Here is a 144179-nt window from a genome sequence, read left to right on the forward strand (position 1 = left end):
TTACTGTTTAATGATAAAACAGGAAAATAGCCATTTTTGAGGTACAACTGTATTCAAAAATGTAATTCAATGTTTCCCCATTAATTGACTTGATTCTGGTGGCCCGCAGTCTCATTTGCCCCGCCACGGACTCATACTGAACCGAAAACATTTTTACACTTCTCATCTAAAATATTTTTGCACTTCTCAGTCTCATAATAACATAAAATTCAAAACTCACGTGCTCACACTCGCAGATATATGCACTGGAGTGTTCCTGGATCCGTCTAACATTATTTGGTTGAGGAGGTAATCTTTGAGGTAATTAACGTTAACTAACATTAAATGTATCCACTGCATTTATACAGTACTCCACACACAATTTATCATCATCAGTGTACAAGAGCAAACAATAATATTATTGCCGAAGTTACAATCATGATGATTAACGTAAATTAAAGTTAGCTTTACTAGGTTAACTGGCATAACGTTACACTACTTATGGCTTCATAGCTAACTATCTGAGGTAACATTAAAAGATAAAAAGCTGAAACTGACATCCCTAGTTTTTACCCTGCTTTTCAGAATGAGCATACAAAAATATTTTAAGAGATGTCAAACCACAGATGAGGAAGAGACATGGTGTCTAAGTTAAATGAGGCCCTGTGAGAGATTAGTTAGCACCACAGACTCTAGCTCTGAGTGAAAATTGTAGGTCGTGTATTGTCAATCCAGCTAATTTTAGCCAATGGCTTTTGGCAAGGCAGGCCTTGGCTCTGTCAATTAAACCCTGGCTGGGGGTGAAGAGCATCATGTATATGGGAAAGACTTGGGGCGCTGTTTCTCACAATTAAATTTATTTCAAAGTTGTCTACTGCAGCTTTAAGAGCACAAAATTATTTACAAGAGCACAATACTAGCCTCTTAATTTTGCTCTCAAAGTGCACCAGATGGAAGTATTTAACTTTAAAATGTACAACATTTTCTTATGGGGGACCCCCTAGAGGATCGGAGGTCTGCTCCCATACTCACAAAATCCTGTGGGAATCACTGTACTTTCATTGTAAGGTACCAGAGTGCAGAAAAAAAAACATAAAGGTAGAGCGTGTTTACCTACCCACTTTAATGGGGCCGGGCTAAGCCCCAAACCTCCTCAAGTCCTAGAAACGCCCCTGATGGACTCCACAAGACCTCTGAAGGTGTCCTGGTATCTGGCAGCAAGACATTAGCAGCAGAACATTTAAGTCCTTGTGGCATGGGGGGCGTGGTCATGTGTCGGTCTGCGGGAGAGAGAGAGTGGTAAGGCTTGTCACCTGGTTTGTAATTACCTCTAACACCTGTGTCTTGTTATAGTGATACGGAGAGAGACATTTAAGGGACGCCAAATGTCGAGAGTGAGAGAGAGAGTGTGTCCGTCAAGCACGACAGCCAGAGTGGCAACCTGTGCCCTGTACGGAAGATACAATTATATTTGGTAATTACAAACCAGGTGACAAGCCTTACCGCTCTCTCTCTCCCGCAGACCGACACATGACCACGCCCCCCATGCCACAGTCCTGTAAGTTGCGAGGTGGGGCCTCCTTGGTCCAGCACATCCCATAGATGCTCAATCGGATTGAGATCTGGGGAATTTGGAGGCCAAGTCAACACCTTGAACTCTTTGTCATTTTTTTTTTTTTTTTACAGTGTGGCAGGACGCCAAGAAGATGTGTAGGTGGTCTGCAACAATATTTAGGTAGGTGGTACAAGTAAAAGTAACATCCATGAATGCCAGGACCCAAGGTTTCCCAGCATAACATTGGCCAGAGCATCACACTGCCTCCACCGGACTGCCTTCTTCCCATGGTGCATCCTGCTGCCATCTCTTCCTCAGGTAAACGACGTTCAAGTCAAGTCAATTTTATTTGTATAGCGCCTTTCACAACACACATCGTTTCAAAGCAGCTTTATGCACCCGCCCGTCCGCATGATCTAAAAGAAATCGTGATTCATCAGACCAGGCCACCTTCTTCCATTGCTCAATGGTCCAGTTCTGACGCCCACGTCCCCATTGTATGCACTTTCGGCGGTGGGCTGGGATCAGCATGGGCACTCTTACCAGTTTGCGGCTACGCAGCCCCATACGCAACAAGCTGCTGCGCACTGTGTGTTCTGACACCTTTCTATCATTGCCAGCAATTTGTGCTACAGTAGCTCTTCTGTGGGAGAGGACCAGACAGGCTAGCATTCACTCCCCACACGGGAGTCAATCAATGAGGCTTGCATGCCCATGACCCTGTCGCCGGTTGTCTTTCCTTTGACCACTTTTGGTATAGGTATTAACCACTTCATACCGGGAACAAGACCTGCCATTTTGGAGATGCTTTGACCCAGTCGTGAGTCGTCAATTTGGCCCATTGTCAAAGTCACTCAGATCCTTACGCTTGCCCATTTTTCCTGCTTCCAACACATGAAATTCAAGAACAGACTGTTCACTTGCTGCCTAATATCACACCCCTTGACAGGTGTAACGAGATAATGTTATTCACTTCACCCGTCAGTGGTTTTAATGTTGTGGCTTATCAGTGTATAGGCCAATATCAGAACATTTCCGAAAATTGGAAAAGGCTGCTCCAGAGGCTATTTGAAAATATGGTGCTTTTTAAAACTATACTGAGACTAGTTTCCTTAATTCCTTATATTCATTCAAAAACGCTGTCGGTTAAGCCGTTAACTGGTTATGCAGCCAGCAAGGCATCATTATTATTACTGTTAAGTAAAAAAATAAAAAATAACATGCAAATATTAATGTAATGTCAGTTGTAGAGGAGGGGGTTATTATAATTTTATAATTAGTTATTCAGTTTCAATTTTGTACATTTGCCAGGTAAAATGAGATGTGAAACATAGGAATTCATGGTTACTCCACGTTATGTCGGAAGGTGAAAAAGGGAGAAAACGTGCCAGTAAAATGAAATGATCAAGCATGAAGAAGGTAAGTGCTTTTTTCATATTTAAAATTCTTAAATTAGTCTGTACATTATTATTAGAAAGCTCAAACTCCAGTTCTCCAGCTTCAGTAGTAGACCAGGATTTTACGACAGAAATGCCACATCAAAAGTCAGGGGTATCATAGCACACGAAATCATACTGTATGGTTTGTAATAAAGAATATAATAGTCACACTGCATTACTGTTTCATGCAAGCTCTGCTGAATAGGCCATGTCAATGCTTCAATAAACAATATAAAATATAACTTTTAGTCCAGTTTGTAGTTTTGCTCAAATATTGTAATTTAACATGGATAGATTGCTCTCTTCTGAATCTTGACTTTTAATTTCTGAACATACTTATTTAAATAAATATGAAGTAGGGATGTCTTATCTCATTTGATGCTCATAATGAGGATGTGATGTTTAACTTTCTTTCCTTCTTTTAAAATTATTTATATATATATATATATATATATATAACATGTAGATTCATTAATTATACATGTTAATTATGGATTAGGTTTAAAAAATATATGATTATTGAAACTAACATCTTGTTTTCTCGTACTTGCTTTTTCCTCCAGTGTCTTTGGAATTTTAATTTATAATTGTTTTTAATTTTTTAAAGGCTTTTCCTTTAAAGCGGCCCTGTGTACAGCCAGCAAATGCCATGCCAGCTGACCCTGCTGACTAGCTTAATGTTTCTTTTATTGAAAAATAGCACCTATTGTGGTAAATATATAATAACATATATAATATTAATGTCCAGGGCCGGCCCGACCCAATAAACAAACTAAACATTTGTTTAGGGCCCCACGATTGTTTGGGGGCCCCCACACACATTTTTTATTTTAATTTTTTTCTCACATCAATTACTTAAATTAACAACCGTATCAATGAAACGTCATATGTTTCATTTCGTATATTTTGCTAAATTTCTTAAACCTAATTTTGGAACGAGGATGGAGGATTTTAAATTATGTGGGTGATGCGGCACTCTGCAGTTAACGTTTGTCAACTGCCAGGCAACAGACGTCCAGCCATAATACCTGTCATGTTCATTGTTGTCTTTTGTTCTTTTTTGTGCTTTTATGTTGAAGTTTAGTTTAGTTCCTGTTTCCTGTTTGGTTTTCTGTAGTCCTTTGTAGTTCATTTTTATGATTGGGGTTCCCTTTATTGTTTCCTCCAGGTGTCCCTCATTCCCTTGTTTGTTCCTTTTGTGTATTTAAGCCTTTCCTCTGTTTGTTTGTCGATCATTGTATGTTATGTTTCATGTTTCCAATGTTTTATGCCTGCTCTTGTTCCCTTGTTTGATCGCTCGTGGATGTTTCGTGTTCGTGTGTTTATTTCATTTTCCCATCGTGGACCTTTAATTTGTTCCAGTGTTCGTGTTCTTTTCACCCGTGTGTTAGTTTGTGTTCGAGTTACTTTTCCCATCGTGGACCGTTTATTTTTGTTCCAGTGTTTTGTGTTCCTCTTATCTAATAAAACCGCGTTTGGATTCGCACCTCTCGTCTGTCTTGTCCTGCTTCCACACCATTCGTAACAGAACGATCGACCACACTATGGATCCAGCAGTTCAACGGGCTAACTTCCTCCTACTCAGCCTAAGACAAGAAGACCGTCTGATTGAAGACCACATTAGCGTCTTCCTCGAGCTGGCGAGCGTCTCGGACTTCCCGGACTCAGCCCTGGTGGCCTTCTTCAGGGGTAATTTGAACGCTTCCTTGAAGGAGCGGTTGCCACTGGACACGCGCGGCTGGACTCTCTGCGACTTCCTTGAGGAGACCTTACTGGTGTGCGGCTCACCACTCACTGTGGGCGTTGCTGAGGAGGACCCTACCTCACCACCCACAGTGGAGACCCTTCAGCCATCCCTGGCGCTCCCTGTCACACCAGCTCCACCTGTCAGCGAACAAACCCCCGCGTCAATCACTTCCCCAGAACCCACATGGTCAACCTCGTCTGCCCGGAGCAGGAAGAGAAGACGGGCTTCCGCCTCCACGCCCACGCCTGCCCTGGTCAGCGAGCCTGAGCCCACGCCTGCCCCGGTCAGCGAGCCTGAGCCTGAGCCTGCCCCGGTCAGCGAGCCTGAGCCCTCACCAGCCACGGTCAGCAAGCCTGAGCCCAAGCCAGCCACTGCCAGCGAGCCCAAGCTCGCGCATACCACGGTCAACCAGCCAGAGCCATTAGCCTCAGAGGTCAGTGAGCCAGCGCCTGTAGTCTCCGACGTCCCTGAGCCAGTGCCTGTAGCCTCGACCGTCCCTGAGCCAGCGTCTGTAGCCTCGACCGTCCCAGCGTCTGTAGCCAAGACCGTCCAAGAGCCAGCGCCAGTAGCCATGACCGACCAAGAGCCTCGGCTCCGCCTCCTGAGCCTCCCACGGCCTCCGAGCCTCCTGAGCTTTCCATGGTTCCGCCTCCTGAGCCTTCCACGGCCCTGCCTATGCCTCCTTCGGCGCCGCCTCCCAAGTCTCCTACGGCTTCGCCTCCCGCGCCTCTCCCGGCTCCACCTCCGAGGCCCTCCTCAGCTCCGCCAACGAAGCCTTCCTCAGTTCCGCCTCCTGAGCCTCCCTCGGCTCTGGCGCTTGAGCCTCCAGAGCCTCCCTCCGCTCCGCCTCCTGAGCCTCCCTCGGTTCCGCCTCCTGAGCCCCTTCCGACTCCGCCTCCAGTGCCTCCCTCAGCCCCGCCTCCGAAGCCTCCCTCAGCCCCGCCTTCTGAGCCTCCTTCGCCATCTCCCCCTTCGGCTCCGCCTCCTGAGCCTTTCCCAACTCCGCCTCCAGTAGCTCCCTCCGCTCCGCCTCCGAAGCCTCCCTCAGCTCCGCCTTCTGAGCCTTCTACGCCCTCTCCTCCCTCGGCTCCACCTCCTGAGCCTTCCTCGGCTCTGCCCCAGGGTCTCCTGCGGCCCTGCCTCCTTCGGCGCCGCCACCCAAGTCTTCGATTGCTCCGCCTCAGAAGCCCTCCTTGGCCCCGCATCACACGGCTCCACCCGCTTCCCCAGTGGCCACTCCCAGGCCACCCAGATCGGTCCTTGCCCTGTGGCCACCTTCCCGGCCTCCTAAACCTGTCCCTGCCCCTTGGACTTCCTGCCTGCCCTCTGTGCCCCCCTGGACTGCACTCCTGCCCCTTGTGCCCCCCTTGGACAGTCTGTCTGCCCATCGTGCCCCCCTGGTCTGTCTGTCTGCCCCTTGTGCCCACTTGGACTGTCTGTTTGCCCCTGGTGTCCTCATGTTGTTTTTGTGGGTTTTTGTCTTTTGTTTTTTGTTTTAGGATCGTCTGGAATCCGATCCTTTGAGGGGGGATTCTGTCATGTTCATTGTTGTCTTTTGTTCTTTTTTTGTGCTTTGTGTTGAAGTTTAGTTTAGTTCTTGTTTCCTGTTTGGTTTTCTGTAGTCCTTTTGTAGTTAATTTGTATGATTGGTGTTCCCTTGATTGTTTCCTCCAGGTGTCCCTCATTCCCTTGTTTGTTCCTTTGTGTATTTAAACCCTGCCTTTCCTCTATTTGTTTGTCTATTTGTTTGTCGATCGTTGTATGTTATGTTCCATGTTTCCAATGTTTTATGCCTGCTCTTGTTCCCTTGTTTGATCGTTCGTGGATGTTTCGTGTTCGTATTTCATTTTCCCATCGTGGACCGTTTATTTTTGTTCCAGTGTTTTGTGTTCCTCTTATAAAACCGCATTTGGATCCGCACCTCTCGTCTGTCTTGTCCTGCTTCCACACCATTCGTAACAATACCCCAGCGAACGTACCCCATGGATCAGAGAAAATAAAAAAGAAAAGAATTGAAGAGGAGAAAAGAAATCGAAGAAAAAGGTAAGCTGCATGTAGTAAGCATATTGGTATCTATCAATATAATTTTTAAACCACCACAACAGCAGCTGCAGCGCCAATGCTCTTCCTAGCTAGCTACAAACTTTAGCCAGCAAGCTAATGTATACCGAGGTCCTAATGTTGTTGTCCCGAATCAGATGATCTGTGGCCTCTTTTAATACTGTTTGCTACTTTTAGTGTGCTTTTACCCTTTCCAGCCAGAGCGTTCAAATTTGGGATCCAGAGCCTTCCAAACCTTCCAAAATCAGAAATGACAGCAATGGAGCTGCTTTCCTTTATCCACCAAAAGGAGCTGTCCGAATTGTACCCAAACCTCTGGATAGCACTGAGAATAGCATGCACTCTTCCAGTCACTGTCGCATCTGCAGAGAGAAGCTTTTCCAAGCTGAAATTAATAAAGACCTACCTGAGGTCATCCATGGCTCAGGAGCGCCTAAGTGGACTGGCTATTATTAGCATCAACCACGAAGTTGGCAACCAGATGTGTTATGATGCAGTTACAGATGATTTTGCCTGCAGAAAGACAAGGAAGCAGAAGTTCTGAGGTTCAGGCAACCCATGGTTATTACTGAAGCCTAGGCCATTGTGCTGGCTGTGAAGAGCCATATTGGGCTATAGAGTTTTTATCTCTTATTGTACTATTTTTTTTTTTTTTTAGATTTATAGCCTGTTCTTTGCACTTTGTTAAATCTGCTCTTTGAATTTGTTAAATCTGCTTTTATAATCTAGATATATGTATAAATCTAGATATAAATCTGTTTTAATATATTTTTATATTTTTATAAAAATATATAATATATTTTTTGTTCCCTAAAACAATGGCTTTTTGTTTAATCTACTGCAAATCTATTCTATTCATAGGCAATGGGGGGCAGGTGGTATCATGTTTTGTTGTACTCTAGGGCTTAATGTGTGCCGGATCGTCCCATCATTGTGGGCATGATTTGTGCTTCATGCACATTCTTTGGCTGGTTCAGAAACCTGTAGGGCCCAATACACTATTTTTGTTTAGGGCCCCCAAAAACCTATGGCCCTGTTAATGTCCCTTATAGAATTAACTCACTATATGTTGTTTTGTTTAATATGAAACTGTTTTTTGAGACAAGGGGTGGGGGGATCGTTTTGGGGGTTACAGACACACTGATGGGGGGCCCTCCACACAACATTTAACGTAGGGCCCCTAAAAGGCTAGGACCAGCACTGCTGGAAGAGATGTTATTTGTTGCCAGCAGGAGGTGCTCACCTTGTGGTCTGTGTGGGTCATGGACCCAGTATTGTGATGGGGACCCTATACTGCAAAAAGGAATGTCTTTTGGATAAGACATTAAACTGAGGTCCTGACTCTCTGTGGTCATTACAAGTCCCAGGAAACTTCTTGAGTAGAGATGTTACCACAGTGTCCTGGCCAATTTCCCCCATTGGCCCTTACTCCTTACATTGGCCTCCTATTAACCCCCAGCCATAAATTGGCTCTATCACTCTACTCTCTTCTCTCCACTAATAGCTGGTGTGTGGCGAGCGTACTGGCGTACTATGGCTGCCGTTGCATTGTCCGGGTGGATGCAGCACACAGGTGGTGTTTTAGTAGAGTCTTCTGTTATCTACTGTATGTTAAGCTCTTTGAATGTAGTGTCAGAAAAGTGCTTAAGTGAAAATTTAATTTATTCAAGGAGTCACTCAGGATCACCCAACATTGTGTAATGGTCAACCTGACTACAATTATTATTAGTTCCTGTTTTTTTCATAACTAAATAAGCACATATCCCTTCAATATCTTCCTCTGGATTAAAGGATGTAGTTGCATCTGAAAAACACACATAGAAGCTCACACACAAAACATGTCTGAGTAAGACTGTAGATTTGACACCAGGATTATGGGAATGTATTATATTTTATTTTGCTGTGGAGATGATTATGATACATAGAGATCAGTGTCCAGTAGGTCAGAGGAAACCTGGGAGGCCTGCAGGCTCCTCTCTGTAATTACGTCGATAGTAATATACTGTTCAGATCTTCAAATCCAAATGTAATCTAAGCCCCATAAGCTGATAAAACATGAGACCTGGGGATTTAGATTTTGTTTTTTTTATTTTATCGTTCATTTATTGTTTTTATTCATTGTTTATGAGGATAGTTTTTGGGGGATATGATAAGAGCTGCATTGTTTGTACAGTTAATGGTGAGATGAGGTTTGGTTCTCTCTTCTATTTAATGTTAGTGTAAGACATTTTCTTTTTTGCTATTTTTTTTCTTGTTTAAAGTCCCCTGATGTTTCACTATTAAAAAAATACTTTAAAATAAAGACTACTCACTGGACAACTGAAGATGTGTGTATATATACATTTAAATCATATAATATTTGTAGGAATTATTGTCAGGTAACCTACTGTAGGCACATAGGTAAGAGTAACTCCACGTACAAAGAGGATTTTTTCAAAAGAATACCTTTAATTTGTAAAAGGAGAATGTAAATAAATAGATAAACAACAAATGTTCTCACATAAATATCAAATCACACACTATTAACATTTTAATTAACTTTTGTATTTATTGATACAAAAGAACACAGAGGGACGTTTTCCCATTGCACCAACAGAAAAGCATACAGAATACACTATTAAAATATGTACTAAATCAGATGCTTAGTGTGTAGAACAATACACAACAGAAAACAACACATTCATCACATTTTCTTCCCCTAAAAAGAAGTCTGAAATGTTTATCATTATTTTAGTAAATACACAAAAAATAGGAAAGAACTACCACATGCCCAATAGATTATCAGCAGGTGCTGTGGGGGGGAACTAAAGTAAAAAACAAGAAAAAAATCCTACACACTGTTGAAAACAGTAAACAATTTCACTACGTTTTAGTCATGCGAAGATATTGCATTTTTTCAGTAACAGAGTAAAAAACAGCAGCTTCACAATGTTCAGTTGCAGAGCATCATTTTTGTTTGTTTGTTTGTTTGTTTTGGCCAATCCAAACCTATAGCTGTTCACATAAATAGGAAGAAACGGGGGGAAATGCATGTTCCTTGAGCACATACAAATGCAGTGACACATTAGAGTAGTCATTTCAACAGAGATAGTATATCTTACGAAAGTATTTATGGAGAAATACATCAAGACAATTTTTTCTACTTGTCAGCAGTCTTCTAGATTGGTGACTACAGCTGCACTATATATGAGATCAGAGATATCTCCCAACGAGGTCTGATGGTAGTGTGACAGGGCCTGATTCTGTCTATGTAAAGCTCCCTCCAAACTGGCTTGATGTAAAGGAATCAATTGGCACAACAATAGGATTTCACCTGATGTCCAGATAAACCTTCAGGGTGTGCTGTGAAGCTGTTCATCTGCCAGAGACCACTTGACTGATTTTGAAAAGAATAGTGGGCTGGCATCTCTGATGCACAATCGGAGAAAGATGAAGCTCCAGATGGATCGGGGTGTCTCTTCCCCCGGGGCAGAACTCCAGGCAGGTCTGGAGAAATGGGTGGTGAGGGTGGTGTTGGGTGCGGAAGATTTTGAGACCAGAGACTCAGAGCCGCAGAACTCTGCACTGAGGTTAAAGTCGATGGAAGTCTAGTTGCAGGAAAAGGGTTCGAGCTTATTGTCCTGCTTGGACTCACTCTCCTTACTGGTCTGGTCAGCTTCTTGCTTTTCATACTGCGAGCTCGTCTGTTTTGGAAACACACCTGCCAAAAAAAAGATTAAAAAGTAAATAAAAATCCTTTGCCAAACGATTTTTAAAAAATAAAATAAAATTTCATTCGCCGCATGCTTTCAGCTACAGTTTAATTACCTGAATTTTGCTCTCTGGAAGCAGTGTGAGTGCAGCCAGTCTTTCGCGCAGGGTGATGTCCGGGTACGGGGAAACCACAAAACCGCGCTCCAATTCTGACAATTGAGCGCGGCTGAAAATAGTTATCTTCCTTTTCCTCTGTCCCTCTGGAAGGTTAGTTCTTTTCAGTTCAGGAGAAGACAACGTTTGCTCTGTTGTTACATCTAGAAATACGTAATGTGACTTGTTTAGCAAAGTGTTTAGCTACTTTTAACGCTCAACAATTGCATGCCGTTTCGAAAGGTTGTGTAAAAGATGGGATGTTGCCTATAATTATTTCCAGTAGGCTTTGCTGTTTTTACTTTCATTTATTCTTTATCACTGTCACACATGACGTTAAGTTTAACATTAAAACAAAAAAGGCAAACATTGGGTCATTCTGCTTTTGTGTTGTGTTGTGTTGTGTGTGTGTGTGTGTGTGTGTGTGTGTGTGTGTGTGTGTGTGTGTGTGTGTGTGTGTGTGTGTGTGTGTGAGCGTGTATTTATCACTTTGTGGGGACCAAATGTCCCCATAAGGATAGTAAAACCCGAAATTTTTGACCTTGTGGGGACATTTTGTTGGTCCCCATGAGGAAAACAGCTTAGGCCTATAAATCATACTAAATTATGTTTTTTTGAAAATGTAAAAATGCAGAAAGTTTTCTGTGAGGGTTAGGTTTAGGGGTAGGGTTAGGTATAGGGGATAGAATATAAAGTTTGTACAGTATAAAAACCATTATGTCTATGGAAAGTCCCCATAAAACATGGAAACACAACATGTGTGTGTGTGTGTGTAAAAAGAATAGCGGATGCCAACTTTTACAGCGTGTTATTATAGGCAAAAATAAATAAATAAATCAAGTAACTATGTTTCATTTTTAAGTGTTTTAATAAACTTTTTATAATGATATTGCCTGTGTTTCCAACTTGTCCTATTAACAAATATGCACATTACTAAATTCAAATAGTATTTAGTATTTACTCACTCTATATATTTTTATGTCCCAAGTTATGTGTCAACCCTGACCTGTTATCATGCAACCCCCCCCCCCCCCCCCCCTGAAAATAATACACAATAATGATATACAAATACACTCATATATGTCATAATGACATCATCATCCTTTCTTTTTTTATCACGTTATCTTATATTTTAGGCTTGTTTGTAGGAGACAACATTAAATCGTCATCCTTGTTGCCACGATTTTGTACAGGGAGAAAAATATAGCCTATAAAACTGGATATTTGCAGAAATATCAGCATTAAATTTGTCGGCATTTATATGTGTTATGACCTTATCTAGAAATAGCTAAATTAACTACTAAACTGTCAACCCTGTTGTTTTTATAAAGGCATAGCTATCCAATATACATTAAATAAATAAATACATTTAGCTTAGATGGCACATTGCAATTTCTTAACACTTAAAAGACATTCTTTGTCTGATATAATGTTAAAAATCTTAAGCATAAAAAGCATTTACTCTAAAAATCAAAGTTTTCAAATGTTAAAAGCGCCGATTTCTCGGAATGACTAAATTAATTTTCAATAAACAAACAAAATGATCTTTTTTAAATCAACATAATATATGCTCACCTGTAAACCTGACTATGTTTGTGTTAAATATAAAATCTCTTTCTCTTTCCACCCTGACTGTTTTAACCAAATCGAACGATTGGTCTAAAATAGCCATAGCCCCGAATTCACAAAATAACCGTTGATTTACTTTAGTTGTAGGCCTACTCCTCCTGAGTAAGAGGTTTTTGTCCTGTCTACATCCAATGATGAAATGTTTCAGAGTGCATCTAAACCCACCTAGTTTATTCTCGCTCCTTTTCACACCCACCGGCGCCTATCGTCCTTCAAGGTGTCATTGTTGGCATAGTGACAGTCTATATCTCTATGCGACTCAACACACAGTTGGAGAAAATAGTTCAACGCCTTCCACTTTGATCCCCCACCCCCCAGTAGTGTCCCCTCCACAAGCATGTCTGACAGCGTTGTGGACAGGAGAGCAGAGATTCAGATAGCCTACTGTCTGATGTCCTGCAATTGTCCACCAGAAATCCTTTATCAGGCAAATAACCAAACACTTCTCTTGCCTGTCTGTCTCACTTATATAAACTCATTTAAACCAGAGAAAATGTTGGACCAACGTTGGAGCACAAAACAAGTTTATATTTTACATCGTATAAATCAAATCAAACCACATTTTTTGTATGTGTGGCCTATAATGAAGACAAAATATATAACATAAATAACACAATAGGCTACAATAATAGTTGATAATGTTGGAAAAATACACTCTTATCAGAAGAGTTATATTAAACTTGTCTATTTCAGTTAAAGCCATTTAAGTTATAAAGCTGTCTCATATGTGAATTTCTCCTTTAATTCTATAATATAACCACTAGGTGGAGTTCTAAGCATATTTTCTGTATTCTCATTGTTTTAACGTATGAAGAAGACTTGTACGTGTTTTTGTTGTGAACGCAGTAAAAGAGTGACGCATATTTCGTTCTGTGAGTACTCTGAGTTTTTATTAAAACCAACAGATAACTGAAATCACTTTACAATAAAAAACGCAAATAAATGAAAATGAGGTAGGCTATATTATATAAGTGGACAGTACAAAAACCTCTTACTCAGGAGGAGTAGGCAGTGCTTGCTATATGCCGAATAAATGTATTCCCTGCATGGTTGTGTTTTCTAATTTCGATGGATATATTATTATGTAAGGATGATATTACTTGTGCGGATTAAGAACGGTGTACAACCGAATGAACCGTAATCTAAACCCGAGATTACTTCAATAATCTGTGCGTGCGGTAGGTATGAGGCTTCAGCTCTTTCAGGTCAGGATTCAAAACACTCGAAAGACAAATGTTTCCCTCTGCATATCAAGGCATTTAGCCTATTTGCGCATGCCTGAGAGAACCCTTTTCGCCAAGTGCAGCACAATTCTTTGATTTGTTCTAAAAAGTCAAAAAAATCTAACTCGTTCATTTACATAGTCCTAATTAAACCTTGCTACTTTAGTCTTGGAATACACGTATTTCACGTTTAGTCGATTCCGGACGATTTGATACTGGCCCATTCGTGGTGTCACAAGCGCCAGGTAGCCTATAGGGAAGTCGGCCCATGCACGCACATCACACAGACGTCTATTTGATGTGTGTGTGTTTTCATCTGGAATGTTTTTGCGGTGCTTGCTATTCTTCCATACATCTATTTCCTCTTAGATGTCAAAAGGACATTCAGCAGATGTCTTCGAGACATCTTTGTTTATCAGATGTTTCGGAGTCAGTTTACTGTTGAGGTCAGTGTAAATTGCGTCTCTTTCTTTAGGTTTAAGAACATTGAGGATTTCTCTGTGTTCTGATCGACACACCATTCTGTTTGCATCCAAACTTACCAGTGACTGAGCTCACTCAAAAAATAATATGAAGGTTTACGCATTTCATTTTAATAATAAAATTCCTGGGCTGAGTAATCATTATTAAAATAAAATAAATTAGCCTACATATGTTAAGTTTTATTAAAATTAAATAATTTTAATTTGGTTAAACATTAGGCTACACAAATCAGTGTGATGGAATTTTAATATGAAAATGAAATATTAAATAGGCTTCAAAATGTATTTGATTATTGTTGTTCAATTTCACAGCCTGATAATATTTCACGTACAGTGAACCATCTTTATTAAGGGGCATATTGCAGGGTAATTGTATAATTTTCTTATCTCAATTAAATTTTGTAGGCCTATTCAATTTATTCAAATAGGCTTCATTTGAATCGATTTATCTAAGCGAAGTTAATTGACTAAAAAGTTTGACTAAACACACTAATTAATTAATTAATTAATTAAAACGAATTAATTAAAAAATATAGCATGTGATAATTTAAGGTAGAAAGCTGTTTGAAACTACCTATGAGTGCACTTTCAGGCTATTTTAGAGAGCCGGTAGGGTGGGAGAGATATACACTAAAAAACGTCAAGTCGTTATTTGAATAGCACTTTTCACAATACACACCATTTCAAAGCAGCTTTACAGAAAATCATGCATTAACAGAAAGTGAAAACTGTCAAATCTTTAAAGTCTTAGTCATCATTGTGTAATTTGATTAAATATGATTGTACATTGTGTATAAAAATAAAACATTAAATTAATAAATCACAATTGTGTTTAGAACCCCAGTGAGCAAGGTGACTGTGGCAAGGAACGCAAAAATCTAAAAGATGTTCTTTAATGGAGAAAAATGACCTTGGGACAAACCAGACTCACTGTGAGGGCCAGTTACCTTCTGGCTAACCAGCATGAATATAATTGCCAATATTAGTTATTTGATGTGTGCAATGCAAGTCATGGTTTAAAATTATTAAACTAAGGGCCAGTGTTTAAACAAAGATTTTGTATGAACTGTAAGATTAATGACGAATGTCTTTGATGTTCATCCTGGATTAACTGCAGAAGTTCACATAGATGCAATTGTTCTTTGTTAGTTGGCCGATTAAGTTTTTGTTGGAAAATAATTGATATGCATTCCATTTCAAGTGTGTAGTCCATCATTAGATCAAGGTGATGCAGGCAGAGATCAGTGAAGTATATTGCAGGCATTGTATTACATGAAGTATTCAATGTCTTATGATTGGAGTTTGCATCAGTTCATCCCCTGATGTCCATCGTAGACTAAGGTGATGTCTGACCGGCATTTAGTCGTCATCACTCAGAGACACATAGCAGTGTAGTCCGACAACAAGCAGGAACGAAGGTGGATCTGGCTCTCTGGATATGAATCCTGAGATTGAGACAGGGAAACAAATAGAATTATATTAGATTAGATGCCATTATATATTTTGCAGCTATAAAGCATGATAAATGTTTCTGGTTCCGACAGACCTATAGGCCTACACCTAATTGTGAATTGAAGATAAATTAGGTGAAAGCCTGGCTAAATAGATGAGTCTTTAGTTTAGACTTAAACAGACTAAGTCTGTGTCTCGGACAGTGTTAGGGAGACTATTCCATATTGTTTAGGAGCCAAATTGGAATATTATCTATGTACTTTGCGAATTTTGCGATCATAATGAACATGATGGAATATAGGAAGAAGGTCACTTAAAGGTGCAATATATAACAATTTTCATGTATTATTAAAAATTTTTTATTTTTACCTTATACCTTATTTTAATTTTTTTGCCAATGTGTGAACAGCTTGTAATGCAAATTAAAACATTAGCCCTTCCCGGACTTCCTAGGTTGCCTGTTAAAGCCAGACTGATTTTCATGCAAAGGGAGCAGGTTGCTTTTGCCGGGAAAATCCAAAGGATGTGATGTTTATGCACACTCCCAAGAGCCTTGCCTCAGTGCTTCAACTATTCAACAGTGACAACAAACTACAACATTAGGTAACGTTATCTTAGAGATGGAATCCAGCAAACGGCCAGCTCCCAGCACAACACGACTACACAAACACAGAGTAAGCCAAAAAAACACAAAAAAACCATGTATCTACTGAATACTGGCTAAGCGGGAACATGACCATGGTCGAGCAAAAACTTGAGTGAACATCTGCAGGGCATTTGATTCCTGCAGGGACCTTTGTTGTTTGTTTCAGAGCTAGACCATTCAAAGCTTTGTACGTAGTTAACAAAATTATGAAGAACGCTGTTCTACAAACATTGGAAATGTGATTTTCAAAGGACAGATTGGAGTCAAATATAACACCTATTCTTTGCTATAGAAAATGATGTAACAGTACATCCATTGAGTCAAATTATATTTTAGCAAATTTCTGGCCATCCAATCTTTGATTTCATTGATACAATCTGCTAATTTGGAGAATTGTGAAATTTCATCAGGTTTCGAAGAAATATAAAGTTGTATCATCGGCATCATAGTGGAAACTTATTTCACGATTCCTGATTATATCTCCCAGGGGCAGCATATACAAGGAGAAAAGCAGTGGCCTTAAAACTGATCCCTGCAGCACACCATATTTTTGTTTGATTTGACATTTACTCGTTTACACAGAAAGTGGTAGCAGTCTGCTAAATTGGCGTAGTGGGCTAAAGCACATAACTGTTAATCGGACGGTCGCTGGTTCGATCCCCACAGCAACCATTGTGTCCTTGAGGAAGGCACTTAACTTTTAACACGTTTCTCCAGGGGGATTGTCCCTGTAATAAGTGCACTCTAAGTCGCTTTGGATAAAAGCGTCTGCCAAATGCATTTATTTAAATGTAAATATTTTTAGAGCCAGTCGAAACGAAATCAATCTACATTTATTTTTCCTGTTCGGTTCAGTTGCATTTATTTAACTCTCAAAAATTCTGGCCTTGATTGATTTTGGTGGACAGGAAGTAGTAATTTCAATATTATTTCAGTTGTAGCCTACTGCGATAAATTAACATCAAAACTTTGATGTCGTTTTAGCCGACAGCCTGTTACAAAGTTTTTAAACACTGTATTTCTTAGAATTTAAATTGTACCAATGTCAGCATTTTTTTGTCAAACGAACATCTACAAAATACACTACAATATCCCCTGTGCTGGCGCGACGTACCAGTTACGTAATTTGTCCGTAATTTTTGGTAATTTCATGATTTACTAACTGGTAATGTAACTACAATGTCGCAGGCCCGTAATTTCATTACATTAAATGACCAATTCACAACGTTGTCATTACGGGCTCCTAATGTTACAAGATAACCAAGAACTTTCCAGTTACGTAATATATTCGTAATTTTGTGTGCAATTGTGCTTAATGAGACTGCAATGTCCCAAGCCCATAATTTGACCGCCTTTCACGTAATAACTCAAGACAAATTGCATTTGTTTGTTTGTTTTGTTGCTGTAGCAGTTGCATAACAGCAAGTGTTGTACATCTGGAAGACAGTTACATATTACAAAAAGGGGTAATATGAAATAAAATGTTAATAGTAATGTATTTCATGCATTCTTTGTTTTGTATCCGTTTGCTTTACAGTCTCAGATGATTAATTATTTGGACATTACATTTTGGAATCCTCTGCAACAGAATACAAACCACAATTTGGGAGCCTGACATGTCAAATTCCTATGTGGAGGTCCTCTGGATAAAGACAACACACACACACACACACATATATTAAACTTTATGAAGGCACTTTATTTAGACTAAATAGGCTTATTAAAGGTTGCAATATATTTATCGCTTGATATGATCCACATATTAATTTGCTACAGTTGTGTAATGCTTTGTAGTAACTTGTAAAAAAAAATGGCCAACTTAACCCCCTATTGTCTGACCTAAATATAGGCAATGTATATGATCTTCACACATAAGACTGCCCACTGACATTTATGTGCATTCCCCCACACATTAATGGTTAAAGAAAGTAAAGATTTGACTCCCATTTGGAAGACACAGGGACCATCACACCAACAAATAGTAAATAAATAACTAAGACAAAACAAGTGTACAACTATCAAATTCCTATTATATCCATAGGTGATTTACAAATATAATTACATTGGATTGGGCCAATAACCAAATTCAATTACTGACCCATCAACTAATGAGTATTTGCACATCACCCCTCCCATACAATAAAAAAAAATTTTCTAGCCAAAACATATTTGAAATATATGCCAAATATATGTTGTAACTGTGAAAGAATTTTTGAAATCGAAAATATAATTAATTTTAACCTTCATTTCACAAAATATATTTCAAAATGTATTTCAGGGTCAAGAAAATACATTTCCAACCTTACAGAATGTGGATGGAGATCAAAAGTATCCATTATTTAAAATGAGAAAAAAAAATGTACATTCTAAAAAATTTTTACCGTAGAGTAACAGGAATATATCTTATATACAACATCTAAAAATAGTTGGCTACAAATAAAAACAGAGCCAAAGGTTTAGCAAGAATTAGATGTCAGATCAAATTTATGTATTTGCTTGTCACATTACAGAATACCTCAGTGTACAGTTGACATTAACTGTCAGAGATACATTTAATGATAACAAGGCATTAAGTGTACTGTATGATATGACATTTTGAAAAGGAACCACGATGCAAAATTGCTATGTACACTTAAAAAAAACCATTTCTACAGTGTGTGATAAATCAGCCGAGAGAACACGAATCTAAATAAAGAGAATGAGAGGCTGAAAAATGAAATACTTAAATATATATAGAAAATACTTAAATATATATAGAAACTAAGTAGAAACATAGAAACGGTAATCTCCATAGAACCACAGTAACTCAAGATACCCCTATACATTCAAAAATGTTTCTTTAAACATAAGAAAATATTGTTGTAACATTTTTGATTAATTTATTTTTCTCTATGGCAGTAAAAGTTGTATGTTTTTGTATGATGCATTTCTAATGAATTAACCATCTCGTACTTTTAGTACTACATGTGTTGGCACAAAACCTTTGCTGCCAGGTTTTGGAACAGTTGAAACATCAGCAACAATAACAAGATTAGCAGGGCAGATTGATACAGTTTTTGCCCAAGTAAAGAGTAATTTTTGTGAACTACTTTTTGTATAACTAGTGTCACCAACTGAAACGGCAAAAATAATCCCTGTTTTCAAGCAGATTCATGGCCCAAACTCAAACAATATATATATTAATAAAGACAATTAATGAATTTAATGAAATTATATATCATTTAAAAAAAGTTTGCATCACAACTTCAAATATTAATTGAAGTAAGCATCTTCACCTCATAATCTTCAAAAATCAAGAAAAGAAAAATCTTGTATCCATGTAATGGTATACATATTTTAAGCTATTCCCATGTACATTCAAATTCCAGACTTTAGTTACTAATTTTAAATGTTACTTTGTCCATTTGATATATTTCCAAAATAATTTCCAGTAAACATGATCAAAATTATTTCACCTTTCCTTTTATGGAAATGTTGGCGAGTTCTCACATGAAAATTTGTTTTTCTAGTGCTCTGTTTTCACATGTTTTTGTTGTAACGTATAGCTAGAAACTGTTTACTTAATTTTATTCTTTATTTGCATTAAAACAAGAATCAAATTAGTGCTTTCAAAGCTTTGGACAGCTTAGTGAACATTCATTACAATTATTTTGTTTACATTTGAATAAGTACATTTGAAAGTATACAGATGCCTCCTTGATTGAACAAGTTCCTCATGAAATCATATAATATTCTCTGTTCTGAGAACTGTACAAGTACTTTTGACAATTAAAATGGAGATGAAGATGTTTTACTCCAAATTTGTAATAGGCCTATTCAAACTTGTCATAGCTTCATAGTGCTTCAGTTCTACACACAAGGTCCACATTAATAAGTCAATGCAGAACTTTCTCAATGGAATTTAAAGACAGAAAAATGTGGTGATTGAACCATTGCTAGTATGTGATTCACACATTAAAGACCACATACTGTAAACATCCTAAAGTTCTGGTGTAATAAGAATTCTCTAATCATATCTCTTACATCATCTTTATTGCTGTCTGTGCCGTCCTCGCTATGACTGCTTAATATCCTGACGGCCAGCTAAACTTTTCCCCCACACCAAGACTCTGAAGATTAATTTTTGGTTCCACAGGTTTATTGGAGTTAGAGAAAAAGTGAAACTGCAAAACAAACAGCAAGGAAAAAATTAGCATAACGCCACTTTCATTCAATCTCAACTTCACATGAATAAAGACTAACTTGACTATTACCGTTGCATATCGCTTATACTCATTTTACATTAATATAAGAGCAGAAATACACGTGCACAACATTAAGGACATTAGAGCACCATAAACGTGCAACTTATTAATGACACACGCGAGAGCTAGAAAACACATAGCCGTACATTCAGACTATCTCTTCAGATTACACTCTACAAACTATTATTGACAAAAATAATGAAGGATAAATACAGACAATCTCACAAAACAAAATATACATACAGACGATGCTACTCCAGACACAAGAAGTCGACAGATATGAATTGAAATGCTCTGGAAATAACAGACTAGGAAGCGCGCGTAAAGTGTGAGAGTTTTCCTGACTACGGGTAACGAGATAGGACATTTTGAACCAAGCGATCTTAAAGTGAACATGACCTAAATAGAAACACATAGGAAATGAAAATTCCTGGAACACATTAGCATACTGAATAAATGAAGAGAATGTTTATCTTTTGTAACTTAAACTTAATGCTTACATTTTCTTACTCATAACAAAACACTCCCCGCCTGACGTGAAGACACGTCACCCCACAGTCCTTTCCTTTTTTTTTTTAAACAGTCCATTTACTAAACAGACCATTATTCTGCCTCTGGAGGTAGAAGGAGAACTATTTCATTGACTGGCCTGAGAAAGAGGCTAGTCCCGCCTGGTTTAATGATCTTCACCTCGACCTGGCGCACTTTCCCATCTTTGCCAGGGAAGGCCTGTGTAATCAGTCCAAGAGGCCATTCATTCCTAGGTGCTTGGCTGTTCTTAAGGAGAACAACGCTTCCAGACTGAATGTTTGGCTGAGTGGACTGCCATTTTTTGCTGGCTTGTAGTGTTGGGAGGAATTGTTTCTTCCAGCGGTCCCAAAAGGTGTTGGACAGGTGCTGAACCTGCCGCCACTGGGACTTGTAGAGGTCTGCAACTCCAAACTCACCGGCAGGAGCAGGCACAATGTTCGTCTTTTGTGTGAGAAGAGCAGCTGGCGTGAGTATGAACGGGTTATCAGGGTCCATAGTCACTGGAACAAGTGGCCTGGCATTGATGATTGCTGCGACTTCTGCCATGAAAGTCACCAGCACTTCGTGGGTGAGCTTGTCTTTCAGCTGGAGGAACATTGCGTCTAGAATCCTCCTCGCTAGCCCTATCAATCTCTCCCATGATCCACCCCAATGGGATGCATGTGGGGGATTAAAGGACCAGATGCAGCCTTTGTCTGAGAGGTAAGTCTTTACAGAAGTGCTGTCAACGTTCGAGGCTATCTTCAATTCCTTACAGGCGCCAATGAAGTTTGTGCCGCGGTCGGAACTGATGTACTTGACCGGCCCACGTATAGAAAGGAAACGCCGTAGCGCATTGATGAAGCTAGAGGTGTCGAGGGATTCTATAACTTCAATGTGCACAGCTCTTATGCTCATGCATGTAAAGATCACTGCCCATCTTTTGCTTTGAGTGAAGCCACCTCTGGTCTTGCGTGAGGAGACGTTCCATGGGCCGAACACATCAAGACCCACGCTGGAGAACGGAGGATCTGTTGCAAGACGATCTGCTGGCAGGTTAGCCATTTTCTGGAGGTTGAGTGGAGCTCTGAGCCTTCTGCATGTTATGCATTGATGGATGATGCTGCTTACTCTTTTCTTCCCTCCGACTATCCAAAGTGCAGCTGAACGGACCGCCCCCTCTGTAAAGTGACGACCTTGATGATGGATTTGCTCGTGGTGGTGTCTGATGAGCAAAGTGGCGATATGATGGTGGCCAGGAATAATAAGGGGAGTCTTTTTACTCTGATCAAGACTTGAATGATAAAGACGTCCTCCGACTCTGAGAAGGCCGTGTGTGTCAATGAACGGGTCCAGATTTCTGAGAGGGCTTGTTTTCGGCATCCCTTCCTGTTTCTGAATGCACTTTATTTCTTGGCTGTAGACTTCCTGTTGAACTGCTTGGATGATTACAGCTGACACTTTCTCTGATTCCTTAACTGTGAATACAGCTTCACAGTAATGCCAGCCCTTGCATGCTCTGTGCTCTCCAAGAGCTGTCTTGAAATGCCAAGCTATGTGAACAAGGCGAGTGACTGCACGGGTTAATGACTTCCAGGTAGAGAACTTAGCAAAGCGTTGCAAATCCAATTGCTTGTTTGAGGCTGTAGTGTTAAAGGCAGACACCAGGGGGCGGATGTCTAAGTCTGTGTTTGGGTCAACAAGGTCATAAGTGCACTCAGAAATGCTGGGCTCCGGCTTTGAGAGAAAATTGGGCCCACTCAGCCAGTTGGTGAGTTTCAGTTGGCCAGCAGGGACGGAACGTGTTGCATGATCTGCAGGGTTCAGGTCTGTTGGCACGTAGCGCCACTGGTCTGGTCGGCTGGATCTTCGGATGCGTACCACCTGGTTGCTGACATAGACATAAAAGCGCCTGGTCTCATTGCAAATATAGCCCAAGACTACTTTACTGTCTGAGTAGTAAGTTACGACATCAAGCTGTAGGTCTAGTTCTGCTGTGACTAGGTCTGCTAACTCAACAGCAAGCACTGCTGCGCAGAGTTCAAGTCTTGGCACTGTGTGTTCAGGGCGGGGGGCCAGCTTGGCTTTGCCCATTACAAATCCAATCTGGTTGTTGCCATTGCTGTCTGTAACTTTCAGGTAGCACACAGCGCCGATAGCTTTGACTGACGCATCACAGAACACACACAGTTCTCTTCTTACCGCTGTCGATGGTGAGGCTTCTGTGTAGCGCCTTGGGATGGAAAGCTCAGCGAGCTCGGACAGAGAGGCTTTCCATGACGTCCAGGCATCTTCCATGGCTGGAGGTAAGGGCGCATCCCAGTCACCGCTCTCCACCGTGAGCTCTTGCAGGATAGCCTTGCCTTGGACTGTGACGGGTGCAACAAATCCAAGTGGGTCGTAGAGGCTATTGATAGTGGACAAGACACCCCGCCGGGTGTAGGGCTTGGTCTCACTGGAGACATTAAAAAGAAAACAGTCAGTCTTGAGATTCCAGTCAAGCCCGAGGCTGCGCTGCAATGGCAGTGCGTCTGCATCGAGGTCGAGGTCTTTGAGGTCACTCGCGTTGTCACTGGATGGAAAGGCATCCATGACCTCTTTGTTGTTCGCTGCAATCTTGAAGTCTCAGATTCGACTTGGATAGCACATCCTGTGTCCTTTTTAACAGGCTGAGAGCAGCTTGAACTGTGGGCAGGGACTTCAGCCCATCATCGACATAGAAGTCATGCAACACAAAGTGCTGCACATCTGGGTCGACGTGGAACTCGTTGCTTTGAACAGACTTGTGTAAACCATGAATAGCCACCGCAGGTGAAGGGCTATTGCCGAAGACGTGGACGTTCATGCGATAATCCATGATGGCTTTGGAGAGGTCATTGTTCTGGAACCAGAGAAAACGTAAGAAGTCACGGTCCTTTTCTCTTACCAGGAAGCAATAGAACATCTGTTCTATGTCGGCCATGAAGGCGATCGCCTCTCTTCTGAATCGAATCAGCACTCCCAGTAGTGTGTTATTCAGGTCAGGTCCCGTTAACAGCACGTTGTTGAGTGATACGCCATTGTATTGGGCACTGGAATCGAATACCACCCGGATTTTCTTTGGTTTCTTCGGATGATACACTCCGAACGTTGGTAAGTACCACTTTTCTTCATCCGGGCTGAGAGGAGGGGCTAACTCTGCATGGCCGTTCCGAAACATGTTGCCCATAAAGGCTAGAAAGTGGTCTCTCATCTCAGGCTTTTTCTCAAAGTTACGCTTGAGAGACATGAGACGCCTCAGCGCCTGTGGCCTGTTGTCAGGGAGCCGTGGGCGTGGGCTCTTGAAGGGTAATGGCGCCACCCAACTGTTGTTTGAGTCTTTTTGTAGTCCTTCATCCATTATCTCCATGAACGTTGTATCTTGAATGGAAGGAGCCAACTGGTTGTCATCCCTGGTTCGCCTGAACACCGTGCATCCAAGGTGGTCGGTTTCACAGATAGGCTGGTCCTCAGAATACGCTGGAGGCTCACTGGTGACCTGGGTGTCTCTGAACCTCTCTTTCACATGGAACACGTTGGGGCACGCATCAAAGAGAGTGGGCCGTTGGAGCTCTGTGGTGTACATGTGGAATGTGCTAATTGTCAGCGATCTGTGAACATTACCTAGGCACACATTTCCAACAATGACCCACCCTAGGTCTAACTTCTGTGCGTAAGGCAGGTTGTGAGGGCCATTCACCTGTTTGCGGACTTTATGCGCTCTGATAATGTCCCGTCCTAAGAGAAGCATAATGGGGGCTTGCGGGTCAATGTCTGGGATGAGGTGTGCCACTGACCTTAGATGAGCATGATGAAGGGCTACTTCGGGGGTCGGAATCTCTTCTCTGTTGTTCGGTATATCGTTGCATTCTATGAGGCTTGGCAACGGGACACGAACAGTTCCATCCAGAGACTCCACTTCATAACCACTGGCCCTTCTGCCTGCTGATTGCTTCACTCCAGCACATGTCCTCAGAGTGTAAGGAGTGCTTGGACTTTGGTCGTTGAACATGTCGAAGAACTGTGAGCGAACCAGTGACCTGTTGCTCTGCTCATCCATGATTGCATACAGTTTCACGGCTTTTTCTCTGTGGCTGGCTGGGAACACTTTGACCAGGCATATTTTCGAGCAGGAGCGATCGGTGAGTTCCCCTCCGCAGACCTTTGTGCATTTGTTGGTGACCTGAGACTGCGGTGAAGCTTCATCCTCCTCCCCGCCGTGCTCCGAAGCAGGGCCAGCCTCCTGCTGCCAAGGTGCGGGTCCAGGGTGAAGCGCTGTGTTGTGCCTGTCGCTCTTACATTCAAAACACTGGACATTGAGCTTGCAATGCTTTGCTATGTGAAACGAGGAAGAAAGACATTTAAAGCACACATTGTTTTCTTTGAGGAGCGTTTTGCGCTCATCGATGTGCTTCTCTCTGAATGCATGGCACTTACGGAGAGGGTGTGGCTTTTTATGCAACAGACACCATTTGTCGCCATCGCTGGATTTTGTTGGAGGCTCACCCGTGTCAGATGTTGCTCTGGGTGACACCTCTGTCTTGTGGACGGAGACTTCCCGCTGTCTGTTCGGCTTCCACGCCGTCCTCTCTGTCCTGAGGGTCGTGTCTGCATTACCAGTGAGGCTGAAGCTTGGGTCATTTGCAATGTGTGCCTGTTGGCTGACAAAATCAACAAAGAAGCCAAAGGGAGGGTAGTTCACCTGGTTTTGACGCTTGTAGGCTGCACCAGCCATCACCCATTTGTCCTGGACACGAGGCGGGAGTTTTTGTACAATTGGGTTGACGCCTCTCGCCGTGTCAAGGAAAGCCAGGCCTGATAAGTCTCCTTCAGTTTTAGCGGCCTGCAGTTCCATTAGCAGATCACCCAGCTTAGTCAGCTTAGGTCCATCTCGGCTTGTTATTCTTGGAAAGTTGTCGATGCGTTTGAACAGAGAATTTTCTATTGCTTCAGCTGAGCCATAGGTTAGCTCGAGCCTTTCCCATGCCATGGCTAGTCCTGCTTCTGGCCTATTGATGTGTATTGCTCTTATCTGTTCAATATGCTCTGCTGAATCCTTTCCGAGCCACTTTAGCAGAAGATCCATCTCCTCACTCGCTTTCAGGTTTAGGCCTCTGATGACAGTCAAAAAGGAACGCTTCCATGCTCTGTAGCTTTGGGGTTTGTCATTGAATTGAAGCAAGCCTGTAGCCACAAGCTCACGGCGGCCTAGATACCAGACAAAGTCATTTTTGTATGAGCTGCCGTCATTTGAGTCTGGCGTTATGACATGATGTGCGGGAGGAGGCTGAGTGTCGTGATTTCGTGTGCTAAAGTGATGTGCAGGAGAAGCATGCTCGCCACTGAACTTGATGTGAGGTAGACGAACGTTTCCAAGCGTCATGTTGAATGGTTCGTGGCTGTCCTCGTACGTACTGATGTAAGGCTGCTGTGAGATGAGACGATGTGGAGCAATATTGTTCTGGTGCGGATAGAAGGGACTGGCTTCAGGCTTTAGTGTTGGAGGTGACGCGTTGTGATTAGGAACCAGCGCTGTCTTTGCTTGTGTGTCACCGTTTTCACATAACTTGAATTCTGGATCCCTTTCTCGTAGTTGATCAAGCACATATTGCTTTGTGCGTTGTGAAGCTTCTAAAGGAACAGAGCCTAAATTAAGGTCACAGCTATGTTTCTCACTCTTTACATCAGCAGCAGCTTCAAATGCTTCTGCTTCAGCAATGGCTGCTGCAGCCTCTTTTTTATGCTTTAGCATTTCTATAGACACTTCCAACTTAGCTTGTTCCCAGATAGCAAAAAATGTCCGCACGGCTTCTTTTTGCCGCCGTCCCCAAGCTGTCGGCTATAGGTGCGTCCCACTGGCGGGGATGAAGCGTTTGCCGCCGAATTCGTCACTCCCATTTCTTGCGAGATGCCGCCGGCGGTCAGACGGCGGGCCGCCCGCTTCATTTTCTCTGGCGGTTGCCTCGCGGCAATCGACCACGGTCGGCCGGCGGCAAGCCGCTTTGAAATAGCCTACAAGGACAGCTTAGACTCTCAAAATCGACCAGCCATGTTGGCTATTATTATTTTTTGCTCCAAAGCCATTAGGGTTTATAACAGATTCTTGACTCTTGATTCCATGATAAGGTAAGGTTTAGGAAATGACATTTAAATTACTTTGAAACTCTGAAGCGATTATACAGTAATATATGTAAAATATATTGAATTATTTATGCACAGGTGAAAATTGTTTACATTTCTTTGATTGATGCACATTGAGACATGCAATAAACCAAAAATAATTCCTTTTTGTAAAACTTACTTGGCAATAAATATCTTTCTGATTCTGATTAGGTTTTAAAATAGATATTTAATACAGGGTATGAACAATTTAGCAGAATAAATTGATGAAGTTAGACTTTTCACCAATGCCTGTATCAGTGAACAGTGAAAGACAGACATGGGGACTTGTGACTTGGTGACTTGGACTCGAGTCGACTCGAGTCGCTATTTTTATGACTTGTGACTTGACTTGACAAAAAATAAAATACTTGAGACTTGACTCGGACTTGGAAGTTAAAGACTCGGGACTTGACTTGACTTGAGACACGAAGACTTGAATGACTTGAGTGTTAATGACATCATGTTTTCAATTTGAATATAAAATATGTAAATTATTTTAAAAAATAAAGTTGATCCAGCTGGAGCGCAGGCTGAGAATACTCACGACACTATAGGCTATCATCAGCCATGCCCTCTCGTACCTTACGCACACCACGCCCACTTAGATCAGATAACACATCAACATGTCAGCCGAGGGGTAACGTTACCGAGGGTCATCGCTTTCGGCTTCAAAAATTATTATCAAGATGGCAAAAGACGAACAGCGCTTTGCAAGACATGCAACGTTAAGATCGCGGACAGCCAGACGACAACCTCCAATTTCGTCCGCCATTTGAAGAGCCATTCTGCCCAGTAAGTGCTTGTCAATTTGTTAATATATCTGGTTAGTTGGTAGTTAGCTAATGTAATAATAGCAGGGTTCCCATGGGTCCTTGAAATCCTTGAAAGTTTGTGAATCTGAAAAATAAAATTCAAGGCCCTGGAAAGTTCTTGAAAATAAACATACATAGATAAAGGTCCTTGAAAGTGCTTGAATTTATTTTGTGCAAGAAGTTTTCTGGAAAAAAAAAATCTGTCCATTAATTTTTTATTTCGCCAACACTTCGTGGCTTATGCTGCATACTAGCCTGCTTGATTTACCTTAGTTACGCGCATTTACGTTAAGTGTTTCCCGCGTGAGGTACTTTGTTTTGTACGTTGCCATGACGTTCACGCGCGCTGGTACCTCAAGGTGCAATACCTTTTAAAAGAGGTAATGACTAATGGATATACTCTGAGTGTGTGTGTGTGTGTGTGTGTGTGTGTGTGTGAGTGAGTGAGTGAGTGAGTGTGGGTGTGGGAGTGTGAGAGCGCGAGAGAAAAGAGTGACTGTGTGTGTGTGTGTGTGTGTGTGTGTGTGTGTGTGTGTGTGTGTGTGTGTGTGTGTGTGAGCACGAGAGTGAGTAAGTGTGGGTGTGGGAATGTGGGAGAGAGAGTGAGTGTGGGTGTGAGAGTGAGTGTGTGAGAGAGAGTGTGTGTGTGTGTGTGAGAGAGAGAGAGTGTGTGTGTGTGAGAGAGAGAGAGTGTGTGTGTGAGAGAGGGAGTGTGTGTGAGAGAAAGAGGAGAAATGTAACAAAGTTTAATGTAGGTAACTGTGTTTGAGAGAGAGAGAGAGAGAGAGAGAGGGAGGTGTTCTGAGAGGAGTCTGTTGGATGTTAAGCTGTTATTTGTTTTATGGACTCAATGTTGAAAATTTAAAACATTTCAAACACTGTTGGCAGAAGTGAAAAATAAATAATTTTATGAAGTTACAATTTTGTTTGATTCCATGATGTATTTTACTGAACATGAGTATTGTAATTTACTGACAGTTACTTATATCTTGTCTTTTCACTTTATTATGATCAGATTCTGCAGGTAAAATTACAATAATAAGGTGACTTGACTTGGACTTGACTTGACATAGCCTGTGACTTGACTTGGACTTGACTTGACATAGCCTGTGACTTGACTTGACTTGCCCAAGAAAAAAATACTTGGGACTTACTTGAGACTTGAAGGTTAAGACTTGAGACTTACTTGAGACTTGCACATGTGTGACTTGGTCCCATCTCTGGTGAAAGACATCTGCAACATGGCCAAAATATCGGGTATACTTTAATTATTTTTTATTAATTTGCAACTATGGTGATATCTATCATAAACATGAAAATCCCTGTTTTGACGTGAAGGATAAACTCAATGAAAAAGCGAAATTATCCTCTGGTTTCACAGTTGCGCAGAAATTTCGTTTATGTCTACATTTTTTCCAACCTCGATTTTTTTTGTTATTTTACCTTTTACAGGTTTTGCAATTATGACCTGTACAAATGTTTAAGAAAGTGTTAAAGTCCCTATAAAGGCAATAAAAAAATCTAAACGCATTATAAATGTTAAAAATGTATTGCTAAAACACATGACAAAGACTGAACTGTGAAGTTCCGCTGTCGCCATATCTGTTTCCGGTTTACTTGCGCGTCGCCCAAAATGTCTTTTTACTCGATGTCTCCAGAATCTTCCGAAAATACGCGTCAGCGATGTTCATCGCATTGTTGATGCCTGGTCCCCTGCTCTGACAAGCAAGAGGGACAAGGGCTTTAAACTCTACATATCGAGTTATCTGCACAACTACAAGGGTAAGTATTTTAATCTAATGTGGTGTGCCGGCAGATAGCGGCTAAGCTAGTTCGCCACGTGTTCATTTTTAATGTAACGTTAGTATAGAAGCTTGTTTTTCTTAGTTTTAAAGCAGACTGTTTGTTAATTTTTGTGATAATTGTGATATCAATTATATTAACTTGGTCTCCTCTCAGTTTCTAATAAAGATCAGGACACCGGTGAAGTCACTGTCAGGGCATTGTGTTACAGGTCCATGAGAAAATCAGAATCAGAATCAGCTTTATTGCCAAGTATGCTTACACATACAAGGAATTTGTCAAGGTGACAGGAGCTACCAGTCAACAACAATACATACAATACCAAAAAACAGCAGCAAGACATGGGTAATTAAAAACAAAAAAGAACACAAAATAAATAATTATACATATACGTACATACACTCACCTTCATACATACCCACATACACACACGTAGTGCAAATCTAATACAATCTGTTTATAAAGAACAAAAAACAGTATATTATGTACAGAGCAATGTAAGTAAAAGCAGATAAACCTCACAGTTTGAGTGTATGGTGAAGCTAGAATTAATAAGACCGCAGTTATAGGCTTGTTACTTTAATAGCCCGATGTTCCTGGGGACTCGGCTAAGGTTATTCATGTTTAATGTAACTCAAATCAAATGAAAACAGTTATTGTAGGCAGGTAAGTTTCCCTAGCTGGTCCCCTCTGTGTAAAATGCGTTCTTATTCAAGTTTTCAACTCAGTCATTCGTTTAAGATGCAATCTTGTGTTATAAGTATTAGGCTATCATGATTATACAGTGAGCAAGCTATATAAATAAGTATTTAATATAATAAAAGTGTAGAGCAACAACCGAGGGTGTAAGGTAAAGGCTGAATATTGTAGATTTATTACAATATGTTGCATGTTTGAATTAAAATACCTGTGGATATGCAACTTCCCACTAATGAAAGTTTTATTCAAAAGGAGCACACACTCTACAAAGGCCTGACTGGAGATTTGCCTGATCTATCCGGTCCTTCAGGTGAGTAGGGATATAACAATAGCACATTTCACTGTACAGTATGATATATCAACCAAAATCTGTATACCAATATTTCATTTTCTTTTTCCTCCCTTTTTACAAACAAATATTCTGCTTCAAAGAAAAAAAATGAAATTGATGTTATCATAAGGGTTCTTCATTATGAACTTGTATGCCATGCATAACATACTGTGGATAGAAATTAGAGGGAAAGTTACTGGTATGATAATTGTGGTTATATTATATTACTATTATATTTAGTGTATTGCTAATCAATATATTGTTACTTCCCAGATGACAGCGGCTCGCTTCAAGAGCAGGTGAAGCAAGTTGGGACAATGTTGAAGACATTTGCTCGCACTGGGCAATCAGGTACAACTTGCAAACAACACCTGTGGTTGTTGGTTTAATTCCCACTGGGGCCACCTGTACATGTAGTAGACCTAGATATAAATGTCATAGTTTAGTAGTTGAAGGACCAGGACTGACTACTTTATTCTTTTATTCTGGGAACCCCTGTAGGTGCAGATCAAACCCTAATGCTGCGACGTCTTGGAATTTGCCGATGTTGTGCTTAGCATGGACGACAAAATGCTATGCTGCAACGTTTCAGTGCCAATGTGTCTGTTGGAGAGTTATCCCTGCCAGGGGATCTGTTACTCCCCCCTAGACACCCAGGAAGATTTGGCGTTGCTTGACAACAGTTTGAGGCAGGATAAAGATCTCCAGCAACGATTTGTAAGTGTGCCGATTTCGTTTATAACGGTATAGGGTAATCTAAAAAGTAAAATTAAGATCATACACTGCATATTCTACAGTCTGAATCCACAGCCTGTCACATTTTAAATTTATGAGAAGCTTCAGAGAAATGTAATTTGTAACATGTTTTTTTTTTGTATTTTCAGCTTCGGTTTTTGGCAATCAAATGTGGGAGGGACCTAAAGACAACCGTGTGGCGAATGCTTCAGAGTATCTTCTCTAATCACCTTTCCATCAATACAACCTGGACTGGTGTAGGGGGATAAAGCATGTTTTAGAGACATGTTCCTGAAGACCATTGTTCAAAGTAAGTTGGATATTTTTTTATATTTAAGTAGATGTGTATGACCTTATGCCATTCAAATGGAATGACAGATCTTTATTTTCTACAGGAGCCATCCGGAAGAACCCGGCAACACAGGATGCCACTGATGAGGCGATCCAGGTTAACGTTACCTGAAAGGAGCATCTGAACATGAAGGTGGAAAAGGCGCCGCACAGCTGAGAGGGACCCACAGCCGACCCCTTAAACCTAGGCTGACTACTGACACCCCAGCATCACTGACAACTGGAACCCTTTCTTTATCCTGCAGTCAGTAACATCAAGACCCCTAAAAAGCCTGCTAAAAGTGTCAGACTACACTCACCCAATCCACACTGTTCACTGTGGAAATTGCTCTTTTTTTTTTTTTTTCTCGTGACCCTGCTTTGAGGGCAGCTCCTTGGATGAATATGGGATGGTTTGTCCTTTTATACAGGCGCACGAGGAATCACTGAAGATATGCTAATTTGCACTGCCTCATTCTGGAGGTCGGGGAAAACCGGTGATTCTTAGCCCACTACGCCACACAGTCCCCAACCTCTCCAGACATTCTGATTGGCTGTGTTCTCTACAGCCAGATTTTCTGCTGTTAATTATATTTATTCCCACTTGTTGTCATGTGTAAGTTGAATGTCAAAATGTATATTATACCTGTTATCCTGCACATTCCTTGATACCAAAGATCTCAATTATTTCATATACAATTTGCTGCTTATTTCATTGTTACAGTGCTTAACTATTCTATTTTTAAATATAGCTTGTAAATCCTAGATTATACATCTAATACTTGATATTTGCACATTATCTGGTATCAAATATTCTACTTACTGTGACTTTTGTATTGGCTTATTTCATTCCGTCAGTGCTTAACAATTCTATTATAGTTTGTAAATCCTATTTCATACCTCTGATACTTGATATTGCACATTAACTAGTACCAAAAATTATACTTTCATTCCATCACAGTGCTTAACTGTTATTCTATTGTTACATATAGCTTGTAAATCCTTGTGCCACAGGTCAGCATTGCAGTTATAATGGTATATTCTACTCCAGAGCTTTACTCTAAGAAATGACTTGTAAATATGATGTTATACCTCAATTTATTTGGTATCCTGCACTTTCTTTGGTACCAAATATCCTCATTGCTTGTGTTTACTGGTAATTCTTTTCATCCCATAGCTGACCTCTTTATATTATTAACAATTATTGTAAGTGTTACAATAGTGTTTTTTTTTTTAAAAAAAGAAATTGGAAACCTGCATGTTCTTTTGTGTGTGTGTGTATATATAATGTTTGTATTTTTCTGTTATTTATATTTCAGTGATCTGACATCTTGTTTCAATGACAGTTACTGTACTTTGAAATGTGGAATTAAAACGCCAAATGGAAATTTGTCTGGTTTGATCAATCATTCTTGATAAACTGCATGCTATATATATATATATATATATATATATATATATATATATATATATATATATATATATATAGCATGCAGCATATATATATATATATATATATATATATATATAGCATGCAGCATATATATATATATATATATATATATATATATATATATATATATATATATATATATATATATATATACACAATAAGCGGCGGCAGATCGCTCGAAAAAAGCGTTTGCCTCCGACGGTCCGCCTTCGATATAACGGCGGCGGCTGCCGCTTTTAAAAGGCGGCTGCCGCAGGCGGACCGCCGTCAAAAGTGTTTGCGATATCGCCATTCTGCCGCTTCTACTGCCGCCGGCGCACCGCCAGCGGACCGCCGACTTATTGCTATCTGGGTTGTAGCCTCAGATTAGCTTCCTCCTCAGCATAGCGTAGGCGTGCCTTTGCTGCTTCGGCTCTCGCTCTTGCTCTGACTGCTGCAGACCCCTCTGACGATGAACTGGATCTCACTGAACAACATACTTGCGAGCGCATCCTTAACGATGAACAGCGTGGTGTCTCCTGTGCTGCTGTACTTTCATGCGCACTCTCCTCTGTAGCCTGTAGCTCGATGGCGCGTGCTGCTCCAGTAACACCCAACTGTAGAGTATGGTCCGTTGATCGTCCACTGGATGCGTGTGACGACCACATGTCGACTAGCTTAAACTCGCTCTGCTTTATCTTGCTTGCTTTATAGCGTCTTTTCACTGTGCCGTCCTCGCTATGACTGCTTAATATCCTGACGGCCAGCTAAACTTTTCCCCCACACCAAGACTCTGAAGATTAATTTTTGGTTCCACAGGTTTATTGGAGTTAGAGAAAAAGTGAAACTGCAAAACAAACAGCAAGGAAAAAATTTGCATAACGCCACTTTCATTCAATCTCAACTTCACATGAATAAAGACTAACTTGACTATTACCGTTGCATATCGCTTATACTCATTTTACATTAATATAAGAGCAGAAATACACGTGAACAACATTAAGGACATTAGAGCACCATAAACGTGCAACTTATTAATGACACACGCGAGAGCTAGAAAACACATAGCCGTACATTCAGACTATCTCTTCAGATTACACTCTACAAACTATTATTGACAAAAATAATGAAGGATAAATACAGACAATCTCACAAAACAAAATATACATACAGACGATGCGTACTCCAGACACAAGAAGCCGACAGATATGAATTGAAATGCTCTGGAAATAACAGACTAGGAAGCGCGCGTAAAGTGCGAGAGTTTTCCTCACGTCGGGTAACGAGATAGGACATTTTGAACCTCAAAATGTCAAAGTGAACATGACCTAAATAGAAACACATAGGAAATGAAAATTCCTGGAACACATTAGCATACTGAATAAATGAAGAGAATGTTTATCTTTTGTAACTTAAACTTAATGCTTACATTTTCTTACTCATAACAAAACACTGTCATAATATCTAGATGCAAAATCCAGACTATGTTTGTTGATGGAGTTTTTGACTATAAAAATGAAATCAAAGCAAAATATATATATCAACTGTGTAGTGTTGATTATAAATGCTAAATGTCAGTAGTAGCTATGAGATAATTTTGGGATTTCCATTCTTTCTAGTAGAGTCTTTTGACCTGTAGCAAAATTTTAATTCAACTAAAAACTAGTACACTGTAAAACCAGATAAATGGAATATTTATAGGAATAGTTCATCCACATATGAAAATTCTCTCAGAATTTTCTCACATTAATGCAATCCCAGATGTGTTTGTCTTTCTTTCTTCTCCAAAACACAAACAAAGCTTTTTAACAGAATATTTTAGCTCTGTTGGTCCATACAATGCAAGTGAATGGGGACCAAAATTTGGAAGCACAAAAAAGCACATAGAGGCAGCAGAAATGTAATCCACAAAACTCTGGTGGTTAAATCTACATGTCATGTAAATAAACTGCACTTGGGTTCTTCACATCATCTTCGTCGTCTGCTCTTGTCTTCCGCCAGCCAACAACGTTACAGAATACCTGACCCAACAAGATGGACCTAGCAGTTCCACTTATTCATCTCCCTCAGGGAAACCATTCCCTTGAGGAATTTGTTGAGGTCTTTTGTTGGCTATGTATTTTGGTGAGTTTTAATGAGTTTCTCTGATACCCGGGGGCAGAATTAATTGGAATCTGGCTGGGTATATGGTTCTGTCACGTTTATGTATGTTTTTGTCCATGTTTCAATTTTCTTGTCTTTTATTTTGTAGTTTAGCTTCCTGTTTCTTGTCATGTGTCTTGTCATGTGATTTCCTGTTCCCACTATGATTCCATGTATTTTGTTCTTATTGGTTCGTTGGTTTATTAGTCTCGTCTTTTTATTGGTTCATGTTTAAAAAAAAAATTGTTTTGTAGCTGCTTGACTATTATCTCCTCACAAAAACAAAAAAAAAACTTTTTACTTCTCTTCAGAGAAAATGTTAATGAATTATGTTTTGTTTTTTACTGTTTATCTCTCATTTCATGAATTTGCAACACTTTTGCATTTAAGTTAAGCCCTTTTATAAATGTAAGAATGCTTGTGTACTCGGCTTTTGCTTAATGTCTTTGATAATGCAGCTTTGATACTAAGTAAAAAATAAATGTGTTGAATTTTATTTTGCCAAAAGTAGAAATTACATTTACATTTTTTTTTAATCTAGCTCTTTCACTTAAGTAATAAGTAGCTTCATCAAAAGTATAGATTTTCACACTAATGGAGTAGATGTACACTCAAGGCTTGCACAAGTTGTTAGATAACATTCCTTCCTTCCTCAACTGATAGTGTTATATATAGTAAGAAACCCCAACTCATCATTTGCTTGCAGTTTTATTTTCTATCTTGTCTTTCTATTAGTGAGAGCTCGGCAGAATTTCCTTTTGAAACATATTGATGCATCTAATACTTTGTAATACTTCATCTTTGGTATAAGTTCTAACTATCTTTGTGTATCTTGACTGTGTGATTTTAACTTGACATCAAGCACTTTGTACTTGATGTTAAAGAAATGTCATTGAGGTTCTCAACTGGTTTTGCTCAAGGCCCTGGTTTTCCATTAGACATCAAGTGGCTCATTCATCCACTGGGTTAATGAGTTTCTCATAATGGCACATAATGACAAAATTGGGGAATTCCTTTCTGAACATATAATCTTGATGTGATTACCTTCATAACCTCATGACAATTACAGTGGAGAATTTTGCAATCCCTTGGTTGATGACAGATTTTCATAACACTCTTGCCACAATATTGTAACAGCCAGATTTTAATTCAAAACTTGTTTTACTCAATCATTGTTTTAAAACATGCTATCTATGATGTAAGGACAAATAATCTGGTTTAATCAACAAAACAGCTGTCAAGTTAATTAATGGTAACACTTTACATAAATGATCCCTTTGTTAAATGTTTATAAAGGGGTTAATTAATGATTAACAAGAAGTTTACAAATGAATTATAAATAATTTTTATGTGGTTATAACAAGATGAATAAAAAGGCTGTTTAATGTGAAGTGTAATTAAGCATTTATAAGACTTAGTATATGTAATTTATAGCATTTATAATATGGGTCTAACGAAGCCATTATATAATTAAGCATTTATAAAATGGCTTACTATTCGGCAAGTATTGCAATAAAGTCCCCCTTTTAAATCGTGTCTTTATAACTGCATATCAATGATTTATAATGCATTTGTATATGAACTATTAGACTCTAATGAAACTCTCTATAAACTATTAACAAAGGGAACATGAAAGTCGAGAAAATGTTCTTTCATTGTTACAAGGAATAAATTGTTCAAAAATTGTTTGTTAATAATTTTATTGTAAAATGTTCAATATATCATTGGTTCTAAAGTTTGCATCCCCATTTCTGAATGTAATAGCAATGTTCTCAAATAATATATTTGTATCTTTTTCCATTAAATGTTCATCCAACCTCTTTGGGTACTCTTTGAGCAGCTTTTTTTGTAGTTTAGAGGGATGTGTGGATTCGAATCTCCCATTCACCATTATGATGCTCTTATCAGGTATTCAGAGCATGACCAAAGTTTTCCATTACATCTCCAATTTTAATGTTTCCCATCCCCCAGTTTTATAAAGGTTAAAATCAGCAGATCATATAGAGAAATACTTTTGTTACAAGAAATATATTTGTGTAGAGGCTTTCCACATCTAAGGTGGCCAGAATAACATCATTGGGTAACTTTTTTAATGTTGATATCTTGTTGAATAAATCAATCTTTAATATATGATGGAAGCCTCTGAACAGATGGTTTAAGAAAATGATCAAAGTAGTTAATTAATAGATAATGGCTCTAGTAGACAATCATTGATAGGTTGGCCTTTGGGTTTAACCAACCAAGTAGAGCAACTGTTGCAGGCAGCATGATAGAATTGTTAAGCTGTGGCCTATCAGAAGGACTCCCTCCCATACACTCACTCATTGCCTAGATTAGATCTACTCATATTTGGCTGCTTCAACTCAGTTTTGATTATACTGAATTCTCAGTAAATTATTATAATTACACAATTTGTGATTATGTCTTACATTTAACTAACTGTGCATCAGAACACTTATAATAAATTAGGTAGCCTATATTCAGAGATGGGACCAAGTCACACATGTGCAAGTCTCAAGTAAGTCTCAAGTCTTAACCTTCAAGTCTCAAGTAAGTCCCAAGTATTTTTTTCTTGGGCAAGTCAAGTCAAGTCAAGTCAAGTCACAGGCTATGTCAAGTCAAGTCCAAGTCAAGTCACCTTATTATTGTAATTTTACCTGCAGAATCTGATCATAATAAAGTGAAAAGACAAGATATAAGTAACTGTCAGTAAATTACAATACTCATGTTCAGTAAAATACATCATGGAATCAAACAAAATTGTAACTTCATAAAATTATTTATTTTTCACTTCTGCCAACAGTGTTTGAAATGTTTTAAATTTTCAACATTGAGTCCATAAAACAAATAACAGCTTAACATCCAACAGACTCCTCTCAGAACACCTCCCTCTCTCTCTCTCTCTCTCTCTCTCTCTCTCTCTCAAACACAGTTACCTACATTAAACTTTGTTACATTTCTCCTCTTTCTCTCACACACACTCCCTCTCTCACACACACACACACTCTCTCTCTCACACACACACACTCTCTCTCACACACTCACTCTCACACCCACACTCACTCTCTCTCCCACACTCCCACACCCACACTTACTCACTCTCGTGCTCACACACACACACACACACTCACTCTCGTCTCTCGCGCTCTCACACTCCCACACCCACACTCACTCACTCACTCACTCACACACACACACACACACACACACTCAGAGTATATCCATTAGTCATTACCTCTTTTAAAAGGTATTGCACCTTGAGGTACCAGCGCGCGTGAACGTCATGGCAATGTACAAAACAAAGTACCTCACGCGGGAAACACTTAACGTAAATGCGCGTAACTAAGGTAAATCAAGCAGGCTAGTATGCAGCATAAGCCACGAAGTGTTGGCCAAATAAAAAATTAATGGACAGATTTTTTTTTTCCAGAAAACTTCTTGCACAAAATAAATTCAAGCACTTTCAAGGACCTTTATCTATGTATGTTTATTTTCAAGAACTTTCCAGGGCCTTGAATTTTATTTTTCAGATTCACAAACTTTCAAGGATTTCAAGGACCCGTGGGAACCCTTTTATTATTACATTAGCTAACTACCAACTAACCAGATAAAATTAACAAATTGACAAGCACTTACTGGGCAGAATGGCTCTTCAAATGGCGGACGAAATTGGAGGTTGTCGTCTGGCTGTCCGCGATCTTAACGTTGCATGTCTTGCAAAGCGCTGTTCGTCTTTTGCCATCTTGATAATAATTTTTGAAGCCGAAGCGATGACCCTCGGTAACGTTACCCCTCGGCTGACATGTTGATGTGTTATCTGATCTAAGTGGGCGTGGTGTGCGTAAGGTACGAGAGGGCATGGCTGATGATAGCCTATAGTGTCGTGAGTATTCTCAGCCTGCGCTCCAGCTGGATCAACTTTATTTTTTAAAATAATTTACATATTTTATATTCAAATTGAAAACATGATGTCATTAACACTCAAGTCATTCAAGTCTTCGTGTCTCAAGTCAAGTCAAGTCCCTAGTCTTTAACTTCCAAGTCCGAGTCAAGTCTCAAGTATTTTATTTTTTGTCAAGTCAAGTCACAAGTCATAAAAATAGCGACTCGACTCGAGTCGACTCGAGTCCAAGTCACCAAGTCACAAGTCCCCATGTCTGCCTATATTCCAATCATTTTAACTACCTAAAATCAGTGCATATAACCTTAAACATTTGGAGCTTCTGATACTGGTTTCTAGTGTTGTAATACTAGTGCAAGTCAGTTACAGGCTGCTTGTTAAGCTTCAGCCAATCACAACACTGCCTCCCCTCCTCCACTCATTTGCAGCCTCTTTGATCTATGCTTGAGACCTGCGCTGCTTGCTTCAGCCCGGTCTTTTGGATGCGAACGGTGTAGTAAGATGAATCGCGAAGATTACGTGAGTGCCATGAGTAACCGCTTAATAATATAATTGAACGAATTCAGAACAGACAGGAGCAGCCGAGTACTTCTGGAGCTCTTGTAGAAAGGTGAGTACTTTGAATTAGCTGGCAAATATCTGTAAAGGACCTCAATTCACCGTGTGTTTCAAAAAGTTTTACGTTAAGTTTGCGTTCCTCATGCAACTCTATTAATGTTATTGGGGTCCCCGCTTAAGTTTACCATAAACATTTGACGGAGTAATTTAAGTAAATCATGTTTAAGTAGTGTTAATAAAATATTCTGTGTTGTCTCAGTGAATTTCATTGGGGAGACCGGTTGAAGTGTGTGTTGTAGTGTTTGCCAACATTAGCCTAACTATGTTGCAAGCTGACTTAGTAAAAATGCTATGTGTGGAAATGACACCTTTTGATCAACATTTCTGCTGTTAATGGTTTTAATAAATGGAGGACTGCCCTTACGCAGTATATTTCAGCAGCTCAATTTAAAATATTTATTGATGGCAGTGAAATTATGGTCTGGCAGTAACGTTATCTAACTATAAGACCAACAAAATTAATATTAATTAACTTTGCGAATACAATAAAAAGATGAATGTATTATCCAGGATGATTACAAACATCTAGTTAATGTAATTTAAAGTAGGCTACGTTTTTGGGTCGATAGGGCAGTTGATACGCCTAGAGATTACGTCATGCATTATGTAAAGGCTTTAAAGTTTGGAGACTCTTAAAGGAGGACTTGTTTTCAACATGCTTAGTCCACAGCTTGTCGTATGTGTCCTGACATTAGATGGCTTGACTGACTGATCAGGAGCTAGGTCTGACCAATATGATTGTTAAAGTGCCTGTGATTGTACAGGTGCTTTATAAGCTATCCAAAAATGTGAATATAAAATACCAAAACGAAATAAGGTGTGTGAGCGTGTGGTAGTAAAACTAAAGCTGCTTGCCTTCTCAACCTATTACACACACACACACTGACTTATTCATCTTAGTTCATAACTAAAGGACTGCCTTTTGTAGTTATCTTTTTTACAAACAAATACAAAAATGCTCCCAATACATATTGGCCAGGGGGTCATTACATGCAATGTTTTTGATTGGCTCTCACACATCACAAGAGAATCAGGTAGTAGTACTTCATCTCAGGCTGATATAAATCTAGACTCTGTCACCATAATTGCCAGACTCTTAACATCTACCTCTTCCCTAACAATTTCTAATCTAAACACTGGTGGGGTGCAGTGTACAGCCTGGATGGCTACACTGTTGTAGAGTTTGATTTCAGGGAATAAAGTAAGATGGTTGATCGTATCCAACCACTCGAGGGTAAGAATACCAGGGTAAGCCAATCAGGCAGCCAGCTTACCTGTGGGAAAACCCTCTGGGAACAAAGTTGGCTGGCATCATCCCTCAATGGTTAATCTGTGTACATGATATGCAAGTTTCTTTGCACCTTTAGTAGCAAATTATGAATTTGCTGTACTGATAGGTTTGCAGCAGTGGTAACTTATTACTTCATTCCTATGTTTAGACAGTAATTGTGTTTAAAGGTAAACTATATTTAAAAAGGCTAAAAACACCAGGGTAATACGCCGCCATCAACATCTCTTTAACCTGCACCTCCACAACTTCACATGTATGAGTGTAATAAAATATAGCCCTAATCATGAGAGAGTGCTCAATCCTGTCTGCTGTGTCGATTTAAATTAGCCTCATAAAATACATGGATGGTCTTAATTTGATCTTTGGAATAGTGGCTGACAGGCATGCATATTAGTTCATATCTTGTCATGTATTCTCTTTTGGCAGCATTAGAGACCTCTGGGTATCAAGCCCCATTGGTCCGGACAGGTGATTTTGGATGATCCAGCTACCTAATCACTGAAGAACACCTGAGATTCCTGCTTTCATGTGGATTGCTGAAATCCTGGATGTATCAGTCAGTACAGTGAAACCAAGATTGAGGTATGAACAATTAAGGCATATACACACACACACACAATATATTTTCCTCAAATTACAAGGCTAAAGTTTAAATTATTTAATTCAAAAATTGTGTTGTCAATTTATTCACTAGATTTGTTTTATATATTAGTATATGTTCAGTGAAATGGTCAGACATTTTAAGCTGGCAGTGGGTGTCTGTAGGTCAAAGTAAAGTGGAATAATCTAAAGTTCAATATCGTAATGTAATGCATATAGGTCAGACATTACATTTGGGTGACACACTTGGTCATTCTGAGCATGAAAACCAATGGCCATATTCTTTACATTCAAAACCAATAGTTTGGCTTAGTTTATTATTGAGGAAAAACGCATTTAATGTAAACATGTATTTTCAAGGGTTTTTTTTTTCTTCAAGGTGTATTTATTACTGAAGCTGCTATTATTATTATTGATGCTGTTATCTTTATCAGAAGTTTGTGTAACATGTTCACGTTCTGTAAAATGTAGTACACTTTGATTGAAATGGAGTTCTTTTCTCTCCTAGGCGCTTCAAATTGTCCTACCTGATGAGGTATGAACATCTATTTTTTATTTTTTTTTTTGAAAATTTTATTTAGCTTTTTTCAAATACAATAACAAACATCAGATACAACACACAGAAGGCAACCGCCACAAATACAAAACGACAACAATCAAAAAAAAAACAAAAAAAAAGAGGGATACAATGTAAGACAGTTAGAAAATTAACTTTCTCAAATTAAGTCATGTGGTACTATATTTATATATTCAAAAAGGGTTTCCAGATTTTATGAAATAAGTCACTCCTGTTTCTCATTGAATATGTGATCTTCTCTAAGGGTACACAGCTGCAAATCTCCGACAACCACAATCCAATTGGCACATCAGTGTCTGCTTTCCATTTCAAAACAATAAATTTTTTTAGCTATTATTAACAACATTTCAGTAAGCTTAATAGCTTGTCTGTTTCGGAGGTTAGAGTTGGTAAAATTGCCTAATAAACACACCTCTGGATCCATTGGAAAATCAATTCCATGAATCCGTGATATGCCATCGCATACTTGCACCCAAAACACCTTAACTTTAGGACACAACCAGGTAGAATGCAAAAATTGTCCTTCTTCTGTACCACATCTGAAGCAGAGGGGTGAAATACTGTTGTTAAATTTATGTAATCTAAATGGAGTGTAGTAGAGCTGGTGTAAAAAATTAAACTGAATTAATCTATACCTAGAATTCAAGGTTGAGGTGACCCCATCTTTACATAATTGATCCCACAGGTCCCCATCTATTCTTACGATTTGAGATTAGAGCTTCATATATTCTAGAGATTGTTTTATATAGTGGTTTATCAGAATAACAGAGTTGCTCAAGTGTCAAATCCGGTATCTTAGGATACGTTTTTGCATTGACTCTTAAACAATCTCGTAATTGCAGATAACTAAAGAATTCTTTATTACTCAAATGATATCTATTTTTTAACTGTTCAAATGACATTAAAACCTCACCATCAAAGCAGTGTTCCAACAGTTTAATTCCTTTGTCTGCCCATATCTTAAAATTTTTGTTTTGATGACACATTGGTAGCAATTTGTTACCCCATAAAGGTGTTTTAGGGGAAAGAAAGTTACTCTGTCCCAGCAGAGACCGCAGTTTATACCAAGTCTGAACTGAGTGAATAATCCTGGGATTATTAGTTCTTGTTTTTATCTGTTTGTCATCCCATGTATATAAAATATTGACAGGGCATTCTTCTTTTAACTCTTATTTCTCCATATTCAGCCAAGAGGGAAAGGGAGTATTAGCAAACATCTGAGCTAAGAACCTGGATTGGGCTGCCCAATAATACATCTTAAAATTGGGAAGTCTCAGTCCTCCTTGCCTATAATCCAAAGTCAGTTTATCAAGGCTGATCCTAGGGGTTTTACGGTGCCAAATAAATGATCTTATTAACCTATTAAGAGAAGTGAAAAAGCAATTGGGGATTAATATTGGAAGAGATTGAAAGGCGTATAAAAATTTGGGCAAAATATTCATTTTAACTGCATTTATTCTACCCAGTAATGTGAGTGGTAGATCCATCCAATTGGTTAAATCTCTACCCACTTTCTCTAAAAGACTAGCCAAATTAAGTTTATAGAGATTCTTTAAGTTACCATCTACCATCTACCTGAATACCCAAATAATTAATTCCAGTAGGAGAGCACTTAAAGGAAAAGCCGTCCAGTGCAGTATAGTCGAACCCTGATAATGGCAAAATGACACTTTTGTCAATATTAACTTTGTATCCAGAGAAAGTGCTATATAATTGTAACACCCTCTGTAGATTAGCCAAAGAGCTTATAGGATCAGTAAGAAATACAAGAATATCATCGGCAAACAATGATATTTTATGCATTTCAGGGCTGATTCCAAAACCCTTTATATCAGGATTGCATCTAATAGTCTCGGCATCCTCTATACAAGGGAAATGTAGCAGAAGTAATTCCGTTAGTAACTATTTTTGCTTTAGGGGATTTATAAAGTGAATAAATTAGATCAATAAATGCAGCTCCAAATCCAAATTTTTTCAGCACTTCAAAAAGATATGACCACTTGACGCGATCAAAAGCCTTTTCGGCATCAAGAGAAACAGCTACTCCCGGTATGCGATTCTCTTTAGCAGTATGAATGACATTAAAAAATCTCCTCAAATTATTTGATGATATTCTCTCAATTACAAAACCAGTTTGGTCTGGGTTAATCAGCAGAGGAAGACAAGTTTCTAATCTCTTGGCTATCATTTTAGTAACTAATTTATAATCCACATTAAGGAGTGAAATTGGCCTATAGGACGCACATTTCAGCGGATCCTTACCTTTTTTGTATATTACAGAAATTATTGCATTGGAGAAAGAATCTGGAAAACATTTGTCTATCCTAGACTGGTCAAGTACTTCCAGCAAGTAAGGCACAAGCAAATCTTTAAATACTTTATAAAACTCTGATGGGAAGCCGTCCTCACCCGGAGATCTATTATTAGGCATTAAAAGAATGGTTTCAATCAACTCGGGGGCAGAAAAAGGCTGATCCAAATCGATCCTGTCATCCTCTGAAACGCATGGTAATTGAATTGAGGATAAGAAAGAATCCATTTGTGAACTATCTGTACTTGCCTGAGAAGTATATAACTCTGTGTAATATTGCTTAAATGCATCATTAATCTCTAGAGGAATGTATGTTTCCGCATTACCTGTATTTATAGCATTTATCATTCGTTTCTGTTCATCTCGTTTTAATTGCCAGGCCAAAACTTTGTGTGCTTTCTCGCCAAGCTCATAATAACGCTGTTTAGAGCTAATAATAGCCCTCTCTGCCTGGTAGGTGTTCATTTTATTATACTCCATTTTTTGAAGTAATTCCCTATAAACATCCTTATTCTGATCTGTATGGTATATCTTTTCAAGTGCTGAGATTTCAGATTCTAGCTCATTCAGTTTGGATTTTTTTGATTTTATTAACCCCTTAGTATATGCAATACAATGGCCCCTAAGATACTATGGAATAAAATCACTGTCAAAAATAATCGTACGTAATTCAAAACATTTGTGTGTAATTTTAATATACTCGTGCGTAATTTAAAACTATTGTATGTAATTCTGTTTTTTGTCAGAGTTGGATTCCAAAATCTACGACCACGACAGTTTACAGATAGCGATTTTGTGAGTTTTTTAGAGTACAACTCTAAAATGTACGACTGTGACAGTTTACAGACACAGCACTTGTTTTCACAACAGCTCTGTTACACACACGACATGCAATTACGACCACGAAGTGCGGCGTGTGAAACGACTGTCAAAAATACGTCATCAAGGTCACAGGCATTACTATCCGAGGGAAGATGAATCGATTCAACGAGCGCGCATGCGCCCACCAACTTTTTAAATCACTGGCGCCGAGATGGCGGATCAACAGCCGAGCGCTCACTCCTCGTCTCAGGTAAATTAATCTTTTTACCTGAGGCGTTCTAGTAGCTGCGTCATCAGCGGTCCCTGTAAGTCAAATTACTCTGACATTAATATTATACTTAGACAAAATTATATATTTTATTAGTGAACAATGAAATATGACTTCAATACTTGAACACTATATAAGTGATAATATAATGTAATATAAGTGAACACTTATATTACATTATATTATTATTAACCTGTGTATTACAGTGCATGTAAGTAACACGGCTGTTATGAAGTCAACACTTAAAATTGCTCATTCTTTTATGTAGCCCTATCTCATCGCGCTACAGGCTGCAGTGATTACCTCCTAAACTGTCTTCTTTAAGCACCTAACGTTACATGTACTCTGAGAGTTTTTCTTACCTACTATAATATCTCTGTAATATTGCTCCTCTCTGTTATTAGTGATAACTAACCCTTAAACACACAAAAAATTAATTTACCTGAGACGAGGAGTGAGCGCTCGGCTGTTGATCCGCCATCTCGGCGCCAGTGATTTAAAAAGTTGGTGGGGCGCATGCGCACTTCGTTGAATCGATTCATCTTCCCTCGGATAGTAATGCCTGTGACCTTGATGACGTATTTTTGACAGTCGTTTACGCACGCCGCACTTCGTGGTCGTAATTCGCATGTCGTGTGTGTAACAGAGCTGTTGTGAAAACAAGTGCTGTGTCTGTAAACTGTCACAGTCGTACATTTTAGAGTTGTACTCTAAAAAACTCACAAAATCGCTATCTGTAAACTGTCGTGGTCGTAGATTTTGGAATCCAACTCTGACAAAAAACAGAATTACATACAATAGTTTTAAATTACGCACGAGTATATTAAAATTACACACAAATGTTTTGAATTACGTACGATTATTTTTGACAGTGATTTTATTCCATAAGATACGCCTTTAAAGTGTCCCATAATATAAAGCTATTGGAACAGGAAGATTTATTCGTAGCAGTAAAAATATCGATTTGTTCTCTAATAAACTTTTGGAATTCCGATTGTTTAAGAAGAATGGGATTTAGCCTCCACCTGTAAGTTTGTCCTGTTTTCTCTCGGATGGACAATGACATTACAAGGGGAGAATGGTCACTCAATAAACGAGGAAGATATTCAACATCCATCACACAGTATAGAAGTTGGGTGGATAACAAAAAATAATCTATACGAGTGTGTGTATCATGAGGATGTGAATGAAAAGAGTAATCTCTAACATGTTCATGCCTCCAGACATCTGTTAGGTTTAAATCTTTTTTAAAAGCAGTGGTAGATTTAGCTGCTTTAGAAAGAGGCAATGTTCTGGTTGAAGATCTATCAAGTACATTGTCGAGACAAAAGTTAAAGTCACCTCCTACCAAGAGTGAGCCTGATGATTGAGCGATTTGAAGGAAAACATTTTGTATAAACAAGTGATCATCAATATTTGGAGCATATATATTTAACATCGTCCACTGTTCAGAATACATATGTCCTTGTATCATTACTATCGCCCAGAAGGGTCAAGTACCGATTTTGTAACTGTAAATGGGACATTTTTATTTACCAGTGTAGCCGTTCCCCTTGACTTAGAATTAAACGAGGATGCAAAGACTTGACCTACCCACTCTCTTTTTAATTTTTTATGCTCCGAGTCTGTTAAATGGGTTTCCTGCAGGAAAACTATTTCTGCCCTCAACTTCTTAAGGTACATATAGACTCTTTTTCTTTTAACTGGACTATGTAGACCCTTAGTATTAAATGTCACAAATGTCAAAGGTTTTGTCAAGTATACTCTATGGTATCCAGATCACCATATAAAATACCCTCATAAAAAAATTTACATTTATCCTGATCGATCCACTATCACCCTGGAATTGAAATGTTGACATGCATCTCTCCGGGAAAAACACACACACACACAAAAACAAAGAACCCACATATAACACAGAAATCCTACTAAAGCTGCTGAACCAGAACTATCAGCAGCTGAGGAAAAAAAAAACGTTGAGAAACGATTAGCTCGCACTTCCTTCCCAATCAAGAGTGGAGGGCTAACCCCGAGCTCTCTTTATACATAAAACACACTGATGTAAACAACATTCGTTTATAACAATAACAATAATGGCCCAAACTTATTGAACTCAATTAGAAATGCACTCATGTGTAGTCGCCCTAAAAAATGTCCATGTCTGGCCTCAGTCCATAATCAAATGAAATCCCTCACTGATACTAAAACCAGAGAGACAATTTAAATAAATAAATAAAATATAATAATAATAAATGAATATTTATTATATATATATATATATATATATATATATATATATATATATATATATATATATATATATATATATATATATATGCACCTATACATACAAAGGAAAATAAACAAATAAATCGTGGGCGACCAAAGATTATCAGGTAAAGATCCCCAAGTATCCGTTTAACAAATCACTCACCCACCCAGATCTAACAACTGGGACGAGTATAAGAATATCCATCCCGAAGCGCCGCAGACTCCGCCGCTTCAACTACAGCTCAGTCACGTTCCGACAGAAACTTGAGGACTTCATCAGGTGTGTGACAGAACTGTGTTCCACCATCCTCCGTAAGAATACGAATACGAGCGGGATATACGAGATGGCATTTTACATTCTTCTCCTTTAATGTCTTAAGCGCTGGGATCATCCCTCTTCTGCGGTTCATCACGTCTGATGAGAAATCCGGAAAAAAGCTGACTCTTCCCATCAACGGAAATTGGGGCTTTATCTCGGGCAATACGGAGAATACTTTCCCGGTCCTGGAATCTCAGAAGCCGAATCAGGACAGGCCGTGGAGCCTTTCCCGGGATTCGCACTGCCGGAACGCGGTGTGCACGCGCTGTCCATTGGAGCGCCGAAGTTCTCTTCTCCTAAAACGTTCGGCAGCCATGTCTTAAAACATTCGACCATATCCCGACCTTCAACTCCTTCACTCAATCCAATCAAGCGGATGTTATTCCGTCTGTTGGAGTTTTCTATATATTCCAGTTTATTTCTACGAATCTCGTTGTCTTTTTTTGAGGAGACTGAGGGACCGCTCACTTCCCGAAACTGCATCTTCCACATCACTGATTCTTTGCTCGGCCGTAGTGATCCGGACTTGCATAGATGATACGGACAGGGTCAGGGTATCAATTGATCCCTGAATGGAGTTACGAAGGTCTGACATTTGAGAGATCAGCTCCTGCTTAAAAGTCCCAATGATCTCTCGAAATTCTTTCAGCGCGGCGGCGAGCATCCCCGCTGAATTTTCCCCCTCCGAGGCAATACCCTCGGCGTCCTTTTGCGGAGACTTTCTCTCAGTTGTTTCGGCGGATCTATGCTCCTCTTTCCTAGGTTTTGGTCGACGCTGCATAATTCCACGTTCCACACAAGTATTCGGCGGACTATTTACTACTATTTGGGCAATGTGTCAGTGTTTATTTCAACAGATATTAGGCGATTTTCAAGAGCTCTCCTGGTTGCGACTCACTACCACGAGCTCATCACGTGACTCCGAGGTATGAACGTCTTTCTAATGCAGAACTTGATGAAGTGGTCCAGCAGTTGGTTGGAGAAAATGAAGAGATCGAAGCAAATGCTGTTTTGGCCAGACTAGCTGCTATGGGTGTTCGAGTGCAGAGAAGAGTGAGAGAGCGTTTGATTCGAGTGAATCCAGCTGGATCCGCACAAAGAGCATTGTCTCACCGACTGCATCGGAGAACCTACAGTGTTGCAGGACCCAACTCGCTGTGGCACATAGATGGGAACCACAAGCTCATCAGGTATATGCGGATGATAAATTGGTTACAGTGAGACTAAACACTCAACTAACAGAATAGGTTAAATGTTAGTATCATGAACGTGGCTGCACAAATCTGTCCAACACAATGCTGTCAATTTCTGAGACCAATCAAATAAGTTATTAGCATGTACGGAGCCTAGTTAATAAGGATAGTTATGTTAAGAATAGCCTACAGCTGGATGGCCGACGTTAGCACACTGTACATGGCTACTAGTCAATATCGACTGCCACCAACCACCACCCCCCTGGCCCGCGCACCACATTTACGCTGTCATTCTGTGGAAAATGCTGCATTATGTACAAAATTGCACTTTGACTGCACTCCTATATTTTTGGCAGGTTTAAGCATAGTACCTTGAATTTATTAACGTAATCTTAACACAGAATACAAATAACAGCTTCTTGTTTCATTTTTAGATGGAGAATAGTGATCCATGGTGGAATCTGTGGCTTCAGCAGGCTGGTTGTGTTTTTGCAGGCTTCAGATAATAACAGAAGTAGCACAGTGTTTGACCAGTTTGTTCAAGCCACTGCTAGGTGTGGGGTACCGTCTCAAATAAGGTGTGACCATGGGGGAGAAAACAATGCTGTTTGCTTGTTCATGAACATTTACCGTGGATTAGAAAGAGGAAGTGCTATCCGGGGCAGAAGTGTCCATAACCAGCGAATTGAGAGGCTTTGGGGAGATCTCTGGAGAGGTATGACTAATGTGTACCACCAGCATTTCACCTTCCTTGAAAATGATGGAATCATTGACTGCACCAATGAGCTGCACCTGTGGGCACTGCATTATGTTTACCTGCCACGGATTAAGCGGGACCTGGAAGTTTTCAGGGAACAATGGAAGGAGGCTTGCGCACTGTTGGCCACCACACACCATATCAGATATTTGTCCAAGGATGTCTTCAGAGGCAAATGCAACCACTCACAGCCATGGCAGAGATTTTTGAATCCAACACTGCTCAAGTTGCTGATGCTGCAGTTCCTGCTCTGAATTGGCAAGAAAGAGTAACCGTTCCTGCTTACCAATTCAGTCCAAGACCTGCACAGATGCATCAACTCCAGGATGTGGACACTTTGGCAGGACCGATTGGTAGTCTAGCCATAGATGCACTCCAAAGTGTCATTGACATTTTGGAACAGTAATTTTTGTCCATGCCTCTGTATTGTTTCTTTGTATCTCTCTCCCACCGGAGGGACCAGTTAGTCTCTCTGTGTCAGCTAGAGGAGATACTGGTCCAAAAGGCAACAGTAGACCAGACTGCTCAACTGCTGTGGAAGGGTGAGTAATTGACTAGTTCAGCTTCAGCCTTTACCATCCTCTTGGCTCTCTTCTCCGCCTCACATACTCCCATTTATAATAACAGTGGCATTTATGCTCTTACAATCCTAACCAATCTTATTTTTGGTGATGACATCAACGGTTGTATATTTCTCTGTCTTGTCAAAGACACTGGCAAGAAACCGTTGTACTATCAAGGGAAGATGACCTTATAATAGCTTCACAGTGTAAGGTCTAGTGTCCGTGTAAGTATTCTTTCTAATTAACTTGTTGTGTCTGTGTCTCTCTCAGGACTGCACTCTAATCCAGGGGATAATGAATCCCCTGGGGAAAGGGAGGGTTAGATGCCGTGATAACACAGGTAAACTGTGTTTACCTGTTTACCTGTTTAACTGTGTTTTGGACTCAAGATGGCGCCGAGTATGGCTGCTGCGTTGCGAGCTCCGTTACAATACTGCGGTTTATTGTTTGTTTTGTTTACAGTTCTTTGTTTTTTTGTCTTGGATGTTGTCTGCCTTATTGTTTACGACAGACAAACGCTTTTGGACATTAGTTCTACAATCACACATCGAAAACCGGACTTCAAATTCCTTAATGCCGACCCGCTGTTTACAAACACGCCGGCGGAGCCCTTTGTCTGTGCTGCTCGGCCGCGGAAACGCAGAAGGAAAAGAGGAAAACGAGCCGGCGTTCTCATCAGAGTAAGACGTTGGAAAACAAACTCTGCGAGCTGAGAGCGCGGATCTCTTTCCAACGAGAGACGAGGGACTGCTGCGTTATGTGCCTTACAGAAACCTGGCTGTCTACGGAGATTCCAGACTCGGCCATCGAAATCACGGGCTTTTCCGTGCACCGAGCGGACAGAGCGAAAGACCTCTCTGGTAAAAGCAGAGGTGGTGGTGTATGTTTTATGATCAACAAATCATGGTGTGATCAGAGGAACTTACATTTCATCAAGTCTTTTTGCTCTCCTGATCTGGAATATCTCATGCTTCTGTGTCGACCATTCTGGCTGCCGAGGGAATTCACAGCGGTTATCATCACAGCTGTGTACATCCCCCGCAAGCCGACACAGACCGGGCACTCAGGGAACTGTATGGGTGTATAAGTGAGCAGGAAACCGCGCACCCTGAGGCTGCGTTCATTGTTGCCGGGGACTTTAACAAAGCCAACTTCAAAGCAATCGCCCCAAAATACCACCAACACATAAAGTTCAACACACGAGGGGACCGGGTTTTGGATCATTGTTACTCTCCCTTCCGGAAGGCTACAAATCCCTCCCCGCCCCCCATTTGGCAAATCGGACCATTCTTCCGTTCTGCTTCTGCCCGCTTACAGGCAGAAACTGAAACAGGAAGCACCCACCCTCAGAACGATCCAGTGCTGGTCGGACCAATCAGACTCTGCGCTACAAGACTGTTTTGATCACGCGGACTGGGAGATGTTCCGGTCCGCCTCTGATGACGACATCGAGGTTTACGCTGACAGCGTAACGTGTTTCATCAGGAAGTGCGTAGAGGACGTTGTTCCGACCAAAACTATACGGATATACCCCAACCAGAAACCATGGGTTAACGGCGATGTTCGCGCGGCACTCACTGCGCGGACCTCCGCTTTAATTCTCCTAACACGGAGGAGCGTAAACAAGCCAGTTATGCCCTCCGTAACACTATCAGTGCAGCTAAACGCCAGTACAGGCACAAACTTGAAAGTCAGTTCAACACCACTGACTCCAGAAGTATGTGGCAGGGAATTAACACAATCACGGACTACAAGCGGAATAAAGTCTCCGCCATGAACACCGCTGCATCTCTCCCGGACGAACTTAATACATTTTATGCTCGTTTTGAGGACAGTAACACCGCCCTCGCGGAGAGTGCACTCGCGACTGACGCTACAGAGGTTGATTCACTCTCCGTCTCTGTTGTGGATGTAACCCGATCATTCCGACGGGTGAACATCCGTAAAGCTGCGGGTCCAGACGGCATTCCGGGCCGCGTCATCAGAGCGTGCGCGAATCAACTGGCTGGTGTTTTTACGGACATTTTCAATCTGTCCCTCTCCCTGTCTGTAGTCCCCACATGCTTCAAAATATCAACCATTGTGCCTGTACCGAAGCAAGCTATAATCACATGCTTAAATGACTGGCGTCCTGTTGCTCTGACCCCCATCATCAGCAAATGCTTCGAGAGGTTAATCAGAGATCACATCTGCTCTGTTCTGCCCCCTCTTTGGACCCATTGCAGTTTGCCTACCGCAACAACCGCTCCACTGATGATGCCATTGCATCTACAATACACACTGCTCTCTCCCACCTGTAAAAAGGAACACATATGTGAGAATGCTGTTTGTAGACTACAGCTCAGCATTCAACACCATAGTGCCCTCCAAGCTTGATGAGAAACTCCGGGCTCTGGGCTTAAACAGCTCGCTGTGCAGCTGGATCCTGGATTTCCTGTCAGGCAGACGTCAGGTGGTTAGAATGGGCAGCAACACCTCCTCATCACTGACCCTCAACACTGGAGCCCCGCAGGGCTGTGTTCTCAGCCCACTCCTGTATTCCCTGTACACACATGACTGTGTGGCAACACATAGCTCCAATGCCATCATTAAGTTTGCTGACGATACGACGGTGGTAGGTCTGATCACTGACAATGATGAAAGAGCCTACAGAGAGGAGGTGCACACTCTGACACGCTGGTGTCAGGAGCACAACCTCTCCCTCAACGTCAGTAAAACCAAGGAGCTTGTTGTGGACTTCAGGAAGAAAGACGGAGAACACAGCCCCATCACCATCAATGGAGCACCGGTGGAGAGAGTCAGCAGCTTCAAGTTCCTCGGTGTCCACATTACTGAGGAACTCACATGGTCCGTCCACACTGAGGCCGTTGTGAAGAAGGCTCACCAGCGCCTCTTCTTCCTGAGACGGCTGAGGAAGTTTGGAATGAACCACCACATCCTCACACGGTCCTACACCAGCACTGTAGAGAGCATCCTGACTGGCTGCATCACCGCCTGGTACGGCAATAGCACCGCGCACAACTGCAAAGCCCTGCAAAGGGTGGTGCGAACTGCCAGGAACATCATCGGAGGTGAGCTTCCCTCCCTCCAGGACATATACACCAGGCGGTGTGTGAAAAAGCTCGGAGGATCATCAGAGACTCCAGTCACCCAAGTCATGGGCTGTTCTCACTGCTACCATCAGGCAGGCGGTATCGCAGCATCAGGACCCGCACCAGCCGACTACATGATAGCTTTTTCCCCAAGCAATCAGACTGTTGAACTCTTGATCTATCAGGATCAATAATTAGCACTGCACTTTATTCAGCTATAATCTCACACTGGACTGTCAACATATTCTCCTCAATACAACTGCTATATATATATATATACACATATATATTTCATATACTCCCACTTATTGTATTGTATTGTATATTCTGTTCTATATTCTGCATTGTATATAATTATTGTGTTGTGTAAGTATGTGTACATCTGATTTGTAAATTGTTTTGTGTAAGTATGTGTACATTTGATATGTAAATTGTTTTGTGTAAGTATGTTGTTTATTGTAATTGGTATATGTCTCGTCACTGTCATGACTGCTATGTTGCTCGGAACTGCACACAAGAATTTCACCTACTGTTGCACTTGTGTACATGGTAGTGTGACAATAAAGTGATTTGATTTGATTTGATTGAAACCAAACTTAATAGAACTCAACTCAAACTTTATGTCCCTGCCACCTATTAATTTCTTTGCCGTTCACAGGTGTGTTTTTGTCAATGTAGTTACTAGGTCAGTTGTAGAACACAGGACCTCCTCCAGCTGATAGAGGAGATCTCTTCTCCCCCATCTGTCAGTATGAAATGTGACTGGGCTGCAAGACAAATTGACTAAACTGACAGCAAGTGTCTGATTGCAGGTGGGAGAAACTCTAGGTTTAGAGACTGGAGCTTATTAACTTTACGTCCTATAAATGTAGCTAATGTTACGTAGCATTATTAGTGACTCCTCCTTTTGCTGTTGATGCTGCTATTATTAGTGTAGATGCAGATACATGTTGAATTGTGCACTTTACAATGCTCCAACCACACCATGTTCACTCTGACTTACAGAAATAGATCTGCTCTTTTTTTTTTTTTTGTCTTGTCTCATCTAGTGTAGTTATTGTGTTGTGTGGCGTCTTGAAAGTTGATTATTTTGTGATCTTGTTTTTAGCACCATGGACCTTGAGATTAATTGACATTTCGTTAATGTATGAACTCTGTATATTGATAAATGACAAACAAACTTTAACTAGTAGCCAAAGATGTACTGTTAGCTTTCCATTTCAGTATTCAGACCTGAGTCTGTAGCCCAGGGGAGATGTTTGGGGGACACTCTGACCTACACTGTACATTTACTGCCACACTGACAACTTATTGCTCATATTTTCCTCTGCTCCTTGCTTTCACAGTCATTTTCTGCTGCCTGTTACATAGGTGTCCTTTGAAGAATGAGGAGAGGGAGCTAGCCAATTGTTGAATATTACCGTGCTTGCACAGTGTGCGAGTGAAAATCATTAGTTGCTTTTTTTTATATACCGTCTGTTAGTTGCAATTTGATAATAATCGCGTTAAAATTAAGAAGCAGCGATGTGCCAAATAGGGGGAACAGTGGTTTGTTATGTGCACTCCACCAACTGTCTGGCGCTGCACTGCCGCACTTTAGAGTTCTGCCTCTTTTGTTCTGTCGACATTAAGTTACCAATTAACATTTAGGAAATCGATTTGTGAATAGATTCAGAATCATCCGCATCGCAATGCATCCAAGTATTGATTTATTTACTTATTTTCCCCCCACCCCTTCTAACCACAGGGGTATTGATAAACATTTATTTTTCTCCTGTAGACTGCTGTATGCAATGTCCAGTACACAGAGAGTACTTAGCAGTGGGAGAGCCAGTCAGACAGCTACCCTGTAACCACTTCTTTCATTCAGAATGGCTGGAAATGGTGCGTCATAACAAAGAGTTGAGCTTTTGTAAAATAAACTCCCAAAACAGATCCTTAATGACATTTAGTACTTTTATATGATATTCACAGTGCTCATTCAGGTATTAGGTCCTAAAGGAATTTTGAACATGCTTTGGCTACCTGGTAGAAACATTTATGTGGGGTCGACTCAAAATAAGTTAATGACACCAAACAATAAGCTCTTATAAAGAATTTTGCCAGCTTTACCTTTTAGAATTTCCTTAAAGGAATGTCAAATTACAATCAACTATACATTATTAGATGCTAAATGCAGAATTAGATCACCCATGCTGAAGTTGCCCTACTATAGCAGTCATTGAACATTAGCAGTGGGGGATTTTGCTGAGGTATTTTTGACTTGCCAGACAATGGTCAAAGAACAGCCTGAGCATCGTGTGAAATAGGACTAAAATGAGTCCACTTGTTAACTCTTGTGAGAGAACTGCCCAAAGCTAATGTAATCTATATTCTGTTCTATGGCCACATAGCATGTCCAGTGTGTAGGAAGAGTTTAAACGGAGCAGACCGCAGCAGCCAGACTCCATCAGCATATCCACCCTCTCCATGGATGCCGCAAACAGGAGAGATCGTCCTTCTGAGACCCCTGTCATCCCTCGGTTCTCCTCTCCTACATCAAACAAGCCGAGAAGACAAAGCTTGTCGCGTTCTCTTTTGCTATCTGTTGCAGTCATAATCATCTCAGTCTGATATTTCTTTGTATTTGTTTAATTTATTTAATGCCTTTCTGCACCATGTAAACAGTTACCCAAGCACATAACTGTTAATCAGAAGGTCACTGGTTCGATCCCCACAGCCGCCACCATTGTGTCCTTGAGCAAGACATTTAATCCAAGTTGCTCCGGGGGGATTGTCCCTATAATAAGTGCACTGTAAGTCGCTTTGGATAAAAGCATCTGCCAAATGCATAAATGTAAATGTACTCATACAGACGTCCTAACAGTTGGTTGAGTTCAAGCCCATGTCTTCTCAATTTTCACCTCTCAAGCAACTCCATCTTTCTTGAAATGCACTGCTGCAATACGCTATTGTGGGGAAATGCCAGACTTTATATACCATATCCTCTTTACACATCAGAAAATTAGCTAAATCCTGCAACTGAACCCTCTACGGCATATGGGATGGCTGTAGGGGTTACTTTCACTCTTGGCATTTACAGGGTCTGGACCTAACAATATAGCCCTGCAATAAATGTTATGTTTATGAAGGATATAATTATATATTTTGTTTGAGATTATGACCGGAAGATTGATCTCTGGTTATTTATTCTGGTTTTGTTTTATTGGATTGCATTATAAACCCATGGGCCAATGACTGGGTGATGGGCAATTGATGGGGTATCTTTAAAATGTTATGTTTACGAAATAAACCTTTCTCATGATTGTCTAGCTCTGTGGGTGTTTTTGATGTAGTCAGATGCAGATTGGAACATTGTAACCTTTTCTGTTAATGAAATGGCTAAGTAGGCAGCTTAAGCAGTATTCACACTGTGCTTGTTGCTTTATGATCTATCAATTAAGACTTGGTCGATATTAAATTGTTAACAGGGTTTCCCACCCCATGAACCTGGTTAAAATCAGGACATTGTCATTATTTTACCATGTCATCGGGATTAAGGGTAAAGGCTAGTCTAGTATGCCCCCTGCTGGTCATAACCTGCATTCAATAAAAATGTTCAGAGTAGTTTCATGTTTTCCAAATACATATTTATTACAATGGTCTGTATCCTAAACTAACATTTAATGAGTACCACTGTTGTAACTTTGCAGCCACACAATTGTTGATGTAATTATATAAAACTAAAGATTGATGAGTGGTGTGTAAAGCAAGAATGTCCAGTAATGTGTTTTTGTTTTTTTTTATCAAAAGAGGCAGTAGTGGAGCAAAAGGAGGCAATTTATCTTTATGAAAATAATTTAACTTTACAATTTATTTTAAGTCCTAAAACTGCAATCCAAATATTACATTTGTATAGGCTACACACAAAAGGAAGAAAAGGACCAAGAAATTAGAGGATCCTTAGTATGTTAAATAGTGGCAGGCAAACCCCCCCCAGGCTTACAGAAATGGTTTAACCCTACTACTCAGCAGCCAATGGAAAAGTGCGACACTCACCCCTTCAAACTGGACAAGTGGCCAAAGGGCTCAGAATTCTCTATTAAATAATGATTATAAGATCTTTGCCTTAATCTTCGCAAATAGAATCAAGTCAGTTATGGACCCCATTATAGATGAGGCCCAATCTGGCTTCTTAAAGAAAAGACATATTTCAAATAATATAAGATTAGTCTTAGACTTGTTGGACTACTCACATTTATGTACTGATAATGGATTTATACTTTTCTTAGATTTCTATAAAGCCTTCGATACGGTAGAGCATGCTTTTATTTTTAGGTCATTACAAAAATTTGGGTTTGGAGACTTTTTCTGTGACGCTATACTAACAATGTATAGGAACGCAAACAGTTCTATTAAACTAAAAGGTGGATCATCCTCTAGATTTGATCTAAAATGCGGTATTAGACAAGGTTGTCCAATCTCCCTTATCTTTTTTTGCTTTGTACTCAGCTTATGAATATTTATGTTAAATCAAGCCATTTAAAAGGTATATCTATAGCTGGCAGGGATGTTATCATATCCCAGTTAGCAGACGATACTGCACTGTTCCTAAAAGATCAGCATCAGGTCTCAGCCGCTCTTAAAGTAGTAGATGCCTTTTCTAAAGCTTCTGGCCTTAGTTTAAACATCAGTAAATGTGAACTATTATCTATTAAAGACTGCCAGTTACAACAGATTGCTAATATCCCAGTGAAGGAATCAATTACATATTTGGGGATTGTTATCTCAAAAGATCAAAAATCTACATGTAAGATAAATTTTGATCCCATTCTTCAGAAAACTAAAGCAAAGTTGAATCACTGGCTTTTGAGGGATTTATCTCTAAAAGGGCGAGTTTTGTTGTGTAAAGCTGAGGGACTGTCTAGATTAGTGTATGCTGCCACTTCACTCGATGTTTCTAAAGAGATGTGTAAAGTTATTGATACTGCTTTATTTAATTTTCTTTGGAGAAACAAAACACATTATATTAGGAAATCTATAATAATGAATACTTATGAATCAGGTGGATTAAACTTCCTTGATTTTTGTACTCTAAATAATATTTTTAAAATTAATTGGATTAGACATTTCATTCTAAATCCAAATTCTCTCTGGAATTTTATACCCAATTTTGTTTTCTCCAAAATAGGTGGTCTTGAGTTTCTCTTGATTTGCAATTACAAAATTGAAAAAATCCCTCTGATTTTATCTTCCTTTCATAAACAAATGTTGCTGGCTTGGTCCCTGTTATATAAACATAACTTTTCACCCCATAGATATTTAATTTGGAACAATTACAATATATTATTTAAAAATAAATCTTTATTTTTTGAAAGATGGCTTTTAGCAGGCATAACACACGTCTATCAGTTATTAAATCAAGAAGGCATGTTGCTCACTTATTCTGAGTTTCTAGTTGTCCATAAAATCCCAGTGACTCCAAGGGAGTTTGCTATTGTCATGGATGCAATTCCCACAGGGGTCCTGGCACTATTTAGAGCTAATACTCAAAACAGTATTGCGCCCCTCCTGCTTATGATTTATTTGATACTGCAATTGGGAAACTTTGTTTTGCCCCTGGAGTTTTAAATATTAATAAAACTATTCGTTCCTTACTTCAAAAGACAATGTCACTATACCAAACTGCACTGTTTATTGGAATAGACTGGTGGAAGGTTTAATATGGAAGGCCATATGGGCTTTACCAAACAAATATTTATTAGTAAATAAAGTTAAGGAAGTAACTTTCAAAATCTTACACCGATACTACCCAGTTAATGTTTTTCTTGTTAAATTTAAAAAGGATATTGATTCGAACTGTTCTTTGTGCAATACATTGCCTGAGACCTTGTTTCATTTATTTTGGCATTGTGCTCATGTAAGGAAATTTTGGAAAGATTTGACCAGATTTATTATTGATAACATTGATCCCACTTTTTCTTTATGTTTAGATAATGTTATATTTGGTTTTACTAATATCCCCTCAAATAAAAGGAAAGAATACTATATTATAAATTTAATTGTAATTTTTGCTAAATTTCATATACATAAATGTAAGTATAGTAAATCCCAACCTTTGTTTTTGGTTCTTGAAAAGAAATTCAAATATATATCAAGACTATTTTTAATTCAAATAATAAGAAAGCAATTAAAACTATTTCTATATGTGAGTCCTTCTTTGTATTTACATGATATTTAGCCTTCCCCCCTGGCTGTATTGTTTTTCTCTTTATGTATGTTTTATTGTAGTTTTGACTGTACAGTGACTTTGTTTGAATCTTAGTTAATAAAAAAAAAAAAAAAAAGGGCTCAGAATCACATGAAATCAACACGTTGTTTACGTGTTAATATTCGCGTATATTTGAACTGTCTGGCGTTCCATACTGCGCGCGCGTGTGCAGAAAAGAACTGTACAGATGTGTGGGACTTGTTAATTTGTGTGCACAATCATATTTTTTGTGCTCGAGTTTGTGATTTGCAAATTCTGCAGGTTTAAATTTTACGTGCGAGCTGTGTCATGGTGCTCAGTGATTCTTGAGATCAGGGACAAAACATGTCCACCAGATAAAACACAATTTGTGGGTAAAAAATTTACTTAATATTACACATACTCTTAACCAGAAGACTAAAAAGGGTAATGAAAGCACAACTAAATATTATTTCATGTTGTTTTATAAATATTTTTAATTCTAAATGATATGATATGTGACCAGTGTCTGTAAAAATCCTTGTCCGGAAGCAGGTGTCATTACATTACAATAGCTTAAAAACAATTAAAAGTAATTTTAAATTAAATGTTATATTTATTATGTGTAAGTAGTTCAGTAATTAATTTAATGAGAATCAAATGTTACAACTGAAAAACTGATTTTAATGTAGTTTTAAGACGTTTTAACTTGTGTCCAGGGTTTTTGTCAACACCGTCAGACCTTTTTTTTATATAAAAAAAATCAGGAATTATTGAGGGCAGCTAAAACTCTGAGGACCCCTTTATCACTTCCTTGTTCTTTCAAATGCCTTGAGACCACTCTAGCTCTGGTAAGTTTTTAATATTCTTTTAATTTTATACCTACTTGTTAATACTTTGCATGTCACAACCATAGTGTGTCAACACCATAAACAATGTAATGTAAGATTTGTATGATATTTTCTGTTATAAATGCTTAATTTAAGTATAAAGGTTACAAGCAATGAATGACAAACAAGATGGCTCCTGTGAGAAGCACATGTGTTATGAGAGGAAACATGGTATTTTGTCAACTCCGTTAGATGTCAACACCATCAGGATTTGTGTCTGACGGTGTTGACACTTTCTAAGACGGTGTTGACAAATGCCATTATGTGCATTATTCCTCATTTTAGTGTAGTTTACTTCAATGATATTACTTACCAAACATTTGATATTACTGTTGCTCAGTTTTATGTGTTGAATTTCAACCAATTGCCATATAGCTTCATGTTTTGAATTGAATCTCATTTTCATAGCCTCTCGAGTACTTGATATGTAATAAGGTGTTGCATATGATTATATGTATACTGACCGCATAATGGTATGCATTTCAGGCTAGAATGGCTAGGGAGAAGCTATCAGTGGAGGAATGAAAGAGAAGGAATAGGGAGTATCAAAAAAGAAGGCAAAAAAAAATTGATAGCCAGCCTGAGCTGAAAGAAGAGTTGCTTAGAAATGAGAGGGAAAGATGGAGAAATAGGGTGAAGGAGGGCAAAATAAAAAACATCAGTGATTTGGATGAAAGAGAAAAGAGGTATAAGAGAAGGTTTTGGAAACAAGCACAGAAAGAGTCAAGAGAACGCAAGAACAAAGCACAGGACGGCCAGCATGTAGACACCCCACCACAGAGTCCTTTGGACATCAGTCTTGAGGAGCCAAGGAGTAGTAGACAGCTAGTTGCTGGTGAAAGGGAAAGACGCAAAACTAGAAAAAGACACTCCAGAGAGATTAAAGCACTGAAAGACAAACTTGACAAGTACAAAAAAGAGAGGGACAAGCTGAGAAAGCGACTTGAATGTGGAAAACGTATTCAAAATGAGAAGACACAGGACTCACCTCGAACCAAAACAGAGATGATGGTTCAAGGGAGCCAACTCAGAAATCCTTTAATCAAAAGATCACTGCTCTTCCACCATGCAATGACTGCAGAGCTGAGAAGAAATGCTCCTCGTACCCACAGAAGAGGCAAACTTGCATCCCAGCATCCAAAACTGTCTTTGTCTGGCCAAATTCTCAAGAAGTATCGCCTTATCCACAGGGTTCATGAGTTTGGCCTGACTTACAAAACACTGACAGAAAAAATACCAAAACAAAGGAAGCCTAGGTTCCTCCAGACCATATCCCTAAGTGTTCACAGTGTGGCAGCGGGGGCGTGGTCAAGCGCCCGTCCGGGAGAGAAAAGCGGTAAGGGCGCTCACACCTGGGCTAAATTATGTCTAACACCTGTCTCTAATTGCAGTAGAGCGAGGAGAGCGGATAAAAAGCCAGCAGCCGCAGAGCAGGGGGAAGAGAGATCGACAATGAACTCAGCGTTCGAATACAGAGACATTGTAAATACTGTGTGACTAGAAAGGCAAATTAAAAGGCTTACCGTGTCTCGGAGTCTTGCTTCCTGTCATCCTTACAGTAGCGTTACACACAGTTTTTTGGAAAACAATGCAAGGATGACAACAGACAAGCAAGACACCATTACCAGGAAAAAAGTAAAACGTCAAAGGATGATTCTGACCGACACGATGCAAAACCTTCACATTGCATTTGTCCAGCAAAACCCTAACATTAGACTTAGTTACTCGTCCTTCTGTGCATTGCGTCCATTTCACGTTACATCTCCAAGAGCCTCAGACCGAAAGACATGTCTGTGTCTGTACCATGAGAATGCAACACTGATGCTTGAGGTCCTGAAGTCATTCAATGCTTTAACAACCAGCAAACTTGGAGAGAGTTTCCAACTTGTATGTTGTTCTCCAGCAAATGAATCTTGTCTTTTACGTACCTGCACCCGATGTCTGAACAAATGTTCAGTTCTTTCTCCAGAGCAAGGGAAAACACAAGTGGAGTGGAAGCAGTGGAAGCGTATTGAGGAGCGAATAGAAGATGTAGCTCACTTTCACACCAAACTTGTGAAACACACTGGCACTCTTTCAGAGCTTATGATTCTCTACCAAGACAAACTAAGAAATGAGACAACCACCCATGTCCACTCAGTTCAAAATCAAACCAAGGAGTACAGGAACATGATAACAAATTGTGATGAAACCACTGTTATTGTTCATGTTGACTTCTCTGAGGCCTGGAAATGTAAATTCAGCTCAGAAGTACAATCCTGTCACTATGGGCAAAACCTCCCACAGCTCACACTTCATACAGGCATGTTCTACACTAAACATGAAAAGGCAGGATTCTGCACGGTCTCAGAGTCCAAGCACCAGGATGCTGCAGCCATCTGGACCAATATGGATCAAATCCTGACAGCCATTCATGCAAGATTTCCAAAGATTAACACTGTTCACTTTTGGTCAGATGGTCCAAGCAAACAGTATAAAAATAAGAAGAACTTTCATCTCCTCTGTGCTGTCCCTCCCCAACTGGGATTCAAGAATGCAACGTGGTATTTCTTTCCTACATCACATGGCAAGGGTGCCCCAGATGGCATTGGGGCAACAGTTAATAGGTGTGCAGACAGTATTGTGCTGAGAGGTCGGACATTGTGGATGGCAGAGCATTTTATGAGATGGTGTCCAGCAGCCTAAGTGGTGTCAAGCTACAATACGTTACCAGTGATGATTTTCAGTCCTATGACACTCTCCTCATGCCACCCCTGAAATCCATCCCTGGAACAAGGAAGATTCATCAAGTTGTAGCTCAAGGGAACATCATCCATTGTAGAAACATTTCATGTTTTTGCAGTGAGCCACAGATTTGCCAGTGTTTCAGTCCTGTTACTCACACTTTGGATGGCATCCCTCAGGACCCAGATGAATGACCCAGTCCTCTGGCGATGCTGATGGAGGCCATGGAGAAAGAGCCTAGCAGAGAACCTGAGGGCACAACAACTGGGATAGGCCCCGATGATACTCAAAGTGGAGACTGGCTTGTTGTCATGTACGAACAGAACTGGTGGCTGGCTAAAGCCTTAACAATTGACCCAGAGCATCAAGATGTTCAAGTTGAATTTTTTCACCCTCATGGGCCAAATGTTTGTTTTCAGAAAAAACAAGGACGGCGGGATGTCTGCTTTGTGCCATTTACAGATATTCTAGTCAAGCTAAATGAGCCATCATCACCCGTCCGTACAAGCAGCACCAGGGAGATCTATAACATATCAGCAGAGGTCATGGATTTCATAGAAGAGGAACACTTAAACCGTCTGTTGCCTGGTGTTTAAACTCCATCAACTACCTTGAGAAGTCAAGTGTTACGTTTTTTATGACAGTTTAGTAATAGTTTAAAGGTTTAGCTGTCATTTTGACTATGGATGATTTGAATTAGTTTATATACTTTATAAGCAGCATATATTTGAAGATGTTGTGGACTTTACGAAGGGGGTTAATTTCTTTTTATATTGCCTGTAAAGTCCCTCTACTCCCATGAGATGAAAAATTGGTTATATAATGTGTTTTCTTTAAATCTTGCAATGTTACCATATTTGTGAGATTTCAATGGTCATTTTGAATGAAATATTTTTGTTTCTTACAAATTTGTCACCACCGTCAGTTTTGTGTCAACACCGTTGATGCCATGTCAACTCCTTCAGATTGACATATTGTTGTTATTGTTTGTAAAGATGAGCTGTTTTGTTCCCTCAAAATATTTGTTAATAAAATGGTTGCATTTTCAAAGTTATTATGTAATTTGTATGCTTCTAAGTATCACTGTTCATTATGGAAATTAAATGATAAATTGATTAATCCATACAACCTAAACCGCAATCATTAAACATTGACTAATCTAACTTTTAAAAGGTGATCTGATTCATTTAAAAACATTTTTTTATGTGATTAAGACAATTAAAAACCACTAAGAGTCAAACTATCTGTGATAATTTAATTAAAAATAATTTCATAGAAATGTTTTATGTGTCTGATGGTGTTGACAAAAATCCAGCGCTGATCCCGCAAACCTCTAATTTATAAAAAAAAAAAAATTAAAACTGGGAGGTTGTTCCAAAACATGGTTACATAGCCAAACCCTTATTTAACAAATATGTATACGCCGGTTTTTAAAATAATGAAGATTTTTTTTTTTTTTAGAAAATCAAAACCTGTTTTGTCCCTGATCTCAAGAATCACTGTGCTGTTGAAATTCACTTGCGCGCTGTGTTTTTGCGCTTGCGCTGTTTTGTCCAACTTCTAAAGTCATACTCATCTGTCTACCACTCACTGAACAGAGCAGACACAAAGAGAGGTATGCCTGCGACGGGAAAGCAAGACCTCGCGCTCGCACGGCAGTACTGGCGAATCTTCTACGGAAAGTAGCTAAGGTTTGTCCAAAAAGTAGCTAGATGTGTCGCTAGGTGATTAAAATAAAATAAAAAAAAATCGCTAATGGGGTCTGAAAAGTGCTTTTTAGGAATAAAAAATAAGTCGCAAAATTGACAAAACCGCGTACAGCGAGGAGCAGCCGAAGGGTGGCGCTGTGCTCTCCGTAAATATCCAGTGAAGAGGAAACATCCGGGTATTGTTGTTCCACCGCAAAAGAAACGGACGAGAGAAGGAGGTTTATGAATTTGGTGACTAACAACAACGATTTAATCGGACAGATAATTCATTTCTTTGATGACATGGCGGCAAGTACATTAGTTTGATTATTTTTCTGTGTTTTAAACGTATGACGAAAGCTTAAAGTCAACGAAACGTGCATTTATTAGCTGCAGCCCATACACGGAAAATGGCGGAAATAATGAGATAGAAAGGAATAAATCGTAATATTCAAAGCAACGATGTGAAATAAGATGCTGGTTGATAAAGGCCAAACGTATTGTGTATCTGATATGTTAAAAACTTAGTTAGAATGAACTCTCAAGCAGTATCAACAACATCGGCAGGAACAGTTAAAGGAACAGTTCACCCAAAAGTGATCATTTAATCATCATTTACTCACCTTTACGTCTTCTCAAACTCGTATGACTTTCTTTCTTCTGCGGAACACAAAGATATTTTAATAGAGATATTATGCCTTTTTTGCCATACGATGCAAGTGGTTGGTGAAACTAATTTTCAAGCTCTAAAAAGAACATCAAAGCAGCATAAATGTAATCCATAAAACTCCAGTGGTTGAATCCACGGTTTCTTAAGCGATCCAAGAAACATCGCTGTTTACATGTCTCCTGTGACTACTTGTGTTTGGATTTCGAGGGAGGGTCTCAGATTTAATTATGACATACAGCAATCATAACACCAGTGTAATGCATGATAATAAATCACGAATAATTAATGAAATAAAAAATAAAAGAGCAAATAAATCCAGTGAGATGTTTCCCCTAGGAGTTTAAATTTAATGTAAGCACTAATGCAACAATTCTCCATTATTTTAGGGAAGTAGCTGTAGAAAGGGGCTTCAGATGTTCGTGCTTGTCATCTGTGTCAGTGCGTTTTGATTTCAAACACAATGAAGAATATCCATGAAGTCCTCGGGCTTGTGTATGTATCCGCGTTTTAAATTTTTAGATCGTAGTGAAGTCAATAGACTGAAGTGATGTCTGGTTAGTGCCAACTGTAATTTGTCGTCATCACTCGGCGACAAGTAGCAGTGGAGTCTGAGAGCAAGCAGGAATGGAGCTGGGTCTGTCCAGCTCTGGTAAACTTGGGATATGAATCCTGAGGTTGAGACATGGAAATAAATAGAATAATATTAGCGTAGATGGCATTCCATTTTATGCAGATTTATATAGATCATGATAGATGTTTCTGGTTCTGGTAGACCTAACTAAAGCAGCCTAATTGTGAGTTGATTAAGGCTGGGTATCATTCAAAACATTTTGATGTCGATATGATACCTTGACTTCGATACCGTTTCCTAAATTATACTTTTTTCAATACCAATTTTATGAAATCCATTTTAACAAGCTATAACATTAATGTGAAGAGGAAAAAAACAACTAGAAAGCGAAATTGCTAATTCAGCCAACCCTAAGGATAAGTACGGTTTAACAAGATAACTAGTTTAATGTACGTTAAACATGATCAGTTACTGTCAACCTTAAAGCATTTTAAGCATCGATTTAGCTAGCTATTTATAACCATACATCCAAACAATATCTAACTTTACGTAGGTCCCAGTTTATAGGACTATGTCAGCGCGCACAGAAATGTTAATTTAACATGTACACAAGCATGTACCACTACAAGTTAGCCGATTTTGTTTGTTGGTTTGTTTGCTAAAGGTTAACCTTACCTGTTGGTGTCCCAGTCATAGCGCCGCTGCATTCATCAGTAGTTTTGGAGGAGGACTCATGTGGTGGGCATGTTGAAGGAAGCTCTGTGGCAGCAGGACGCTGAGAGGATGACTGCACCTTCTTGCAGTCGAAGACGGAGCCACTTTCTACTCTTAAGTTTATTCCGTGCACTGTCAAGTGCTTCATCAGATTTATCGTGTTGCCGGTCTTGTTAGCAATTATCTTGTTGCAAATATTGCATTGTGCTGTTGTTGAGTCTGGTGAAATGTAGCCACACTTTTGATCTTTTCCATATCTTTTCCATAGATATGGGGGTTGAGAAGCATACACACTACAGCCTCGCGTGTGAGCTGCATCCCTGGGCATGAGCTGCGTCTCTGGGTGTAACCAGCATAAACTAGTGTTTTTCCTTGATGCCGAAATGCAGCCAATCACCGGCACTAGATTTAGATTTGGGCACATCTAGCATGCTACATGCTTATCACTGATGTTGATGAGATTAACCACTTAAGTATCGAAATTTGGTACAGAGTGATTTTTCGATACTCCATTGTTTTAGAGGCAATTCGGTCGGTGCCTAAAATGTATCGAACTCGATACCCAGCCCTAGAGTTGATGGATAAATTAGGTGTATGCCTAGCTAAATAGATGAGTCTTTAGTTTAGACTTAAACTGAGTGTGTCTGCATCCCGAACAGTGTAGGAAGACTATTCCATAGTTTAGCAGCCAAATACGTTTATTTATTGAACTTGCTGGACATCCTCCCAGTAATGCATTACAATAATCTAGTCTTGAGGTCATGAGCAAGAATTAGTTTTTTGGCATCAGAAACAGAGAGCATGTGTCCTAACTTGACTGGACTCTGCTCACTTTTGGGGGGTTTTCCACTGTGGATAGTACCTGCTACTAGGGCTGCACAATTAATTGAAATTAAATCGAAACCGCGATATGACCTTGTGTGAAATTATTAAATTGCAAAGGGCTGCGATATAAATAAATAAAAAGTCTGCTCCCTTCAAAGTTTATTTTCGCTGCTCTGTCCAGTCTATATTAAATTAATGCATTGTTACAGTGTTTTCAGAGCGGTTCTGTGCTCCACAACCCCCTCTCATGCTTAGAGTAACAGAAGTGCTCGGAGTTCGGTTCCGTTTGCTTACATGTGCTAAACGCTTTATTTACACTAAACTGGCGTGTCCTGCATGAAGCGTTTTTTTTATTATTATCTGCGGTAGCAGCATCTCAGTCTCCGCAAGGCACAGATATCATAATAATAACAACGCAGAATACAAGATTGGATATAATTCAAACATCTTTATTGAATGGGCAAACAGCATTAACAGAAACACCTGTAGAGTCCAGAAACATCTCTTCATTCTCCTGTCGTTTGTTGACCTCACGAGAGAGCGTGTCGCACTTATTACACTCCCCTCGGAAACAAGTGAAAGCGAAACTAATATTGCCAACATCCAACAAAATGAAAAGGAACATACATATAATAAAACTATATCAAATATGTAGTTACTATAATATAATGCATTGCTAAATTAAATATGATAAAATAATGAATACAAATAATTAAATGAAATGGTGACAAACTAACCAAAATTTTATCTTTACATTTAATTACACCAACAGGTTATCAGTTCAACTTCAGTTTGACATTAAGCCTCATTATTTAGGACTATCTTATATACAGTAAAGAATAGTTTGTATAAGCCTACTAGTTTTTAAGGCCTTGAATAAAGAGTAACCTTTTATATTTTAAAATTATATTTTGTGTATACTGAATATTCAATCAACCAACATTATTTTTGACAGCAAAAACTAGACAACGTCTATAGTTTTAGCAACAGCGAAATTTAATTAACAGTGACATTGTTATATATAACCAGTTTTGACAGAGCTGCTGATAAAAAGTTAAATGATCAGCATCGATTGATGAGATGAAAAAAAATTGGAGATCGGTATCGGATGTTAAAATCCTGATTGGAGCATCTCTATTATTCAAGTTGACTGTATTTCAAAAACGAATGATGATGATTAGTGGGCTGAGACCCTATCACAAAATGGACAAAAACAGGTACACAGTGGATGGTAACATTTGGATATGAAGAAGACTTTGTTTCACTGTTTATATTTTTATTTGTTTGTGGTTGAACTGAAAAACGGTCTCAGTTTGGGTCTTTTTAAGAGGGCTCAAGTGTGAAATCCCCAGTAGCCTTTTTGCAGTTGAACATGTGGAAAACATTACCATCATAATCGCAGTTCCAATCACAATATTTTTTTAAATAATCGCAATATGACTTTTTGTCCAAATCGTGCAGCCCTACCTGGTACTTTTTTTTTAGTACCACCCGAGCCGCATATTACGGGGCGACTCGCCTCTACTCTGTTTTCTAAGCTTGGATTTCCACTGCAGTTTAGTGCTTCATCAGCGTGGGTGGGATTATAGGCTGATTGTCATAGCTGCGCCACCTCTACTGCCATGACATCATCTTAAACACGATACAAACTGACCTAAACGATAACATGTAGCTGTTAGCTACTAGCTCATTGTGCCGCATAAAGCAGTTTTTGCATGGTGATTTTACACAAGTGTAACGGTTAAATTGGCCTGGTTGTTTTAGAAGCAAGCTTCTAGTAGCTGGTCAACTAAATAAAGTGAAGCTTTCAAGCAGAGTGTAGAGTTAACGTAACAAAATGTACCATCCTCCATCGTGGCTGAGTCAAGGGTACTCTCCCTCCCATTGCTCGCCGGTTTAGATAGCGTCCATTTGGTCGAACCACTTTCACTTTTCCTTGATAGTTCTGTATTCACTTAAGTTTTTTTTTTTTACTTTTTCCTACCCTGTTGGTAGGTATGGTGGTAGCCGTGTGCAGCCAACAGCTGAGACACTTCCTGGGAGACTTTATCGTTTCGCTCATCGCTAACGAGTGGACCATCTGCAACTCATTTATTGACCGCAGCGTGGTTTTGCGCACAGCCATTTCTTTTTTCACTATTCGAAAGTCGCATGAACAAATTATACTGTTATCGCTGTTGCTAACTTTAAAACTAGCGGGTTGATGTCACGTGTTGTAAATGAGGCTGGTAGTGACGATTCTCCCTGACCAATCAGTGATCTGCAGGATTTTGATGTCACATTTAGTATTGGCTAGCTTGGAACCTCGACCGAGTTTTATTAATATTTGTCTTTTATCATTACAAAAGTTACAGGCAACTGTTGAAGAGAGTCTGTTATAGTACGTGCTTCAGAGGAAGATTTATGATGCTGGATCTGTTGATGTTGTGTGAGGTTGGTTTATTACATCTTTTTAAATGAGATGTGTGCATATTTGGAGATGGTATATGATATTAGTTTTATTGATATTTGCCTTTTTATCATTAGACAAGACAGTTTAAAGTTACAGGGAACTGTTAAGAAGAGAGAGGGAGAATGAAACCGGTGCTTCAACATTATGAGCATAAAAGTGTCTGCTGCGGCTCTGATATGCGGACCGTTTTGTACACTGGTCTATTATTGTAGTAACACGATGGCATGTAACAACAAAATGAACTGTGACTGTTCGTTTTCATGTCTCAGTTGCTTCACATGCTATCAGCGATTTTCAGCACCCTCAAGAAAAAAGTCGGCCAAAGGGGAAATGTTGCGTCCAATACGATAATTAAATAATTCCAGCCTCTGTGATATATCAGTCGACCTCTACATTATCAACGGCGTACATGAAATCTGTACTACATTTTGGGATTTCTTATATTAACCATGGGTGTATTAATATCATTCTCAAATTTTATTTATTTATTGTGATTTATCTCCAATCAGGCAAATGATACCAACTTCATTGACTGTCTGTCTGGAAAATTGCAGACAGACCAGGATCATCGAAGAGTCGGGCTGGAAATGACTAAAAAATCTAAGAGCTTGAAGCACTCACGCTCCAGATCACGCTCAGTGGACCGAAAACGAAAGTCAGGTAAACAATTCTTTAAAATCTAAATACTCACATACTTTTCCTTAAGGCAGAAGCATACTTTACGCAAGTATGCAAACACAGACCAGAGCAGTTTTTGTGAGGTTGTCTAAACACTAGGGAAAGCTCAGAAATAGCGTTTATTAAGCATGGGAATGGAAGGCATGTACCTCAGAAGACGAGGTGGGTTCAGTTTGAAAAAGAGTAGCAATATTCTGGCTATCACTAATGGAGATGGTTATCAAAAAAAATTTTTTTGTAATCTTGGCTAGCTACAGGGTTCTACTTTCTATTGCAGGGTTCCCACGGATCCTTAACATTATCGACTGAGACAGCCCGCCGTCGGGCCATTAAATGTACAAAATAAAAGTATGCGATGCACAAAACTGCTGTGTGTACATTGGTACACATGCCACATATCTTTGGAAAGCTACATTTCTTGATTTTCTATTGATATAAACCATTTTAAGATACAATCACAACAGCAGGTACAATCTATATCTTTGTCAGACCACCAACGTATAAACAAACAATAACAAAATTTAGGCAACTCACCTATGAAGCCTCGTAGTAGTCCACTGATCCATAACTTCCCGACAAAAACGGTGTTGTTTCATTGTCAAATGTCCAAACGATCAAATCAAGTAAAATGTTTAGTCCAAATCACATTATTACATCAATAAATATCCACAGACTCTTGTTGCATCATTTCAAAGCACCTGGCAGCTGTACCTAATCTTTCACATATTATCGGTAATAACTTCAGTTCAGATGTAAACATTTCCTATATCTGGTATCAAAATGGATGCTGCACTCTGACCTTTGGATTGACACCTCATTTAACCCAATAGGAGCTTCCATGTCCTGTCCAAAGCCTTGAATAGCCAAACACAGACTGTGTCGAATGTAAGGGCCTCCCCCCTTTCCTTTGTTTCCTGATCAAACCTGTTACAGCCAAGAGTGTGAATGACTGACGCATCGTATAGCCAATGAAATTCTGAAAACAGTGATATGCGGCTTTAGTGGGAAGATTAGAGCATGGTTCTGTAATGTGTGTGCGTGTGCAAAGTTGTCTTGCCATTACCGAGTGTTTTGTGCGTCTGTGCGTAAAAGCTGAAGAGTGTTGTTTTGGAACTGTTTACACATTTGGAGATTTAAATATGGCGAAACGGTCGCGAAAAACAGGATTTTCGCCCCAGGATGTGATATATGAAGGCATTCATTGTGAAAACGATGAGTTTGGAGATGAAATTTCTGAAAACAATACGGATGATTCAGAGGCAGAGGAAATGTTTATGGAGAGATGAGACATTGCTCTGGACAAGTAAGTGTTTTCTTGTGTTTTATAACATATATTACTGTATATTCCGCATAAATAAGCTTTAGTTTGAATAATGAATACACATTTTGTAATTACCCTTTGTCGTGTGTTTCCTCAGTGAGTGTTTGAACTGTTTGTGGGAGTTTTTTGTATTTGTTTTTGCGTGTGTGAGGTTTTAGTTCATTGTTTGTTTCAGATCTATTGACATGCTATATAGATGTTTTTGTATATTTACTGTAAATATATATATATATATATATATATATATATATATATATATCTAAAAATAAATAAATATAAGTTGAAAATAAGAATATATGTTGTGTTTGACAATCTCTTTGTTACAATGCTGAATTAATGGGGGAGGTGTAGGCCTATCTATTTGTTCCATAGTACATTGGCAAAGTATACAGTATTTACAGTAAATATACATACAATAATACATATTTACACACTCGAAAAGAAAAACTATATATATACAAGTTGAATATAAGAATATATGTTGTGTTTGAGAGTCTCTTTGTTACAATCTGAATTAATGGGGAGGTGTAGGCCTATCTATTTGTTCCATAGTACATTGGCAAAGTATACAGTATTTACAATAAATATACATACAATAATACATATTTACACACTTGAAAAGAAAAACTATATATATATATATATATATATATATATATATATATATATATATATATAGAATACAGAAAAGATGGAAAAGTTGTGTCTAGCTTTGTAAATGACATATATTTATTTATTCTCACTATAGGCAATTATCTGATGAATCAGATAGCGATTGGGAGCCGGATACTTTTCCCCCACTCAGCAAGCGGCCACATAAAGTGGAGCAGCAGGACAGCACCTCAAGAGAGGAGCCCCATGTAAAGGAGAGGTCCCTATGAACCAGAAGGCTTTCAGAGAGACCCTTGCTGAGGAGCTGGCAGAGTTGGGGTCTCACTCCACAGCCAGACCCGTATCTCCTGCTCCACAAAGAGCACATCACAGGCCGTTGCACATCACCAAATCTTGCACCGCTGGTCGTCTGAAGTGCAGGCAGTGTCATGCAAAGAAACCAGTGAAGTACTCCTCCTGTGATGTGCCTTTGTGCTTTGTACACAAACGTGATTGCTACAATGACTGGCATGTTGCTAGAAACATGTAAAATGTTATAATTGTTTGTAAATACTTTGTGTAAAAATTCATGTAAATAGTTTGTTGTGTATTTTTTTATATAAACAAATTTTCCACCATAGCACTAGTTTTGACTCTTTTATATGCACAACGTTTAGTTTCAAGAAGGGAAAAGGCACTCTAATGTGTTTATGCATCAGTTACTCTGTGTCAGCAAAACTATGGAATATGATAGCTCTAAGTGTCATCTTTCATTAGAGCCCAAAATTATGACTGTACGTTGAAGCGTTCAGAAGTAGTAGCCTTTTTGTCCTAGGTTACCAAAGGGTCCTTTTGGAGTATCCAAAAGGCACTTTTGTAAAACGCCTGGGTGTACCCTTAGAAAAACGTGTAAAATATTCATTTTTGTATGGTATTGTTATAAAATTTGAACTTGGACAAGGTAAGGCTTCATGCTGTTATCCCATTGTGTTCTCAAGCTAATAGCTACAAGTTATAGTCATCTGCAGGCATCTGTATGCAAAAAAAAATTCAGGCGGAAAAACAAACTTCTATTTCATTGTGTTCAAACTTCTATTACTCAAAATCAGTAGAACTTACAGTAATTCTGACTGCTGGGGAAAAAACTTCAGAGTGTCCCCTTTCAAATGTGACCAAAACCATGCATGTACTCCAAAAGGTTCAAGAACAGCTTTAAATTTACTTTGGGTATGCCTTGATTAGGCGTTTTAGGCTAATTTTACAGGATTGGGAGGAGGTTAAAAAATGTTTTCCAAAGTTTATGGTAATAAAAAGTATAACTATCTTAAATGATACAACAGAAGTCTTATTTTATATTTAAAGAGGTCTTACATTTGGGAGCAGAAAGACGTGACCTAATGTGATTATCAAATTTCAATATGATTTAATAAATGCATGCGCTGCGTCCTTCAAAGTAGCGCTGTTGTATTTTTTCCAAGCACTTGGGGATTGTGAGTGTTTCCAGCTGTTGCAGAGCAGTTCGCAGTCAGTATGCCATATTGGAAATGTATGGAAAACTATCACTGGCCTAATTTCCATCCAATTCCTATCACTGGCCAATTTTTTATCGACAAAATTGAAAATGCGGAAAATGTAATTGCGACATTTGCCTCTTCTGCTCTTTTCCATTCAAATGGCCTTTTATCGATAAAAATGGTGTGTGTGAAGACTTAATGCCTAAAAAAACCCACTTTGTTAATGCCTAAAAAAAATCCACTTTGTTGCATAAGTTTTGGTTTAGCCCCAAAGAAGTCTGTCCTGAAGCCGTTTCCATTCAGAAATGTGTTTATCGGTAATTCGCCTCCCAGATGTCCCTAATTTTTTCCTCCGAAATTTTGGTAAAATGGGGAGAGTATTGAGACAATTCATAAAAATTAGCCAGTTTACTATCATTTTAATTAACAAATAAAAGCAATCAGAAGCGAAGGAATTGCAATCAAAAGTGAGCAGTTGCCCTTCTGATCGGACTGTAATATTGGTCCTGATGTTGCACCTATCGCACGCAGGTTGGCACCGGTTCCGACCCGAAAGAGGATGGTCATGGCCCTGTTCAAGCTGGCAACCTGCACCAAGTAGCGGGGGAAACTGCATTATGTCCAGCATATTTCTCCAGCAACTTTTAACGACCAACTGAACTTGATTATCATCTGAAACTTATTTTAGCTTCAAAATGCCAATGTATATTTTCTGAAGAAGCAGTAAATGCGATCCGAGAGGGTTAGATTTAAAATATTTAAACGTTTTAAAATGTTCAAATGCTCGTTTTCTGAAAGTGAACTCTTAAAAAAAATACTTCTGATAGTTTTCTAGTCTTGAAAAAAGTTCATTCTGAGAATGTCATTAAGCCGACTTTATTCAGCAGAACAGGGTAAAGCTAATTTAAGTTTGAGAAAAAGCATAGGCCTGTATAGGTCTAATAAAAAAAATAGTTTGGTAAATTATTTCTTTAATGCTTTTTTTTTCGTTTGGTAATTTAATTTTTGTAATTTAATGCTTTTTTCTTTTGGTAATTTAATTTAATACAGGGCATTTTTTTCCAAAAGTGAACTAAACAATAATTTAATAGAATTGGGCTGTAAGTGTTAAAAAAAAAAGCACATTGAAGCTTTTCACCATCTAATATTGTGTATTAATTCTTAATTTAAAACATCTTTGTGCTCAGAAATGATATGTTTTGTGGGGTAATTCCGTGACTGCCGTCTATTATTTTGAATGGCTTGGAAAAGCAATTTTATAAATAAATGGATGGATACTGTGATTAAATTAATTGCAAACAGTGGCCATTCATTTGTTCAACATGCCCGAGATATTTGTGTTGGCAATCCTGGAAGTGTCATGTTTGCAGATCGGCTCTATATGCCGTAAAGATCAATCCATAATCCTGTACAATAAATTGGCTTTCTGTTGTCATGATTAACACAGGCTAATGATTGGGGCAAACTCTGTCATGTGACTTTACATTTTTGCATTAATGCCGATTTTATCGGTTACATTTGATGTATCGACATAGTTTATGCACTTGAGTTAACCGGAAAAATATGATGTCGACATTTGTGATATTTTAGCGATAATGTGCATTTCCATCAGCTTTATTTTGATACATAGCCTAAACTTTTTTCGCAAAAAATCCTTGGATGGAAACTTAGTTACTAAAGATCAACTGTTGATGAAATATGACAATGTTTACTTTTAATTGTTTATATTGTAATACATTGTAGATTATTGTAGGTGTGCACATTTTATATCCCTAGTTAGGCCTAAAGTGCATTTAAAGTTTTATAGTGTGAATCAAATCCCCCCACAATCAAAGTGCAATTCAATTTGGACTCTTGTAGCCTCTGTCTGGCCCTCCCCATCACAGGAAGAAAAGACTAAGAAAATTTACCAATTTTAAAAAACTATTTGCAGATTAATTCTTTCATTCATCGCATTATTGTATCAGCACAGTCCAATATCGGTTCACTAATTTTTATTTATTTATATATTGGTACATTAATAAACCAATTTTAAAGTGATAAATATGTGAGAAACCTGTCTTGACTATTTTAAACTTGCCTTAAAATAAAGCCTACCCTGTTTTATTGAAACATTTTTAAGGCCATGTTGAACGTGTGTCCTTGCCTGTTTTAAGAGTCTGTGATGCATGATTTATTTTGAGATTGTGTTGGTTTGTTTTGGTATGGTTATATGGTATTAATTTTATTTGTTCAGATCTTTAAAAAGGTCATAAAGTCATAAATTTTATTTTAAAAACTCAGCGGCAACCCCGTGTTGTGACAATAGGACACCGTAGTTATATATATATACCTAGCAGAAAACATGTAGGCCTACATTTGAAAAACAGGACACAACTGCAAAACGTTAGCTAACTAATTGTTGCAATTTAACGCATGACAACAAACAAAACACCATCTAGCCAGGTAGTTTACGTTCATTTCTTACCATTGGTCTGGCTGCTTTAGTACCCCTTTCTTTTTGCTACTTCCGACTTTTAGGTGCACTTCATAATGACAAAAAAACTGTTTGAGCGTGTAGTTACTTTATTCCTTCCCTCTCGGGCCACAAGGGGGAACACTATCAACCATTTTAAGGACTTTTAGTCGGTTTAAGAATGTGACGTCTTTGTCCCTTGAAAATTTCCTGCTAGTTGTTAAATTCATTCAAAACAACAGTGGAAGGCACTTCATTCTTTGTGACTTTAACATGATTACCGCTAATAATGTTAACATAAAATATAAATAAAATGTGTAAATGTGGCTGTGTGCTCTCTGGATGCCTGAAATTAAAGTGTTTAGATCTCTGAAAAACAACCGCAAATGGACACATGAACCGCTTCAGAGAAGCGATATGGCTAAATACGTGCATTACTAACAACTGTAGCACACATCTCTGGTAAGGGAAAAAAAATGTATGCAAACTAATTGTAAGTTTGAGAGGTAGAGCTCTATAAGTGACTATAGATCACTCCAATTATAATGAATGAAGCTGCGCAAGTTATTTACAATTACATTTAGAAGATGCTTTTATCCAAAACGACTTAAATATTTTGAAAATAACAAGCAATGTGTCACACAACTGGAGTAGCAGAAAGAGACGCGAAAAGTATTTTATAATAATAATTAAAATAAATAAATAGGCCTAAAAAAATCCTTGAGGGGGCTACACACTGGGCCTGGCGGATGACATGGTGTGTTCTAACAGTAGTTTTCCATAAATGTAGACATGCCGCTGACAGATGCAGAGTCTGGAGACTGCTGTAATTTCTGCCGTGCCACTGAGCGTAACTCAAATATTTTCCATTAAATTCAACATATATTATTTACTCTAGACTTGTTCATTCTTTAAGAAGGGAAAAACCTTGATAACTTTTGTGTACTGTCTGCCACTTGAACCACGTCGGAATGCCCTTTGTTTGATACCCGTGCTGCTGTGTCCTAGCTGCGGCGTGGCGCTTCTCGTCTGGTCTGCGACCGCATTTACCTTGTCCGCAGGTCACATAGACCACTTCGCTGATTATATTTGGAGTGGTCCAATATCACTGATCTCTCCTCTGAGGAAATAGCAATTATCATCTAAAGCATCTAAACTACAATTTCATCGCCTCTCTCCCATAGAAGCTCCGTATCAACAACATGTTTGGATAAGTCACTTCTGGTAAACTTTGGATGTTTTTGAGAAAAGTTAACTCGGAGCCTTATTTAAAGGATCTGGAAATTATACCGGAAGTACTCCCCTAGCCAGTAGCATTCTAATTCCTTGGTTTCTTTTTACATCCTTGAAATGGTCAATAACGGTTTAATTGATCCATAACAACTGCCTTTGTCTTATTCGCAGCTTTTAGTATATTTAAAAATAAAATAAAGCGACCTTGCTTTGCGGTGCCCCCTGATGTATTTATTTGGAACGTGGTGTAAAAATATTGATGACAGCATCTCCTGCTCAGGGATATGTACTCTCCATAAACACTTCCTGTCCAATAAAATGCCCTCTAGAATGAGAAAACACCATCCCTGTATATAAAAAATACCATATGCATCAGGTCTGCTTATTGCAGGATTTGAACATAAGAGATCCAACATGAAAATCAAATAATAAAACAGCCTTCCATTCAGATATATCAATGCTCATCTGAAGATGGCCATGGGCCTCTTCACCAGAAGTGTCACCCTCTGATCTTGGCTTGAATAGATATGGCCTTACTTCAGAAATAAATGCAGGTACGTTTTCTCTTTTACATCACATGTAACGTGAACGTGGTGTTGAAAAAATCTTCCATAGTTGAATGTAAAATGTCTTTAACAATCTGTTTTGGCAGGCTGGTGCATAAACCAAAGTGTGTTGTCTGTTTAAAAAAAAAAAAAAAAGCAGTCTTCAATATGTTTTACACCAACTTCCTGTTTCTTGGAAGTATGTGTGATGGAATATTCCATTTGTTGAGCGATTTCATGCAGCCTTTGAAAATCCTTTTAATGTCTTTTTAATCCTTCAAACATTAATTCATTTGTATTTTCAGTTACACACTAAACTCAGTTAGACATTTTCAATTCATCCACTTTTAGGAGACAAGAGGCACAGACGAAGCCGGAGCAGAAGCAAAGAGGTAACTAATTTTAGTCCATTGAAGTCATGTAGACCTAAATTAAACTGGTCACATCAGCAGTAGTTTTGCAGCTGGCATTTCTAGTTTTAGACAAGGGTAAGTATTAAGCTTAGATGTAAAGGAATGAAATGCCAGACTGAGATGAAAAGCACTGAGATAATTACATCTAAGTGCATGTAATGTGATCTTAGATTTTATTAATCTTTTTTGGGAGATTTTTTTTAACATCCTTTATGTAGATCACATCATAACATTTCTATAATAAATTATACTCAGCGTGCTAATGCACGAAGAGACACTCTGAACAGAAGACGCTGCTGACAGATAGCAAAATTATATGCCTACTACCTGGACAGGTAAATATCAGTCATTCAAACTTATTTGCCTACAAAAAGATCTGTATCTCTTTGTCACGCAACACTAGTTATTGACTTGTTTTGTTGTCACCAGTTCTGATTTGCTATTGAAACAGTGAATGCACACACATTAGGACAAATTAAAATAATGCATTTATTTGGCCTGAAGACTTGATTCTATCTACCATAAAATGTTTGCATTGTGAAAAGAGGGTGTTCTTTACCTGAAAGCAAATTTGAACTTTAAATATTATTAGTGCTGCACTGAAAGGAAAATTCTTGGCCAAAATCAAAATGGAAAATTCCGGACCCACTGAAAACTGAAAACTTATTATTTAAAATTAGTATTTGTTTGGAATAACTAAACTGATTCTAAATATTGTAATTAGGGCTGTCAATCGATTAAAATTTTTTATCGAATTAATTACATGGTGTCCCGATTAATTAATTGCATATACAAATATTTGCTGAGAAAGCCCCTCATATAACAATAATTCAATACATAATGATGAAATAATTATACATAGTTATCTTTAAATATTAAAAAATTATATATATAATTTTTTATATATATATAAAATAAAAAAATATTCTGATAATTAAAATGCATTACATTCTTGTAGCAGAAGAGTTAATCATTGATAAAACAATATAAAAGTGGCTTTAGAATACAATGTATTGTTTATTACCATATTATTGATCATAAATATTGATTTTATATTAGATGTATTTTTGCAGTGATGTTAATGACTTTAACATCGGCGCTGTGAAAGTCACTCAGTTTGGCATAAGGTCTACGATACAACCTAATTTTAACAGCTCAGACCTACTCAATGTAAATATAATGAAGTGAAAATAATAATCTAATCGTTAAAAAGCACATTTCCAAATAAGCACATCAATTCCATTATTAAAGACTAGAAAGATTAAGTGCTTCTTGAATTAATTTTTTTTTGTCTGATCTGGCTGCTTCGAGTAGAGCCTTCTCATTCATTAGGACTGTAGAACTCCTGGCAGGTGTAGGTGTTCACTTTCACCAGGAGTTCACTTTTGATGATGGTTCCTTGTCTCTGTCCACGCAGCTGTCATCAGTGAAAACACCCTCTCCACGATCGCATTGGTGACAGCTCAAAGCCAAAGATATCAGAGCTGTCATGTTTGGGGCACTGAAATGCTTCAGAGCTGTCCGTGAAACTTCGGTGGCATACCCTGCACTCTCTTTTTTCGTGTCACCTGTAACTGGTTTTAACCATATGTATATTTTCTCCAATTCTTTATTATACGAACAAAGACACTTTTTCTTCTAGGGAGCTCCGGATAGACCCATTTTTCTGTTGCAGTTTGTTTTCCAGTGTTTTCCCGCTCTGGCAAGAAAAAAAGGCTGTGCTGCGCATGTTCAGTGTTTTCTTATTAACTTTTTTTTTTATAGCCTAGTGATTTTGTAATTAAAGGACGATGAATTAAAATGATGCAGAAATAATAATAAAGACAAAAAATGATAGACAAAATTGAAATGCGGGACACCGCTTATGACTTGCGGGACAAAGCTTCCAATTTCGGGACTGTCCCGATGGTCACCCTACCATACAACCTGAGTCAGACATGTTTGTGTCGCGTCTCGGGTGTGTTGCGTCATAAAAATAAAATGTTTAGGTCACATCAAGTTAAATATAACCATACTCAATCTTTAAACACATATTTAGATCCCTTAGTTCGCATTTGAACCCTTAGTAACGCATATCTGTGTTGTTTTCTTCACTGTATAAACTGTGTGTTGCTCACACAACTGAAATTTCAGTTACTGCACTCTGGAGTATACAGGTGGTACTACAAGAATGCGATTAAATGCGTTAATGTTTTTTCATGCGTTATTTTTTTGAATAATTTATCACGCGTTATTAACGCGTTAACTCGACAGCCCTAATTGTAATATAATAATGTCAGCCAAAATGAAAAGCTGATTCAGAGGCGGAGCAAGTTATTACATTTGAAGTTCAAACAAATACAAACTTTTAATCTTTTGGATAACCTTGCACTGATTTCATTGGATTTCATGCTGACTTTAATGTTGATAAAAAAGAAAAATAGTACTGGTACATTAAAAAAAATGTCTGGTAGATGTGGTGGTAGACAGAGGCATCTTTCACTCCAGGACTGGTTTTGGTTCTGTTTTCTTTGTGAATTAGGTGTAAATGTGATGGTTAAATGCTCAAAGTGTTAAATTAAACCGTACACATTGCACTTGGTGGAAGTTGGGACAGGGCTCATGTAGTCTGAAATATTTAAGTGTATTTCTTGTCAAAATGACTTGGCAAGTTTGTCCTCAAGCCAACTTACTAACTCTCTTTGTTGCACTATTTTCCTGAAAGAGACAAATTCTTCTTAAAACAGGCACGGAAGAAGGACTCCGAAAAAGCTCTGAAATGTCGAAGTGGATTGGAGGAGCAGCAGGAGTTGTCAGATAAGGGCCGTGATAGGCTGTCTGAAGACATGGAGGAGCGACACTGCCGCAAAGACAGGAAGTCTTCCAGGATAAGAAGCATGTCAAGATCACGCTCAAGGGAAAGGTACAACTTTTGGCATTTCTCCGTTGATTCTATTTAAAGCTGTCAGACCATACTCTTCTTTCCTCTGTCATATTGTTTTTTAATTTAATGACAATTTTCTAACCTCTCAGGAATGCTGCGTTTCATTTAATAGCAGTTGATAGTTGACTTGCTTTAAAGTTAGAAAAGCCCAATTCACTCAAATCATTGATCAACTCGTGTTTACAGAGCCCAAATAAAATATGACGATATGTCAGTAACATCAGACCTCGTTGGTTCTGTGAGTCTGTGATCAATAGAGAGCACATTCATATACATAGTATGGCTAAATCTTAAAGGGAGAGTTTACCCAAAAATTAAAATTCTCTCATCATTTACTCACCCTCATGCCATCCCAGATGTGTATGACTTTCTTTCTTCGGCAGAACAGAAATGAAGAAATTTAGAAGAATATTTCAGCTCTGTAGGTCTTCGCAATGCAAGTGAATGGGTGCCAACATGTTTAAGCTCCAAAATCACATAAAGCCATTATAAAAGTAATCCATGTGACTCCAGTGGATAAATTAATGTCTTCCGAAGCGAAACGCTAGGTGTAAGAAACAGATAAATATTTAAAACATTTTTAGTCAAAAAGTTTGCTTCCGGCCAGCTCATTGAAGAGGGTGGAATTCAAACTGCCTCTTGTGTTACGTAAGCGTGAAAGGCTCCTCTGTATAGATATTCATATGTAGATCCCTTATTAGCAGATATTTCTATGGACTGCGATACTGTTTCCACACAAAAGCAGTTAATGCAGTGATCTGAGCAAGGAGCTCAGTCTGAGGTATCTCCTCCATTCCCTTGCATTCGAACCTATTCAAACACTCATTGTTGACTGTTCCAAGATAGCGCGGCAGTTGATGCATTCAAACCAGTTATAAACAACACCGCGCTTCCAGATTTCATGTGTCAGTTCTCGAGTAAACTTTCCAACACACTTGTGTCATGCAAGAGGCAAGCGTGTATTCGACCCAAAAAGTTTTAAATATAGATCTGTTTCTTACATTTCGCTTCAGAAGACATTAATCCACTGGAGTCGCATGGATTACTTTTAATCTGCTTTTATGTGCTTTTTGAAGCTTAAAAAATTTGGCACCCATTCATTTGCATTGTATAGACCTACACAGCTGAAAGTCATACATATCTGGGTTGGCATATGGGTGGAATTATGAGAGAATTTTAATTTATGGGTGAACTATTCCTTTAAAATGTGCCTTTTAATTTGATAATCCCTCCCGGATACATGCTGTGTTCCTCCCATTTATCCTCGGCATGGAGGATACATAATTAATCTTCATAAATAAATAATTCATGTGCAGGGAATTATGGGTTTTCCCCATTGTCTCAATTTTGAACTCAATCTTTTGAGTTTTTAACTTTTAAAATCAGAAGTAAATTTATTTTCAAGATATATAAATTCAAGCAACATAGATATTTGATTTATGAGCTCAAAACTTGACATTTCAAGTGCAAACGTCACACACCCTGCCCATTTCAATGCCAAAACAAATACGAATGTTATGAAGTTGTCTAGAGTATCAAATTTGTATTGAATGTAAGCGCTAGCTAGCTAGGAAGATAAGTTAACGTTGAAAACTCAGACATGGTGTCGCTAGTGCTCTCTCTACAATAACAGCAGGATGATGTCCCAGCACACTGTCCAATATCTCGAACCATGGAAAGTACAAACAAGTAAAACATGTCGGCACCAAGAGATGTACAAATTTAGTGATAAACATTCACTTTTATTAAATGATATCGATAAATAAGACAAAGTTCCTATTTTACAAGTTATTAAAGCTTGTTTAACAAACGTTTGTAGAGACTGGTGAACAAAACATAGTAAATTAAACTCTCTTTTGATGACCGTACACATGTAACACATATGCTAGCATTGTTTATTAGTTTGGTTGCTAGGAGACATTTGAACACCTGTTAAACTAACGGGAGCGTTGCAGTTTTGGTTGTTTAAACGTCATTTTCCAAGCATCTGGCAATGGAATTCCTTTATGATCAGAGAATTCAAGTAGGAATATCCCACATCCAACTTGAATGAAACGCAGCATGAGTATTTTGCTAAACTCCGCCTTTGACATTGACACTGCCTCAATCCCCAGTTGGCCTTCTTTGGCCCAAGGGTAATTGGCGGGCCAAATGCCATTGGCTGTTGGCCCCGAATAAACCCAGAGGAGGCACGATTAAGCCCCGGAAGTGACAGTGGGAATGCAACTGCCCTGGCAAGCACTAGCACGTTCTCATTTTGCCCGACAGTGGAAACGCAGCTATTGAGGTTTAATCATGGGCAGTCATGTGTCAGTGCATTCATCCTTGTGATGTCACAGAGTGGTGGAAGTTCAGGGTCATTTTTGCTGCTAAGTTTTGATAAATACTATTTTTGTTTTAATATCTGAAGATATTATGTGTTCGTAGTACATCAAGCTCTAATACCTCAAAAGATCAATCAGCATTTGATTCCTTATGACCCCAAAAATATAGTCTAAAGTGAATATGTTGTAGTTTAAAGTTGACTTGAATGTAAACTGTTTTACTCAAGACGACATCATAGTCGAAACCGGGACAAAAGAAGATCTTGCTCACGCAGCGGTGACAGGAGATCTAGGAGTCGTGAAAAGAAGAGACGGGCCAGATCTCGATCAAACTCTAAAAGCAAACACAGACACCGCAGCAGGAGCCGCAGTAAGAGCAGGTGGGATAATTACTCTTGTGTTTGGGAGCAATTTTATTGTGTGCTATTGAAAATGGGGATTTGGCCTTCAACTTTGAGATGGTCCAACTTAGGGAGAAGAAGAAGAGGATGGACAAAGTGAGGAGGAAGAGTCGAAGTGGGTCAGTTAGCCCTGTGACCTTCAGGGGCAGAAACACAGCCATGGATGCTCAGGAAGCTTTGGCCAGAAGGTAGAGTGATGCAATGTAAAATCTCTGGTGTTGTCTCCATTAACAACTGAACAGACATAAGGTTGAAAAACAAACCTTGATTATTCCATCTCTGTGGCCTGCTGTCGAGTATCACAGATAATGTTTTAAAATTGTATCCTTAGCACTCAAACATTACATGTTTTAATATAAGTATGATTTGAATCTTTCTACTTGTCATCACCAGAAATAAAGAATTAAAAAGGAAGCCTGTATTTGGTCTCCTGTCAAGAATAACAAATTTAATACTAGAAGTTCTTCCAAGTAGATCAACAATTTAGACTACTTTACAGTTGAAATTGCTCTCTTTTTTGGGCTTTACATTTCTGATTTGAAATCCCTCTTCCCATCTTGCCTGCAAAGTTTCTCTTAAATGTTTTCTGTTTTATACACCTAGAGGAGTGTATCAAAATTGTCTGTGGTGCTGGATGTCATGCTACAGATTCGATACATAGACACAAGGTAAAAAAATGTATATTCAAATATCCTTAATAATGTAACTTACCATTTAATTTTACACACAGTAACTACCATACTGACTACCACCGTAAAGCTTTGTGTAGCATGGACCATCCTTTTTCTTTTTTTTTCTTTTTTTCTACTGAAATGGAAATGTTCTGTTTTTACAACTGATTTTATAATTGTTTTATACACAATTTTTGCACAATGGTTAAAAGATCATTAGACTAATGTAATTAAAATACACAATAATGTTCAATCAATCAATATTTATTTATAAAGCACATTTAAAAATAACCATGGTTGACCAAAGTCCTGTACAAGGAAAAATGGTTATTACAAGAAAATAAAACATACAAAGTAGATAAAAAATAAAATGAATATAAAATGTGTCACAATAAATAAAGAGTATTGAAAGCCAAAGAGAAAGAATTTGTCTTTAGGGTAGACTTGAAGGTTGAAATTGAGTGAGCTAATCTAACATGTGGAGGTAGACTATTCCATAGTTTTGGTCCAGCGACTACAAATGCTTGATCACCATGTTTTTTTTAGTCTATATCTAGGCAAAGAGAGTAATCCAAAATCTAAAGATCTCTGCTTTCTAGGAGTATATGGCTGAAGCAAGTTTGACAGATATTTAGGGACCTAATTATGTAGTGCCTTGTAAACAAACAGTAAAACTTTGAAGTCAATTCTGTACTTGACAGGAAGCCAGTGCAAAGCCATTAGAATCGGTGTACTTGCGAGTCCCCGTGATGAGTCTTGCAGCAGCATTTTGTACCAGCTGTAGACGAGAGAGGGAAGACTGAGAGACACCGTAGTAAAGAGAATTGCAATAATCTAAACGAGATGTTACCAAAGCATGAATCACAGTTTGAAAGTTGCACGTGGATAAAAAAGATTTTACTTTGGAGAGAAGGCGAAGATGAAAAAAGCATAACTTTACAACTGCACTAATTTGTTTATCAAATTTTTAATTGTTATCAAATTATACACCCAGGTTTCTGGCACATTGTGTTTTATATGGGGCAAAAGAACCTAGGTCGAGGTCAGCACCACAATTTTCCTTCGACCCAAAGACGAAGTTTTTTTAAAGTTTAATCTTAATTTAGATTTTATAATAATGTTAGCTTCTGAATGTTTAAAATGAGAAATACTGGTCCATTTTTAAGCACTCTTGTGTCTTAAAAGGTTAAGCTATTGTTGATTATTCTGTATCCATTATTATGATAGCTGGAAAGTGTTTTATCAAGTGTGTTTCCTAAAATACAATAAGATATCAAATAATATGTGTTAGCAGAAATGCAATGAAACCTGCACATATTTTTTCAGTTGTTACTGTTTTGCTGAATAATAAAATTCATTGAAAAAAATAATAATTTTGGCACTAGGCCTATATCATTATTTTATGTTCTGTATAATTTGTATTAGATATTTTAAATAAAGTGTTTTTATTAAATGCTAAAATATATACTCCACTTTATTAGGTACACTTGTACACCTACTTATTCATGTGATTATCTAATCAGAAAGTTATGTGGCGGCAGTGCAATGCATAAAATCATACAGATGTGGATCGGGGCTTCGGTTAATGTTCACATCAACCATCAGAATAGGGAAGAAATTTGATCTCAGTGATTTTTTCCGTGGCATGATTGTTGGTGCCAGGTGGGCTGGTTTGAGTATTTCTGTAACTGCTGATCTCCTGGGATTTTCACACAAAACAGTCTCTTGAGTTTACTCAGAATGAATAAAACCAAAAAACTTCCAGTGAGCAGCAGTTCTATGGGCAAAAATGGCTTGATGATGACTATGGCCTTACTGGTTTGAGCTGACAAAGGCTACGGTAACTCAGAACTCTGTCATTAACAGGCCGTTTTCACCCACAGAACTACTGCTTACTGGATGTTTTTTGGTTTTTGCACCAATCTCTATACACACTATAGACTGTTGGACGTGAAAATCCCAGGAGATCAGCAATTACAGAAATGCTGAAACCAGCCCATCTGGCACCAACAATCATGCCACGGTCGAAATCACTGAAATCACTTTTTTACCCATTCTGATTGTTGATGTGAACATTAACTGAAGCTCCTGACCCATGTCTGCTTGATTTTATTCATTATACTGCTGCCTCACAATTGGCTGATTAGAAAATCGCATGAATATGTAGGTGTACCCAATAAAGTGGTCGGTATGTGTGTGTGTGTGTGTGTGTGTGTGTGTGTGTGTGTGTGTGTGTGTGTGTGTGTATATATATATATATAAATGGGATACTGCTTTGTGGAAGTAATAATGAAAGAAGAATAAAAAGTTCTGTCAAAAGCACCATAAAAGTTTTTTTCCATACCACAAGTTTCCTGTTACCTGTGTTTCACAGATGGTTGGATCTCATGTTCTATTTTACAACTTCATGTCATTTTAGGATCATGTAACAGCTTTAAAACACTTAAGACGTTTTAAGATATACACTTGGGGATAGATAACCCAAAAATGAAAATGTTCTTATTTACTCCCATCCACAACCCCCCCTCCCGTGCCATTCCAGATGTGTATGACTTTCTTCTGCAGAACTCGTATTAAGATTTTTTGAAAAATATTTCAGCTATGTAGGTCCATACATGTACGTGAATGTGACCAGGACAAAATTTCAAAGGCTGCGTAAAAGTAATCCATATGACTCCAGTGGTTAAATCCATATACAATATGATAGGTGTGGGTGAGAAACAGATCAATATTTAAGTATCATTTCCACCCCCAACCAGTAGGTGGCTTAATGTGAAAGTGTAGATTTACAGTAAAAAAAAAAAACTTAAATATTTTAAGTCATTTTGAAAATCCACAACTATCATTTTACTTCTGAAGACATGGATTTAAACACTGGAGTCATGTGTATGACTTTTTATTGCCTTTTGTGCTTTCAGAGTTCTGGTCACCATTCACTTGCATTGTATGGCCCAACAGAGCTGAAATATTCTTTTAAAAAACTGTTTTGCAGAAGAAAGTGAGTCAAACATATCTGGGATGGCATGAGGGTGAGTAAATGATGAGATAATTTTCATTGTTGGGTAAATGATCCTTTTAAGATGATTTGCTCACCATTTGCATTGATCACAATGACACCTGAAGCTGGACTAGAGTTAAAAGAAGCCATACTAAATTGCTTTCTAGTCTTCTGTGTTACTAAATATTTTCTTCACACTCTAAGGTTGGAGAGAGCAAAGAAGCTTCAAGAACAGAAGGAAAAAGACATGCTGGAAAAACAGCAACAAGAGAGAGCAGTAGGCAAGTAACCACCACTAGTCATCTGCCTATGGGCGTAATCACTTCACGTGTGGCCCACTACAGCAACCTTCAGCTCTAAATCCGTCTAATAGTTTATTGGTTGTTTCTCAACAGCAGCAGCTCCACTGTTGTGTGATACGGTCAGCACCGCAGCCAGTCCAGCCCTGAACGTTGCTGCGCTACTCGCCTCTGGCACACAGGTCACACCGCAGATTGCTATGGCTGCTCAGATGGCAGCGCTTCAGGCCAAAACGCTGGCAGAGACTGGCATTGCTGTGCCAAGCTACTACAATCCCTCAGCGGTCAACCCAATGAAGTTTGCCGAACAGGAGAAGAAAAGGAAAATGTTGTGGCAGGGGAAGAAAGAGGGGGTGAGGGCAAGGAAGCTGCTGTTATTTAAAGTTCTTTAAAGTTATGTAATCTTTTAGGGCTGCCAAGATACCAAAATGTCTGTTGTTCATGGTAATACCAGTGAAATTTCATGATTCTTGATCACAATTTCAATATCACTACATATCACACTCCTTTTATTAAAATAAGTTAACAAAAAAGGGACTGTTAATTTATTTTCATATTATTAAGCAGTCTTATGTTGGACACCTTAAATCATACTGATGTTTATGTTGTAGGACAAGTCGCAGACAGCTGAGCTTTGGGAGAAGCTCAATTTTGGCAATAAGGACCAAAATGTTAAATTTCGCAAACTGATGGGCATTAAAGTAAGTGTTCCACTGTGTTGGCATTGCAAAATATTTTGAACAAGTGTGGAATGTAGAAATCTGACGCTTGTGTTCACTGTAGGGTGAAGATGAAGGTAGTTCATCAGGAGCAGCTGATGAAGATGGTCTTAAGACCCTGCAGCAGCAGGAGGAGATGTTCCGCAACCTGGACGTGCAGTATGAGTTGGCACGCTCGCAGACACACACCCAGAGGGGGATGGGCCTGGGCTTTTCCTCCTCTTTCTCCTCGAGAGGCATGGATGCCGTCTGAAAATTCTGTTGTGTAAATTCTCATTGGTTTTACAGCCCTATTGCTGCTTTGTATGTGTTTGTAGAAAGTGCTATCACATAAGCTTGCATGGATATTGGTTTCATCAGATGTCATTTATTTAGCATCCAGGTTCGTCTTGGAAGAATGCACATGTAAATACAGTTGATCGCTTAAACGTGTTTTGTCGCTTGGTCTCTGAAAACTGTACTTGATTTTGCCAAGCTTTCGTTGGAATTTATGGTTGAGAATGTAATTGTATTTTGTATTAAAACTGTCTTTTGACAGATTCTTGCATAGTCTGATGTACTGATATTAGAGATATCGCAAGTGCTCATGAAAAACTATGTTGGGTTGTTGTCGTTGTTACAATATCAAGGATTCTGGCAGGTTAACAAATTGACCCAAAAGATCTGTGTCTTGACACTCAGAGAATACTGTAAAAATGAACACTTCTAGCCTTCAAGTAAAAAAATCTAATTGAAATAGATTCCTGATATAAATGTCTTAGGGTTGTAAATGTTCAGCTGTTTGCCATCTGTTCAGTCTAAAATTAAGCAATATGGTACAAAAGGAGATGTTAGAGGAAAGTGAGGTAAGCTGTCACGTGTGCCACTTTTTTACTTTTAGTTGAGGTTTAGTCATGGCAAAAGGAGGCTGATGTTTTGATAGTTAAGATTAAAAGACCTATTTATATTTTAGTGTGAATCATTGGGTAAGACATGAATGGATCGCATTTGTAATTTGTAATTTTATCATTCTATCTCCTTCTGTCTTTTCCTTGGAACACAAAAGGAGATGTTATGCAGAATGACAGGCCTCAATCACCATTCACATTGCATCTTTTTTCACAGAAGAAATAAAGTCATGGGTTTCAAAGTCATTTTTGGGTGAACTATCCCTTAACATATAATCTTACTATCTCTATTTGCATATTAGACTGGAATATAATACATGGGCAACTCCTGTAACTAGATTGTGATTGGCAAATTCCAGGATAAGCAATAAGATGGGATACTCGCTGTGCCTTTTCCAGCTATCTGCTTCTTCACTCAGACCCATCCAGTGTGCCAAAATATTTTGCATAGCCTCTGGGAAGAGTTCTGTAGCCAGCTCCTCTGGAGGTGGCAAGTTTGTAATATGCTCAATGTGTTGTGCCTTAAAACCTTCGACACGACGGCTAATGGTGTTGTTGGCTGCATTGAACTGCTGACCGAGCCAGCCTGCCACAGCCTTCAGCAGAGTGCTTGAGTAGATAGAGTATCCCTGAAACTGAGTCTGAAACAGGGCCATCACTGTATCTGTCAGTCGGCCCTCATCAAATTTCCCAGTTATATAGCATTCAACATAGTCCAATATCTTCATGGTAGTCTTTAATTGGTCCTCCTCAATATTTGTTATGAACTTTAGTTTTTCCCCAATGCTGTGAAGTTTCTGAGCAAGTAAAGCAGACTGGCTTAAGTGTGTTTGCTCGGTTGAGGAACAATAGTCATGGTCCGTAGATGATGAATTGGTAGACTGGTCTCTCATTAGTTTAGGGAATCTCAAGTCATTGTCTCCTTCATTTGAGTTTAGATGGGCTTGGTGTGATGCACAACCAATATTATTTACCACAACTGCATGTGCCTCTTGATCAATTTCCGCTTGGGCACTAAGATGATAAGTCATGTTTAGTTTGTTATCATTGATGCGGGATTTCCACAGATCCTAAACAGAAAATATTTTTTTAAACAGCATTCATTATACAATTTGAAGATACAAAGAAATGACACTCTCATGTTACCTGAAAGGACTCCATAATTGAGAGCTGATCTTGTTTGCTATACAGTTCAAAAGCCACTCTGAAAACTCCTTGAACACTGTAGAACCACAGACTGTTATTGGAACAAGGAAGTCGCAGACCTTGGAATCTGCAGTCTATACATTAAATAGAGAAATATTAACATCTTAAAAGTTAAGGGAAAATATTATCCTTTACCCAAGCCAAAAAATTATGACTAGATACCTGATGAGAAAACCAGTTTAGTTGCTAGTCCTCGCTTAGCAAATTTGCCATGGTATCTGGGATGGTTTTCACTGCGAATGTCTGTGGCTGAGAACAGATCGGCTCCAAGAAATAGAGGAATCATATGATCCTTCAAACATAAACAAATTAATGAGCATTATATTGTATAAAAAAAACTAAAATTAATTATTACATTATATATATATATATATATATATATATATATATATATACATACGTATGTATACAGTACACAGCATAAATGAGTACACCCCCCTCTAAACCTAACAAATTCAGACATATCTGGTGTTCATTTATAATGTAATGTTTAAGCAACTCTGGTTTATCAGATACTAATAAAACATGTCAATACTAAACAAGAAACAAATGACTTTCTTATAAAACTGATAAAAGGCCATGTTGCAAAAATGAGTACACCTTCCTGAAAATTATATTATAAAATTTAAAATATTTTCTGGTGCTAGATGAGGGACAATGAACAGCAGATTATTCAATTGAACAATCACACTCAAATAGACATAGTTGGTTAAAGTGTAAAAGTTTTACTTCTCTCATTGAGTCACTCTCAGACTCAATGCTGAAAAGAAATGGACCACATGGGAGAGAATCGTCAAGTAAATTAAAAAAGAAAATGATTTAATTGCACAAAAGGGAACAATGGTACAAGATATTTTTTTTTTTTTTTTTGCAAATCACTGTTATTGGCTCAAAACACAGTAGCAAAAGTAACACAGAAATTCAAAAAGAATGGAAAAGATTGCTGAAATGTTCAGACAGTCACTGTAAGTTTTCACCTCATGATGAGCGATTTTTGCCAAGAATTGCCAAGCATGTACCTCAGAGCTGGCAAAAGCATTGCCAAGCATGTACCTCAGAGCTGGCAAAAGCTATGGGAAGCCAAACTGTAGTGACTGTTGCATCTCACACAGTAAGACACACTCTGCAAAGAAGTGGAATGCATGGTTGTCATCCACGCAGGAATGCACTGTTGAATCCAAAGTATAAAAAGCTTTTTTAGCTTTTGCCAAGGCCAATACTGATAAAGGTGCAGACCTTTGAGAATCTATAAGCTGGTCTCACGAGCCTGTGTTTTTTGGATCTGATGGAATCCAAAATGCATGATGGGGGTCACAAGGAAGTACAGTGGGAAGTGCATGGTACCCACAGTGATGTACAGTGGTGGTAAAGTTCTGGGGATTTAGGTGTGCTGAAGGTGTGGGGGAATTGTTCTTCATCAGTGGGATAATGAACTCACAGATGTTTTTTTTTCTTCAAAATCTTAAAAGAGAAGATGCCACCCTCTCTTCCCACCAAAGTCAGTCACTTTTTTTTATATTTTTTACCATGACAACAACCCTAACATTTTTCCAAAGCCACTGCTGCATTCCTATGGATAAAAAAGATAGTATGTCACACAAACTCAACCCTATTTGAACACCTGTGGGCTGCAAGTCGAGCATCGCTGTTCACTGTTAAACATCAGAGTACTCAAGGAGGCCATCCTCAAGGAGTGGAAGAGTATATACATGACAATATGTCATGAACTTGTACACTTCATGTCAAGAAGGGTCAGAGCAGTATTTAAAAGTTATTGAGGACTTTCTAGGCTTTAAGATATTGTGCACTATTTGAATTTATTCAAGAGTGTACTCATTTTTGCAAATAAACATGATTATGTTATTAAGTATATGTTAAATGCATTTAAATTTTGTCATCTTCGTATAAATTGTAATAGTAATCATTTAGAAATAGAATTATATCTTTATGTTCAGAGGGGGTGTACTCATTTATGCTGTGTACTGTATATATATACACACACACACACTGGCAGACAAAATTTGGAATAATGTACAGATTTTGCCCTTATGGAAAGAAATTGATAATTTTATTCACAAAAGTGGCATTCAACTGATCACAATGTATCTTCTTGGCATCCGTCTGTCTCTGGAGACAATGGAATATGCGTCAAGGAGTCTCTGTGGTTGGTTTGCAGCGCCTGCTGTGACTGTACAGTCCGATTTTGGAGCGGCAAGAAAATTGCAGTTGCTGCAGATGTAGCATGTGCCTGGGTCTATTTGTCCTATATCTGCTAATGCAACCCTCTGCCGTCTGTGCTTTTTCCGCTCTTCCCACTCGTGCTCTCTTTTCTTCTCAGACACCTTGATGCTTGCTTTAACCACTTGCCTCCATCTGCAGCGATCTGCAGCTTCTACTTCCCAGACTGCTGGGTTGACGTTGCCTGCTTTCAAATCACGTTTACAAACGTCTTTGTAGCGAAGAACAGGCCTTCCTATAGGTCTGGAGCCCGTAGCAAGCTCGCTGTAGAGTAGATCCTTGGGTATACGACCATCCTGCATGCGACTGACGTGGCCTAGCCAGCGCAGGCGTTTCTGGGAGAGTAATGCAAACATTAGTCTGCGTTCTTGCCGGGAGTACAGGGTCCATGCTTCACTACCATAGAGTAGAGTACTGAGCACGCAAGCTTGATATACCCTCATCTTGGTGTGGTTTGTCAGCATGGAATTATCCCAAGCTCTCTTTGCTAGGCGGGCCATAGCTGCTGCTGCCTTTCCAATCCGAGTGTTTAGTTCGGCATCCAGCGAGAGGTTGCTGGAGATGGTAGAGCCAAGGTAGGTAAAGTTATCTACCACTTCAAGGGTGTAGTCAGCAATGGAGATGTTTGGGATGCTGCTAACATCTTGGCCCATTATGTTGGTCTTTTTAAGACTGATGGTGAGGCCAAAATCTCTACAGGCATCCATGAAGTAGTTGATGAGTTGCTGTAGAGCTACCTCAGAGTGTGCAGTCAAGGCAGCGTCATCTGCAAAAAGCATCTCCCGTATCAGAACCTTACGCACCTTGGTTTTTGCTTGGAGGCGTGCAATGTTGTACAGGTTTCTATCGGTTCGAGTGTAGATATATATGCCTTCTTCTGCTTTGCTAAAGGCATGGGTCAGTAGCAAGGAAAAGAAAATGCCGAAGAGCGTTGGAGCGAGTATGCAGCCCTGCTTCACTCCACCTCTGATAGGGAATGGGTCCGAGGAACAGCCATCATACTGGACGATGCCTTGCATATCATCATGAAAAGAAGTGATGATCCTCAGGAGCTTGTGGGGGCATCCTATTCTTTGCAGAAGGGTGAAGAGGCCTTTCCGGCTGACTAGATCGAATGCCTTAGTCAAATCGATAAAGGCGATGTACAATGGTCGCCTCTGCTCGCGACATTTCTCTTGTAGCTGCCTCAGTGAGAAGATCATGTCAATTGTTGATCTCCCTGCTCTGAATCCACACTGAGCTTCAGGATATACACGTTCTGCTAGCGACTGTAACCTGTTTAGTACTACCCGGCCAAAGGCTTTTCCAACTATGCTGAGAAGGGATATTCCACGGTAGTTGTTACAGTCACTACGGTCTCCTTTATTTTTATAGAGAGTGATGATGGTGGCGTCACGCATGTCTTGGGGCACTGCTCCTTCTTCCCAGCACTGTAAAAGGAGCTCATGCAAATGATGGATAAGAACGGTCTTCGCCCCAGCCTTGATGAGCTCTGGAGGAATACCATCGCTGCCAGGTGCTTTGTTACAGGCTAGAGAGTCGATGGCCTTACAAAGTTCTTCCATAGAAGGGGTAGCATCCAGTTCATCCGTGACAGGCAGGAGGTTGGTGTTCTCAACTGCTGAGGTAGTGATGATGTTTTCTCTTCCATAGAGTTCCTGGTAATGTTCCACCCATCTCTCCAGCTGTTTGCCCCGGTCTGTTATAATGTCTCCCGAGGAGGACCTTATGGGCGCGACCTTGGTAACGCTTGAGCCGAAAGCCTTCTTCATGCCATCGTACATGGCACGGATGTTACCACAGTCGGCTGAGAGTTGGATGGACTGGCAAAGATTTAACTAGTAGTCGTTTGCGCAGCGTCGAGCAATCCGTTGGGCATCATTTCTGGCTTTCCTGAGAGCCGCGAGCGTCTTTCCTGATGGCTCCCTTTTGTAGCTGATCAGAGCTGCTCTCTTGGCTGTGATGGCTGGCTCAAGTTTCAGGATTCCTGCTTCAAACCAATCCGGGTTCTGCCTCTCTTTCTTCCCAAAAATATCCATGGCAGAGTTATAGATGGCGTCACAGATATGATTCCATCTTTCTTCTTCACTGCCCGTTGGGCAGTTTCTGAGGGCCTCTGTGATGGAGACAGCAAACCGCTCACTCAGATCTGGATATTTTATTTTTGCTGTATTGATGCGTGGGCATCCTTTCTGCTTCAATCGGTGGATCCGTTTTGGTTTAAGGCGCACCTTACTGCAAACCAGTGAATGGTCGGTGTCACAGTCAGCGCTGTGATAGCTTCGTGTAATGAGGACGCAGTTCAGTGAGGCTCTTCTGGTGATAATGAGGTCCAGCTGATGCCAGTGATGGGATCTTGGGTGTCGCCAGGATACCCTGTGGTTGGGCTTGGTGGAGAAGAATGTGTTGGTTATGCAGAGGTCATGGTAAGAGCATAGCTCAAGCAGTCTCTGTCCGTTTTCATTCATTCTGCCAACACCAAAATGACCAATACTGCGGGGCCAAGAGTCCCGGTCAGTTCCCACCCGGGCGTTGAAGTCCCCAAGCACGTACATTTGTTCAGTGGGGGAAATTCCTTTAATGATGGTCACTAGTTTCTCGTAGAATTCATCCTTGGCCTCGGCTGGAGAGCTGAGTGTAGGAGCATAGACACTCAGGATGTTCACTGGACCTGTGGAGGTTGAGAGGCGAAGGGAGAGGATACGGGCTGTACCTTTTCCTGGTGGTTCAACTGACGATAGCAGAGAGTTTCTGACTGCAAATCCGACACCATGCAGTCTTGGTTCGTCTGGTTCCTTTCCCTGCCAGAAGAAGGTGTAATCCTGTTCCCTGATGCTGCCATTTGAAGGGAGTCTGGTCTCCTGTAGGGCAGCAATGTCAATGTCCAGCCTCAAGAGCTCACGATTGATGATTGCCGTTTTTCTGGAGTCATCAACCTGATCAAGATCTTTGGAGAAGCCAGGGCACATAGTCCTGACATTCCAGCTTGCTAGTCGCAAGATTGGTGGTTTATGTTTTTTTTTTTTTTTCTTTCTTTCTTTGCTTTCTTTGCCTGGTGCGGAGTTTTCAGTCTGCTTGTCGGTCTATTCCCTTAGCTCCAAGCACCCATTGAAGCAGGCAGACTGTGGCGGGTCAGCACCTTACTGGCTGGGGGCTGCCCAGCTTGAGGCGGGCGGTAGCTGACCAGTAGGATTTCGATAATCCCTCCCACCGTCGGAGAAAACCCGTAGCGTCTCAGCGTACGCCAATTTACTCTTGACTTATCACTCGTAACTGCTCCCTCCCATGTTGTTTTTATTGCTGCAAGCAGCAGCGATACTGAAGTAGCCTCTCCAGGACGCATAGCCTGGGCATGGTGTATGGGGATCCTGGGCTGCCCATTCGACAGAATCCCCCTCTCGTCCTCGCTAGTGGAGTCCAAAGGAGTGCGAAGCACGACATTTGGCACCTGGCTTGGCTGCAGGAGTTGCCGGAAAGGTGACAATTAGTCATTCTTACCGCCTTAGGGGCTCCACTCCGGATTTCTGTCAGGTTTACTCCTTAGCCTTTAATCCTCCCGGAGATATCCACAAGGCAGTGGAGCCAAGCTATTTGACCCATAGCTGGGGGTCTGTTCATGGCATCAGGGCTTATCCACACACCAGTGGGCCTGGCGATGGCGCCATTGTCTGATGGCTGTGTGACTATTTGACCCATAGATGGGGGGCTGTTCATGGGCATCAGGGCTTATCCACACACCGGTGGGCCTGGCATGCCGCATGTCTGGGGGCAGACCACCTCCGAGTCCCCTGTAGTTCAGCCTGAGCCCACTAGGTGCTCAGTTGACGTGTGTCGCCACGTGGAGGCACTACATAGGGCTTGTCTGTGGAGAGGCTATGTACTGGCAGGGGAGACTTACGCACTCGGCTCCCTTTTCACATACGCTAGCCAGCGGTAGAGGCTGAGAGCTGAATGCGAGAAGCACGCAGCATACAGCACACCACACTTGACGCATCCACAGACCATTTGACACACCATATGTATAGTCAGGACATTAATAATGTGAAAAAACACTATTACAATTTGAAATTTTAAACTACTTCAAATATTTCTCGTCCAAATAATCCTCCATGTGCAGCAATGACAGCTTTTCAAAGCATTCTAGCGGTCAGTTTGTCCAGATACTCAGGTGAGATTTCACCCCACACTTCCTGTAGCACTTGCCATCGATGTGGCTGTCTTGTCGGGCACTTCTCACGCATCTTACAGTCTAGCTGATCCCACAAAATGTTAATGGAGTTAAGATCCATAACACTCTTTTCCAATTAGCAATTGTCTGTGTTTATTTGCGCACTCCAACCTTTTCTTTTTGTTTTTCTTTTTCAAAAGTGGCTTTTTCTTTGCAATTCTTGCCATAAGGCCTGCACCCCTGAGTCTTCTCTTTACTGTTGTACATGAAACTGGTGTTGAGCGGGTAGAAATCAATGAAGCTGTCAGCTGAGGACATGTGAGGCATCTATTTCTCAAACTAGCGACTCTGATGTACTTCTCTTGTTTAGTTTTACATCTGGCCTTCCACATCTCTTTCTGTCCTTGTTAGAGCCAGTTGCCCTTTGTCTTTGAAGACTGTAGTGTACACCTTTGTATGAAATCTTCAGTTCTTTGGCAATTTCAATCATTGTATAGCCTTTATTCCTCAAAACAACAATTGACTGATGAGTTTCTAGAGCAAGCTGTTTCTTTTTTGCCATTTTTGACCTAATGACCGTAAGACATGCCAGTCTATTGCATACTGTGGCAACTCAAAAATAAACACAAAGACAATGTTAAGCTTAATTTAACAAACCAAATAGCTTTCAACTGTGTTTTATATAATGGCAAGAGATTTTCTAGTACCAAATATGCAATTTAGCATGATTACTCAAGGATAAGGTGTTGGAGTGATGGCTGCAGGAAATGGGACCTGTCTAGATTTGATCAAAAATTACTTTTTTCAAATAGTGATGGTGCTGTTTTTTTTACATCAGTAATGTCCTGACTATATTTTGTGATCAGTTGAATGAGACTTTGGTGAATTAATGTATCGATTTCCTTACGAAACAGCAAAATCTGTACATTATTCCAAACTTTTGGCCGCCAGTGCATATATATATATATATATATATATATATATATATATATATATATTTTATTTTATTTTATTTTTTTATTTTTTTTTTTAAGCAATATCACACAAGCAAGAGTGCGATATATCCCTACATCAGCACTGCTTTGATTCGGCCGCAGGCATGAGGCTGCAGGCTGAGTGCTGTAGTAATCACAGCAGTGCCAATTTAGGGCCATATAGCACGATTGCGAGTATGAATTTGCTTATATACAACAATTCAATGAACAAGTGCATTTTAAAAAACGTGGAAAAAATGAGTACAGTCATAAAAACGCATATGTGCATGGAACTACTTCCTTACGGGGGAATCAAAATCTGCCGTAGCTGGTTCAAAACAAATGATGAGTCTCAAGCAGAGATTTCTCAGTGGGTCCAAGCGGGGGTATTTCTCCCTATTTCGCGGTAGCCGTTGCGCGAGGGTCAGTCACTATGGAAACCGCAATGTCCTCCGCCATTTAAACAGCACTCATTTTGTAATGGCTCATATTACACACACAAATGATCTTTGCCACCACCTGCTATGGGTAAAATTCACTATCGGTCGAACTCCTTTACTTCCATTTTCTCACAAAACAAATGTTATTGCCTTGCCAATAAATACATATTGGGCCTTCAGATACAAAACATAATGTGTCAAATGTTTATTATAAATATGTAATATGTCACTTCAATGAATGAATAAATCGAGATTACACGTGGTTTTAAAATTATTTTTAGCTTCATCAATTTGATTTTCATCACGGACGATGTTGCCAAATAACCATATTTTTAATCTCAGAAGTTAATTTAAATTGAGTCATTTTGATTTTCTGGTGTAGATATGAATAGAAAATAATAGATGACTGTTTATTTATTTATTTATTTACAGCTTGTGTGATGGGTTGACATGGCTGTGACTAGAAGTAGAAAAATTGAAGAACTTTTTGGCTAGTTATATTAAACAAAAAAAAGATTGGGGAAAAAACTCACCTTTTTACATTATAATTAATATAATCTATGCTAACATTATTTGATGTGCTTCCTTCTCTCTACTAAAACCTGTGTCAGCTTCGTGTACAACGCCCACTACATGTGTTGCTAAGCGACGAATGCAACTCAATGCACTATATGTACATGGTGTTCAAAAGTTAACTTTATTTTAGTTGTACACTTACCTCACTTGTGCTTCGTTTAGCAATTTTAAATGAGTTATTGTTCGCCAGATAAAGGAATCGTATCCTCCTTTTACCACACTCCCAATATGACATACCGATGGGTGAAACTCCACTAGATGTCATGATGCTGTAAAGATACAACAGTCACTACACCGAAAAGTTACAAATGATCGAAACTTTATTTTGTGCATCCAAATTAACAATTGTATTCTTTAAATAGTCGACGTTTAGTATCTAACGCTTTAAATGCGTTGAGTATTTCTCATCCGGTCTTTTTTTCTGACAAGCTTTTGTTTTACTTCCTGTCTGTTGTCTTCTGGCCAATCAGCGCTCAGCGTCAGCGCGTTTAGCATTTCGCCCTTTGAACCGTAATCGCATTGTGATCATCAAACATGGCTGCGGTAGATTTTGGAGACACTGAACTCTTCGAGCAGTTCGAGGAGAAAGTGCCAGTCGCTAAACACATTCGAATGACACATAATGATAAAGACGATGATGATGATGATGATGACGACGAAGAGGGTTCAGATCAACTTCGACAGTCATTAGAAGAGTGCGAAAAGAGAATACAACGTCTGAATGCAGAGAATATCCTTAAAGAGCATTTCCCATTGGGCTTGCTGACGGTTTCTCTTTGCATGCTTAAATACTGTTTATATTGGGAAATGTTGATTTCTTTGCACCAGTTTGCTTTGCGGTTGAAACCTCGAAGTGTAGATGATAAACATTGCACTCCACATTTTGCTCAGCTTCGTTGAGCAACAATAATTTCAATGCTTCTCGGATGTTTGTGTTTTACTGTTACGATCACAATATGACCGTAGAGTTTCTGCTTTAATCGCTAAAATATACTATGCGTATCCTCTCATCGTGTATCTTTAAGGTATGCACCGATTTAGACATTTTGGCGAATATCGATCATTATTTTTTGTTATGGCTAAAAGCTGATGTGATTATAAATCTACATTGTTTAACCTGTTTTGTTTTACGAAAACCATTTATGCTTTAGCTTCAGTCAATATGGAATTTTACTATCTGCTGTGACATCAAAACAAAATGTACAGTAAAAAAGATGGATAAATGTTTATTATGGTGAATTTGAGGATAATGTGTGTCTGGGACACCGAATCTTTGATGTTGTTATTTCTTACTCTTATTACAATCAAGTTCTATTTTGATTTTAGCAATAAACATAAATGAAGTCTCATTTGTTGGTCTGTATTTTGGAGTGAAACTCAGTTATTTGCAATATGCAAAACATGTGCCAGATTACCTTAATTCACCTTTCTTCTGAAATATAGTGTATAATAAGTGTACACTGATTAAATTGAGGCCAAGGACAGCTCTGGTACAATATGCTTAATATCAGCCAAATACGACCAATACTGATAATAAAAAATAAACACTAGAAAAGAATAAATAACATTTTCAACTGAGATCCACCTTTACACTACAATTAAACCTTTTTGTTTTGTAGAATGTTTGCTGAAAATGTTTGAAAACATACATTTTGCATTATCCTTTGTCTAGGCTGTCGTATGTTACTGAAATGACACAAGGGAGAGCTGAGGCGTTGTTAATTGGCCAAGCAAATACATTGCAGATAATCTCAGAATGACCAAATGTCGGACAAGATCACTAGTAGTCACTTATTTTTTGCATGCCTAATACGTACCTGTTTTACTTGTATATTTTTTTGCTTTAATCCTATGTGATTTCCTGCTAATGTTAACCATTTGTCTGTTGAGGTGTCCACCCACATGTTTGTGCATTGTCATATTTTTTGCACCTTGACGATGATCCACATGAGGAATTGAAGAGAAAGTTAAATATATTAAGTCGTCCTATGTGAGTTAATATTTTAACAATATTTTAATATACAGTAAAACTGGGCATTTATGTGCAAATGTTTATTCACTGTGATTGATTGTTTGCCTATTTTTATGCCAGGGGTATAACAATTGAAAATTCCAAAACCGATGGGCCACTGTGCCAAGTTCTTTTTGGAAACAATAGCATTTTCAAGTATGTATTTGTTCCATAACCCTTTTGATTTGAAAGGATCACAATTTCAATGTTTTGAAAATTTCAGTTTTGTTAAGTAAAGCACATGAGACCCTTTGTTATGTGTTCAGGCAACATCGGCAAGAGATTGAAGACTTCATCTTCCATCTTGTTCAGAAACACCTACATGAGCAGAACAATGATCCAGACAGCTCTGCTCTTCATGTCAACCCACATGTGCGTATTTAATGTCACTGGACAGGCCACTTGTTATAACGTACATCTCAATTACCAAACAATGTTTTGTTTTTTTCAGTGTTCAAGTTTTGTCATGGAGGAGAGTTACAAAACGAAGGCTTCCTGTAGCTCCAAACATATCAAAGATGCTTTCAGTGTGAGTTCTTCAGACCTGTGACTGAACATTCATTGTTCTTTTAGTTATTAGACAAATCAAAACAAATGTAACCAGAGCTCATATAATCGTCTTGCTTTGTAGATGATTGGGAGTGTTTTGTACTTCACCAACTTCTGCGTTGACAAACTTGGCCAACCGCTGCTGAATGAAAACCCCCAACTTACTGAAGGATGGGAAGTTCCCAAGTATCCTAAAAGTTTATAGCCTGTGTTGTGCCTTAAACTTATCCTACTGTGCTCTTGATGATTTAGAGAATGCTTTAAGTGTATTTTACTATTATGTTTATGCACATCACTGCTCCTGAATCACTTTTGCAAAGATACCAGCAGGTCTTTGGCCAGGTCATTGCCTTTGAAGGCCAAGAGGTGCAAATAAAGGAGAAAAGGTATGTAACCCTGTTTGAAGGGAGTAATTAATGTGTGCGACATTTGGGTTCCAGAAGTAAAAATCCCATTCATTTTTTCAATAGGAAAATTTTATTTAATTTACAAACCTTTCAAGACATATCAACATTGAGCTCTGAGATTGAGCAATGATAAAATGTTGATTTAGAAACCACAAGTCAGTGTGGTTTCAATTTCATTTAAAGAAATGTTTAATTGTTTAACTGCTGAATTCATGTTGAAGAACTACACTACCCATAATCCTGAATAGAAATCCACCAATTAGAGAAGTCACTGTTACTGGGGAGCAAAATTGCAGCTGAATTTTGCTTTGTTAACGGTGAACGACCACTCCCATGAAGCATTTTTGATGTAATGGCATTATGTGCCTTTTCAAATACCTTTTGTGCTTAAAAAAATGGAAAATAGTTATGGAACTAAGGCTGAAGAAAAAGTGAACAACTGTTGTACTTTTTTGGCTTATGCTGCTTTCACTTGCTTTCTGAATTGTCATGAATATAAGTTGCAAACTTGGAAGTTGCACATGAACGCCCGCTAAAATCATAATTATGACTGGGAAGTTCAGAGGTAATTTTGATATCTGAGTGTGAAGCTTCCCAGGGACGACACTAGTCAACAGGTTCCTTCAACTCAAGTGAGTATTTTTATTTAGTTTCACTGGGCGCCACATCACGTAAGCTTCACAGTGGGAAAATAACTTAGTTTTTAGGTTTAGGTTTCAGCTTCACAATATTCCTTAGTCTCAACACTTTAGGTTTACAGAACTTTCTGATCCACACTCTCGCTTCCTGGCTGTGTGGCTCTTTTATTCCGCTCTCCCCGTGTTCACTGTAATCAGAAACAGGTGTTAAGGTATAATTTACCTCGGGTGCAAGCGCACTTATGACTTTCTCTCTCTCTGGACAGACACTTTACCAAGCCCCCGCTGCCACATATCCCCATCATGTTGGGGAGACATCCGGACTGCCTCAATGTGGTATTGAATGAGGTTCGTACGACCCGGTAGAGGGGAGAACACATCCAAAAACTCATGTTGTAACCTGGAGACCTCTGCGAGCTGGTACGGTGAAAGGTGTTCTCCGCAAGTGACTGGGGTGAACTGATTAAGTTTTGAATCTACCTCAGGCCCGAGCTCCGCCCTCTCCGGAACTACCACAGCCAACATCATAGGGGCCACCTCCCTCCACAATTTCAGGAGGTTGAGGTGATATATTTGACGTGCGCCCCCTATCGGTTCGTTTGACCTCATAATCGAGATCCCCCCACTCGTCGTGTGACCTCAAAGGGTCCTTGCCACTTGGCGAGTAATTTGGAGCTCGATGTGGGGAGTAATACGAGTACTTTATCTCCCGGTGCAAATTCCCTTAGTTGAGTACCCCTGTCATACAGTCGGCGCTGACGTTCTTGGGGTCGGGGAAAATTCTCCTGTGTTAGTTAACACATAGGCCAATAAAACGTGCTATTAGACGGTGTAGTGTTTTCCTTTCTCCTAAGTGACCCGCCATGGGATTATATAATGAGCCGTCTGGAACACCATTTCCCGACGGCTCCGTGGTATCAAAAGCAGAGTTGTATTTTCTTCTGTTTGAGTGTCCTGCGTCACTCTGTACAACCGCTCATTTATAATGGCAAAATAGGGATATGAAAGAGCGATGTCCGGCTGGAGTTGTTGACCATCGATTACTCTCACTTGGTCGAAGGCGTGCTTGAGGGTTTCGTCCCGTGACTGCTCCAAAGGGAAGTCCCCCTCAGAGAGTTCTCTGAGAAGGGGAGGGCCTCTCCCCTTCCCTCGTCATTCTGATGTGGAGCTGTCGAGGACGCCCCAGGCTCCGCCTCCCCTGCAAGAGCATCGCACCTCTCACATCTCCCTATTTTAGTGCAGGACCCATCCGCGCAAATCCCCTTTAATACAGTTCTAAAATCAGGCCAATCTGTCCCCAAAATCAGCAGATGGGTGAGGCGGGAACTAACCGCGGCCTCCACTTTCTTTTTTTTTCCCTGGAATTTGATCACAAGTGTCACCATACGATACTTGTGAATATCCCCATGCACACACTTCACCCTCACCAGTTTAACTGTGCCCAAAGCCTCTGGTTGAACAAAGCGTTGGTGGATTACAACCTGTATACACCAATGCTTGGTGAGTACCCCCCTTTACACTTGCTGGTATCCGGTACTCTCCGGCCTGATCGGGGGCAGCCTGTGGGCAGGGGCGAAAAGTTCATCAATTCTCGAGCAATTTTTGAAGGGGACACCAATAATACAGGCAAAATTGTACTTGCAAGGATACGTGTACACCGAGGAAAGCCTTAATACTATTATTAGTGTAGCATGGAGACCGTTCCATTATCTTTCTTCTCAAAGTTTCTTTCTGGTTTAATGAAAAAGCTGACTAAATAGACCAAAAAATTCTTCAAAACCATACATTTTTTGTAAATAAGTTGTTTACACAATCAAGCCACCAAAATACAATGGAATTTGAACTTAACTTCAACTTTTATTTATTTATATATCACATTTAATAGCAACGTTGTTGCTTCACAGTTATAATTAAAACATACATAAAAACATTTACCATGCCTAGCAAATGAAGGCATGACTACACTCTTAGACATCTCACACAACTGTATAGTGAGATCAGTATAGACGAGAAAGAGGGAAAAAAAACTAAATAAAAATAAGGTATTACTTCAATTAACAAAAGAGGCAATATGGTGTCTAAAATGTACATCACTTAATATTAACTTCTTGTTTATTAAACTTGTTTAAAATCAAAATCACATTTGTTATCATGCTGATATCTGGAGAAAAACTGCTCTCTTCATGTGATATTATATTAGATTAACTATATTAAATGATATAAACCAACTAAATCACAGTGAAAGCGTTAAAATCTAAATGCACACCCGGACTAGTCTAATCTACAAGACTAACGTTACATCACATAGTGTGCACTATGGGTGTGTGTGTGAGTGGGGATATACTACTGTATTAAACAAGCTAGGTAAACACATAGACTGTATTAAACAAGGGTAATGTTAAACATTATTATCGCTAACATAGCAGACTGCATCAGTGACAAAAGTACATTGGTACACAAGTACACAATCATACAGTCAGGTCCATAAATATTGGGACATCGACACAATTCTAATCTTTTTTGCTCTATACACCACCACAATGGATTTGAAATGAAAAGAACAAGATGTGCTTTAACTGCAGACTTTCAGCTTTAATTTGAGGGTATTTACATCCAAATCAGGTGAACGGTGTAGGAATTACAACAGTTTGTATATGTGCTTCCCACTTTTTAAGGGACCAAAAGTAATGGGACAATTGGCTGCTCAGCTGTTGCATGGCCAGGTGTGTGTTATTCCCTCATTATCCCATATACAAGGAGCAGATAAAAGGTCCAGAGTTAATTTCAAGTGTGCTATTTGCATTTGGAATCTGTTGCAGTCAACTCTCAATATGAGATCCACAGAGCTGTCACTATCAGTGAAGCAAGCTATCATTAGGCTGAAAAATCAAAACAAACCCATCAGAGAGATAGCAAAAACATTAGGTGTGGCCAAATCAACTGTTTGGAACATTCTTAAAAAGAAAGAACGCACCGGTGATCTCAGCAACACCAAAAGACCAGGAAGACCTTGGAAAACAACTGTGGTGGATGACCGAAGAATTCTTTCCCTTGTGAAGAAAACACACTTCACAACAGTTGGCCAGATCAAGAACACTCTCCAGGAGGTAGGTGTATGTGTGTCAAAGTCAACAATCAAGAGAAGACTTCACCAGAGTGTAAACCATTGGTGAGCCTCAAAAACAGGAAGGCCAGATTAGAGTTTGCCAAACAACATCTAAAAAAGCCTTCACAGTTCTGGAACAACATCCTATGGACAGATGAGACAAAGATCAACTTGTACCAGAGTGATGGGAAGAGAAGAGTATGGAGAAGGAAAGGAACTGCTCATGATCCAAAGCATACCACCTCATCAGTGAAGCATGGTGGTGGTAGTGTCATGGCGTGGGTATGTATGGCTGCCAATGGAACTGGTTCTCTTGATGATGTGACTGCTGACAAAAGCAGCAGGATGAATTCTGAAGTGTTTCGGGCAATATTATCTGCTCATATTCAGCCAAATGCTTCAGAACTCATTGGACGGCGCTTCACAGTACAGATGGACAATGACCAGAAGCATACTGCGAAAGCAACCAAAGAGTTTTTTAAGGGAAAGAAGTGGAATGTTATGCAATGGCCAAGTCAATCACCTGACCTGAATCCGATTGAGCATGCTTTTCACTTGCTAAAGACAAAACTGAAGGGAAAATGCCCCAAGAACAAGCAGGAACTGAAGACAGTTGCAGTAGAGGCCTGGCAGAGCATCACCAGGGATGAAACCCAGCGTCTGGTGATGTCTATGCGTTCCAGACTTCAGGCTGTAATTGACTGCAAAGGATTTGCAAGCAAGTATTAAAAAGTGAAAGTTTGATTTATGATTGTTAATCTGTCCCATTACTTTTGGTTCCTTAAAAAGTGGGAGGCACATATTTTCAAACTGTTGTAATTCCTACACCGTTCACCTGATTTGAATGTAAATACCCTCAAATTAAAGCACATCTTGTTCGTTTCATTTCAAATCCATTGTGGTGGTGTGCAGAGCCAAAAAGATTCGAATTGTGTCGATGTCCCAATATTTCTGGACCTGACTGTATATTTGTTTTTTGACATGATTTATTAATGACTCGGCATCATCTATATTAAAGAGAAAATAATCACTTCATCCGATGTTTAAAGTGAATAAAATAACATTGACTTACTGGAGTTCCACAACTACTCAAAAACTTTGTTCTTCTCTCCCGCCACCGGAATGTGTGTGTTTTGGTGGTGAGGTAAAAGTTGCGGAGGCAGTGGACCAAAGCACTGTGAGGCAAGGGAGGGGGGACTCAAAATGTTTAAAACGTTTTTTTGTTGTTGCCCCGTTTGCATTTGTATTATTTTATTTCTTAAAAAAATATTTTAAGAATATATCATTATATTATTTACAATACACATATTTTAATGATATTTTAGGGGGGGACAACCCTCAGAGGGCACTGATCCCGGAAGTGGTCCTGGTCTCCGCACCTCACACGCAGGCCCAGGCACTACACCCGTACTTGCTTCGGCAGGCGCCCCCACCTGAGGGGGAGGGTGGCTGAAGATCGGGGCAGGGGAATGTGTCGCCTTCCCAAGGCCAAGGAAGTGGCCTCGGAAGTCCTCCTCACCTGCATGGGGCAGGAACTGGCCTTGGAAATTGAGTAGAGCGAGAGGTTAGAGGGGAGGGGTATGAAAGGGGGAAAACACAGGTGGAGGAGAGAGAGAGTAGGAGGACTCCTCCGCCCTCGGGATCGCCACCATAAGGTCCTCTGCAAGCCGGACGACTTCCTCCAGTGATGCCGGGTAGTGGCACTGGACCCACTCTGCCGTTCTTTTTGGCTGACGTTGTATGAACTGTTCCAGTACCACCTGGTTGACCAGTCCCTCGATGTTGCGGTTCCCCTCTAGCAGGCATCTCCGGCAGGCGTCTCGGAGCCGTTGGGCGAACGGGCGGTCGGATTTCTCCAACTTCAGGCTCCAGTAGAGTTGCCGGTTCCGGACCCCGACCAACCCGTTGTAGGATGGCCTTCTTCAAGTCTGCATAAGCCAGGAGGCTCATTGCCAGCAGTTGTTGAGCCGCGAGCTGGGCTTCCCCAGAAAACAGTGGGATGAGACGAGCCGCCCATTGAATGCGCGGCCAGCCCCAAATCTCGCTGGTGCGCTCAAACAAGTCTAGGAACGCTTCTGGATCATCCGCCAGTCCTCTGCTTGAGCCCGTAGGATTTTGAAAAACTGTCGATCTTTGTCTTGCCGGAGCTCAAGCTGGGTCTGATGGTGGTTCTGATGCAAACCTTGGATAAATCTCCTGGGTTTCGGCACCAGTGTGAATGTTCCCAGGGACGACACTAGTCAACAAGTTCCTTCAACTCAACTGAGTACTTTTATTTCGTTTCACAGGGCGCCACAGCATGCCAGCTTCACAGTGGGATAATAACTTCGTTTTGCTTCACAATATTCCTTAGTCTCAACAATTTAGGTTCACAGAACTTTCTGATCCACACTCTCTCTTCCTGGTCTGCTGGCTATGTGGCTCTTTTATGCCACTCTCCCTGTGTTCACTGTAATCATAAACAGGTGCATAATTTAGCTCAGGTGCAAGTGCCCTTACCGCTCTCTCTCTCCGGACAGACACTTGACCACGCCCCCGCTGCCACACCAAGTTAACGAGTTGTGATGACCCATAAGTTTAGTTTAATTAGTGAATTAGTGAAAGTACTTCAGAATACAGCTACCTTGTAAACTGTTGCAGTTTCCGTTGTATACATTTATGTATATCTCAAAAAAGTAATCATTGTCGTCAATGTTTCCGATTCACACTCAGAAGTGGGAAGTAGTTTTTTCCGACAAGCACGTGATGGCAGCATAAACTATATCTAATATTTATATTTATGGTACTGCAATTTTCTTTGAATGTCTTATTTTTAATTTTTATACTTAATTCCTTTTAAAGGATTTACTGTGAAGCAAGACATGCAGCACATATCTGATTTGTTTCTTAGCTTTTTGGTTGAAGACAAAAACTGTTTTGTTTACAGACCGAGACCATGCTGTTTTAACTGTGGTTCTGTGGACCATCAGCTGCGAGACTGTCCAGAGGTGTTTCTCCTTACTTACAGACAGTATTTCTGTTGATGCTTGTTTAAATCTATTACATTATTATGTTAATGCCAGAATTTTCTTAATCACTTTCACTCATACAGCCTTTTCTGTATATATATATATATAATGGTGTTTTTCTGTTCAGAGGTCATGTGTGAACAGGCAAATCAGCTCAGACAATTTGTGTTTGTAAGAAGTTGTTATATTGCCTAAAGTTCTGAATTGATGCCATGTGTGAAAAAAATGTGTAAGACTTAATAGTTTGAGTATGTACAGGGTAAAATAGGGTATGTAGGAGATTAATACAACTAGATGTGCACATCAAGAGTGCGTAAGTGAGAAGGTCAAGAGATACCTGCATTAGTATTTATCTCAAGTCTGAAAGACTATAAAGACCTCTAAACTCCTGAAGACAAAGTCTAGTATGGCACAACAGTCGACCCGTGTATGCATGCATGGTCAAATGGAGTATACTTTGAAAGGATAGAGCATTCAACTGTACACATACGCTATTGTACGTATAAAAGCCGAAGTAAACTTTGGGCTTCCGAAATTTTCTTACTTCAGGACAAAGTTACTGACATCACAGAGTTTACAGATCACAATGCAGATAATAGACAGAAGCCTTTGCATGTGTGAATAGGAGATGTAGTAAATTTTCCAGTAAAGGTAATCTGGCAATTTTACTGCAATTGAATGGGTTTGAAAGGGCTAATGTGAGCACATATACAACACAATAATACATTTTCTTTGAGTGTTTTAAACTTTAAATTAATTGTATAAGCCTAAAGATATGGCTCGTATCAATGAGAAGAGGAGGGAGTTCTCACAGAACAACAATCAGAGCAACCAGCGGTACCATGCAGAAGAGGTCGAGGAGCGGTTTGCAAAGTACAAGCCAGGAAAAGTGAGGTCAGATGATTTTTTTATGTAATACCCCCAAAACAATAAGTGCCAGGAATAGACAATGATTCAGTGTTTATTTAAAAACATAAATGATGAAAACATCTGAAAATATAGTAGCCATTGACTTATTTTTGTTTAGTTTTTTGCCTAGTGCTACATTTGGTTACATATGCAAGTAATTTACTTGCATTGTAGAGCGTTGAGAAATATTTCACCCAAAATTAAAGCTCTTATGATTCACTCGCCTTCATGTCGTTTGAAACCTGTGTCACTTTCTTTTTTGTGTGGATGCAAAAAAAAATATTTTACACTACTTTCAAAGAAGTTGGATCGTCGTACTATTCATATTACACAACTGTCTGTCTTGTCATAGAAGTCATAGCATTTTCAAATTACACAACGTATCGGCGACATGGGCGAACACATTACAAAACATTTCATTGTTGACGAATCCCGACAGCTCTGCCTGGACTCCAAATTACGTTTCCCAACAGAGTACTTGTGAGAAGTGATATGATATGTTTTTAATCTCCTAAAGGCATCATATATTTAATTGGTTACAATATAAAAAAGTACCTCATACTGAAAAATCTATCTATTTGTTTACCTGACTGTCCAAGAGAATTGGCAATTTCTCTCCAACTCTTCTCTTTCTCCACCCGGTTGTAGTACAGTTCAGATGAAACATCAAATCTGGTGCTCCTGCCAATGTTCCACAAATTTTTCCTCCATTGCTTCGGTTCAATGTGACTTTCTCTATACCGCAGCCTGTTGCAGGTACATCAGGACTTCCTGTGCCCCGTTTCTTGCTCTCTCATTGGCTGTAGGTCAACGCTGCTGTTGTATTCAGTCAAAACATATTTCACACTGCATGATTTGGAATCACCAACTGGTCCAGATATTTAACATTCTCAATATATCGCTGACATTGGCGAGGCGTCGGTGATTCTATCAGATTGCGTCTGATAATTCATACATTGTGATTGTCGCTCATGGGAGCGAGCACCGATTTGCTTACGATTTCGGGCTTTTGTCGGCGAGTGAAAATCGGGCTTAAAATTGTGTAGTGTAATCTCAGCATAAGTCTTCTGAAGACATATAGGTTTTTGTAAGAAACAACCGGAAGTTAATTTACAGTGAAAAGCTTGACTTCTGGCATATTCATGAGTGCATGAGAAAAGACCTTACAAAAATCAAGAGTTCATGGCAAATTTGCCGCAAACTTGCTGCAAATTCAGCACTGTTCATTTTCACATGCAAATGATATTTATGGCAAATTTTGCATTGTTGCCAAAGGTTTTCTACATGTTCACCACTATCGGTGAAGAGCTGCAAACATTTGTGGCGAATCATGTGAAAATAACAAGTGGCAAGTTTGCGGCTAGTGTGCCAGAACTCTCGATTTTTTTTTTTTTTTTGTAAGGGAGTTCATTCATGTGCACATGCTCTGACTTACATTGTTTTGATATGAGGTTTAAAGGGATAGTTCATCCAAAAATATAAATTCTCTTATTTCTCACCCTCATGCCATCCCAGATGTGATTTGTTTGTTTTATTCAGCAGAAAACAAACAAATATTTTTTTAAAATGTCAGCTCTATAGGTCCATACAATGCAATTAAATGGTGATCAGAACTTTTTATCTCCAAAAATCACATAAAGGAAACATAAAAGTAATCCATAAGACTCCAGTTGTTAAATTAATGTGTGGGTGAGAAACAGGACAATATTTAAGCCCTTTTTTACTCTAAATCTCCACTTGAACTTTCAGATGTGAAAGTGAAACTAAACAGACACTGCATGTGAATTTTGGATGTGAAAGGTACTACAATTTTGATCTGTTCATCACCCACAACTATTATATAATTTCCTTTATTTGATTTTTGGAGCTGCAAAGGTCTGATCACCATTCACTTGCATTGTAAGGACCTACAGAGCAGATATATTCTTCTAAAAATGTTTGTTTTTGATCAACAAAAGAAATAGTCATACACATCTGCGATGGCTTGAGGGTGAGTAAATTAGAGAATTTTTATTTTTGGATGAACTGTCCCTTAAAGTACAAGAGTATTCAAGAGTTTGCGAAGAAGAATTTTGATGGAAATCAAGATTTTCACTGTAAAATAACTCACCAAAACCTATTGTATGCCTTTAGTGATCCACTGTCAACTGCCATTGTATTGAAATCAGTAAAAGGCACATCCTTTAAAATTCCTCCTTTTGTGTTACGCAGTAGAATAAGTTATATGGGTTTGGAACTAAATGAGGGTGAGTAAATGATGATAGAATGTTTATATTTAGACTAAATATTTCTGTAAATGATATGCAATTGATATTGTCTTTGTAGTCAAGAGCTTCTTGATGCCCTTGGGGTCACAGCAAACACCCTTCCACCATTCATCTACCGCATGAGGGAGCTGGGCTACCCGCCTGGCTGGTTAAAAGAAGCAGAGATGGAAAACTCTGGTTTAATGCTCTATGATGGCAAGGGTGAGTTTTGTGCTGTAGTATGTATTGGACTGAAATATTTTGATCTTGAAGAAGCAGAAAAACAAGAGTGCTTTTTAAATAAAAACGGTTTTGTCATTGACTGTTATTTGCTTAATTTTCTTTTTAAGGAACAAATGATGGTGAGCATTCTGAAGATGAAGAAAACCTCAGTCAAAAGATATCATATGATATCTCCCAGCTGGTTGATTTTCCTGGATTCAATGTCAATCCACCACCCAACATAAGGGATGTAAGTGTACACAAAATATTAAAAGGAAACGTTGTTGAACCTCCAAGTATTACATGTATTTAAGCACACAGAATTCATACCTTTAAAGGGACAGTTCACACATAAATGAAAATGTTGTCATCAATTACTCACCCTCTTGTTTTTACAAACCTTTATAACCAGTAATTGTTTCATGCAACACAAAAGATACAATGCAAAATATAAGCCTCCATCACATTTGTTTTCAACCATTGAAATCTAGTTTACTTTATAAGTGGATTACCTGACATTGACAAATGAAATAGCAGATTGCTGTACTGTATATTTATCTGAATAGTATATTACAATGAAAGAATTGGACCCATATTTAATGCTAATTGATATTAAACCTTTTTTAACCAATAACTGTCTCTTGTTTCTAGTTTTAAATCCATCAAACTTGCATTTTTTCTTTTTCAGGACTTCAGGTCTTTTGGATCCATTCCCATGCAGCCACAGCACTGGAAACAAAATTTTGTTGCTTTTTTGAGCAATACCTTTCCAGAGGTAAAAATATATTTTGCAGTGTATTTTTAAGATGTCTATTTTGTTGCCTAAATTCATATTTCCCCATAAATTCATGAACGCGTGAATTAATTTCTCCACCCACAGCCTGGCTCTAACTGCAATAAGAGACGTCATGAGTCTGAATCGACACCTGAGCAGACAAAGAAATCAAGATCCAGTTCAGACCCACGCCATGGTTCTGATATGGAGATAGAGTCAGGTACATGGTCAGGTACATGTAGGTTTTATAAGGACTGATTGTTCCTGTAAACACAAACAAAACTATTTTACTACAGGCATGAATTTCCATAATGAGCAAAATGGTTTTCTTTATTATCTTTAAACATGGGGAACATCTATTTCTTATCTGTATTACTATGTTACTGGTTGAGTGTGGTGCTAACATTGGCAAGGGTAATTAATGGGTTAGATTTTTTAGGAAAAATCCTGATAAAATGTGTAACTTGAATGCACTTCGGAGAGCGTCTGTTAAATGCATAAATTAATTGCAATATTAGAACACTGCCTAACAATGTCGTTACCTGATTTATTAGCGTTGTTTGTTAAGGTGAGTATCACTAGTGTTATTGCTAGTACTGATGATTAGGATTTGTTCTGAACCCCTAACCTTAAACCATTAATTTTTTTTTTTCTTGTTTCTTGTGTAGTTAGTTTAAAGCAATATTCCAGGTTGAATGCAAGATAAGATCAATTAACAGCATTTTTAATAATACAGATTATCACAAAAAATAATTCCACTGTGTCTTACCTTTTCTTTAAAAAAATAAAAAAGAAGAAAAAATCTAGGCACTTACAATGGAAGTGAATGGAGCCAATTTTTGGAGGGATAAACGGCAGATATTTTAAGCATATTACTTTAAAAAAAATAACTTGCATTAATTATTCAGTTAAAACTAGTCTTATTTGAGCTGTAAAGTTGGTTTAGGGTTCACTGCATTATATCATCATGGCAACAGATTTAAATTGCATGTAACTGTACACAGAAAAGTTTAGTAAGCGATTTTATCACATTAAAACCATGTTAACATGCACTTTGTTTATGTCTTGTTGCTATACTTTTTCAAAAGAGAGTATTTTATAATTTACTGACCCCCCATTCACTTCCATTATGTGCCTCACTGGAACCCAGATGTTTTTTTATTTTAATTTTAAGGAGAGACAAAAGGCAATCAAAATGAAAGGAATATTCCAGGTTCAATACAAGTTATGCTCCGACATCATTTGTGGCATAATGTTGATTACCACACAAATTTATTTAAACTTGTCTCCCCTTTCTTTAAAAAAAATCGAGGTTATAGTGGGAAACTTACAATGGAAGTTAGTGGGGGCCAGTGTTTGGAGGGTTTAAAGTCAGAAATGTGAGGCTTGTAATTTTATAAAAGCACCTGCATTAATTCTTCTGTTAAAACACATGTATTATTTTAGCTTTAAATTAGTTGATATTGTCATTTTAGGGTTTGTTGGCATCACATCGTCATGATTTACACAAAGTTTAGTAAGTAATTTTATCACAATAAAATCATGTTAGCATGCATATGGTTTGTCTTGTGGCTACACTTTGAAACCGTGAGTATTTTAATGTAAACAAATTGGCCCCCATTCACTTCTGTAAGTTTACTGTAAGTGCCTAACTGTAAACCAGATTTTTTTTAAAGAAAAGTAGGGACGAGTCAAAATACATTTTTGTGGTAATCAACATTGTGCCACAAATAACTTAACTTGTATTGAACCCAGAATATTCCTTTAATGCCATCTTGTTTTGAGGGTGTTTAGTTTAATTCTGTAAAACAAGACAAAGATACAGTTTAAGGAAATAATGTTTTGCACTGTGACATTTTTTTGAGTTTTTTCCTATCTACAGATCATGACACACCTCAAAATAGACCTGATGGATTCCAGTTCCAACCACCACTCCCTCCTGGTTCTTCACCTGTAGGTGTTCCTCCACCCCTACCACTGGGAACGCCTCCCGCCACACCCACCCCACCTCCACTCCCTAAAGGTACTCCACCTGCTACTCCGCCCACAAATTATTCTCCATCTAGTCAATTGAGAGGCATGGCTGAGGGGGAGGAATCAGAAGATGGGCTAACCCTAGAAGAACTTGAGGAGCAGCAAAGACTACTTTGGGCAGCCCTCGAGAAGGCAGATACTGCAACTAACAGCGATTCTGATGCTGGAGCATCCGGGACCCCTGTTCCAAGTTCCCCAGTATTTGCACTCCTGTCAGGCCTGATGCAGAAGAGGAAGAACAACAGGTTAAGATAGAGAACTTGAGTCATGCATATGAAATCATGAGCACACCTGCTTCACCCATTGCAGTGTCAGAGGCCAGTGTTTGTGAGGATGAGACAGGGAAAATAGATGAAACAAATAGTGATGGAGATGTAAAACATTCGATAAATGAAAACGTGATCAATTTGCAAGCAGACATGAGTGACATTATTGTCCTGGATGAAATTTATGAGGAAAATGATGATCAAGATGCATCTAATATCACTGAAGCCACTCCACAAACTAGCACACAAGAGTCAAATGCTCCAGCAGAGAACACAGTGGAACCTGAGATAAATAAAGTAACTTTCGTTCCGCACCGTAGCAAATTTGCTGCAGGAATAATTCCTTTTGAGGACACGCCTGAGTTTACAGAGGTCGCTGAAGCAACAGGGGTTTACCTCAAGATTCGAGATCTTCTCAAATGCTCCCCAAGAAATCAGGCCAAAAACAAAAAATAATTGAAGATGTTTGTTTTTACTGCCAACTTGTGGCCCACAAACCCTTTTTTCTTACTGTTGTCCAGTCAGTTTATATGTAGTGTAACTTTGGTGATCTGTTTCTTTTTTTATGGGTTATCAATAGTGTGATTTTGAAAAAAAAAAAACAGATTGGCAGATTGGATCTTTATGTACCTGGACATTAACTGGCTTTTTTACTTCAGATTTACTGTGCTGTAGATTTTTTTTATTTTCCCTGTTGAGTTATTTAGTTATTTTTGCTACATCTTGTGGCATGCTCGGTTGTATGCCTAGCACAGTTCATTTGTGTAATTTATTATTAATATCTTTCATCTTAAATAATTTCTTAAAGATTCTGACCGTTTATAATGGTGTCCACCTCACTGAATTAAATTTTTTAACTAGAGAATGGTAGTAAAAGCAAATGATTTCACTTTTAATATTTCAATATAAAGTTGTTGCTCCCTGCCACCATACAGCCAGGCCCAGGTGATTTTTTTTTCTACAGTTTTCACTAGGGATGTGTGTGAAAGTGGTCGACTAAACGGTTCTGATGCTGCTAGTCAACTCTGGAATTACTAGTCAGTTAATATTTTGTCCCATTAAAATGCTGAACATTTTTAACTCATTTACGTTTGGCTTTATATTTTACAAATTCTGTGCTTAAAGTGATGTTCATGTTACACATTTAAATATAACTATACAAATACTATTTAAAAACGTCTATATCTGGAGCAGATACAAAGTTTAATTTCACCTCGCAGTGTAGAAAAATGTTCTTTCACTGGACAAGCAAAGTAGCTATGAAATCAATTCGGTGGTGGTGCGGAAAGTGGATTTCCAAAACGTTGACGAAAGTCCCTATGGATGTTTTCACATTTGAGTCTTCTGTAAATCTGTGCATGCTTGTAAGTTATTTTCCTGCTGAGTGGGCTTTTTCAAGTGCAGGATAATTGCCTCAGGTGAGTCAGGTCTGTCTTTCACAAGACCATGTTGACATGTTAATTTTGCAAAAATGTATGATTTTAAGTAGCCTAGAAAATGACTGTTTTAACCTGTAATGCCATTTTTTCGTATATGACATTTGCACCCCGATGTAAATGGCATCTACCACACAATGCAAGGTGTTGCTGCAGTGGCGTGGGTTGTAAGGACGTTGTGAATGTGTACTGTTGTCTTGGCGACCACGGTTTGGATCCTCATTTTGTCCCACTCTTTTTCCCATCTGATTTCCTGTTTCCACTCTTAATATTTCCTTTACAAAACAATCATGTAAATGTTGATTTCATCACAGTGGTTTGGCCACGGTGAATGTCGAGGGTACAGAGAAGGGTTTAATCCAGAGGCGGGGTCTTTTGATCGCATTCATTCCCGTGGCTAGGCAGCTTGTGTGTAGATTGCATCATACTGTAGTAATATTGTAGAAAACATTTTTTTTTTTTCACAAAAACATTTGTCTTAAGATGGTTATTTATATCTTCAGCTTTAGTGTGTAAATAAGAAATATAAATTTTAGTCTCCCAAGCATTCCTTTTGCAAAATGAATAGAAGAGAAGAACAGGGAGCTCTGCAGTAGATGGCTGTCCCTCTGTGCATTGACACCATACTCTCAAAACGGTTATGCCCAACTACTGTCATGGAATATCTTTGAAGAATATCTCTAAGATGCAAGAAAACTCTTGAGTCCAGGGTTCCACATGCCAAAGTAGAAGTTTATTGTGTCAATAAAACAACCTTGAGAAAGGTCAGCTGTCCATTCTGAATACACAATTCCAGTTCTCAATTATATACATTTTAGTTATCTCCTTTGGACCCATTAATCTCTCATGTCCACTATCTCTGACCAATGGGCCCACAGCCAGTGTCCTTCCACTTGCCACCATTATCTTTCAGGCCTTCTCCTTTTTAACTATTGGTGGAAAGTCCTTCGCCTGTCTATTTAAAAAAAAAAAAAAGGATATATTCCATTCTTTGCATACAGTTTGTCTATTTTCCATAGACTGCTATGTCATTTATGTAAGGCATTGGTTCCCAACCTGGGTCCGCTCCGTGAACTCTGCCCCCTGAGGGCGGGACTAGTTGGGAACCAATGCCTTACATAAAGATATAAAGGAGCGGATATGCTTTGAGGTGAATAAAGATGCATAAAATGTTCCACTAATAATTTTATATAAAAATATTTTTGCAAAGTTTTTAAAAAAATCATATGCTTACAATGCCAAGATAAGGCAGTCAAAAATTATCTCTTATATAAAATAATTATTAAAATTTTGCGCGCACACAGTCACTTGCCCAATGTGCTTGTTGTCATAGTAACGGCAAAAGGAAAATGGCAGAGAAACGTAAATGCGGTGATTCTTCATCAGAGGCGAAGAAAAAGTTAAGACACTATGACAAAACCTACATAAATTTTGGTTTTATTGAAGGCCAAGACAAGTCTCGGCCAGAATGTGTCTTTTGTGGTGAAAAACTGGCAAACGACAGCATGAAACCAAGCAAGATGAAAAGACACCAGGAAACGAAGCACCCAGAGACAATCGGCAAAGATAAGGAATTCTTAGAGAGAAAAAAAGAGATGGCTCTGTCAAAAAGATCGACAGACATCAGAAAAGTATTCGAAAGAGCAGGTAGTAATTTACAGAAGGCCACTAAAGTTTCCTTTGAGTGTTCGCTGTTGATTGCCAAGGCAAAAAAGGTGCATAATATTGGAGAGGAGTTAATCAAACCCGCCTGCATTAAAATAGTGGAGGGACTATGTGGCCCGCAAGCAGCTGAAAAGGTTAAATCTGTCCCACTTTCTAACAACATCGTTAAAGACAGAATTGATAAAATGGCAGAAAACTGCAAAAAACAGTTGCACAAAAAGCTTAGAGATGTCCAATTTGCTATACAGCTGGATGAAACGACCACAGTAGCGACTCGGTTACTAACATAACCTTGGTTCCCTGAGAGGAGGGAACGCGTATTGCGTAAGTAGCTTACGCTATGGGAAAACTGAAACTAGCACTATTCCCAGAAAAGAGATATTCTGGCTGGGGGATAGCACGCTCTTTGCAAAATTGATTCTCAGACCCAGACATTCTAGATGACTGATAATCCAAGATCTGTGCGTCGTTAACTGACTCTCTGATTGTGCTAGGATTAGCCAATCGTCGAGGTAATTCAGTATTCGCACTCCCCGCTGTCTCAGGGGGGGAAAGTGCTGCGTCCATACATTTCGTGAATGTACGGGGGCCAATGATAGGTCGAATGGTAGTACTGTGTACTGGTATGACTGTCCCTCGAGCGAATCTCAGAAATGGCCTGTGATGAGGCGCTATCGGAATGTGAAATTAAGCGTCTTTCAAATCCACTGATAGAAACCAATCCCGGGCGAACTTGCGCGAGGATATGTTTGGTCGTTAACATTCTGAACGAGCGAAATATTAAAGCTTTGTTCAGATGTCTGAGATCTAGGATGGGGCGGAGGCCACCGTCCTTTTCGGGACGAAAGTAGCGGCTGTAAAAACCCGCCTCGCTCATAGAGGGAGGAACAGTTTCTATAGCGCTCTTCTCTATCAGTTTGAGCACCTCGGTGCGTAGAACATGTGAAACATCTTTCCTCACTTTCGTCTCGACCACCGCTGAAAAGCGGGGTGGTCTGCGAGCGAATTGAAGCGAGTAACCGTGTCTTATTATGTTCAAAACCCATTTCGGCCTGTCGGGGATTTTTTCCCCGGCTTTTGCTCGCACAGATATGGGCTGAATGCTGGCTGGGGGCGTGTCGCAGTGACGTATGGACCCTGCCGGCGAATTGCCTTGTGCTAACACTGAGCTTACAGCTCTCAGAGGCGCGGGAGTGCGCTGAGCAGCTTTGTTGAGTGCCGAGTGCAGGGGTGCGTGAGATTACAGGCACGCACGCTATCTCCGTAATGCTCTTAGCATGAGCTGGAGAAATGTTTGAAACTGTATAGACAGTGTTTACGGGTGGGGGTGCATACATTGTGATAGGCACACGCGCCACTTTCATAAAGCTTCCCGTTCTTAGCGGGGAGTTTCTTGGCTCGCGCGCCGCATCTGTGATGCTCGCGGCATGGGCCAGAGAACTGTTTGAAACTGTATGGGCAGCTTATGGGTGGGGGTGCATATACCGTAGTAGGCACGGCGCCATTTTCATAAAGCCTCCAGCTCATGGCGGGGGTTTTGGGCATGCATACAGTGTTTGTGTGTAGGGGTACATGCATGACAGCAGGCACGCGCGTTACCTTTATAGTATTTCCCGCATTTACTGGGGAAGTGTTTATAACTGTGGGAACAGTGCTTGTGTGTAGTGGTGCATACATGACAATAGGCACACGATCTACATTTATGGGGCATCCAGCTTGAGCTGGGGAAGTATTCGGCACTGTTTGGACAGTATTGATATGTGGGAATGCGCACTTTAGTGTGGACACGTGACCCCTTAGTGACACAGGCAGAAAATGATTCTTTTTGTGATTTCTGCGTGTTGCCGTTAAAACGGCGTTTGATTGCAGGTGAGCGAGTTCTATGACTGGCCCATTGACTGCTGTACAGACATTTCCAGCCGCTTGTAAGGGGACTGGGTAATGTTTTACACGTTTTGGAGAGAGTGGTCCGGCTTTTGCGAGACACGCACTCTCTCTCTTTCTTCCTATGGCTAGGAAGGCTTACGAGGCTCCGGGTTCAGGACGATCTTGGGCCGAGGTCCCCATCGCTCAGGCGGCTGCTTTCGGTTAGCGGAACGCGAGCGGCATCGAGCGTCCGTTTCAGGTCTGGGCTGGGAGACGGGAGGCGCCGCCCTGGCTCGCTGCTGCAGCTGAGGCGGTCTCTGGCGGCTCTGTGACGAGCTGGAGCGCTTAGGCAGGATGTGACGCATAGCCTGCGAATTCTTCTGGGCTTCAGTGAAGCGTTCAGCGAACTCTTTTACCGCCGGTCCGAACAGGCCGCTTGGGGCGATAGGCGCGTCAAGGAATGGCGCCTTATCCGAGTCCTTCATTTCTGTTAGCGTCAGCCACAGATGGCGCTCAAGGACAGTCAGGTTAACCATGGCCCGGCTGATGGATTGGGCGGTGGCCTTTGTGGCTCGCAGGGCTACATCAGTGGCGCTGCGCAGGTCCTTGAAAGCCTCAGGTTCAGGTCCAGATTCGTCCGTGGTGCGGAGAAGTTTGGCCTGATAGACCTGCAGAACAGCCATGGAATGAAGCGCTGACGCAGCTTGGCCGGCGGCGGCATATGCGCGACCGGCCAGTCTGCAGGGCTTCGAGGGATGAGAAGCTTTGGCTTTCCATCCAGCGGTGGAGGGTGGGCACAGATGGTTGGCCATAGCCTCCTCGAGGGGCGGGGTTCCCTCGTAGCCTCTTTCTCTCGCGCCGTCCACCGAGGAGAGCGAGGAAGAGAAAGAAGGCTTCAGGCGAGCAGAGTGCGGGGCTTTCCACAACTTTGTGAGTTCGTCGTGAACTTCGGGGAAGAAAGGGGAGGGTCTCTGTCGAGGGGCCTGCCGGCGCCCTTGCAGGAACCACTCGTTCAGCCGGCTGCGGGCGGGTTCTTCCGGAGAAGACCAGTCGAGCCCGAGGTCCTCCACGGCTTTGGACAGTATACGGATGAGTCCATGCTGGTGCCCCTGCTCGTGTCCGCTACTGTCGACGGCACGGGGTCAAAGGCCAAGCCCGGCCAGTCGTCGGATGCAGCGTCAATGGAAAGGCTGTCATCCTTTTCACCGTCGTCACCGGCTCGAACAGAGGGGATGGCAGCGTGGTGGTAGCAGGCTTGTTCGCGCCGAAGGCGTCAAAGCGAGCGTGCAGCTCGGTGAGGCCCAGGGAGTCACATTCGGGGCATCCGCCTCCAGTGAGAGCAGCTTCTGCGTGGTCAGGTCCCAGGCAGCGAGCGCAGATAATGTGACGGTCCCCGTCAGGAAGAGGGCCTCTGCACGAGGCGCAGGTTGAAGGCATTTTAAACAACGCCTCGAATTTGCTCTTTACTAAGGACAAAAAAGTGTCGCAGAGGTGAACACTTGAAAAGTTATTGCTTAGTAAAGGATATAAGGTGATGCGTGCCGGATGGCGTAGCAGAAGGCTTTGAAGGCGGCTGAAGGCGCCGGCATCCTCGTAGCAGTCCTGCTGTAGGCTTGTCGACAGCGGGCGAAAAGACTCCAGTAATCCAGAGGATCCAGCGAAGAGAAGGTCTTTGCTGAAGGAGATTAAATCTAAAGAACTCTCATGACGGGGTGCCTAATATATAGCCTTAGCCACGGCAATCTTGGCGGGCTCTGAGCGCGCGGGCGTGAAGCGCGCTCATTCTACCGTGCATATTTAACATTACGTCATAACATTCAGTATTCTATGTTTATACACAAAATCCTGAAAAAAAGAGAAACAACATTTTTACTAGTTGTGTAAAAATGAAAATATTAGGCTAAAAGGAAACATTTGAAGTTGAAAGGAACATTTCCTGTGTATTCATGTAATAAAATGTCATTAAAAACTTAAAACTAAATTTAGTTACTATATACAGTGTGTGTGTTTATGTGCATAGCATTAAAAATATATATATATATATATATATATATATATATATATATATATATATGGGGGAGGGGTCACGGATTGTTAAATATGTACATAGGGGTGGCCCCCAAGGAAAAAGGTTGGGAACCACTGATGTAAGGGACACGTAGTCTTAATGGTGACTCCATACACCTCTGCCTTCCTTTACAGTGTAATATCATATTGGTTACATTCATTTGTTTACACATAATATCAATTAATTATTTTTAGAAAATACACCATATATTCCCCCCTCTGAGACTCCACAGTCTCATCCTATCACCCTCACCCAGAGTGCAATCTCACAAGACAGTCTCTCTTTTTCCATTAAGTGCATTCAATCTTTTACCCATAACTGTCTTTATTGAACCACGTTCCGGAGGAAAAAGGACCAAACCTCTTCCACATTTAGCTAGGAAGAATGAAAAGATCCCAATCCTCTAGCTAATTTCTTTCTGGGTTTTTTTCTGAAAACAAATCAACTTCTGTAAAAAGGATGTGCATGCAGTCTTAGCCTTGCGCAGACGCGGCATCAGCCGATTTTGCTGGGGCTTCAGCCCCGAATGTTTTGAGTGTAGCCCTGAATGTATTTTGAAAAGTTGACTGACAAATATGAAACCAGACAATAGCCTATGTAATCCCCCGAAATCATAAGTTGCCTTATTTCATTGTGCTTTGGCTTTGCACATACTGCATACAGCCTGTAAAAATAGACATAGGTCTTAAAAATAATCTAGCCTATAGAATAAGTTTATTTGCTGTCAGTAGCCTATGGGCTACTCCGTTTCTTCCTCTTTGTTGAATATGCAGCAGGTAGGGGAGGAGCTTGCACAGTCGTTGACATCAACTAACGTTACTTAGTGGCGAGTTAACAGCAGTTAGCAGGAAAGACAGCAAAAATGAAGCAAACGACGCTTTGGGGATTTTTCCGAAAGAAGTCAGTGGGTAAGAATTTACATTTTGTTTGGTCCTTAAAAGTCTGAAGATCATCATCTGGCTGGCTTTCACCCACAGTAGGCTAACCTCAAGAGGTGGACTAGAGACTTGACATTAAAGTTTGTAGCCTATAGCCTCCTTGTTAGCGCACCCGCCTCCCACTCTGGAGATGTTGGTTTGAGTCCTGTGCATAGCGTACTTTCCTTAATTATCAGGTGTTGTTTTTTCTAAGGATAACCAATGAGCATTAACATAAAATGTATGTGTGACTTGTTTTGTCATATTAGTTTGTAGTAAATATACACTTTGATTTGATTAAATGGTTTTGTAGAGGGTAGAAAAGCTGAGCTACTGACTGAGGAGCCAGCAGCAGCAGCTGTGCCAGAATCAGGCATGAAAACTGCTAACAATTAATCAGTCACTTTACTTTAGAGAAAGTTAAAAGTGAAACATTGTTTATCCCAATGATCCTAATGAAAGGATTTTGACAGATGAACATTGAGAATTATATACAGTTTTATGCCATGGTGTGTCAATGAACTTAGACTAAAGTCATTCATGTATTGCTTTAACTTAGGATCTTATACATCATTTTGACTATTTATGTCAAAAAATATAAATTATATAAATATTTTTTTTTACCTCACTTTACTGACTATAAAATAACTCTTTTGTGATGACTTTATGGTAATTTACATGAAAATTCAAGAATCATGATAGATCTTAGGGCAATCCCACTGATCTGCTCTTCCCAATACATTTACTACAAATTGAAATATGTAGCGCTTGATGAATTAGTTGTTTGAAGCTGATTTGCAATAAGTTATGTGCTGTATCTGTTCTTTTGCATCACAGATGATTCAGGGAGGATAGAGGATGAGTTAGTCGAGGATAGTACTAGAGTGGAAGATTTAGGAACTGTAGAAACAGGCCCAGCCAGAGCAAAACTCAAAGAATACCCTCTCACCAGATTTGGACTACAGAGAAGTGGTTGCTAGTGTGAAAATAAAATTGTCTGTGCTAAGCCACGGATGTCCTTCAATGCTGGAAACGCCTCTGGCCTTGCGTGATGTAGAGTACAAATGATTACACTTATTTTAGTAGTTATATATACTTAGTAAATTATTAGTAGGTTTAACATATGAATATGCATCCTTCGGTGCCAGAGGAACTCGCAGACATTTGCGGTAGCCTGGAGCGCTATCTGGTGGTGTGTTGGAGCAGACAGCGGGTTTTTTACAGTTTTTACCAACTGCTTACACACAAAATCTTTTCATGTCACACGATTTTTGAAATCTCTCACTCAAAGTGCAAAACTACATGCCAAATCTTCAAAACCATAAGCTATTTCTCAGCCTTTGACTCAGTTTTCAATTGCATAAAACACTTTTTTCAAAACACTACACACAATTCTCTACCTAAAACACAAAGATCTATCAGGAAGTGACTTGCTTTCCTTTTCCAAACACAACCAATCAAAATGCTACACTTATTCACCAGGTCACACAGACACACTCCTCACATGTGCAAACACTAATTGCTTAACTGATCACTAACCAATCACTGCTTTACTTTAGTATAGATAGGCCTATAAATAGGTCAAAGGTCAGATTACCTGTTTTGAACAATGGATGCTAACAATGAACAGGGAGGAGGAGGAGGAGGAGGGCAAATAAGAGAAGGAAGGAGAGCCATCTCTGATGAGATTAGGGCAACACTTGTTGATCATGTAATCAACCACGGTTTGACCATGAGAGAGGCTGGACTGAGAGTCCAGCCCAACTTGAGTCGATTTACAGTGGCGTCCATAATTCGAACCTTCAGAAATGAGAACAGGTATGCAACTATCTAATGACTATTTTAGCATTATAGTAATGTACTGTAAAATACGTATGACTGCATAGTATTGCATAAACATTTGTCACTCTAAGCCATCCATTTACTGCACTGCATTGAATGAATGAGGTTGGTTATCATGCTGTACTACATTTATTTTTTTTTGTAAATGATTTACAGTTCCTATGCTGAACACATACTGTTTGAATTCTGTACAGAGTGGAAAGGCAAAGACATCATGGAGGACGAGGATGCTTGTTTACAGATGTACAAGAGACTGCAATTATAAATATGGTTTTGGCCAACAATGCAATTACGATTCGAGAGATAAGCGAGCATATCTTGAATAATGACACCATATTCAACAACATCAATGCTGTAAGCCTGTTGACCATACAACGCATCCTCCAACGGCACCAAGTGACGATGAAACAACTTTACAAGGTGCCATTTGAGAGAAACTCTGACAGAGTCAAGAATCTGCGACATGACTTTGCAGAGGTATGTATGCAACACTACTTCCAGTTCTTCAGACATACCATATTTACTCATCTGTATATAATTTTGTCTGTTACAGAGAGTATTGGAGATGGATGCCCATGTAATTCGCCACGAATATATTTATGTGGATGAGGTTGGCTTCAACCTCACCAAAACCAGGCGCCATGGACGAATGTAATAGGACAGAGGGCAATTACCAATGTCCCTGGACAGCGTGGGGGTAATATAACCATGTGTGCTGCCATCACTCAAAACGGGGTCCTCCATCACAATGCCACACTGGGTCTGTACAACACCGGCCATATACTCACTTTTCTGGATGCAATTCACACAATGCTTGTCCCTGATCCAGATCAGGAGCCTGCTAGATTTGTGGTTGTGTGGGACAATGTTAGTTTTCACCGGGCTGTTCTGGTCCAAAACTGGTTTGCCACCCATCCACAATTTGTAGTTTTGTACCTACCTCCATATTCACCTTTTCTAAATCCCATAGAGGAATTCTTCTCAGCCTGGTGCTGGAAAGTGTATGATCGCCAACCCTATGCCCGCATGCCGCTTCTCCAGGCAATGGAGGACACATGTGGGGACATAGAGGTTGCCTCCGTCCAAGGTTGGATACGCCATGCTAGGAGATACTTCCCTCGATGTTTGGCAAGAGAAAACGTATCTTGTGATGTGGACGAAGTATTGTGGCCAGACCCAGCTCGGAGAAGAGATGAAGCTTAGCACTGGGGACTGCACCCCCCTGCCAATTCCTGGACCGGGACCCCACACACAATTTACTGTATTCTACTGTAAAGAATATACTTTTGGTTTACGTAAATGTTTATAATTTTGTTGTACGCTAATGTATACAACAGTAATGTTTGGCCTAATAAATATTTTCTGTTTCTACATTGCATTGGCGTTTCCGGTGTACTTGTTACCCCTCACAGCAGATTACTTTCACTGTAGAACATTGTATTGAAATGTAGATATAAGCCTATGAAAGACCAAAGAGCTTTAGATTTAGAACAGCAGTGTTTACATGGTATATCCAAAAATTTATTATTATGAAAGTGTTTGCCATTTGATGCAAATGCTTCATTCTGACATGTGTTTATGGCATTTTGAATGCAGTGTTGCATTTTGAAGGAGATGTGAGGCATTTTGCATTTTGTGTGTGCAATTGAGAATTGTGTGTAGAGTTTTGAAAAAAGGAGACTTGGTTTTGAACATGTTTGTAAGCAGTTCGTAAAAACTGTAAAACACCAGGTGAGTCTTTTGCTCTTGTAGCTAAGCACTGAGGTGCTCGTCGCTACTTTTTTCATATTTCTTCCTCACACGGCTTCTTTCTGGTCAATTATTTTTCATAACACTTTCCCATGCATATTTTGCTTAAACACAATCATTAACATTACGATTTCTACTTGATTAAGTACATTATAGTGTTATTATAGATATATTTCTATGACAGAGATAATTGAACTCTTAATATTAATAAGCAATGTTATCCAGGAAGGGGAATATGTCAAAACAACAAACAAACACCCTTTAACTCATTTCTTTTTGAGTTACTATCTATTTTATCACATAAAAGAAAATACATCTCCCTTACTATCAAACCAGGAGAAAAAGTTTTCAAAAATAAACGTTTCCCTTCGTTTACTCTTGGTATGGTTTCTCAATCAATTTCTAAAACTCATCCAACCATTTCAAGAATTTCACCTACTGTTGCACTTGTGTACATGGTAGTGTGACAATAAAGTGATTTGATTTGATTTGAACCCAGGGCCCTATGGTAAGCATTGTGGTCTCTACATTTGTTCCAGATGGTCTCTTACAGTCACCATCTGCTTAGCCACCATCATAGTCATCATTGATCTGAGGACAGGTATAATGCAACAAAACAATAACCCAAATAAGGTCACACCTATAGATATCATCATTTCAATTTTAATGAGCCATGCTTTCCATGACTCAAAAAGGTTATCAAACCAATTACCAAACATCTGGGCCCGTATTCCTAAAGAATCTAAGAATCATTTTAGAAAACTCTTAATTTAGCTTAAAAACTTTTACGTAGGAGTCTTAGCTTAAGAGTGATTCGGGACTGATCTGAGAGCAACTCTGAATAAGGAAAAGACAAAAAATGTCATCTTAGTGAGGAGGCGGGGCTGACCCCGTTGCTATGTGTGACACAATCTTTTGAAGACTCTGATTGGTTGGTTGTCCAAGAAGGGAAAAAAAAAAAAAAAAAAAAAAGTTATTTTAAGTATAGGGTCTATTCTAAGCCTTCACTTAGAAATTAAATGCGTATTTTTTCCTATTTGACCATTCTCTCACACACAAAAGGATAAATCCTTTTTTTTATTATTTACCATGCTGTTAATTTCCTAAGTTATTTGATTGGCTTAGAATGATAAAAATTGTTCCACTCTTTCCAAGTACACTGATTGCTGGCATGTCTATTTAAGTGGTGGTTTGAATGTTGGTTTTAATGTAACAAACATGGAATCAAAACCAAGAAGGACGAGAAAGCCCAACTGGACAGAGGAACAATGTTTACTGTTAGCCCAGTTAGTGGAAGAACACAAGGCCGTCCTTAAAGGAAAATTTGGGCCGGGTGTCACAGCACGGGGCAAGAAGCAGACATGGGAGCGTATAGCACAAACTATTAACGGTTCATTCCCCCTGCTTGTGCGCACCAGTGAAGACTGCGAGAAACGTTGGTACGTGTTGCAATCAAAAGCCAGAGAGGAAATTGCAGCACACAAGCGGGAGTCATCACGCACAGGTGAGTGATATAACACTCTTTTTTTTTTTAAACCGCTGGCAAACTTATCTCAAACAATTATATGTATACTGTACATGTGGTCCATTGTATTGTTTTCTAGGGGGGGGACCACCTGCTAAACAGCTGTCCCAAGTAGCCCAAACCGTGTTCAACATCTTTGATCACTCTGAAACCAGTATTACCGGTTTGAAGGAGGGCATAGACAGCTCAATGATTCAGCTGGTAGAACTACAAAAATTGTAATTTTAATAAACAAACAGCCAAGTAACACAATATAAAGACACATTTTTATTTAACATAGCCAAGGCCATTTCACATATTTATATCTGGCATTCTTTGAACTGAAAAAAAAAAATAATAATTGGCCTAAATTTATTTAAAATAACAGAGATTATATGTTTTCTGCTCTCAGTAGCACTGAGCCTTCAGCAGAGGAATGGGGACCGTCGACATTGCAGATGTACGACCCTCAGCCCGAAGCGCCTCATTCCCTGCCTTCTGCTGCAGCTGCTCCAACACCATCCCTAATAGAGAAAAAAGTGGAGATGGAGATGGATGTCCTAAAGCAGCAGAAAATAGTACTCCATCTACAGGAGGAGTACTACAAACTAAAAATTGAGCTACTCAAATATAAAACGTATAACAAATAATATTTTTTGTGTGTCTTCATAATATCTTTCTAATGAAAATGTTGGCTAAGGTGCTGTTTATTCACGATTTTTATATTACATTCTCTGTTACTTACATGAAATGCAAATTAGTAAACTGGGCTCTGTAAGGATTCCCACTTTGGGACAGATCTCTCCCTTGTGGAGTGTATTCTTCATCATCCTCTTCATCAGCCCAGATGTCCGTGGGAGGGTCTGCAATTTGTCTAGCTTTACAGATGTTATGAAGCACTGCACAGGCTGTTATCACTTTGCAGACCTTTCCTGGTGCCAGTCACACCTCCCCATGTAAAATGTGAAAGCGCCTCTTTAGTTGACTAATACCCCGCTCAACTAAGTTAATGAAAATGAACAGAATTCAGTTGATATTTTCAAAATATAATGGTAGGTTATTTATGGGAAGTAGTGTAGCCAACAAATACTAAGCTACTGCAACACATTTGTTGTTGTTTAAATTTGAAGTCCACACACATTAATTGTATGTTGTCACTGTTACCTGTTGTAATTTAGCTGTGACCCCTGCTCAGGACGGAGGTAAGGTGTGAGGAGCCATGGTTTACAAGGATAACCACTGTCCCCTAACAAGTGGCAATTTGCTGGAATACGACGTCCTTCAAACAGATGTCTCAGGCCACTCTCCGCCAGTATCCTGGCATCATGTGTTGCGCCGGGCCATTTTGCAACAATGTCTAAAATCTTATAATCTGCACTGAAAACAACTTGAACGTTTATGCTGTGGTACCTCTTTCTATTAACATAAACGTCCTCTTCTTCTGACGATGCGATAATTCGGATGTGGGATCCATCTATTTCTCTGACAACACCAGGGAAGCCTGCTATATTGACAAATGCAGTTTTTTGAGCCTGCAAGGTGGGAATGTCCAGTGGAAAGAAATGAACTGCGACACAGTAAGAGGTTCTGAAAGTGCTGTAATTGTTTGTGTGATCACTCTGCTTACAGAAGGTTGTGACAGACCCAAATCATCACTGCTGCATTGTTGCATTTTCCCAGCTGCCAAATATCGTAATGTAGTGATTACTTTCATTTCTGGCGTTATGGCATTCCTGCGCTGTGTCGGTGATGTTAGCGCATCTCTAATAAGATCAGTCACAAACATGATCCCTGCACAATCTAATCTATAGCATCTTAACAACTCACTGTCATCCATTGTCTGCAACACATTTCTTATCTCTCTTCGTCTTCCTGCCATTTTCTCCTCTGCTTAAGAAACTCTTAAACCTCTTAAAAGTCCTCGTCCGTGCTCCTAACAATTTTGACCTTAAGACCTCTTTTAAGGGTTAAGATACTCTCTGAATTACTTTTTTCTTTACTAGGATTTTTTCTTTAATTTTAGGAGTAAACACCCACATTTCTAAGAATTTTCTTAGAATTTTGTCACTAGGAGCTACTTTTTGCATTAAGATTCTTTATGAATACGGGCCCAGATCTCTTCCAGCATTGGATTTAACTTCGCATAACTCATGTAATTTCTTCATTGCTTGTGTAAAGTAGCCATCTGGGGCTGTATTATTTGGAATATATGTACAGCAATCAGCTCCAAACATTACACACACACACACACACACACACACCTCCCTTATCCGCTAATAGCCAGTTTAATGCCTGTTCTGCCATGCCATTTTACTAGTGGCCTCTAATTGATCTCCTAATGCCTTCATTGCCTCATCTGTGTAGTTAATAAATCTTTGCTGGTTATAGTAAATATAATTGACAATTTACTGTAAGCACTCCCAGACACCTTGGGGTTATAATTGTAGTAAAATTCTGTCCTATTGTAACTGTTGCATATTGTGGTCCACTAAATCTCATCATATCTTCCTTATAATACGTCTAAGTGCCATGTTACTTCACAGTTTCCCTTAAATGCTCCCACATGTGCCTCCGCTTTAGATTTGTTAAAGCATTCATACTCCAGTTACTGATTTATTGTATATGCTAGAGGACTTTCCCTTTTTCTATTATCTACACAAATATCCAGTTTTTTGCATTCATTCCCCCAACCTTTCATATCATAATATCTATCATATCCTGGATTTCCCAAAAACGCCAGGGCAAAATACTGTTTTCTCTTTCTCAACACAGTTCTCTGCGTAATATCGAGCACAATGCCTATAATCATATTGATTTGGAACTACAGCTAGTTTTTTCAAGGGAGAGGGTGAACATATTATACAACTTGTCATATTTGCTTGTTTTACTGTATATTCGGCCCGTTTGTACCAATCATTTTGATATGCATGGTCTAATAACCGTTCCTCTTCTAACGAATCTATGGAATCTATATCATATTCGAAATCTATTGGTATTGTCGTAGTTTGAGGGGGCAACTTCTGAGGTAGTTGTATGGAGAGGTAGTTGTCTCGTATTCAGCGTCGGTAAGTCCATATTCATAGTTATTCCAATATGTTTGGTCAAGTGCTCTTTTCTTTCTGGATTCTTTTTCTGGAGTATTTTGTTTTAGTTCAGCTTCATTGGAGAGACCATTCAAGGTCCTTAAGGTTGATTGTAGAGAACTCATTCTGTAGTGTACTTTCTGAGGGTTGTTCACCTGGGGATCCTGGTCCTTCTTGGGACGTTTCTTCTTGGGTTTATCTAATTTCTAGCCTTAAACTCTTGAGGAATTCCTCTGGGTTGTCACTTGTATGATTGTATGGATGATGTTGTTGCAACACTTGTCCCAAGTATGTCAGCAACAACATCATCCATATCAATATTTCTTTCAGTTTCCACTCTTTCTTCTGCTTCCTGTAGCAATTCTTCCACCATCTGTTCTTGTTGTCTTTCCTCATCATTTTCAACTGCTTCTGAATCTGATGTAGCAGGATGAGCACTTTCTTCTTGCCCTTCTCTTTCTGCTTCTTCCTGTTCTTGCTCCTCTGGGACATCTACTTCAGTTTCTCTTTCTGTCTCAGAGAACTCTTCTCTTACATTCTCTTGTCCTTCTTCTACTTCTCTTTCTTCCTCAAAGGGTTCTCTGTTCAGTTCTTGAGGGTCTTCTTCTGTTTCAGGTTGCTGATCTTGTGGCAGATTTCTCATACATGCCCTTGTACAGTGATTCAGGTGATACCATGTGTTGCTGCCTCTTACCTTTACCACTGTCGGAGTAGCCTGTACAACTTCGTAGGGCCCTTCTCTTCTCGGTTCGTTCCACCTTCATTGGAATAATAATAATAATAATAATAATACATTTAATTTGTAATGCACTTTATATTTAAGCAAATCCCAAAGTGCTACATGATAAAAACAGGTAAGTGCTAAACATATAAACACATGGAGAGCATGAAGATAAAGTTCAATCAAAAGCTCTCCTAAAAAGGTGGGTTTTAAGGCCACGTTTAAAAGCATCCACAGTCTAAGGTGTCCTCAGGTGGTCAGGGAGAGCATTCCACAATCCGGGAGAAGCAGAGCAGAAAGCCCGATCTCCCATTGTATGGAGCTTGGTCCTGGGAGGTTTCAGTAGACATGCTGAGGCAGATCGGAGGGCTCGTGTTGAGGTCTGTGGGGTTAGGAGTTCCTTGAGGTAGGAGGGGGCTTCACCATGAATACATTGGTGGGTAAGGAGGGAGACCTTGTACTCAATCCTGAATGAAACAGGAAGCCAGTGGAGTGATTTAAGGATGGGGGTGATGTGGTCATGTTTGCGAACCCTCAACAGGATCCTAGCAGCGCTGTTCTGGATGTACTGCAGGTTCTGATGGCTTTTCTCAGGGATCCCGGTGAGGAGCGCATTGCAGTAGTCCAGCCTGGAGGAGACAAAAGCGTGGACAAGCTTTTCCGCATCTGCTGGAGTGAGTGTGGTACGTAGTTTGGCGATGTTCCTGAAGTGGAAGAAGGAGGTCTTGCAGAGATGTTTGATATGAGCCTCAAAGGTCAGATGGGAGTCCATTTTAACACCCAGGTTGGTGACTGATGTTGAAAGTGGAATATTTTGACCAGAGAAGGTGATGCTGGTAATGTCAGATGACCGACTCTGATGTGGAGTGCCGACTAAGATGGCTTCAGTCTTGGAGCTGTTTAGCTGCAGAAAGTTTTGCTTCATCCACGCCCTTACCTCCTCCAGGCAAGTAGTCAGAGTGGATGATGGCAGGGCAGCAGAGGGGATTGGGTTTGTCCTGAGGTAGAGCTGAGTGTCACCAGCATAGCAGTGGAATGAAATTCCATGCCGACTGATGACTTGGCCAAGGGGGAGCATGTAGAGAATAAACAGGGTGGGGCCGAGCACTGAGCCTTGAGGGACACCACAGGTTACGTTGTGTGTCAGGGATTTAGCCTCTCCCAAGGCGACATGCTCAGTTCTCCCGGTGAGGTAGGATGAGAACCACTCATGGACAGAGTCAGAAACTCCAATAGTAGAATTTAGACGGTGGAGGAGGATGTTGTGGTCCACAGTGTCGAATGCTGCAGTCAAGTCCAGGAGGATGAGAAGAGTTGGGGAGCCAGCATCCACAGTCATCAGCAGGTCATTTGTGACCCTGACCAGGGCTGTTTCTGTGCTGTGGCATAAAATAATGGGTCCTCAGGAATACCAATTATTTTTATATTGTTGCGTTGCGATCGCCCTTCTAAGTCATTGACCTTCGTTCGAAGAACTTTATTCGTCTTCTGTAAATCTGACATAGCCGCTTCGAGAGAGCATATGCGGCCCTCGTGGTCCCGAGTCTGACCCTCGACTGTCTCCATTTTCTCCGCAATTTCCCGTACCGATGTCTGTAGAGATCGAAAATCTTCTTCAAACTTGTCAAACCTTTCATTTATGGTTGCAAGAATCTTGTTCGATATCTTTTCCAACATCAATGGCATATCGTCAGTAGAAGCATAACTAGCGGCGAGATTAGCTTCGTCACAGCTAACGTTAGCTGAAGGCTGAGGGCCAGAACTTTGAGGCTTTTGCTGGTTTTAAAGGCATTTTTGCATATCAGGTGAGAGACACAATCTAAGTAGAAGTTTAAAAGAAACTACGAAATAAAATAGTAAGACGGCAACTATTTCCATCAACTTAAAAAACTTGGTGTGGAGGAGCTTGATGAAACACGTCTACTCCATGTGAACCTCAGTAGCGCCCCCACAAAAAAAAACACCTTTAAGCAAAAATGCTTACCTCAGTTTTTAGCGCCACTGGTTTTGTGCAATCCGTGTCAGCAGACCCCTCAGCAGCTACTCTGCCCTCTTGGCCTCAATCCAGTCCCTTTGAAGAATCTCTCTAAGATTCAAGAAAACTTTCAGAGTCCAGGGTTCCAGATGCCAAAGTAGAAGTTTGTTGTGTCACCAACAAACTTGAGAAAGGTCAGCTGTCCATTCTGAATACACAATTCCAAGTTCTCAATTATATACGTTTTAGTTATCTCTTTTGGACACATTAATCTCTCATGTCCACTATCTCTGACCAATGGGCCCACAGCCAGTGTCCTTCCACTTGCCACCATTATCTTTCAGGCCTTCTCCTTTTTAACTATTGGTGGAAAGTCCTTCGCCTGTCTATTTTTATAAAAAGGATATATTCCCTTCTTTGCATATACAGTTTGTCTACTTTCCATAGACTGTGCTATGTCATACTTTATGTAAGGGACACGTAGTCTTAATGGTGACTCAATACACCTCTGCCTTCCTTTACAGTGTAATATCATATTGGTTACATTAATTTGTTTACACATAATATCAATTAATTATTTTTAGAAAATACACCATACTACCCCCTGTGGAGGAGGCTGTAACAGCACACCTCTGCCCAGCGTGTAAACAGGTGGTGGAAATCACACCCCATACATCCTTCCAAACCATGTCAACAAACGTCCACTCTGGTGGTTAAAGCTTACTCTAGCGGCAGGACAAGCTGGATCAGCACTCCACGCAGTGGTGGCTTTCACCTCAGTGAAGTTGGCACCTCATGTATTTAAATAATCACCAAAACTATTTAATTATTTTGTGCTGATTTGTGCCGCAAAAATTGGTTTGGTGTTTGAGATATTAAGCATTCTTTTTTGGGCTGTGTGACGTCACTCTCCACCCCATCTCGCTCAAATCGATCCAAAACCTTGCTGGTCGTTTGTTCTTGGTTTTTGCCGTTAAAACAAACATTGTAACCATTTCCCAAAGTCTTTATGTAAAGAAAATATATAGTCAGATTACTTCTTTTAACTTAAAACTTGATTTGGATCATTAAGTCTCCTCATATTCATTCTCTATCCCTCATTGATGGGCCCAGGGGAGGGTCTTTAGCTCTCATGTGTGAATTAAAATGAATATTCATGATCATTCACGCCTCCTCGCATATTACCTTTCAACACTAAAATTGTCTTACAAAAGTTAAATTACTATATTGTTTTGTATGAATGAGTGATCAGGATGGTTTTCACATAATTTTGCAGTAAAAACTCTAGGCTACAAGATCCAGTTCTCAAAAGTCTTGTGGACAAATGTTTAGTATCTGTTATATGACCTTATTTCAGTGACTTTAAATTGTAGTTTTTTCAAAAACCATGCATGAACATTATTTTCTCAAAAATACAAACCTGTACATACATGTTGCTCACATATTATTGTAGCCCAGTTTGTGCTGAATACAGTGTTATCAGCCTTTAGTCATTAATATGTTTTTAAGCAACTGAAAAAAGCACAAATGTCAAGGCATGTCAAAACTTCTCCAGGGCCCAAAATACCCTCAGACCCCAGAGGATTAAAGTTGGATTTAAGCATTTCTTGTTGCTTTTTTACTTGTTCACTCTGTCGAACTCTCACAACAGCCTTTTCTAGTGTTAATTCAGGGTCAAGTTGTAACTGTTCTGACAGCTTTTTGTCTGTCAGTCCCACGACGAGTCTATCTCTCATCATCTCATTGTGCAGATCCCCGTATCCACAGTGCTCAGCTAAACAATGCAGTTCCGTTATGAAACGATCCACAGATTCGCCCACCTCCTGTTGCCTCTGATTAAATTTAGCCCTCTCAAAATCACATTTCTGCGAGCAATGAAATGAACATTCAGCCGGTTCTTTACTGTTTCGTACTCACTCGCTTCTTGAGGGCTTAAGTGCAGAGAAGCTGGTATATCCTCAGCTTCCTCACCCATCGTGTGAGGAAGTGGTGTGGAGTGGTGGTGGCGTAGTGGCTAAAGCACAGGGCTGTTAATCAGAAGGTCACAGGTTCTAACCCCACAGCCACCACCATTGTGTCCTTGAGCAAGGCACTTAACTCCAGGTTGCTCTGGGGGATTGGCCCTGTAATAATTGCACTGTAAGTCGCTTTGGATAAAAGCGTCTGCCAAATGCATAAATGTAAATGTAAATGTAAATGTGTAAATCAAGGCATTCACTTGATTTTCGTCCACCTGTGTTTCCAAACCTGACGTGATTCGAAACTTTTCGAAACGTTTTATCCATTTCGACCAATCATCCGCTTTAAACGTGAATTTTTCCGGCAGAGAAACTTGAAACTGATTCATGATAGGACTGTTAGCTTCTTCCAGGTGACAGAACGAAATGAAACTAAAAACTAACTCATGAAAGAACTTATCACATCAAGTTCTACACTTCTGACACCATGTTTTATTGTTTAATAGGTACAACGATAACCTTCATCATGGAGACGACAGCCAGCCATAACTTTTATACCATTCTAAGTCCAGAACCATAATACACTCAATATATGTTCAACACATATAACCTATATAATGGAATACTACCGTATAACCTAATACTACACTCCCGATCAGCATTTTAATTGTAGTGGCGAGCAACAAAGTGCAATCTACATTTTGAAGGGATATAGAGGTAAAATGGTCAAAAAGGACATGAGCCAAGTATTTAAAAATACTTTTAGGATGTTACAGTGCTTTCAGGGGAGATATAGATAATCATGCATGTGCAGCTGGTCAAAAGCAACCATGATGATGAATCATGTGGTAGAGCAGCACTTGTTATAATAATAAACAACAAGATAATAAAAGAAAAAAAAGAACATGAAGTGCAAAGATCTGCTCTGAAAACCCTGTCTTTGATCATATGCACATGGGGAGAGTAACTGATTGTAACACGGGGTAAAAAGGATAGGAGGCGGCGAGAACTGGCTTGACAATAAATAATAATTTAATGATAAATTAAACCATAAAGACAAAAGACATACGGTAGCTGCCTGTAGCTCTCTCTCCCTGAACTGTCTTCTCCGACCGCCTTCATCCCTCTCCTCAGCTTGATTAGCCTGATATGGGGCCGGGCGTGTGTCATCATAGCCTGGCCCCACCTTCCTCCTTGCCACACTCCTCCCTCCTCTTTTTCAGGCTGGGAAGGGCAGAAGTTGAGGATGTCTGGTGGTGAGGGCTCAGTTTTGCTATGTCCTTCTGGAGTCATCCTTGCAGCACTAGGTCACAAAACTCTAAAGACTGTGGGATAGTTGGACAGGAATTATTATTATAATTTGTTTTTTTACAATAATTTTCACACATTCTAAATACATTTTCAAAACCCTTCATACAGTCAAGACAGCTGCATCTCAATATCGATTCTTAAATCCCATGATCGATCTTTCACTCAATGCGCAACTCTCTAACAAAGTGACAGGAAATCATTTGCAACAAAAGTTTGCACTACGCAAATACAGTGAATATTCTGGCAACTGTCTGGTAAAGGTTTACATTTCACTCACCTGTAACTGTATAGTTTAGTCATGATGGAAAAAGTAATAAAATGTAATTAGTAAAATTAATATTTTCTTAATGAACCTACATAGTTAAAAGTTCCCCTGTATAATTAACAGAATTAGCTGGGAGATCATTTATTTTATATGCAAGCAAAAGGGACATTATAAGTGAAATAAACCCACATGATTCGTAATTGAATAGAATTGAGACCTTGTTAATCGGAATCTAATTGAATGCGGAAATCTGTATCAATACCCAGCCCAAGTCTGTGAACTAAACTGTGGAGGCATTTTGACTTGGGTTTGATACTAAATGTATATTGAAAACATCAAATCAAATTGCATAATTCTTTCTGACTCAAACGCAACCATTAGCAAAACTCTATGTAACTTTTGCTCATTTAGCACACATTACAAATGGCCATGTAGACTATATGCTATAATTGTGTGAAAATGATTGCAAATTAAAACAAACAAAAAACAAACAAACAACCAATCTCCCTTCTAGCAGGTCATCCTGTCCCAACTTTGCTTCAATGTTAGCAAAAGCTATCATTACTTTCTGCAGTAATTTGATTAGTATATTAAATGATTTCCCTTATAACAGTTGTTGGTTACACAAAACATTCCTGTAAGATGGAGAAATGTGGTTTTAATAAGAATCACTTCACATGGTTACATATTTTATATTGACTAACTATCATTACTTTCTGCATTAATTTGATTAGTATATTAAATGATTTCCCTTATTACAGTTGTTGGTTACACAAAACATTCCTGTAAGATGGAGAAATGTATGTGAACCCATATACATATTTTTCATCTAATTTCTAGCACTAATTAATGCACATATATCATCTGCCTTTTTTGGATGCCAGCTCTGCTCTTATTAAAACATTAAATCGTTCTTTTAGTATCAACACACACACACACACACGTAAAATTTATTTAAAAGAAATTATGAGACATTCAAAGTCTCTTCAACTGTCTGCAGTTTTTAATAATTCTTGTTGCTTGGTACTCTCAAAGTCATAATGGGTGAGCCAAAAGTGTGTGTGAAAAACACTTTGGTGTGGCATCCCTTCAGAGAATTCAATGTATTCTGCAGCGCTGATGCGAGTCATGTGAAAAATATCAGTCAATTTTGCACATTAATCATTGCTTTTCACAATCACAAAAGAGACAGAGTATGGTTTCAAAACAGCAAATTTCTCAGAAGTGAGTAGTTTGTATCCCTGAAATTATTATAATTTGTTTTCATGTTTTTATTTATTTTTGTGGAATTTGATAATTTTCCACAGCGCACCTGACAATCTTTCACCGGAGCCATAATACTCGGTTGCTACTCTGCTGGATCCACATTACAAAAACAGGTATGGGGATTTCTGTTAACTTTATTTAGCCCTATCTGGTGTGTGTGTGTGTGTGTGTGTGTGTGTGTGTGTGTGTGTGTGTGTGTGTGTGTGTGTGTGTGTGTGTGTGTGTGTGTGTGTGTGTTATCACTTTGTGGGGACCAAATGTCCCCATAAGGATAGTAAAACCCGAAATGTTTGACCTTGTGGGGACATTTTGTCGGTCCCCATGAGGAAAACAGCTTATAAATCATACTAAATTATGTTTTTTAAAAATGCAGAAAGTTTTCTGTGAGGGTTAGGTTTAGGGGATAAAATATGAAGTTTGTACAGTATAAAAACCATTATGTCTATGGAAAGTCCCCATAAAACATGGAAACACTACGTGTGTGTGTGTGTGTGTGTGTGTGTGTGTGTGTGTAGAGAGAGAATTCCGATGGCAGTTGGCAGCAAAAAATATCAGCTCCTGTTGTAACTTTAATTTTTGCCAGAAAATGTATGTTATTATGACTCAAACAATACTTAAATTATTGGAAACTAATATCAAAAGAGGCAGAAGATTTTTAAGGTAAGACCTCTAAGAAACTTAAAGATCACATAAAATATTACATATAACCCAAACATCAAGCTAACTGCTAGCCAAGCTAACATTCCATGGCAGTTAAAACACTGCGGTCAAGCCAGCTGCCACGTCGAAATGAGCGGTCAAACTAGCCGCCCCTATATTTCGTGGTGCATATACACTGGCTTTGCGGTATGACCGTCAGAACTAAAAACAGGTTAAAAGATAAAAGTCCTAGCTTCCACAGACCAATTTCACCTCAGGTGGAGAGGACACCTTCTCAAGGTGTCAACTACAATGTTTCAGGACATTCTGATGTTGTCTTTCAAAATAAGAGCCCCCAAAACTCAAATATTAGATGTTTTGTTTACACATTCAGAAAATCATAAAAATAAAATTCCTAGCTTCCACAGACCAATTTCACCTCAGATGGGAAGGACACCTTCTCAAGGTGTCAACTACAATGTTTCAGGACATTCTGATGTTGTCTTCCAAAATAAGAGCCCCCCAAAACTCAAATACTAGATGTTTTGTCTACACATTCAGAAAATCATAAAAATAAAAGTCCTAGCTTCCACAGACCAATTTCACCTCAGGTGGGGAAGACACCTTCTCAAGGTGTGAACTACAATTTTTCAGGACATTCTGATGTTTTCTTCCAAAATAAGAGCCCCCCAAAACTCAAATATTAGATGTTTTGTTTACACATTCAGAAAATCATAAAAATAAAAGTCCTAGCTTCCACAGACCAATTTCACCTCCTCAAGGTGTCAACTACAATGTTTCAGGACATTCTGATGTTGTCTTCCAAAATAAGAGCCCCCCAAATCTCAAATATTAGATGTTTTGTCCATACATTCAGAAAATCATAAAAATAAAAGTCTTAACTTCCACAGACCAATTTCATCTCAGATGGGAAGGACACCTTCTCAAGGTGTCAACTACAATGTTTCAGGACATTCTGATGTTGTCTTCCAAAATAAGAGCCCCCCAAATCTCAAATATTAGCTGTTTTGTCTACACATTCAGAAAATCATAAAAATAAAAGTCCTAGCTTACACAGACCAATTTCACCTCAGATGGAGAGGACACCTTCTCAAGGTGTCAACTACAATGTTTCAGGACATTCTGATGTTGTTTTACAAAATAAGAGCCCCCCAAAACTCAAATATTAGATGTTTTGTCTACAGACAAATTTCACCTCAGGTGGAGAGGACACCATCTCACAGTGTCACTTACAAAAGTACAAGACATTCTGTTATTGAATTTCACATTTAAATTTTTTTATTTAAATGTTATTTACAAATTATTTAAAACTCTTAACACTTTTTTATAGTGAATATGTGAACACTTCTTTAAATGGACAGAATGTAATTAGCAATATTATTTTACCAAAAAAAAAAAGACAATAGCATAATTTAAATAAAAAGATAAATAACATACATTTTGTAATTCTGTTAACTCGACAGATTTAACAGCACAAAATGCAGTCCCAATTATTGACTCTGGCCCATTTCAGCTTCTTCTGAGACATGCCCAGGCACTTTTCATGGTACCACCTCTTGCAGCGGTCACACTGGATCTAAAATAAGTTAGAAATATCACTGAACTGCTACATACACAGATCCACGTTTTAAATTGCTACTCCTTTTCACTTTCCAATTCTCCTTTTACAAGTGAACAAAAAAAACTCACCCACTTTGTCACACGTTGCCTACTTCCACTTGGCTCTTTCTGTGCGCACATGGAACAGTGATTGGTCTCATCAAACACTAATGAATTATAAATAAATAAATTGGTAACAATAATTTAATGTTCAATGTCCATGTCCTTTTTAAAGGAACCACCTTACAATATCAACATTACATACAGCGAAGACTGCATTTATTTATATATATATATATATATATATATATATAACCAGCGAGATATTTAGGTAATTACTAAATGTTGCTTTTAAACCAGGTTTTAAAATACTGTACTGTATTACCTAGAGTGAAAATAACAATGTGTGTAACTTGTGTCAAGACATTATTTTAACTAATGGACTATTATATTTATATACATTTATTATACATTTACATTTATACCCCTTTAATTTTTGTGAACCTATTTATGTCACAGTATATCTATGGTGTTGCTGTTTATGTCTCATTTCATGTATTGCATGTATTACGTCTCATTGCTTGCAATATTTCCATGCCTTCAGGCCTCTGCATAGTCATCTGGAATCTTTTTTTGTTATTTGCCAGGCTTGTTTACTTGCATTACTGGCATGTATTACCCGTGATCAATATTCCTTTTGCCTGCTCTGAGAATGTCATCTTTATTTGTAATTTTAGTTGACCCCTCTGTGTTTATGATTGCATGTGCTGCATTAGAAGCCATTGCCAACAAACTATATACACCCTCCTGTGGCATCAGTATTACTGTGCTGCTGTGCTTTTTTTTTGTCTTGTTTCTACATTCTACATCATGCTGTTAAATAACGACACTCTATGGTGAAAAAGTATTTTTAGCAATAAAATATTTAATATATAAAATATTTTTTGTTACTGACCATTTTATGAAATCTTTACAGCTTTTTGTAGTAACCATTTTATAACAGCTGTAAGCTGCTCTGTGTTATAGCTCACCATAATTCCCTGAAATTACTGGCCACCATGGCTTCACAGGCCGTATTCTGTCTGTCTTAGCTGATACTACTCTGGCAAACCTACATTTTGTGGTAGCTTTAATGTAATAATATACAACCTGGTTGTGAGTGTTGACCATCAGAAGACATCTTAACTAGTGTGAATTCTTTCTTTGAATTGTGAATTATTGAATTATTGTTATAACCATCTAGGCTAATGTTATTTTGTATTTATTGATTACCTATTAAGGAACTATCTTTGTCCTAAATTTACTTCTTTCCATATTACCAAATAGTGGAAGCTGAAGTGTTAATATAGAACTACAGATTTATAATTGTAAAACTTTAAAAAAATGTAAGAGAATGAAATGCATACTACTTCGCCATATAACCACCGGTGCGGTTGAAGTGTTCACAGAGTTCAACGTGGGGATCACAGAAACCACAACCTCTTGTGTCTTTTCTTTTCCACCAGAAGGTGAGCTGCATGCCATAAATTTAAATAAAAAATGACACTTAAACAAATGTTGAATGTGTTTCAACTTGTTGTCTCTCTTTTTTTTAGCAATTATATCCTTTCTTTTTAATGTTCATTCAAATATTAACCTTTAAAAGTTACTAGTAAGAACTTGTGATACTAGAAAGCCTTCTTACTTGATGCTGTGGGGTTATTGATGTCTTGGATGGTTTCGGAGGTTTGTTTGAGATATCCCCATGTGCTATATCCTTTCCATCCAAAGTTTCTTCATGGTCCCCCAGCAGAGATGAACTAGGCTGTGGTGAGGACTTTTGTTTCCCAATGGCACTGTCAGGTACTGAGGAGTCAACCTATCAACAGTGTATTTAAAAACAGATCATGTTACTAAGGATCCTCATGTAACAGTGCTTCCGTTTGTCTCATCTCTTCCATGAGTACT

At 39.5% G+C, this 144179-nt stretch overlaps 4 protein-coding genes and 3 long non-coding RNA genes across 8 annotated transcripts; 4 read left to right on the forward strand and 3 right to left on the reverse strand.

Moving 5' to 3' along the window:
- Positions 1–9927: 9927 nt before the first annotated feature.
- On the reverse strand, positions 9928–12299 carry LOC127641681 (homeobox protein SEBOX-like). Its single transcript, XM_052124618.1, has 4 exons — positions 12203–12299; positions 10589–10791; positions 10199–10481; positions 9928–10094 (listed from the first exon to the last, which is right to left on the reverse strand). The coding sequence occupies exons 1-4, from the start codon at positions 12297–12299 to the stop codon at positions 9928–9930; spliced, it is 750 nt and encodes a 249-aa protein (XP_051980578.1).
- Positions 12300–14626: 2327 nt separating this feature from the next.
- Positions 14627–20677, reverse strand: LOC127635852 (uncharacterized). The gene is made up of 3 exons (XR_007969523.1): positions 20547–20677; positions 20083–20222; positions 14627–15406 (listed from the first exon to the last, which is right to left on the reverse strand). It is a non-coding gene; the product is annotated as an uncharacterized LOC127635852 (long non-coding RNA).
- A 10080-nt stretch (positions 20678–30757) lies between these two features.
- On the forward strand, positions 30758–31913 carry LOC127635859 (uncharacterized). The gene is made up of 3 exons (XR_007969524.1): positions 30758–31355; positions 31523–31683; positions 31769–31913. It is a non-coding gene; the product is annotated as an uncharacterized LOC127635859 (long non-coding RNA).
- A 7748-nt stretch (positions 31914–39661) lies between these two features.
- Positions 39662–57109, forward strand: LOC127635846 (uncharacterized). The gene is made up of 4 exons (XR_007969522.1): positions 39662–39788; positions 41514–41669; positions 42196–42222; positions 56254–57109. It is a non-coding gene; the product is annotated as an uncharacterized LOC127635846 (long non-coding RNA).
- Positions 57110–60893: 3784 nt separating this feature from the next.
- Positions 60894–90817, forward strand: LOC127636564 (arginine/serine-rich coiled-coil protein 2-like). The gene is made up of 10 exons (XM_052117183.1): positions 60894–60919; positions 71112–71262; positions 79291–79331; positions 82079–82254; positions 84827–84979; positions 85072–85188; positions 88874–88950; positions 89065–89321; positions 89580–89669; positions 89752–90817. Exons 2-10 carry the CDS (start codon positions 71190–71192, stop codon positions 89938–89940), a joined length of 1173 nt encoding a protein of 390 aa, XP_051973143.1. The 5' UTR covers positions 60894–60919; positions 71112–71189; the 3' UTR covers positions 89941–90817.
- Positions 90818–90856: 39 nt separating this feature from the next.
- On the reverse strand, positions 90857–100593 carry si:ch211-110p13.9 (uncharacterized protein LOC562347 homolog). 2 transcript variants are annotated; one of them, XM_052117170.1, is made up of 4 exons: positions 100319–100593; positions 91943–92072; positions 91721–91854; positions 90857–91644 (listed from the first exon to the last, which is right to left on the reverse strand). In XM_052117170.1, the coding sequence occupies exons 1-4, from the start codon at positions 100439–100441 to the stop codon at positions 90862–90864; spliced, it is 1170 nt and encodes a 389-aa protein (XP_051973130.1). In that variant the 5' UTR covers positions 100442–100593; the 3' UTR covers positions 90857–90861. The 2 variants fall into 2 exon arrangements, with proteins under 2 accessions (XP_051973130.1, XP_051973121.1); XM_052117161.1 differs by lacking the exons at positions 90857–91644; positions 91721–91854; positions 100319–100593 and adding an exon at positions 93857–95806.
- Positions 100568–118574, forward strand: LOC127636549 (zinc finger CCHC domain-containing protein 8-like). Its single transcript, XM_052117148.1, is given in 15 exon segments — positions 100568–100906; positions 102124–102166; positions 102269–102343; positions 102454–102559; positions 102639–102716; positions 102819–102922; positions 103057–103122; positions 109814–109874; positions 110662–110789; positions 113130–113272; positions 113401–113522; positions 113961–114047; positions 114153–114267; positions 115930–116271; positions 116274–118574. Coding segments are annotated over 15 exon segments (2196 nt in total). The 5' UTR covers positions 100568–100710; the 3' UTR covers positions 116804–118574.
- Positions 118575–144179: the final 25605 nt, after the last annotated feature.

This window comes from Xyrauchen texanus, chromosome 4 (assembly GCF_025860055.1).
Source record: "Xyrauchen texanus isolate HMW12.3.18 chromosome 4, RBS_HiC_50CHRs, whole genome shotgun sequence".
NCBI lineage: Eukaryota > Metazoa > Chordata > Actinopteri > Cypriniformes > Catostomidae > Xyrauchen > Xyrauchen texanus.

Coding starts and splice junctions, on each gene's coding strand:
- LOC127641681 (XM_052124618.1), bottom strand. CDS start 12,299: ATGGCTATTTTAGACCAATCGTTCGATTTGGTTAAAACAGTCAGGGTG. Junction 10,792..12,202: donor AAACATAGTCAGGTTTACAG/GTGAGCATATAT, acceptor ACGTATTTCTAG/ATGTAACAACAGAGCAAACG. Junction 10,482..10,588: donor TTCCAGAGAGCAAAATTCAG/GTAATTAAACTG, acceptor TTTTTTTGGCAG/GTGTGTTTCCAAAACAGACG.
- LOC127636564 (XM_052117183.1), top strand. CDS start 71,190: ATGACTAAAAAATCTAAGAGCTTGAAGCACTCACGCTCCAGATCACGC. Junction 84,980..85,071: donor AGGAGCCGCAGTAAGAGCAG/GTGGGATAATTA, acceptor GGTCCAACTTAG/GGAGAAGAAGAAGAGGATGG. Junction 89,670..89,751: donor GCAAACTGATGGGCATTAAA/GTAAGTGTTCCA, acceptor TGTTCACTGTAG/GGTGAAGATGAAGGTAGTTC.
- si:ch211-110p13.9 (XM_052117161.1), bottom strand. CDS start 95,802: ATGTACGATGGCATGAAGAAGGCTTTCGGCTCAAGCGTTACCAAGGTC.